Source organism: Leptodactylus fuscus, chromosome 9, assembly GCF_031893055.1.
Source record: "Leptodactylus fuscus isolate aLepFus1 chromosome 9, aLepFus1.hap2, whole genome shotgun sequence".
Classification (NCBI taxonomy): Eukaryota; Metazoa; Chordata; class Amphibia; order Anura; family Leptodactylidae; genus Leptodactylus; species Leptodactylus fuscus.
The window spans coordinates 62,966,142-63,069,915 of NC_134273.1; the positions used below are offsets into that span (position 1 = coordinate 62,966,142).

Below are 103,774 nucleotides of genomic sequence, written 5' to 3' on the forward strand. Positions count from 1 at the left end.
AGAGCAGGAATCAGACTGAGAGGTCAGAGCCAGAATTAGTATGAGAACTCCAAGCCAGGATCAGTCTGAGAGTTCAGAGCCAGAATTAGTATGAGAGGTCAGAGCCAATATCAGTCTGAGAGGTCAGAGCCAGAATCAGTATGAGAGGTCAGAGCCAGAATTAGTATGAGAGGTCAGAGCCAGAATCAGTATGAGATATCAGAACCAGAATTAGTATGAGAGGTCGGAGCCAGAATCAGTATGAGATATCAGAGCCAGAATTAGTATGAGAGGTCAGAGCCAGAATCAGTCTGAGAGGACAGAGCCAGAAGCAGTATGAGAGGTCAGAGCCAGAATCAGTCTGAGAGGTCAGAGCCAGAATCAGTCTGAGAGGACATAGCCAGAAGCAGTATGAGAGATCAGAGCCAGAATCAGTCTGAGAGGTCAGAGCAGGAATTAGTATGTGAGGTCAGAGCCAGAATCAGTCTGTGAGGTCAGAGCCAGAATCAGTATGAGAGGTCAGAGCCAGTATTAGTATGAGAGGTCAGAGCCAGAATCGGTCTGAGAGGTAAGAGCCAGAATCAGTCTGAGAGTTCAGAGCCAGAATCAGTCTGTAAGGTCAGAGCCAGAATTAGTATGAGAGGTCAGAGCCAGTATTAGTATGAGAGGTCAGAGCCAGAATCAGTCTGAGAGGTCAGAGCCAGAATTAGTATGATAGGTCAGAGCCAGAATCAGTCTGAGAGGTAAGAGCCAGAATAAGTCTGAGAGGTCAGAGCCAGAATCAGTCTGAGAGGTCAGAGCCAGAATCAGTATGAGATATCAGAGCCAGAATTAGTATGAGAGGTCAGAGCCAGAATCAGTCTGAGAGGTCAGAGCCAGAATTAGTCTGAGAGGACAGAGCCAGAAGCAGTATGAGAGGTCAGAGCCAGAATCAGTCTGAGAGGTCAGAGCAGGAATTAGTATGTGAGGTCAGAGCCAGAATCAGTCTGTGAGGTCAGAGCCAGAATCATTCTGTGAGGTCAGAGCCAGAATTAGTATGAGAGGTCAGAGCCAGTATTAGTATGAGAAGTCAGAGCCAGAATAAGTCTGAGAGGTCAGAGCCAGAATCAGTCTGAGAGGTAAGAGCGAGAATCAGTCTGAGAGGTAAGAGCCAGAATCAGTCTGAGAATTCAGAGCCAGAATCAGTCTGTGAGGTCAGAGCCAGAATTAGTATGAGAGGTCAGAGCCAGTATTAGTATGAGAGGTCAGAGCCAGAATCAGTCCGAGAGGTCAAAGCCAGAATCAGTCCGAGAGGTCAAAGCCAGAATCAATCTGAGAGGTCACAGCCAGAATCAATCTAAGAGGTAAGAGCTAGAATCAGTCTGAGAGGTCAGAGCCAGAATCAGTCTGAGAGGTCAGAGCCAGAATTAGTATGAGAGGTCAGAGCCAGTATTAGTATGAGAGGTCAGAGCCAGAATCAGTCTGAGAGGTCAGAGCCAGAATCAGTCTGAGAGGTCAGAGCCAGAATAAGTCTGAGAGGTTAGAGCCAGAACCGGTATGAGAGGTCAGAGCCAGAATTAGTATGAAAGGTCAGATCCGGAATCAGTCAGAGAAGACAGAGCCAGAATCAGTCTGAGAGATCAGAGCCAGAATCAGTATGAGAGGTCAGAGCCAGAATCAGTATGAGAGGTCAGAGCCAGAATCAGTAAGAGAGGTCAGAGCCAGAATCAGTATGAGAGGTCAGAGCAGGAATCAGACTGAGAGGTCAGAGCCAGAATTAGTATGAGAACTCCAAGCCAGGATCAGTCTGAGAGTTCAGAGCCAGAATTAGTATGAGAGGTCAGAGCCAATATCAGTCTGAGAGGTCAGAGCCAGAATCAGTATGAGAGGTCAGAGCCAGAATTAGTATGAGAGGTCAGAGCCAGAATCAGTATGAGATATCAGAACCAGAATTAGTATGAGAGGTCGGAGCCAGAATCAGTATGAGATATCAGAGCCAGAATTAGTATGAGAGGTCAGAGCCAGAATCAGTCTGAGAGGACAGAGCCAGAAGCAGTATGAGAGGTCAGAGCCAGAATCAGTCTGAGCGGTCAGAGCCAGAATCAGTCTGAGAGGACATAGCCAGAAGCAGTATGAGAGATCAGAGCCAGAATCAGTCTGAGAGGTCAGAGCAGGAATTAGTATGTGAGGTCAGAGCCAGAATCAGTCTGTGAGGTCAGAGCCAGAATCAGTCTGTGAGGTCAGAGCCAGAATTAGTATGAGAGGTCAGAGCCAGTATTAGTATGAGAGGTCAGAGCCAGAATCGGTCTGAGAGGTAAGAGCCAGAATCAGTCTGAGAGTTCAGAGCCAGAATCAGTCTGTAAGGTCAGAGCCAGAATTAGTATGAGAGGTCAGAGCCAGTATTTGTATGAGAGGTCAGAGCCAGAATCAGTCTGAGAGGTCAGAGCCAGAATCAGTCTGAGAGGTCATAGCCAGAATCAATCTGAGAGGTAAGAGCCAGAATCAATCTTAGAGGTCAGAGCCAGAATTAGTATGAGATGTCAGAGCCAAAATCAGTCTGAGAGGTCAGAGCCAGAATCAGTCTGAGAGGACAGAGCCAGAATCAGTCTGAGAGTTCAAAACAGGAATTAGTATGTGAGGTCAGAGCCAGAATCAGTCTGTGAGGTCAGAGCCAGAATTAGTATGAGAGGTCAGAGCCAGTATTAGAATGAGAGATCAGAGCCAGAATCAGTCTGAGAGGTCAGAGCCAGAATCAGTCTGAGAGGAAAGAGCCAGAATCAGTCTGAGAGGAAAGAGCCAGAATCAGTCTGAGAGGAAAGAGCCAGAATCAGTCTGTGAGGTCAGAGCCAGAATTAGTATGAGAGGTCAGAGCCAGTATTAGTATGAGAGGTCAGAGCCAGAATCAGTATGAGAGGTCAGAGCCAGAATCAGTCTGAGAGGTCATAGCCAGAATCAATCTGAGAGGTAAGAGCTAGAATCAGTCTGAGAGGTCAGAGCCAGAATCAGTCTTAGAGGTCATAGCCAGAATCAATCTGAGAGGTAAGAGACAGAATCAGTCAGAGAGGTCAGAGCCAGAATTAGTATGAGAGGTCAGAGACAGTATTAGTATGAGAGGTCAGAGCCAATATCAGTCTGAGAGGTCAGAGCCAGAATCAGTATGAGAGGTCAGAGCCAGAATTAGTATGAGAGGTCAGAGCCAATATCAGTCTGAGAGGTCAGAGCCAGAAACAGTTTGAGAGGTCAGAGCCAGAATTAGTATGAGAGGTCAGAGCCAGAATCAGTATGAGAGATCAGAGCCAGAAGCAGTATGAAAGGTCATAACCGGAATCAGTATGAGATGTCAGAGCCAGAAGCAGTCTGAGAGGACAGAGCCAGAATTAGTATGATAGGTCAGAGCCAGAATCCGTATGAGAGGTCAGAGCCAGAATCCGTATGAGAGGTCAGAGCCAGAATCCGTATGAGAGGTCAGAGCCAGAATCAGTCTGAGAGGTCAGAGCCAGAATCAGTCTGAGAGGTCAGAGCCAGAATCCGTATGGGAGGTCAGAGCCAGAATTAGCATGAGAGGTCCGAGCCAGAATCAGTACAAGAGGTCAGTGCCAGAATCAGTCTGAGAGGTCAGAGCCAGAATCAGTCTGAGAGGTCAGAGCCAGAATCAGTCTGAGAGGTCAGAGCCAGAATCCGTATGGGAGGTCAGAGCCAGAATTAGCATGAGAGGTCCGAGCCAGAATCAGTACAAGAGGTCAGTGCCAGAATCAGTCTGAGAGGTCAGAGCCAGAATCAGTCTGAGAGGTCATAGCCAGAATCAATCTGAGAGGTAAGAGCTAGAATCAGTCTGAGAGGTCAGATCCAGAATCAGTCTTAGAGGTCATAGCCAGAATCAATCTGAGAGGTAAGAGCCAGAATCAATCTAAGAGGACAGAGCCAGAATTAGTATGAGATGTCAGAGCCAAAATCAGTCTGAGAGGTCAGAGCCAGAATCAGTCTGAGAGGACAGAGCCAGAAGCAGTATGAGAGGTCAGAGCCAGAATCAGTCTGAGAGGTCAGAGCAGGAATTAGTATGTGAGTTCAGAGCCAGAATCAGTCTGTGAGGTCAGAGCCAGAATTAGTATGAGAGGTCAGAGCCAGTATTAGTATGAGAGGTCAGAGCCAGAATCAGTCTGAGAGGTCAGAGCCAGAATCAGTCTGAGAGGAAAGAGCCAGAATCAGTCTGAGAGGAAAGAGCCAGAATCAGTCTGTGAGGTCAGAGCCAGACTCAGTCTGAGAGGTCAGAGCCAGAATCAGTTAGAGAGGTCAGAGCCAGAAGCAGTATGAAAGGTCAGAACTGGAATTAGTATGATACGTCAGAGCCAGAAGCTGTCTGAGAGGTCAGAGCCAGAATTAGTATGATAGGTCAGAGCCAGAATCAGTCTGAGAGGTAAGAGCCAGAATCAGTCTGAGAGGTCAGAGCCGGAATCACACTGAGAGGTCAGAGCCAGAATTAGTATGAGAGGTCAGAATCAGAATTAGTATGAGAGGTCAGAGCCAGAATCAGTCTGAGAGGTCAGAGCCAGAATTAGTATGAGAGGTCAGAGCCAGAATCAGTCTGAGAGGTCAGAGCCAGAATCAGTATGAGAGGTCAGAGCCAGAATTAGTATGAGAGGTTAGAGCCAGAATCAGTATGAGAAGTCAGAGCCAGAATCAGTCTGAGAGGTCAGAGTCAGAATCAGTTTGAGAGGTCAGAGCCAGAAGCAGTATGAAAGGTCAGAACCGGAATCAGTATGAGATGTCAGAGCCAGAAGCAGTCTGAGAGGATAGAGCCAGAATTAGTATGTGTCAGGATACGGAGTCGCCGCGGTCTCCTTGTTGCGCGGCGTCTCCCTGGGAGACGTGTTAGGAGTTCTATTGGGTGTGCTTAGGTTATTAAGGGTTAATCTTTTCCTTGCCTTCAGTCTCCATGTCATTAGCCATCAAGTGTGTTCTCTGCTGCTATTTAAACTCCACCCAGGCATGGATCCTTGCCAGCCATTCACTTTGTGGTTCCTGGTCCCCCTGCTCAGTCTGATTCCCTGTCTGTTAATATTCGGTCTGTTCTCTTGGTTAATCTGCCCAGCTTGTATTTTTGACTATCCCTTGTCTTTTGATTTGGTACCTTTATTATATCTCCTGGCTCGACCTCTTGCTCGTCTGACCTCGCCTTCTCTTCTGTGTCTTGCTGGGACTTGTGGTCCTCCCTGGTTCCATGCTGTTTTAGTCTTTTGTTTTGCATTGCAGTTACACTGTGCTTTCTGTTTAGGTGTGACCCCCGTGACTCCAGTCCCTAGGACTTTCAGGGCCTCCTCTCCCCTGATCCTAGCCGCCGGATAGAAGTGTCAGGAGCCTTGGTAGGCGCACTTCAATTAGGAAGTGCATGGGTCTGCCTCATCTCAGATATTACAGCATAGTTATAGCTGCAGGGCCTGCGACCCCTTTTTTTCATTAGTTGCACAGTGTTGCTTTCCCATCTGTGTCACTTTGCACTGCCTGCCCCTGACTCCAATCCTTACAGTATGATAGGTCAGAGCCAGAATCAGTCTGAGAGGTCAGAGCCAGAATCAGTCTGAGAGGTCAGAGCCAGAATCAGTTTGAGAGTTCAGAGCCAGAATCAGTCTGAGAGGTCAGAGCCAGAATCAGTCTGAGAGGTCAGAGCCAGAATCAGTCTGAGAGGTCAGAGCCAGAATCAGTCTGAGAGGACAGAGCCAGAATCAGTCTGAGAGGTCAGAGCCAGAATCAGTCTGAGAGGTCAGAGCCAGAATCAGTCTGAGAGGTCAGAGCCAGAATCAGTCTGAGAGGTCAGAGCCAGAATCAGTCTGAGAGGTCAGAGCCAGAATCAGTCTGAGAGGTCAGAGCCAGAATTAGTATGAGAGGTCAGAGCCAGAATCAGTCTGAGAGGTCAGAGCCAGAATCAGTATGAGAGGTCAGAGCCAGAATTAGTATGAGAGGTTAGAGCCAGAATCAGTATGAGAGGTCAGAGTCAGAATCAGTCTGTGAGGTCAGAGCCAGACTCAGTCTGAGAGGTCAGAGCCAGAATCAGTTAGAGAGGTCAGAGCCAGAAGCAGTATGAAAGGTCAGAACTGGAATTAGTATGATACGTCAGAGCCAGAAGCTGTCTGAGAGGTCAGAGCCAGAATTAGTATGATAGGTCAGAGCCAGAATCAGTCTGAGAGGTAAGAGCCAGAATCAGTCTGAGAGGTCAGAGCCGGAATCACACTGAGAGGTCAGAGCCAGAATTAGTATGAGAGGTCAGAATCAGAATTAGTATGAGAGGTCAGAGCCAGAATCAGTCTGAGAGGTCAGAGCCAGAATTAGTATGAGAGGTCAGAGCCAGAATCAGTCTGAGAGGTCAGAGCCAGAATCAGTATGAGAGGTCAGAGCCAGAATTAGTATGAGAGGTTAGAGCCAGAATCAGTATGAGAAGTCAGAGCCAGAATCAGTCTGAGAGGTCAGAGTCAGAATCAGTTTGAGAGGTCAGAGCCAGAAGCAGTATGAAAGGTCAGAACCGGAATCAGTATGAGATGTCAGAGCCAGAAGCAGTCTGAGAGGATAGAGCCAGAATTAGTATGTGTCAGGATACGGAGTCGCCGCGGTCTCCTTGTTGCGCGGCGTCTCCCTGGGAGACGTGTTAGGAGTTCTATTGGGTGTGCTTAGGTTATTAAGGGTTAATCTTTTCCTTGCCTTCAGTCTCCATGTCATTAGCCATCAAGTGTGTTCTCTGCTGCTATTTAAACTCCACCCAGGCATGGATCCTTGCCAGCCATTCACTTTGTGGTTCCTGGTCCCCCTGCTCAGTCTGATTCCCTGTCTGTTAATATTCGGTCTGTTCTCTTGGTTAATCTGCCCAGCTTGTATTTTTGACTATCCCTTGTCTTTTGATTTGGTACCTTTATTATATCTCCTGGCTCGACCTCTTGCTCGTCTGACCTCGCCTTCTCTTCTGTGTCTTGCTGGGACTTGTGGTCCTCCCTGGTTCCATGCTGTTTTAGTCTTTTGTTTTGCATTGCAGTTACACTGTGCTTTCTGTTTAGGTGTGACCCCCGTGACTCCAGTCCCTAGGACTTTCAGGGCCTCCTCTCCCCTGATCCTAGCCGCCGGATAGAAGTGTCAGGAGCCTTGGTAGGCGCACTTCAATTAGGAAGTGCATGGGTCTGCCTCATCTCAGATATTACAGCATAGTTATAGCTGCAGGGCCTGCGACCCCTTTTTTTCATTAGTTGCACAGTGTTGCTTTCCCATCTGTGTCACTTTGCACTGCCTGCCCCTGACTCCAATCCTTACAGTATGATAGGTCAGAGCCAGAATCAGTCTGAGAGGTCAGAGCCAGAATCAGTCTGAGAGGTCAGAGCCAGAATCAGTTTGAGAGTTCAGAGCCAGAATCAGTCTGAGAGGTCAGAGCCAGAATCAGTCTGAGAGGTCAGAGCCAGAATCAGTCTGAGAGGTCAGAGCCAGAATCAGTCTGAGAGGACAGAGCCAGAATCAGTCTGAGAGGTCAGAGCCAGAATCAGTCTGAGAGGTCAGAGCCAGAATCAGTCTGAGAGGTCAGAGCCAGAATCAGTCTGAGAGGTCAGAGCCAGAATCAGTCTGAGAGGTCAGAGCCAGAATCAGTCTGAGAGGTCAGAGCCAGAATTAGTATGAGAGGTCAGAGCCAGAATCAGTCTGAGAGGTCAGAGCCAGAATCAGTATGAGAGGTCAGAGCCAGAATTAGTATGAGAGGTTAGAGCCAGAATCAGTATGAGAGGTCAGAGTCAGAATCAGTTTGAGAGGTCAGAGCCAGAAGCAGTATGAAAGGTCAGAACCGGAATCAGTATGAGACATCAGAGCCAGAAGCAGTCTGAGAGGACAGAGCCAGAATTAGTATAAGAGGTCAGAGCCAGAATTAGTTTGAGAGGTCAGAGCCAGAATCAGTCTGAGAGGTCAGAGCCAGAAGCAGTCTGAGAGGTCAGAGCCAGAATTAGTATGAGAGGTCAGAACCAGAATCAGTCTGAGAGGTCAGAGCCAGAATCAGTCTGAGAGGTCAGAGCCAGAATCAGTCTGAGAGGTCAGAGCCAGAATCAGTCTGAGAGGTCAGAGCCAGAATCAGTCTGAGAGGTCAGAGCCAGAATTAGTATGAGAGGTCAGAGCCAGAATCAGTCTGAGAGATCAGAGCCAGAATCAGTTTGAGAGGTCAGAGCGAGAATCAGTCTGAGAGGTCAGAGCCAGAATCAGTCTGAGAGGTCAGAGCCAGAATTAGTATGAGAGGTCAGAGCCAGAATCAGTCTGAGAGATCAGAGCCAGAATCAGTCTGAGAGTTCAGAGCGAGAATCAGTCTGAGTGGTCAGAGCCAGAATTAGTTTGAGAGGTCAGAGCCAGAAGCAGTTTGAAAGGTCAGAACCGGAATCAGTCTGAGAGGTCAGAGCCAGAATTAGTATGAGATGTCAGAGCCAGAAGCAGTCTGAGAGGTCAGCCAGAATCAGTATGTGAGATCAGAGCCAGAATCAGTATGAGAGGTCAGAGCCGGAATCAGTATGAGAGGTCAGAGCCAGAATCAGTCTGAGAGGTCAGAGCCAGAATCAGTCTGAGAGGTCAGAGCGAGAATTAGTATGAGAGGTCAGAGCCAGAATCAGATTGAGAGGTCAGAGCCAGAAGCAGTATGAAAGGTCAGAACTTGAATCAGTATGATACGTCAGAGCCAGAAGCAGTCTGAGAGGTCAGAGCCAGAATTAGTATGATAGGTCAGTGCCAGAATCAGTATGAGAGGTCAGAGCCAGAATTAGTATGAGAAGTCAGAGCCAGAATCAGTATGAGAGGTCAGAGCTGGAATTAGTATGAGAGGTCAGAGCTGGAATTAGTCTGAGAGGACAGAGCCAGAAGCAGTCTGAGAGGTCAGAGCCAGAAGCAGTCTGAGAGGTCAGAGCCGGAATTAGTATGAGAGGTTAGAGCCAGAATCAGTCTGAGAGGTCAGAGCGAGAATTAGTATGAGAGGTCAGAGCCAGTATTAATATGAGTGGTCAGAGCCAGTATCAGTCTGAGAGGTCAGAGCCAGAATCAGTATGAGAGGTCAGAGCCAGAATTAATATGAAAGGTCAGATCCGGAATCAGTCTGAGAGATCAGAGCCAGAAGCAGTATGAGAGGTCAGAGCCAGAAGCAGTATGAGAGATCAGACCCAGAATCAGTATGAGATGTCAGAGCCGGAATCAGTATGAGAGGTAAGAGCCGGAATCAGACTGAGAGGTCAGAGACAGAATTAGTATGAGAAGTCAAAGCCAGGATCAGTCTGAGAGGTCAGAGCCAGAATCAGTACGAGAGGTCAGAGCCAGAATCAGTCTGAGAGGTCAGAGCCAGAATCAGTATGAGAGGTCAGAGCCAGAATTAGAATGAGAGGTCAGAGCCAGAATCAGTATGAGAGGTCAGAGCCAGAATCCGTATGAGAGGTCAGAGCCAAAATCAGTCTGAGAGGTCAGAGCCAGAATCAGTATGAGAGGTCAAAGCCAGAAGCAGTATGAAAGGTCAGAACTGGAATCAGTATGAGACATCAGAGCCAGACGCAGTCTGAGAGGACAGAGCCAGAATTAGTATGATAGGTCAGAGCCAGAATCAGTCTGAGAGGTCAGAGCCAGAATCAGTATGAGAGGTCAGAGCCAGAATCAGTTTGAGAGGTCAGAGCCAGAAGCAGTATGAAAGGTCAGAACCGGAATCAGTATGAGATGTCAGAGCCAGAATTATTATGATAGGTCAGAGCCAGAATCAGTCTGAGAGGTTAGAGCCAGAATCAGTCTGAGAGGTCAGAGCCAGAAGCAGTATGAAAGGTCAGAACCGGAATTAGTATGATACGTCAGAGCTAGAAGCAGTCTGAGAGGTCAGAGCCAGAATTAGTATGAGAGGTCAGAGCCAGAATCAGTCTGAGAGGTAAGAGCCAGAATCAGTCTTAGAGGTCAGAGCCAGAATCAGTATGAGAGGTCAGAGCCAGAATCAGTCTGAGAGGTCAGAGCCAGAATCAGTATGAAAGGTCAGAACCGGAATTAGTATGATACGTCAGAGCTAGAAGCAGTCTGAGAGGTCAGAGCCAGAATTAGTATGAGAGGTCAGAGCCAGAATCAGTCTGAGAGGTCAGAGCCAGAATCAGTATGAGAGGTCAGAGCCGGAATTAGTATGAGAGGTCAGAGCCGGAATTAGTCTGAGAGGTCAGAGCCAGAAGCAGTCTGAGAGGTCAGAGCCAGAAGCAGTATGATAGATCAGATCCAGAATCAGTATGAGAGGTCAGAGACGGAATCAGTATGAGAGGTTAGAGCAGGAATCAGTATGAGAGGTCAGAGCCGGAATCAGACTGAGAGGTCAGAGCCAGAATTAGTATGAGAAGTCAAAGCCAGGATCAGTCTGAGAGGTCAGAGCCAGAATCAGTACGAGAGGTCAGAGCGAAAATCAGTCTGAGAGGTCAGAGCCAAAATTAGTATGATAGGTCAGAGCCAGAATCAGTCTGAGAGGTCAGAGCCAGAATCAGTATGAGAGGTCAGAGCCAGAATCAGTCTGAGAGGTCAGAGCCAGAATCAGTTTGAGAGGTCAGAGCCAGAAGCAGTATGAAAGGTCAGAGCCAGAAGCAGTATGAAAGGTCAGAACCGGAATCAGTATGAGATGTCAGAGCCAGAATCAGTCTGAGAGGACAGAGCCAGAATTAGTATGATAGGTCAGAGCCAGAATCAGTCTAAAAGGTCAGAGCCAGAATCAGTCTGAGAGGTCAGAGCCAGAATCAGTTAGAGAGGTCAGAGCCAGAAGCAGTATGAAAGGTCACAACTGGAATTAGTATGATACGTCAGAGCCAGAAGCAGTCTGAGAGGTCAGAGCCAGAATTAGTATGATAGGTCAGAGCCAGAATCAGTCTGAGAGGTAAGAGCCAGAATCAGTCTGAGAGGTCAGAGCCGGAATCACACTGAGAGGTCAGAGCCAGAATTAGTATGAGAGGTCAGAATCAGAATTAGTATGAGAGGTCAGAGCCAGAATCAGTCTGAGAGGTCAGAGCCAGAATCAGTCTGAGAGGTCAGAGCCAGAATTAGTATGAGAGGTCAGAGCCAGAATCAGTCTGAGAGGTCAGAGCCAGAATCAGTATGAGAGGTCAGAGCCAGAATTAGTATGAGAGGTTAGAGCCAGAATCAGTATGAGAAGTCAGAGCCAGAATCAGTCTGAGAGGTCAGAGTCAGAATCAGTTTGAGAGGTCAGAGCCAGAAGCAGTATGAAAGGTCAGAACCGGAATCAGTATGAGATGTCAGAGCCAGAAGCAGTCTGAGAGGATAGAGCCAGAATTAGTATGTGTCAGGATACGGAGTCGCCGCGGTCTCCTTGCTGCGCGGCGTCTCCCTGGGAGACGTGTTAGGAGTTCTATTGGGTGTGCTTAGGTTATTAAGGGTTAATCTTTTCCTTGCCTTCAGTCTCCATGTCATTAGCCATCAGGTGTGTTCTCTGCTGCTATTTAAACTCCACCCAGGCATGGATCCTTGCCAGCCATTCACTTTGTGGTTCCTGGTCCCCCTGCTCAGTCTGATTCCCTGTCTGTTAATATTCGGTCTGTTCTCTTGGTTAATCTGCCCAGCTTGTATTTTTGACTATCCCTTGTCTTTTGATTTGGTACCTTTATTATATCTCCTGGCTCGACCTCTTGCTCGTCTGACCTCGCCTTCTCTTCTGTGTCTTGCTGGGACTTGTGGTCCTCCCTGGTTCCATGCTGTTTTAGTCTTTTGTTTTGCATTGCAGTTACACTGTGCTTTCTGTTTAGGTGTGACCCCCGTGACTCCAGTCCCTAGGACTTTCAGGGCCTCCTCTCCCCTGATCCTAGCCGCCGGATAGAAGTGTCAGGAGCCTTGGTAGGCGCACTTCAATTAGGAAGTGCATGGGTCTGCCTCATCTCAGATATTACAGCATAGTTATAGCTGCAGGGCCTGCGACCCCTTTTGTCATTAGTTGCACAGTGTTGCTTTCCCATCTGTGTCACTTTGCACTGCCTGCCCCTGACTCCAATCCTTACAGTATGATAGGTTAGAGCCAGAATCAGTCTGAGAGGTCAGAGCCAGAATCAGTCTGAGAGGTCAGAGCCAGAATCAGTTTGAGAGTTCAGAGCCAGAATCAGTCTGAGAGGTCAGAGCCAGAATCAGTCTGAGAGGTCAGAGCCAGAATCAGTCTGAGAGGTCAGAGCCAGAATCAGTCTGAGAGGTCAGAGCCAGAATCAGTCTGAGAGGTCAGAGCCAGAATCAGTCTGAGAGGTCAGAGCCAGAATCAGTCTGAGAGGTCAGAGCCAGAATCAGTCTGAGAGGTCAGAGCCAGAATTAGTATGAGAGGTCAGAGCCAGAATCAGTCTGAGAGGTCAGAGCCAGAATCAGTATGAGAGGTCAGAGCCAGAATTAGTATGAGAGGTTAGAGCCAGAATCAGTATGAGAGGTCAGAGTCAGAATCAGTTTGAGAGGTCAGAGCCAGAAGCAGTATGAAAGGTCAGAACCGGAATCAGTATGAGACGTCAGAGCCAGAAGCAGTCTGAGAGGACAGAGCCAGAATTAGTATGAGAGGTCAGAGCCAGAATTAGTTTGAGAGGTCAGAGCCAGAATCAGTCTGAGAGGTCAGAGCCAGAAGCAGTCTGAGAGGTCAGAGCCAGAATTAGTATGAGAGGTCAGAACCAGAATCAGTCTGAGAGGTCAGAGCCAGAATCAGTCTGAGAGGTCAGAGCCAGAATCAGTCTGAGAGGTCAGAGCCAGAATCAGTCTGAGAGGTCAGAGCCAGAATCAGTCTGAGAGGTCAGAGCCAGAATTAGTATGAGAGGTCAGAGCCAGAATCAGTCTGAGAGATCAGAGCCAGAATCAGTCTGAGAGGTCAGAGCGAGAATCAGTCTGAGAGGTCAGAGCCAGAATCAGTCTGAGAGGTCAGAGCCAGAATTAGTATGAGAGGTCAGAGCCAGAATCAGTCTGAGAGATCAGAGCCAGAATCAGTCTGAGAGTTCAGAGCGAGAATCAGTCTGAGAGGTCAGAGCCAGAATTAGTTTGAGAGGTCAGAGCCAGAAGCAGTATGAAAGGTCAGAACCGGAATCAGTCTGAGAGGTCAGAGCCAGAATTAGTATGAGATGTCAGAGCCAGAAGCAGTCTGAGAGGTCAGCCAGAATCAGTATGTGAGATCAGAGCCAGAATCAGTATGAGAGGTCAGAGCCGGAATCAGTATGAGAGGTCAGAGCCAGAATCAGTCTGAGAGGTCAGAGCCAGAATCAGTCTGAGAGGTCAGAGCCAGAATCAGTATGAGAGGACAGAGCCAGAATCAGTCTGAGAGGTCAGAGCCAGAATCAGTATGAGAGGTCAGAGCCAGAAGCAGTATGAAAGGTCAGAACTGGGATCAGTATGAGAGGTCAGAGCCAGAAGCAGTATGAGACGTCAGAGGCAGAATCAGTCTAAGAGGTCAGAGCCAGAATCAGTCCGAGAAGTCAGAGCCAGAAGAAGTATGAGATGTCAGAGCCAGAATCAGTCTGAGAGGTCAGAGCCAGAATCAGTCTGAGAGGTCAGAGCCAGAAGCAGTCTGAGAGGTCAGAGCCAGAATCATTATGAGAGGTCAGAGCCAGAATCAGTATGAGAGATCAGAGCCAGAGCATATATAGATCAGTGCATATATTGTATCTTTGGATCAAACAGTAGCCAATTCCTGACAACAGAAGATTTTATAAACTGTTTACCTGTATTCTATTCCCTGGCATTGTGTCCAAGGTAGGGGCATACCTGTTGTCCTATCCTAAATATGTAGGCTATTGTTGGCACTGTGTACAAGACCCACTGTTACACAACGTTGTATGTGTAGCTGTGCATTTACTGTCCTTTCACCTACAATAAATTACACCCAATTGTTTTAAATGATTTTCACCTGTGTCCTGTGATCTTCTAATACTTCATTGATATTGTAGAATCCTGAGACTGTTATTTGCTTTAGTAATTTACATAGACTATGTATTATTCTATTGTATTTATCATTTCTGTTTTTTTTTAATGTGTCAGGGTCTGCGGTTGCTAGGTGGGGTGGCATAGACACACAAGTCCAGATTCTTAGTCCAAAAAAATGGTAGAGTTTTATTTTCACTCAAAAAAACAAAACAGTGCAGCAACAAAAGAAAACAATACAAAAATAAATACCTGCCCGGCTAGGCTCTAACTAAACATAGGTTACCTCACCTATAATAGCAGATTCAATAGTAGGTTGCATCAACCAAGACAGCTCCAACAGTCTGACTTTCCTGCTGGCTCTCCAGCCAAGCTCTGTCCAGAGTCTTGCTGCTAGAGCTGTCCTTTTAAACCTCACTGACGAGGACAATTCACAGCAGCTGACACGCTGCAGAAACATCCACAATGTGTGGACTGGAGGGGATTGGAATGACAGGTCCCACTACCAACCTACCTGCCATTCCTAAAAATCCAGCCCAATAGAGAGAACTTGAAATAACGCCCAGAAGACAAAACTTATCTGCTGAGAACCAGTCTTTCTGGAGTTTTTCACCTCACCCACCTGAGTAGTCTGGGTGAGATGCATACCCTCTCCATTATCTGACCAGCCATCGGCTTACACAGGGGGGACCTAAAGTGCAGTTCACAAACATAGTTGCATTGTCAGTAAAATTTAAAAAATATGTATGTATGTCTATCACCTGGAATTAAAGGATGGGATGGGTCATAACTGGGCCAGTTATATATTTATTTAGGTTTATCATATCCCCATAAATGCCTCTTCTCCAGACTAAACAGATTTAACTCCTTTATTCTCTCCTCATAAAAGAGATGCTCCATGCCCCTTATCTGTGGCTCTACGCTGAACCTTTTCCAACTCTAGAACATCCTTTCTATGCCCAGAACTTCAAAAATAAAAATGGTCAGAGTTTTTGGGTGCAGGAGTTTCTGGGTGCTGGGGAAGGGGAGGGGGTGTTTTGGTTGTCTGTCTGCCCCTTCCCTGAGCTTGAGGATTGAGGTTTTTTTTCCCCATTTGGACTTCAGCCTGGCTGAATATAGGGTATCTGCAGTGCTTCTATTAAACCCTTCCCGACAGAAGAGGAGCACTGCAGATCCCCTATATTCAGTAGACCGGGTACTTTCAGACACAGGATACCTAATGTGTTTCACAGTAATTTTCTACTTTTACATGTATTCTAGGGAAAGGAGGGATTTAGAACTTTTATTTACTTTATTTTTTTTATGATATATTTTTTTTAAAGCTTCTTTTTTTCCCACTATTTTATGAGAGATTCTATGCATTACCATTGTGGCTGGTCATAGACCCCCCCTCCCCCCAAAAATAAATAAATAATTTTTTTTTGCTTGACTCGAGTATAAGCCGAGGGGGGCTTTTTCAGCCCAAAAATTGTGCTGAAAAATTCGGCTTATACTCGAGTATATACAGTAATTAAACTATGCATCTTATTAATTATAAAATATTAATAATTGTATATTATAATTAAAAATAATGCATAATTACTGGAGTAGACAACTATTCCACAAGTCCATAATGTTTTGTTTGATTTTTTTTTTTGGCCGTAGTCACTAGCAAAATCCTTTCCACCCCTTGTCTCAACATGAAGAACATGAACAAAGAATTAGCGGGTGACACTGTACTTTGTATGCTTCACCCTAACCCCGGCATAACCTGGAGAAAGAGGATATGAGCACAGGAAAGGCTTATCCTCCAGCTAATTAGCAGTCTGCTTTGATTACAAAAAAAGTACAATCCTTCTTTGTGACCCACAAATGTATCAGGCAGTACTTCTACTAACTAGAGGACATAGTGATAAATATGTGTGACTCTATAATACTCCAGGTATGCTGGCTAAACCTATAAAGCCTCTGTATTATTCCTAACAAACATTAGTTTATTCACAATTATTCGTGCTCTTTTTAAAATGAATACAAATTAAATATATATAAAAAAAATTGAAATTATTGATGAGGTGATACAATGAGGAACAACACAATCTGCCATTGTAGGTGTTCATATACAAAATACTTATAGCATAAAAACAAGATATTAAAGAGGACCTTTCACCACTTTTGGGCATATGCAGTGATATATACTGCCAGAAAGCCGACAGTGCGCTGATTTCAGCGCACTGTTGGCTTTCCCGATCTGTGCCCGGTGTAAAGAGCTTACGGTGCCGGTACCGTAGTGCTCTATGGTCAGAAGGGCGTTTCTGACCATTAGCCAGAGACGTCCTTCTGCCTCGCGGCGCCAATCGTGCTGTGCTGTGGAGCGGGGAGGAACGCCCCCCTCCCGCTCCTGATAATACTCGTCTATGGACGAGCGCTGTGAGCAGAGGGAGGGGGCGTTCCTCCCCGCTCCACAGCACAGCGCGATAGGCGCCGCGAGGCAGAAGGACGTCTCTGGCTAATGGTCAGAAACGCCCTTCTGACCATAGAGCACTACGGTACTGGCACCGTAAGCTCTTTACACCGGGCACAGATCGGGAAAGCCGACAGTGCGCTGAAATCAGCGCACTGTCGGCTTTCTGGCAGTATATAACACTGCATATGCCCAAAAGTGGTGAAAGGTCCTCTTTAAGGCATAACAATGTTTGATTGTAGAAAGTAAATAAAACTGGATTGCAAAAACAGATAATGAAATAGCCCACTTCCATTATAGAAGTGGAAATAAAAAAAATATGTATTTTGTGTCAACAACAAAAAAAAAGGGTTTAAATGTTAGAATCCCTTTAAGGCTAAGGCCCCATGTTGCGGAAAATTAGCATTTTTTTGCTGCAGATTTTGCTGCAGTTTTATCATCCAAAGTCAGGAATATGTTTAACAGAAGGGAAACATCTAAGAATTTCCTTTATATTTTCCATTCCTTTTCAAGCTACTCCTGAATTTGTCTAAAAAAACACAGCAAAATCTGCAACAAAAATTACTGCTTTTCTGCATACTGCCTTAACCTAAAAAAAGTTTCCCAGGATTATCAATTATCTCCTTGGAATGGGTCATCATTGAAAGATCAACGGTGGTCCAACACCCGAGAAGCCCGCCAATTAGCTGTTTGAGAAGACCACGGTGAATATTGTGGACTTTTTTACAAAAAAACAAGTACAGTGCCATAATTGTATGTCAGCTGTGATTGGTATCACAGCTCAGCATCATTCACATGAATGGGAATGAGTTGCAAGCAGGCTATATGACCGATGAACCTGAAATGACATGGCCTATGAAGTAAGAGAAGAAGAAAAATACGGCACCGAGCCGACCCTAGTGTAGTAAATTCAGCACAAGTATGAGTAAAGGTAAGCAAATGGAAAGCCGCTCACCTTAGGGGGTTGTGTAGGACACAACAACCCCAACATTTAAAAAGATGTTAGAAACCGAGAGGGAAGCAGCTGGAAGAAACGTCACTGGGACGTAGAGGCATCAACAGACTGGGACCAAAATCTTCAGAAGGTTTGGCAAGGAGAAGCGCTCACCCAATTGGATAACGATATGTTTATTAAGGCACGACGCGTTTCAGGCACTTGGGCCCTTTATCAAGTGCAATAAATCACCTTCTCAGAGCAGCTGGGAGTCTTAGAGGTTCCGAGTTCAGGCTCTATAGTTCTAGATCCTGAACTCGGAACCACTAAGACTCCCAGCTGCTCTGGGAAGGTGATTTATTGCATTTGATAAAGGGCCCAAGTGCCTGAAATGCGTCGTGCCTTAATAAACATATCGTTATCCAATTGGGTGAGCGCTTCTCCTTGCCAAACCTTCTGAAGATTTTGGTCCCAGTCTGTTGATGGCCTATGAAGTGGAAGTGTCACTAATGGACAATGGCTACAGTTTTAATTGCTGATCCACAGAGGTGTACTGTAAAACACCAAACATGCAAATCACTACGTTTACGTCCTGTGGGGCCCTGGCCTAAATGGGAATTTACAGCAAACATTTCCTTTGATTCTGGCTCAGTTGGAATTATTCCTCTAGTATACACATTTCTCAGTTATGTCAGGCAGAGGCAAGTAAGGGGGTTTGATTCAGATCCCTGATCAGAGGTGCTTTGTCAGAACTCAGAATTATGCAATCTTGTCTGCTCTGGTCTGAGACCACCCACTTGACAGTAGAGATCCTTAAACCCCCTTTGTGCTGTAAGATCCTCATTTGAATAAAGAATAAAAGTGCTTTTTCTCCACATCCCTGTGACTTAAAAACGGTATGGTTTTTATTCTGCTAATAGCATCTACAGCACTATGGGAGTGGTTTAAAATAGCTGAAGACAATGATAGACTCCCTTTAATATCATATCAGGCACCAAAACCAACTGCACTGATTTACCTGGAACAGTTCTTCATTTGCCCCCTACTCCCAACACTGGTTCTGGCGGTATATAAAACTGCACATTCATGAGGACATGAAAGGGCCTCTTTAAATGTGTTTGATTAAAGGGGTTGTCCCATCACAAGGATCCTATCTATAATGCTTGTTAATGTGAATGTAAGACTTTTCCTAAATACATTGCTTCAGCAAAACTGCTTTGTTTGTACACTATCTTACTTTATTCATTTTTTTGTGGCCACAGCCCTGACCTAGCTGCTCATGAGTCAAGTGATGTATAAGCCTGCTCTCAGGGGGAGGGAGGAGGGGCTAAGTGCACGGGAGCGAGCCTGGGGGGGGGGGGTAGTTTACGCTTTTGGGGGAAGGGGCCGCCAATACAGGGTTAGACGCCGGCACAGGTGAAGTCAGCAACATCGCTATGCTTCTGCCCTGCATGAAGCCAGCAGCGGCAGAAGCGATGCTGTTATTCCGCTTCGCGGTCACATATGCAAAGCCAAGCGGCGAGATCCTGTCGGCCCTGCGTGCGCGCTCATAGACCAGTCTAGCTTTCACAATGCGAATACAGACCCGACACCCTGTCGGGTCTGTATTCGTATTGTGAAGGCTAGACTGGTCTATGAGCGCGCACGCAGAGCCGGCGGCATCTCGCCACTTGTCTTTGCATATGTGATCCCGCCCACCAATGACGCAACAAAGCCGGAAGACAGAATATTTCACAGAAACGAAGACTGGTGAGTATGCGACATGGGACAACCCCTTTAACATTGTTGCTTATTAGTGTTGGTAGTGAGATAATCCCTATAGGGGTTCTATTTGTGAATATCCATAAAAAAATCTTATTTCTCCTTCTAAATCTACAGTATATTATCTTCATGCTAATGTGTCTGGTTTATATAACACAAGGTGGAAATTGGGCTGTGCTGTCACAATTCCTGAGTAGCCAATTAGTTTTCAAATTTTTATTGTACATTGGAATCAATGGGAGCTTTTACGGCGCTCAAAATCTCACAGGTCGTATACGTGCCAGGTCACGCGGCACGTTACTCCGGGTGAATGGACCCTAATGCTGCAATTTTTTCACCGCGGGCAAATCGCTGCATTTCCGGCCCGTGGGCACCGGCCTAACTTGTGTCATAAAAACTGGAGAAAGTTATAGTTTAGGCTAAGGCCCCACATTTCAGAACACAGTAAAAAAACACAATCAGCGGCTTACGGAAAGGGACCTGGGATGTCACAGCTGCCAAGAAAATATCAGAGCAGCAGGATCGGACCACGCTGGGGACAGGTATGTTTTTTTGAAAAGATTTTTCACCTTCATTGGCCTTTATGTATATAGGTGTATAAAAAAATTCTCCTACACAACCTATTTAAGTGAATTTTGTGCTGTATATAGCGAAAAACGGATTATCCTTACTATCATGTCCAGCTTTACTGGTGCAATGTAAATCAAATGCGTTTCAGATGTAATTAATAAAAACAAGAAGAAGAACGATATTCCGCATATGCAGAAGGAATTTCTCGCGCACAAACATCATAGTATTCTCTACTCGAACGCTTGAAGCGTGCGAACCCTGCCGCGCATGCGTAAACGTAGGATGCTCGGCATGCTGGTTGCGCCTGCGTCCCTCCCGCCTCTTGAAGCCCACGCGCATGCGCCCTTCTGACGACAGTGTCTTCTATCTAGTGCGGCAGGAAAACCCGCAGCGGCGGCGGGCGGGGAGGAAAGGAAACGGGGGAGGGAGATAGGGAAGAGGGTGGAGGGGGCTAGAGAAAGGCGACAGATATCCACGGGCAGGAGGAGGATGTCAAAATATCATGGAGCATATTTAATATGAACGCTGCTCGGGCCTGGACATCAGTGATAGAGCAGACATCATTGGATCCCGGTCACTGGAGATAACGGAGCCGCTCGTACTACAGATGGAAAATATGGCAGCTGTCAGCCGGGGATGTGCGCTCAATGAATGGGCTGTGCGACCCCGTCACGTCTGATCCATCAAGCCGTGTGTACCTGGAGGATCCCCGGGATCTGCTGCCCACTAGATCCCAGCGCTGGTGCACAGGTCACATGACCCAGGAGAGGATCTGACAGATTGATTCCGCAATCTATTGGAGCCTGATCATTAGCAGATTGTGAAGCCTCCTGTCATCGCTCCACAAGCACTGGCATAGAGAAACAGTCACTGCAGATCTACTGGATTCCTACAAGATCTAATCTGATCCAGCCTGCAAGTGGCCATCAGCACCTTGAAGAATTGCTGGCAGTCCCATGTAAATACTAAATTATAGATTGCTGACACTACAGGACCGTGCATGTCGTGGTAGACGCTACATTGTGTATATAGCACCATAGGATCCTCGCGTGCTGCTATTATTGAAAGGGATCTGGCAGTCCATGTGCATTTTGTGACAGGTGACATGAAATAATACATATAACCTGGAAGATCGAAAAGGGTCTCATCGCCTCATCTGGTGGTCTGGGGGAGAAGCTGTAATGGTGCAGGATTTACCCGTATACTCAGGTTGTTGTGGTGCGTGATACGTTGCTTTGATTGGATTTATGCTTCACATCATGTAAGTTGTAAGGCCGGCCAATATCAACCATGGTGGATACAGCGGAAAGTGGACAGGAGGTGAAGAAGACCTTCATCGTTCCAGCCATCAAACCTTTCGATCACTATGACTTCAACAGAGCCAAGGTGGCCAGTAATTTGGCCTGGTTAGTTGCCAAAGCCTTCGGAGCAGGTAAGTTTTTGGTCTCCAGTGAAGTAAAGCATGCCTGTATGTTATTGAATGCAATAATGGGGCTTTTTAGGGGTCAAAGTTTCAATTTATGTTGCTAGGATCCTGTAAATGACTATCCCCATTGACTAGTATGATTCCGAATAGCTTCATGTTAAGTCCCATGTGTAGCACTGGTGTAGTGACCATTCCCAGAACTACAAGGGATCTTCTAAGTTAGTGCCACCATCTGTTTGTTATGGTCCTTGTCCAGTATGACCCACCATGCCAGGACGGTGAAAGAAATGGTGACCTATAGAATTCTTGCTCAGAACATGTCCTTCAGCCTAGATGAATTTTCCATTTTAATCCAAGCCACATAGTTTTTTTTTACCCATATATATCCCCTATGTTCTCCTGTTCTGCAGCACTGCTGCTTTCTGCAGTATTGTCTGATTTTGGTGATGCATGTAGTGCCCTTAGTAAACTACACAGGAATGTTTTTGTAATCCAATCCCTTTCAGCCTGGGGTAAGTGTTTATTGTGGAATCCAGCGGATGACAGGCTACACCCTAACTGTACAAGATGCCACCGACACGAAGATGTGGCTGCCTCAGAATGGAGTATACAATTGGATTCCTCAAGTGACAATTTGGGAGCTCTAAGCATCAAGGGTCTTCCTGTATAACCCGGATATAATCAGCGTGCTGTTCAAGAACTTATTGTTTTTCCTAGTGCCACAAGTTCACTTTACACGGATTAATAGGATTATAGATTTAAAGCTTATAAATCCAGTCTGGGAGTCTGTTTAGGACGTGGAATAAAGTCTAGAAATAAATCTCATTCTAAGAATCCTAATCCTGATGTAGGTTTTATTCTCAACTCTACTTTTAGATCAGTAGCAATAGATCCCCATCAAACATGAAAGACTTTTAGGCTGGGGCACCACGTTGCGTATTATGGTACCTGGAAAGTGGATGGGATTCTGACTAATCACTAATTCACACCTTGCAGAAAAAAATCTTCAGGGGAAATGATGCGATTTCAAAAACTGTTGTGTTTTTATGAATTGCAGCATGTCAATTATACGTACAGGAATGGTAGTGTTTCCGTATAGGTATAATAGCGACAGAAACTGTGAAAAAAACGCTGTGGGAAAAAAAATACGGCCCACAATGTTTTTCGGCTGCCTCTCACTACATAGGGCTTTAGGCTGAGGCCTCACATTTCAGAAACTCAGCTTTTTTTTTGTTGCAGATTTTGCTGTTTTTTTTTGTTTTTTTTGTTGTTGTTTTTTTTTTTAGACCAAACCTGGAATAGATTGAGCAGAAGGTCGCCATATAAGCCATTGTAGCCAATCTCGGCTTTGGCTCAAAAAATCGCAGCAATATCTGCAACAACAACAAAAAAAATCTGCGTTTTTTGCAATGTGGGACCTAAGACCCCTTGCAGATGACCGTATGAAAGGTCAGTGTGCTATCCAGAGTTTACCCAGATGGCACACTGACCCATTTACTTCTATGGGCCCGTACACATGACCATGAATTACACGGTTCCAACAGTCCCGGCTGTAAAATATGGAACAGGTCCAGTTCCTGTTTGATTTTACGGCCCTGCTTTCTTGGCTTCTATTTATTGAATTAAAGTGACCGCAGAAGCACGGTCTGCAAACGAATGAAACTGGTCGTGTGCAAACAGCATTAGGCTAAGGTCACACCGGACAGTTCTGTTGCGGGATGTCTGCAGCAGACCTACCTGTGGCCAAAACCAACTGATATCAACTGGTTTCAGCCAAGTCTGGCCCGGCTTTCATTAATGGAAAGGTTTACAATAGAGATGAGCGAACACTGTTCGGATCAGCCGATCCGAACAGCACGCTCCCATAGAAATGAATGGAAGCACTTGTGACGCTGACTTTGCCGGCGGCCGGCCGGCGTCACAGGTGCTTCCATTCATTTCTTTGGGAGCGTGCTGTTCGGATCGGCTGATCTGAAGAGTGTTTGCTCATCTCTAGTTTCCAATTGTGACTGAACACGCAGGAATAATCCACATGTTGAAAACCTGCAGCATAAGACGCTTTGCTCTGCAGGCTCTTATCTGCAGTGTGTGAATTGGATTTGTTGCATTGCTTCTATACATCACAGCAGGTTAACCGCCAGATATTCCACCGCGGCTAACCTACTGTGAACTCCCTCAGCTTTAGGTTGTGTTATGAGACCACCCTTATGTGGCATGTTACGTGCACAGTTTTTTTTTGTTGGCCGGAGCGATTGGTTGACAGAAAACAGAGCCCCAGATTATTGTGGTTGTAAATATGGCACATCTAGTTTGAGCTATAATTGTCTTGGCCAAATGGCGCCCATCTTAAATGTATCAAAAGAAATTAGACTAGACAGTCTAAAGATATGCCAGATTTATCATCCAGCATTATCTGCGATCAATCTGGCAAATTTTCAAAATAGCTGTGTAAGTTAACACTGTGTAACTATTAGTAAATCTGGCCAATGTGTGAATATACCCTTAGGGTGAATCCAGATGTGGCACGTATGTTGCAAAAATTTCTGCAACAGTTATATTTATGTGAAAGAACCTTCAGAATCCATGTACATCCTACAGACTCCTTCTGATGTATGGTTTGCCATGTCTGGACATCCATAGACCTAATTCAGACAGATGCACTACAGCATTAGAGGTCATTCACACAATGCTATTCTGTCCGTCAAACACACTCGTGTTCTGGCTGTTTCTTGGACTGACCATAGCCATGTGAATGGAACTTTCTACTGTGCTTAGGCTATGGTCACATCTGCGCCTGGTACCTGCCAGTTGCAAATCCAATCTAGGGAAATATATAGTAAATACTTATACTCTTAGGGCAAGAGGGGGCGTATATTGGCGTGGAATCCACCTCAAAATCCGCCCCGTCACAATAGAGGTCTATGCAGACCGCTAGCATTCTTTTTTCTGCTAGTGGTTTGATCCCGATCGCGGAAAAAAGAAGCGAGCTGCCCTTTCTTCAGTCGCGGACGTCCACCTCGCGACACTCCCTCCCGACTAGGCCTATTCATTTGGGCCTAATCCGGAGCGTGAATGTGCAGATGCGGAACCCACGTTTGAACTAGCCCTTAGTTTCTGCTCAATCCTCTCCTGGCTTTGGCTCGAAAAACCGCAGTACAATCTGCAACGAAAAAAGATGTGTTTCCACAACGTGGGGCCTTAGCCAAAGGAATCACAATTCTAATTCCATGCAGAGACACCAACACTGACGTGAACTCCGTCTTCTACAGAAGCCACAGTGTAGACGTGAACAGTATCTCAGCTGTATTATCAGTTTTCATTATCTAGACTTCAGGGAAAGGCTTTTACACACAGAATGTAGTAGCAGATTGGCTGTACTATACTTATTGTAAAATCTATAGCAGACAAGCTGTAGGGAGAGTACAGCTACCTGAGCCATTGATGTAGAAGGGGTCAGATTACCTTATGCTCCCTGTAGACACTGCAGCTAACGCTAGGTTCACACTAGCGCCCGGACTCCGTTTTCATGCAGAGACGGAAACCTGTCAGACCGGGTCCGGCCGTGAACGGCGGTGAGCGTTTTATGCTCTCTGCCGCAAAACCATTTTTTTTTAAATCGGACGCAGAGTACTGCATGTCCGACTCTGTGTCCGATTTAAAAAAAAAAAAAACGGTTTTGCGGCGGAGAGCATAAAACGATCACCGGCGCTCACGCCCGGACATCTTTCAAACCCATCCAAATGAATGGGTATGAAAGAGTCCTGCAGGTTTCCGTCTCGTGCCTCTGTTTTGTGCAGGAAACGGAAACCTGCAGAACGTAGACCGGGCGCAGATGTGAACGAGCCCTAAACTGTAGTCATAGGGAGCGATTTCTGAAGACTGGCATTTTCAACACCAGTCTTCATATGTCCTGCCTCTGCCAAGAGTGCATCAGATTTATAACAGTCATACCCCTCCTCACAAATCAGATGTAACCTTTGCCCGGTCGTGTACCTGCACTTCTGTGAGCTGCTGTAATTTACACCAGTAACTTTTCAGAAAAAAAATCTTGAAAAGAAAAAAAAAATGAAGACAATAGGGATGATTTATGAAGCTTGGTGTTCTCAGTGCCAGTCTTTGTAAAGCCATCACTGGCTGAGAGTTTATCGTATATATGACAAGATGCACCCTTCACTCATAGCCGTCATATATCTATAATACCACTTACACTAGATTTATCTCGTACATTATATAAATTTATATCTATTTCCGGTGCTACCATTCATTTTATTTGGGACGCTGGATATAGCTGCAGTGTATGAGTGCACTGTCTACCATCAGACATTCTGACATTCAGTCTGGTTTTGATAGGGCTGAATGTGTCTAGCGAATCCCATGCACACAATGCTGAAAAATTCATGCAGTGAACAGGCTACGATTTCCAAAACCATTGCGGGTTTGGAAATGGCAGCATGTCAATTACACCTATTTAAACTTTGGCAGTTTCCCTATAGGTATAATTGAAGCAGAAAGTCCGTAGAGGAAACCCCTGTGTGCTAGCTGTGTAAGCGCTGCGGCATAAACCATGATGCATTGCCGCCGTGTTTTTTTTTTTTCCCCCAAAGTTCTTTTTTGCTGCAGCCCGCTACATTGGGGCCTTAGCTTTTGGGCATTTTTTGCTGCTTCATTTTTGCTTTGAAAAACGCTATGCTGTGTCCGTTCTCCCTGTGCTCATTCAGCAGTATTTTTGCTGTGTATTAGCTTAGACTAAAGGTGCCATTGATCGTCCAAGAAATACGTTATATCTTTTAGGCAGGTCTATAGGTTCTTCTTTGTCTGTAGGACATCACCATATGTGAACAGGAAAATGTGCTACTGACAAAGGCAAACTGGGGATGAATGATTGCTTGAGCAAAGCTGATAGCTTCTGAGCAATGATCAGAAATAGGATCTGTATCTTTGAATACAAATCAGGCCCAGTTCACATCTACATTCGGTGTTCTCTTTAGGAAGTCTGCTTGGGGACCCCCCAAACGAAATACCGAACGCATTAAAAAGTGGTGAGCAATGAAAGCACATGGTCCCCATAGGCTATAATGGGGTCTGTGTGTTTTCTGTGTGGAGTCCACACAAGTCATGCGGAGAGAAAAGTACTTCAAGCACTATTTTTCTCTCCACATGACTTGTTTGCATACCGCACTGAAAGTACACTGACCCCTTAGTCTATGGGGTCTGTGTGCTTTCATTGCTCACTGCTTTTTTTTTTTTTATGTAGATTGTGAGCCCCACATAGAGCTGACAATGTACATTTTTCCCTATCAGTATGTCTTTGGAGTATGGGATGGAAATCCGTGCAAACACGGGGAGAACATGCAAACTCCATGCAGATGGTTTTTTTTGCCCTTGGCAGGATTCGAGCTCAGGACTCCAGCACTGCAAGGCTGCAGTACTAACCACTGAGCCACCGTGTGGCCCCGCTCACTTCTTTTTAATACGTTTGGTATTCTGTTCGGGGTGTCCCCAAGCAGACTTCCTGAACGGAATACCGAATGTAGATGTGAACTTATGTGGCCTTATTTTACTTTGCAACCACTATGTGTATTGTAGGTCCGCTGTACCATTGGAGCAGGAATAGTGTAGGATTTTAAAGGTTAGTAAATTGCAGGTTTTTCAAGTGGTAACACATAAAGGATCCATTTAGGCTGGGCCCCATGATACGAATATGCAGCGTTTTGGCTGAAGTGGAAATGCTGCTGCAAAAATCAGCTAATCCCATCCACACGTTGCAGAAAAAAAATCTACAGTGGGCATGCTGTGATTTCAAATACAGTTGTAGATCATCGCATTCAGTGATAACTACAGGAATTCTGGAATTTTCCCTATAGCTATAATACAGACAGAAAGTTTGAAGAGGAAAAAACTGCGATGTGTTTCCACCGCAGTTTTTTCTGCAGCGATTCAGTACATGGAGCCTTAGCCCTAAGGGCTCGTTCACACGGGCACAGAGGCATTGGATTATGGTGCGGAATAAATGTCATAATCCACCCCCTTACAATGGTGGTCTATGTAGACCGCTAGCGGAAAAGAAGAAGCGACATGACCTTTCTTGAGGCGGATTCCGCCTCAGGAAGTCAATACAAGTGAATGGGAGGCGGTAACCGCATCGCGGTTTTTTAAGGTCCATTCACTGTCCGGGACAGAAAAACAGCCTGGCGTTTTTCGAGGCGATTTTTACAAAAAAAACGCCTCAGTGTTCAAAAACGGCTTCCTATTTCCTGAAGCGTTTTTTCTCCCAACCAAATTACGCCACATGGTATTCACATGTGAACTAACTCTAAGAGGTATTCCCAATAACAGCCTGTGTGAATGGAGCAGAAGTACGCATGCATGACCACTGCTTAGTTCCCTTGTATAAGAATGATCACGATATAGCAGCACAGTGCTCCATCAGTTTCATAGATGTGAGTGTAGGACTGGTCATGTACCTGCATCACTATCTCATTCATACAAGGGATTCAGGGACGCCTGTTCTTGTGATCGATGAGGATTCTCATCTTGGCAATAAAACGTATCACCTATACACAGGGAACCCCTTATCATGAGAATGGGGGTTCCTTGCCCCCCTCTCCCATATGAATGGCACAGCAGTTAGGAAATTCTAGTTCTTATCCCCCGTTAATAGACGTCGCTCTACTGTTTGTCCTGGCTCTTAGATTTTACTGTGCACGTGTATCCCATAGATCATGGCTGCACACATTTGACAAGCTCGCCTTTGGGTGCTGTAAAGAATTTTGGATGTTTATGGGGAATTTGTCATACTGAGGACCTGTTAGGTGAATGGAGGAGACCACGTCTAAGCTTCCAGTCTGATTCTAAGTTTCAGTCAGCGAAAATGTATTTGACATTACCCGAGTGCTCACAAAATTCCTCTGTAGGTTTTGCTAATGGGGTATATAAGAAAACCACACAGAAGCTCAGTGGATTGGAATTGATGACTAGTCTGTTCTCTGCCTCATTCATTGCCTCTGAGAAATGTTCTCTTTGTGAAGTCATTCAGTTTAGGGATGGAAAGAACATATTGCGACTCCAGCGCTCCATGTCACGTGACTTGCGTGGTTAGCAGTGAGCGCTGGAAGCAATGCTGGATTATATATTGTATGCTTTATATATGTAGTGTATGGCTGCTGTGTATTATGGCTGCGTCTGTGCTGGGGATTGGGCTCTCGATTTTCATTAACTATTTAGGGTAAGGATGCAGAAGAAGCTAAAACCAGCTATGGATCATAAAGGGTGAGAACCTATACTGGACAGGTGGTGCTTATCTGTGCATAGACAGGGCTATTTTATCTAGCCAAATAGTCAGGACCCCCTTGGACTTCCTCCCATGTTGATCTTCCATCGTATTTTGCATTATACATGTTCGGTGGGTACCTGAGGCTTAGCAGGATATCTTGCTTTGCAGCCCTTTTCATCTCATAATGATCTGTTTTGTTTTTTTGGAGGGGGGGGGATGAATAGGGGAAAATGGCGTATTGTACACTTGTAGGTTAAATGCACGCAAACAGGAACGGGTCAGAAAACTGCATGGATGCTACATGGATGAGATCAGTTTTCACTGCAGATACTATAGTATCTGTTCTACCTGACTTGTATCCATGCACACATAATGTCTTATTGAGGTTGGTCATATGCAGTTCTGGTACCAATATTCTCAAGATTCTTCTTTGCTCTGCCTCTGTGCACCACTATATCTCAATATCTAAGTATGTGGTCTAAGGGTATGTTCACACAAAGTTTTTTGCAGGCGGATTTTGGTGTGGATTCTGCCTACAAAACCACCTCCCATTCATTTCAATGGGGGTCTCTATCAGCAACATGCCCTTTCTTCACAAGGATTCCGCGGCTGAGTAAACCGTGGCGTCTGTGGCTTGAGACACCCTCCTTCTTAGGCCCATTCATTCGGGCCTAATCAGGAATGGGATGGCGATGCACTGCATTGTTATCCTGTTGTGTCTAACCACGCAAAAAAGCCACATGACTGAAAAGTAATTGCTACCAAGTAATTGCTACCAAAACAACCCAATTCTAATGATTGGAACTGATTTTAAGTTGCAGAAATTTCAATATTCTATCTCCCATATATAAAAAATAACCTAAGAAGATTTTTCTTCTTTATAACCAGCTGTGGATTTTGCCATGAACCAGTGCCAGATGTGCAGCACAATCTACAAGTACAATGTGCAAATATTATGCAAATAAACTACTTGTGTAAGTGGCTGTGCGACATTTTGTGACCAGGTACGATGTCAGAATTTACAGATAGTGGGACAGAATTATGACGACAGGGTTCTTCATATTCCCTGCACTGCTGAACGGCGTGCCTTATAGCTACACCGAATTGTACACTGGTTTGTAGCTGGCATAGATTTCAGGTATCATTTATGCCATGAGCTGCCATAAATAATAATACATCTGGCGGGGTTGTTTAAGCCCTTGTCAAACTCTCTACAGGAAAGTGTCAAGAACAGCGCAAAAGTGAAAAGTCACAAAATTTTGCTCTAAAAATTGTGACTTTGTCATGGCTTGTATGCCAAAAAAACCCCTGATGTACAAGACATGATCAGTCTCCCTTAGTTTGTCTGTTGTCTCGTGTAAGATTCAATATAAAAAGCTGCTAATACGTCTATTGGCTTCCTAACCATAGTGTCTTGTCTGATAAAATGAGTGTTGCATTGATAGGATTTCTAAAATTTTATTTTCTAGGATAAATGATATTGGTGATCAGCACAAAGTCATTGGCCCTTATGCCTGGCTCACATCTGTGTTGGTAATCCGTTCGGGGAGTCTGCATAGGGACCCTCCGAACGGACTACTGAACGCACTGGCTAGTGGTGTGCAGTGAAAGGACACGGACCCTATAGACTATAATGGGGTCCATGTGCTTTCCGTGCGCGGATCATGCGGACATGAAAATAGATCACAAAGTACTTTTCTGTCCGCATTTTCTGGGGTCCGTGTGCTCTCACTGCACAGCGTTTGCCAATGCATTCAGTAGTCCTTTCAGGGGGTCCCCATGCGGACTTAGTCAAAAATATTCCCATTTCCAATATTGTAGTTCCTGCATTTGCTCAGTATTGCTCAATGATTCTCTGGAAATTTTTGGGTTAGAGGCAGAGATTAAGGGCTAGTTCACACGGGGCACAGATTGGCGGATTTTTGTGCTGATTGTGATGCGGGAAGCCGCGTCAGAATAGGGCTAAAATGCGCCTGCCATGACTGTCACAGCTTCCTACAGTTGCGGCTTCCCGCTCCAGAGTAGGCCCAAATGAATGGGCCTAGTCCGGAGGGTGCTGCCACAAAGCGGAGGCCGGGGCTGAACTAGCCGCAGAATCCACCTGAAGAAAGGGCAGCTCGCTTCTTTTTTCCCTGAGCGAGAACATACCGCTCACAGGAAAAAAGTAAGCTAGAGATCTACATAGACCACTATTGTGAGGGGGCGGATTCTAATGTGGATTTAGTGCCAAAATCCGCCCCCTCTTGCCCCGTGTGAACAAGCCCTAAAGGAACTTTGATGTTTTGCCTTCTATAAAATCTGATTACACTTAAAGGAACTTTGGGTCAGTGAGCATAAACACACTGGAGACATCCTGAAAAAAAATCATTATAAGTCCATGATCTTTTCAGTGCTGAACATGTCTAGTTGTTGGGATTGTAATGTTCTTATGGCCCACTAAATATTGAGTCCTATTGAGTCCTGAATCGCAGGTTCCTAGCTCGTGTTGTAACTTGTCCTCACTTAGGTTTAGCTCTCTCTTGACAGCTTAGACTTGAACATGGAAGATGAACCGGAGAGGGAAATATGTGCTGAAATTCTTCTGTACTGAATGAGTCAGATGAGTTCTTAGCAGCCAGGAGCCGTGTAATGCCGCCTAATCTGCAGTGACAGATATATATGTAATTACTGTGAAAGCCTCTGTGCAAATCACACTTATTCCTTCCTCCTATTAAGAACTGTCCGGGATTCTAAGACATTATCCGGAAAAGTCAATCAGCAATTATTTATTAACTTTATTAAATTCCTCCAAAAAAGCGCTGATCCCATTATGACTAGTCACGGCGATTAAGGTATGAAGGGTAATAGGACGCGGGATGTACGCCTGTCTTCTCATTCGATGATGTACGTCCATACCTGCTGAGGAAACATCCACTGCTTCAGTATGTTGATATAGATGACCTTAAATTTGTCTTCTACCTACTGGAGGTGCAGGATGCAGATTACTAGCACTGGCCTGTAGCTCTCATATGGGGGGTTTGGGCGAACCTTCAGCCGTCCCTCCATGCCACATACAAAGAACATCATGGTCACCAGTGATTTTCTTTTCTTTTTTTTTAGGCCAGCAGCATTTCTCTTCTATCATGGGGCCTAAAAAAATTTTTGACTCCTTTTCCCCATGGACTATTAATATTTTGCCAGTCACAACCCTTCATATCTATGATGGGGTAACTGAGGTTATACCTGAACATTTAGGTTTTTGTGGAATTTAAGTAAACCTCTCACCATCATTTCATGCCTCAAATTGCACTCAGTACATTGCAGGGATGTTTTGTGTTCTCCTCCATTGTGATCACAACAGCGGTCGTATGCCTCCTCCACTGGAGTATCCGCCTTATCCAATATGGATGACTTGTTTGGAGTCAATGGGATGGAAGCAAAGATCAAACACTCATGCCCCTTTGGTGTAATTTATGCCCTGATGCCTTTGCGTCACACTGTAAAGATAAGTATCAGATTTGTAGTGTAGGATTCGCTGGGACATTCATGGATCACAAGAATTGGGATCCTGGTTCTCCATTTAAATGGAGTAACACTTAAGCATGATAAAGTCTTAGGGCTGCCAAAGTCCGCTATTTCTCATAGTCACACAGAGAATGAATAGAATCACAGCAGGTATAATCCAACACTGCAAGGGACACTGTCCCATCCCCCTTCATGATCAGTGGGGGTCTCTATGGTTAACAGGGCTGTGGACCCAAAGCTTCTTTTGATTGGAGTTGGTAGAAATGTGTACAATTTAGTACAATTTACCATTTAAGGATCTTTTAATCCTTTACTGCGCTCCACCGATTCTGTCGCAGTTGGAATTTTTTCCCTAGTCCCCACCATTCCTGAGCAACTGATGTTAGTTTATCAGGCACCAAAAACTAACAACAACACCAATTGCTCAGGAATGGTGGGGACTGGGGAAAAAAATGACAACTGCGCCAGAATTGGTGGAGCGCATACAGTGTGGTGGTGTCAGGCAGGAGCAGACAAGGGATGTGATTCTGAGCTCTGACACTGGATGCCTCTGATTGGAGCTCTGAATCACGCCCCTCTTTGCCTGATGTGCCTCACTCCACCCACTTGACCTTAGAGAGGTTAGTTAGTAAAACTCCACTGAGTGGAATCAGCACCTGTTAAATGATGAAAAGCTTCAGTCTGTGTTAGTGGAGGTGGTATTAGGTCCTCATTACATGTTGTTATATGTAAGTAATTATACCCTAAAAAGCTTTGCCTGCTAACTTCCCAGCTCTGGTGGTCGCACCCCCACAAGAAGACACTTTTCACATATCCGTACCCAATTTAAACCTTTATTTCTTCTGTTTTTATCATTACTAGGTGGTGTCTGGCTGTGACTTATCCTCCTCTTATAATTCTATAAACTTGCCTCACTCTGCATGTGTACAAGGAAGCCGACAGCCATCTTATGTGTATGGCCAGTATTAGTTTATGGTTAACTTCATGCCGGAACTATTGGTATTTATTTGCTTTTATATCACATCATATGCTTCATAAGTATAGATTTATTAGGAATCGTCATAATCTAGAACATGAACCTTAAATTTGTGTTTTTCCTTGCACATAGAGAGTCATTCAGATGGGTTTATAGTCATACTTGGGCAAATATAACTTTTTCCAACGCTTGCCTGAAATGCTGTTATTTGATGACGCATTTCTGTCTGTAACGGAAAACCGAGGTGAAAATAGGATGGATAAAAACATCATTGTAGGCTCACCTTACCTAAACCTGCACAAATAGAATGGTAAAATTGTTTGAAAGAAAATATCCAAAATGAAGCAAATGCTTAATCTGAATATCTCTGTTACTAGTCAGCACATTTTGCTAATATACTTGGGAGATCCACGTGTCCTCCATCTTTAGTGGCCCCATACTGTCCTGTTCTCTGTGTCCTATTTTCTGTGACCAAATGGCAGCTGAAAATATTGTGGGGAAGGTAGTACGGTAGAGGCAATGGTGCAGACCCAAACAGTCACGACAGGGACACAAAACGCAGCAAACTGGTTTATTTAGAAAAACCAGGAAAATAAATAAACCTTCACTTCAGGCATAAAATGAGCAAAACAAAATACAGCCTTAACTTTAGGCAAAAACAAAATTAAAAGCCTGCTCGTCTGAGCAACTAACTAAACAGAACGGATAACCTAACTATACATGTGGCTTACTTTCAGCCACATGAACAAAACAAGCCCAATATTGTCTCACCGGACTCAGGGTTACAGGGCAGAACCATATACCTCCTTTCACCTGCAACGCAGAATCTGCAGCCTTTTTTCTGGCCCAGTAATGAGCCCAGGATCTACACCTAGGCTGAGGCCTACTCCAGATCCGCCCTGGACTACTCATATGTCAGAAACCTGGGGCTGATATATCTGGACTCCATCACTCTGCCTTCACCTTCTCCAATATATTTCTCAATGTGAGCACATCCATTTCTCAGTTCTGTCTAAGGGTGGGTTCACAATAGCATTACTTTATGTCCATTGCTCTTATCTGTCACAGCATGAGGGCAATGGATATTAAATGACAGATGCAGACGGAGCATTTGGTGTTCCTTCCTGGTTTTTGCTTTGTTCCGGATCAAGGTTATAGGTAGGACCTGTATCTTCATCCAACCTTATCTTCTCATACTACCCTTTTATAATCGTACTACCTAGTTGTCTAAAGCAAAGTCACAGATTAAATGCAGGACCGGGTAACACCATGATTGCAAAGACTGACGCAGTCTAATCCTGCAGTCTTATCTCTGGCCTAAAGAAAGAAGTTTATTTGCCATTACTTCTGATGGTAGGAGAACTTATTTAAGATAAGATAAGATCAATAAATATATATATATATATAGGATATTTGAGGGCCTAGCTTTGCCTCTTGCTTGCAATCCTACGAAAGGTATTTCCAGGTGTGGCTACTGTCTGAATGACATTTATTGATGTCCAGGCTTAGAAACTGAGCTGTATACAAATCACCTATTGTATCTTTTGTGTGCTTCAGAATGAAAATAAAGCAAGTGTCAAGTATGCCGGAGTGTCAAGGGTGGATTAGAGGATAAACACACGTTTTAAAATTTGGGGTTATTCAGTTTGCACCAACACATTCTGCAGTGCTGTACAATTCTTACAAGAATCAGATATAGGGATATATCAGAGTCCGGGGCAGCCTTAGCTGCGATTTCACATTTCCTCATGAAAAAAATCAGAATCACAATTCTTTGAAATGGTGAATTAATAGAATTAATTTGATTCATTGCTCAGCCGAGCACCTTGTATGCCCCGGTCAATAGTGACCACAGCACCTCAGCTAGTTCACACAGAGTTCTTTTTGCAGGCGGATTTTGACGTGGAATCCGCCTCAAAATCCGGCTGCAAAAACGGCTCCCATTGACTTCAAGCTAGTAGCGCAAAAAAAAGAAGCGAGATGCCCTATCTTGCAGCGGATTGTGCGGCTCGAGACACGCTTCTGTTTAGGCCCATTCATTTCGGCCTAATCAGGAGCAGTATGCTGGATTGCGGCTAGCCGCACAGAAGTTCACACGGCGGAAACCATTTTTCACCGTGTGAACATACCCTTACACAGAATGTTTTTTGGTTTTTTTACACATTTATGTTGTCAATTCTGGTTTTCTCTTCCATCATACTGCAAGGGTTAAAAAAAAACAGAACAAAACTGGAGTGGCGGATCCAATACATATTAGTGGCACCTGACAGATCCTGTTGACTTATAATGCTGTCTGTGCAGTCGTGGCATGCTGTGTATTGTTCTGTCGGATGTAATGGAATCCACAACAATACCGCCAATTCAGGTTTGTTTTTTTTGGGGGGAGGCAGGAGTTAAAAAAGCTTCAAACAGAACTCGTTTCTATAAATTATAGGATTTCTGAGGTCTAACCTGTGTTTGCTGTCTAAAGCTAAAAATATATATATTTTTTTTTTCAGAAAATATCCCAGAGGAACTTCAAGAGCCTTTCTATACGGATCAGTATGACCAGGAGCACATGAAGCCGCCTGTGGTGAACCTTCTCCTTTCTGCTGACTTGTACTGTCGTGCGGGAAGCCTTATTCTAAAGAGCGATACAGCCAAACCTCTTCTGGGGCACGACGCTGTCATCCAAGCCTTGGCACAGCGTGGGCTCTATGTGACGGACCATGAAAAGCTGGTGACCGAGAGAGACCTGAGGAAGAAGCCTATTCAGATGGTAAGGAGATGAGGTGTACTAGGCACTGCCAATGGCTGACAACAAAAAAATGAATTAAAGAAATAATCCCATAAACTACAGCACCCCACTTCTCAGGATAGATGGAGGGCCCAGAGTTGGACCATGCTTTTATTGGACATTCATGGATTATTCTATGGATTTGCCATAAATGTTCTAGATGGAAATACTCCTTATAATGGTCAGGTTTTGTGGAATTGTCAACATTTTGATAGGGCAAATGGGATAGAACTGAGACTCAGAAAGGAGCTTTAGTGACAGAGCCTTAGTGACAATACTTCGGGTCCAGCTAATAATAATAAATTTGGATCCATAAGGCTAAATTTACAATGGCGTTTGGCTCTCTGTTGCTCGAGTCCACATTGGAACCCGAAACACGGAGAGCCTGTCCGCTTAAAAAGCATTTACTTGAGGACACCCGCAGACCCCATAGGCTATAACTGTGTCCATTGGGTTTCTGCCGGTATTATACTGAATTGTATTTCTTGCAGGACTTGCCTCTCTGCTGATTTTAGGCGGAATCTGCGGCGGAGACTCCAACACAGAAGTGAAGCTAGACTTGTTTTTTTTCAGTTTGCATTTTGCTACCAACCCATTACATATGTGAAATCCACAAGCAGTCCACAATGTTTAGGGCACGGTGCAGATGTGAAATTTGTAGCATGTCCTAGAGTCCATGCAGATTTTTTTCTGCCATGTTTGAATGGGGTTTTACAGACCTCAGTCACATGTAATGTATTGTACGACAACTGTACTTTGTTGCAGGCATTGCTATGGAATCTGCACCAGAAATCTGCTGTGTCTGAATGTAACTGATAGATACATGATACCCATTTATTCAATGACTAAGAAACAAGCGGTACATAATGGACAGTGTATTATAGTGTATTATCTACCATCACATTGTCTCATGTGCCGTATCCACTTCTCTATTGCCAGGCCCTAACAATTGAGCTCATTATCTTGCATTGTCCACGTCTGCCAGTCTGGATGTTGCAAGAATCATCTCTTTATTTTTTTCTGGAGGAAACATTGTCGTCTCTATAATGTGTTACAAATAGACTTAATAAGGATTTTATAGCTTTGAATGAGTATCTGTAAGGCTCTGTTCACATCTGCGTTGGGGCTTAAACAGAACCTCACCAAACTCATTTTAAGTCATAAACAGAGGCCATAGCACAGATGTGGACAGAGCTGAAGCCTGGGGTTACTCATCTAGTTTTTTATGCTATTTATGAAACAAACACAAGTGGATCTAGGAGAGTATATACCTCGGCCTTTCCCTCTTTTTATATCTACTCATTTGTTAAAAAAATAAAATAAAAATACAACCAAATTGCATATGTGAATTTGACCTTTGGTAGGTGCCACAACAGACTTTATTGGCATATGGAAATGATATGCGGTCAGTGTCTGTTGATCCCATCTCTAGGAGCTGCTCATTTCTCCTATATAGAAGCTCTCTGAACTGATACATGGCACTCTCCATACACTTCTATGGGAATTAAAGGGATTCTATCATTAAAATCGATTTTGTTGTCGTTGACACATAGGAATGGCCTTAAGAAAGGCTATTCTTCTCCTACCTTTAGATGTCTTCTCCGCGCCGCCATTTGGTAGAAATCCCGGTTTTCATCAGTATGCAAATGAGTTCTCTCGTAGCACTGGGGGCGTCCCCAATGCTGCAAGAGAACTCTCCAGAGCTGCCTCCATCTTCTCCAGGAACGGCCTCTTCACGCGTCTTGTTCCGGCGCTGGGGGTGAAATTTCTAGGCCTCGGGCAGAGCCTACTGCGCATGCCCACAGGCCACAAGAAAATGGCCACTTACTTACTGTGTGAGCGGCGATTTTTCTTGTGGCCCGTGGGCATGCGCAGTCGGCTCTGCCCTAAGCCTGAAACCCAGAAGTTTAACCACCCACGCCGGAAGAAGATGCGTGAAGAGGCCGTTCTTGAAGAAGATGGAGGCGTTGCTGGAGAGTTCTCTCTCAGTATTGGGGACGCCCCCATTGCTGTTTGTTTGCCCAACTCATTTGCATACCGACAAAAACCAGGATTTCTACAGAATGGTGGCGCGGAGAGGACATCTAAAGGTAGGAGAAGAATAGCCTTTCTTACGGCTATTCCTATGTGTCAACGACCAAAAATTAGATTTTTGAGGGGGCGGATTATGGCGCGGAATCCATGTCATAATCCGCCTCCTCACAATGGTGGTCTATGGAGACCGCTAATGTTCTTTCTTCTGCTAGCTGCATGTTGCCGTTAGCGGAAAAGAGAAGCGAGCTGCCCTTTCTTCAGGCTGAATCAGCTGCGGCCTCCGCCTCCTGGCAGCAACCTCCAAAGTCGGCCCATTCATTTGAGCCTCCCCGCGTCACTCTCATTGCCAAAACCCGCCCTTCTGCTCCCCATATGAATAAGGCCTAAGACATTTCCTGTGTACTATAAGTGTCTACCATAAGACAATCCTTTTAGTGTAGATAGGGTTAAGGCTCTGTGTACATTGGGACAGATTTACGTTACCTTTCATGCCCTCTAACCTCGGTTGTACTGTTAATCCAGCAGTACATAACATGGCCGGTGTTAGAGGACATGACAAGTCCTCTTTAACCCTATAGAGACACAGCTCAAAAGTGACTTGAGGACCAGGCCTCTTTTTTCAAAACTGACATGTGTCACTTTAAATGGCAATAACTTTGAGACGCTTTAACTTACACAAGTGATTCTGAGACTGTTTTTTCGTAACACATTGTACTTCATGTCAGTAGTAAATTTTAGTCGATATGTTTTGTCTTTAATTATGAAAAAATAGGAAATTTGGTGAAAATTTTGAAAAAAATGCCGTTTTCAAACTTTGAAATTGCAAGCCTTTTAAATAGAAATCCATACTACCCAAATTTTTTCATAAATATAATTAACCATATCTCTGATTTATGTAGCAATCAAATTTTAATCACCCTTTCATTTTTTTCAGATATTATAAGGCTTACAACTCAAGCAGTAATTTTCCAAATTTTCAAGAAAATTTCCAAAGCACATTTTTCAAGGGACCAGTTCAGTTCTGAAGGGTACTTGAAAAGCCTCTCTAATAAAACCCCCCATAAGTCACCCCATTCTAAAAACTGCATTCCTGAAAGAATCCAAAACAGCAGTTAGAAAGTTTCTTAACCCTTTCAGCATTTCACAGCAATTACAACAAAATGGAGGTCAAATTTACATTTTTCAATTTCTGTCACTAATATATTTATTTAGCCCTAGAATTTACACATTTACTAAGGGTTAAAGGAGAAACTGCACTGCACATTTTGTTACACAATTTCTCCCGAACATGATAATACCCCATATGTGCTGGTACCCTAATGTACGGGCACACGGTTGCTCTCAGAGCGGATGGAGCGCTAATTGGATTTTGTAGGCCAGATTTTGCTACAATACTTTTCAGGCACCATGTCCCGTTTGCAGAGCCCCCAATGTGCCAAAACAGTGGAAACCCCCAAAATGTGACCCCATTTTGGAAACTAGACCCCTCAAGGAATTTATCAAGGGGTATAGTGAGCCCTTGGACCCTACAGGTGTTTCACAGATTTTTTTTACCGTTGAGATGTGAAAATGAAAAATTACTTTTTTTATAATAAAATGTCACTGTAGCCCCAAATTTTTCATCTTCACAAGGGGTTAAAGGAAAAACTGCACCCACATTTTGTTACACAATTTCTCCCGAACACGATAATACCCCATTTGTGCTGGTACCCTAATGTACGGGCACACGGTTGCTCTCAGAGCGGATGGAGCGCTAATTGGATTTTGTAGGCCAGATTTTGCTACAATACTTTTCAGGCACCATGTCCCGTTTGCAGAGCCCCCAATGTGCCAAAACAGTGGAAACCCCCAAAATGTGACCCCATTTTGGAAACTATACCCCTCAAGGAATTTACCAAGGGGTATAGTGAGCCCTTTGACCCTACAGGAGTGTAACAGAATTGGCCCGATAAAAGGAAAAGTGACATTTTTTGTTATAAAATGTTGCTTTAACCCCAAATTTTGCATTTCCACAAGGGGATAAAAGAGAAAATGTACTCCAAAAATTGTTACGCATTTTGTCCCAACTACAGAAATGCCCCATATGTGAATGTAAAGTGATGTATGGGCACGCTGTGAGGTCCAGAGCTGAAGGATCGCTATTGGGATTTTGGAGGGAAAATTTAGCTGAAATCTGTTTCAGGCACCATGTTGCATTTGGAGAGCCCCTGAAGTGCTAGAACAGTGGAAACCCCCTCAAAATGACCCCATTTTGAAAACTAGACCCCTCAAAGAATTTATCAAGGGGTTTAGTGAGCACTTGGACCCTACAGGTGTTTCACAGATTTTTTTACCATTGAGATGTGAAAATGAAAAATTACTTTTTTTCCAATAAATTGTCCATTTAGCGCCATATTTTAAATTTTTGAAGTAGTTAGAGAATTAAAATCCCCCCAGAGTTTGTTACACAATTTCTCCTGAACATGGTAATACCCCATATGTGGCCATAATCTGCTGTATGGGTACATGGCGGGACTCAGAATGGAAAGAGCGCTATTTGGCTTTTGAGGGCAGTTTTCTGGTGCCATGTCGCATTTGCTGAGCCCCTAAAGTACCAATACAATGGAAACCCCTCAAAAGTGACCCCATTTTAGAAACTACACCCGTCAAGGAATGAATCAAGGGGTATTATCATTTTGAGCCTAAAAATGCTTCCCAAAAATTAATGTACAAAATGAAAATTTAAATTTTTCAAGAAATATGCCATTTTGGTGTCCACTACATTGCACCCACTTTGTGTTGTCAGAGACCTGCACTCCTAAAACTATTAAGTGGGCCATCCTGAGGGGCAAAAAATTATATATGTGGGTGTAAACTGCTGCTTGGGCACACAGCAGGGCTCAGAAGGGAAGGAGCACTGCGCTTTTTGGGGTACAGATTTAGAGGGACTTTCTGGGCGCCATGTTTTTGCAGAGCCCTGGAGGTGCCAGTGAACTGGAATTCCCCAAGAAGTGACCCCATTTTGTAAGGGCAATTTTAGGCTCTCTGCAAAAGTGTCATGGCATCCAAAAAAACCAAACCGTCTAAGTCTGTGCTCCAAAAACCAAATAACCCTTCTTTCCTTCTGTATCCGGCTGTGCCCCAATATCAGTTTATACCCACATATCACATTACATATGTTATCCCGGGTACTCCAGTGTCATATATGTGCCCTTATATCAGTTTATACCACATATGACATTACGTACATTATCCCGGTTACACCAGTGTCATACATGTGGCATAAACTGCAGTTTGGGCACACAGCAGGGCGCAGAAGGGAAGGAGCGCGATGAGGCTTTTGGAGTACAGATTCAGATGTTTGGTATCTGGACGCCATGTCATGTTTGTAGAGCCTGTAAGGTACCGGAAAAGTGGATTCCCCAAAGGAGTGACCCCAGTTTGAAAACTGCACCCCTCAAAAAATTTCTCAGGGGGTGTAGTGAGTATTAGTATCCTGGACGTGACTGCACAGCGGATGGCGAAGAGGGAATATATAAGCGGTGCGGAGGACATTGGGAACACCACATTCCCTACTATGTCCCAGTAGCTCCTATAATTGGGGGAGTCACTCTGGGGGTCACTCTGGGGGTCACTTTGGGGGTCACTTCTGGTGTCTTTTCGCTCATAAGCTATAAACATGGGGTGTCCCCTGATATCCGCTCGCACCGCTTATATATTCCCTTCCTGCCGCAGCCAGTTGTGTTCTAATAATTTGGCGGTTTTTGCGGACTTTTGTTCTTGCATTATTAGATGCTATATTTTCTTTATTTTTCTGGTGACGTGGACATATAAGGGCTTGTTGTTTGCGGGATGCGATGTATTTTGTAATGACACCATTTTTGGGTGCCTACAACTTACTGAATACATTTTATTAACTCTTTTTTTGCTGGATTAAAAAAAAAAAATAAATCAATTCTGGTATTGCGTTTTACCTTTTAAATTTTTCGCCATGCAGCGTACAGTATAAGTAACATATTATCTTTATTCTGTGGGTTGGTACGGTTACGGCGATACCTCATTTATATTATTTTTTTATGCGTAACTAATTCTGCAGAACAAAAACACATTTGGGGACATAAATCAATGTTTTTTGCATCGCCATCTTCTGAGAGGCGTAACATTTTTATTTTTTGGTTGACAGTGTTGGTTGGGGGCTTATTTTTTGCGGGACAATGTGTGCTTTTTATTGGTACTGTTGTTAGGTGCATTTGACTTTTTGATCACTTTTTATAGCACATTCTGTAAGGTGAGATAGCAAAAAAATCACTACTTCCAGCAGGTTTTTTCCGTTTTTTTTTCCCGTCATTTACCGTGTACATTAAATATTGTTTCAGTTTTATTGTACAGATTGTTACGGACGCGGCGATACCAAATATGTATTGTTTTATTAATTTTTAGGGTTTTTTTTTATATAATTTGTTTTCTATAGAAAAAAAGGGTTTTGGGGGCTTTATAACTTTATTAAATGTTTGCAAACACTTTTTTTTTTTTTTCCACTTTTTTTTTTTTAACTTTTTCATGTGTCCCTATGGGACACTTAGAGCAGTGATGATTGCATCACTGATTCTCTAGTATAGAGTGAGACACAGGCTGCAGTGACAGCCTGCGTGTTATCACTCTATAAACAGGAAGTGAGCTGTGCGGACGGCACAGACTCACTACAGAAGATCCCGGCCAGGATAAAACCAGGATAAAAAGGTAAGTGGGACTCGGGGCTGGCTGGGGTCACTAAACAGACCCCTGGCCACATAGTGGGGGTACCAGCACCCCCCGATCTCGCAGCGGGGGGTGCCGGGGACCCCCACAAGATCGGGCAACCTGTTGTTTGCCGTGATCATGTTTGATCACGGCAATCAACGGGTTAAAACCCAAAATCGGCACTCATGTCCGATGGAGGGTGATGGAGCAGGGTGTTAGGTGTCAGATACAACTAACACCCGCTCCTAGAATGCCCGCACTGCGCTGCGGGGATTGTTTACATCCATGTGGTACTATTACCACATCGGTCGTGAAGCACTAGACATCCATGTGGTAATAGTACCACATGGGTCGGGAAGGGGTTAATAAAGGCCCAGACTGAGGTCATTTCTTGGTAAGAAGAAAGCAGCCATGTTTTTGAAGTCATGCACAACCCCTTTATGAATCTATTATAAATAATTCTTGCTGCACGGTATACATTTTTGGTGGTTATGCTTTATATAGATAAGCACAGTTTGCTGCTCTTTTCTATACAGTTTGATATACTGATGAATACTGGCCATAAAATGACCACAATAACACTTTTCTGGCCTCTGTCTGGTGTATGGGAGCTTATGGAAACCCTAATGTATGTGCCGGTAGACGTATTTATTTCTGTATGTCATAGGAAATGTATGTAAGACCCAAGTGTGAGTCAGTAGGTATGCGTCGCTCTATAGGGAGACTGCGGGCTTAGGAGTGCGAATATTATAAAATAATAAATGTTAAGTCAATTTAAATATTCTAGAGCATAGCGATCTGGAGAATTGCGCTGACAAGTATGTGGTTACCGTGGAAACCGCTGTATTGATTGGCGGCGCTGATCTCTCATGCGTCTGTGGGCATCGTGACATTTCCAGGCTATTATTTATTGGACGTATTTGTGGATACCCGAGGCAGAGTAATGTTTTATGCCGATCAGAAGTAATAGTTTTATATTAAATGATGAATTTGTTTTCATTGTGTAAAAGGTAATTTCCAGAATGGCTGGAGAAAACCTAAAAAGCACTGTTAAAATACTGATTCTACCTGCTGTATACCTTGTTCTTTAAAACATAAAGTTTTGGGGTTTTTTTTTTGTAGATTGAGCGCCCCATATAGGGCTCACAATCTACATTTTTCCCTATCAGTATGTCTTTGGAGTGTGGGAGGAAACACGGAGAGAACATACAAACTCCTTGCAGATGTTGTCCTTGGCAGGATCCGAACCCAGGACTCCAGCGTGTTACCCCAAAACATATTTGTACCTTTAAGGGTATATTCACATGATGCAGATTGGTGGCAGACATTTTTCCAACTGACCAAACGGTTTTGTCCTCAAAAGAATCATTCATATTCATTCATTCATTCATTCATATTCAAATGATTTCAGCTACAGATATGACTGCTGCAGAAAATCTGCCACATGTGAATATGCCCTGACCAACCTGGTGGGATATGCTTGATGGATCCCCACCACGTAGGAGAAAGAAAGGGTTGCAGCAGGGCTCTGCCAAGCACAATGCTTTTTTCTGCTTTAGGCCTTGTTCACATCTGCGTCAGTAATCTGTTCGGGGAAGTCCGCATAGGGACCTCCCTGAACAAACTACCAAACGCATTGGCAAGCAGTGTGCAGTGAAGGCACACGGACCCCATAGACTATAATGCGGTCCGTGTGCTTTCCCCACGAGTCATGCGTACAGGAAAGTAGATTGTGAACTACTTTTCTGTCCGCATGTTCCGTGTGGAGACCGTGAAGATTTATGGGGTCCGTATGCTTTCACTGCACACCACTTGCCAATGCGTTAGGTAGTCCGTTCAGGGAGGGTCCCCATGCGGACTCCCCCAAATGGATTACCGACGCAGATATGAACAAGACCTAACTCTTTGTTATCTCTCTATTTTGGGACTGCTTACTCACTGGAGTGTAACCTATACTTACTATATAGCCTGTGCATTGATCTTTATATCCGCACTGCATTGATGTATACTTCCATGTGCTTGTACCTGCTGATGTTACGATCCACATGGGTATTTTCTATGTATTTGCTTGTCTGCCCTCCCCCCTTTTTTTTGTCTTGCACTTGCACATTTATAGCATACTGCAGAAAAATAAAAACCTTGAATCTTATAGTAAAGAAATCCTAAATCCTCTGATCGCCCTTTAACTATGTACGTACTTTGCCAGCGCTTGTCCAGATGTCCTGTACCCACTGTGGATTAACAATTATCAGAACTTTTCCAGCATTATGATTAATAGACTTTATGGATCCTTGACGAGAAGCTGCTTAGTGCCCCCGTGACCCCGCACAGACTCATTTCATGCAATCCTCTTCCTTCCATGTGACAGATTAGAGATGTAATGCGTTGCCCCCTGTTATCCATGGTTACCGTAGCAATCCCAGAGATGTAGAGGTATGGTCCTCTCCGTGACAGCATTTACGCCATCTGGACTCATCCTCGTGTGAGCACAGCTTGTCCCTGCCACACACTGCAGCACAATGAAGCACCCGTGTGCGGCCCCGGCTACCGTCTTCACCATTTCTCTGCATTCTGCTCAAATAGATGGGTAGACTGTGGTGAAAGGGCGAGACACAAGCTAGCCAGAGGTAACGTGTAGACGATACCAGGGTGTTGGTATGAGTTCTGGACATAAACATGTAAACCAGGGAATCGTGCCCATGCTTACAATGTAAATCATTGCTATTTTCCCGGATAGAATTCATCATGGTGTACGCAGCCATAGTCACCCTGATGTGTTACAATAATGATTAGAGCCGCCTATTATTGTCATTTACCCACAACGTTGTAGGATGGATGACGTCATCATGTGCAAATGATCGACAGCTATCCCTGTCACTGACGTGCATTGTGCAGCTTCATCTCCCCATCTCCTCCATTGCATTACATCTTCAGAGTTCAATATTTTTGAGCTGATCTGGAACACTTCCCCATGTTGCAGAAACGCAACTTTATTTGTTCCAGATTTTGCTGCAGTTTCTTGAGCCAAAGCCAGGGGTGGATTGAGCAGAAGTTAGAAGTATAAGAACTTCCGATATATTTCCCATTCCTTTTGTAACCATTCTGGGCTTTGCCTCAAAAAAACCGCAGCAAAATCTGCAACAAAAAAAGCTTTTTTTCCCTAACGTGAGGTCTTAGCATTAAGGAGGACCTGTCAGCACCTCCACCAACTCCAGCTATTTGCATCCTTTAATAGGTGTTTCTTCTATTCCAGCACAGTTAGAAGTTTTTTTTATCCTCTGGAGCCCCCACCATTCAGCAGTCAGTGCAGTAAAGGCCCTATTACATGGGCCGATATTCAGGGAAATTATCTTCAGCAAGTTCTCATGGCCAATAATAGTGGTGCCAATCAGTTCGCCAGCGAACAAATGGCTGGTCGCATCTATTTTGGATAAAAGATGCAGATTATCGTCAGCATCCTGTGTGATCAGGGCAATGCTGCCAAAAATCTATACCGATGAACGGGGGAGGAATGATCGCAGTAGAAATCATTCTTCCCCCATTCAGTTTGTAATCAAGCTAATGCCAATGAGTGCTGAGCACATTGTTCCTCATTGATTGGCACTCCTGGGGGCTGAGATGTGGCTGTCTAATAGAGCCTTTAGTTTTAGTGACTGATATTCTACTTGGGTTCTGTACTGTCACGTGAGGAGTCTCGGGAAGGAGCAAGCGAGGAGTTCTGAGCTCTGACACTGTCAAATCAGATGAGGACAGGGTTCGACGACAGCGGCGCTGAGAATTCTGCCCCCTTCCTGTACTTGTCTGAGACCACGCACCTGACATTAGAGAACATAATTATTGCATAGGGCACCAAAACGAACAGCACGATTGCACTATAAAAAAAAATGCCAGCTGTGCCAGACTCTGGAGTAGCGCCTATTAAACACGGCAAAGAACTGGAGTTAGTGAAAGGTCTCTCTTAAAGGGATTTGTCTAGGAATATAGCATATATAATATTATATACATAAAATAAATTCTTGCATGTACATACTGCGATAAAGAAAGCTTATCTATGGTCATGAAGTCACTCCCCTCACCTATTCTGTGCTGGGCACTGCTGTGTTGTTTGTAATGTTTGCAGTGAGCATATTCTTTCTGGACATATCCATGTGTATCATCACTAATACAGGAGGCCTTTGATCAACTTTGCCACATGCAGATCTCCAAGTGTCTGCTGGGTGTTTGTTCAGCTGGCACATGTCCAGCTGTCTATTTGATGACCCTTCATCTCCTCTTCTAGGCTTGATTGATAGGCCTCCTGACTCCAGGACCATTTTACCACATTAGTATGCCCCCCCAGTGACTATTCAGTGAATAAAAATTCTGAAAAAAAGTTATACTCGCCTAACCCCATTCCCATGTAGTAGCCTGCAGGTATCGGCATTCTTAATGCCGCCAACTCAGCACTCATCGCATGACCTTATCACAGATTTCTAGCGTTGAGGCCTGAATGGTGGAGCACGGAGTATGATGGATCTATTTGCCATAATTTTATTCAATTTTATCTGTGTTGAACTTGCTACCAGCAACAGCTCTCGAAATGTGAGTCTGTCCTGCTTGGCCACGGTCAGCAGAGGGGGCGCACACTACCATAGGGCCTGGTGCGGATGTACCATTTACCCTATGGTTAAAGCAGCCTTGCCACAGTTATCCATTGTCCTACTGCTGCAAAGGAACATAATTCAAGTCTAGAAGGGAAGGATTCTCCAGGATTATAGGACGCTTGTAGAAAAATTGCTCAGCAGACTCTTGGAGACAAGACAGATGTATAAAGTGCTTTTGTAAGGTATGCTATATTACTGGTGGCACACATGGATATGCTAATACAGTTTGCTCCAGTACCCTCTATAGTGGAGATATAATTCGGGGAGCTCAAAACTTCCGACAGGTTTCTCATACGCCAGAAAATGGCTAGGACTATTGTAGTGTGATTGACAGATATGGTCTTAGTCTTATGGTGGGAGATCACTGAACACAGGACTATTTTATGTTATGTTAACCAGTTTCTCTTTTTTGGCTGTAGAACCACAGAAGGATATTTTGGCTTTTCCTTCCTTCCTTTGTTCCCCTTGTGAAGTTGTCATAAGATGTCTTATTCCTCTCCTTACTCTGCTGTCAGCGTATGTTACATTCCAAGTGTATACGGTTACTGACGACTCCTCTAGTTAAAGGATATCCTATGAAATTTCTGTAATGACGTCATAAGAAAAGCAGTATGTTAGAGCTGTGTGATCCCTGGCAGCCTATTGCCTTCAGGTATACATGTATATCTTTGTGCTGTATATGTAGTGACATCATCAGGAATCTTTTGGCAGAGGGCAGCACATTACAAATCTATTACTTTGCACTGTATATGTAGTGAGAGCAGTGCTGCATCTACTATCATCCTGAAATATGTAAAATGATCCCCCTTACTCTACATATATTCCTGATGTAAGACCTACGAGAACATTGTCTACACACCCCCTATCAGTATATCTGCCCTTATTTGTGTGATCCATTGGCAGACGATGGCCATCAGGATATATTGAAATAACTTCAACTGGAAATATTTGAGGCTGGTGGGCTTTGGAGAATGTCCAAAGAATTGCTCCGCCATTCTATAAATATCCACCCAAAGGCAGTGGGCATGAGGGCAGGACCACCAGATCACAGCCTCTAAAACAGAAGGGTGAGAAGCTATGGAGGTGATGGGGGACCAAATATGTCCTATGCAGAATTTTCCGAGAAGTATCCATGTGGGTGATCTACCAACTACCTTTACTAATAGTCGTGCAGTAGTCAGTCCACTGATCTGGGGCGAGGGGAGAGACAAGGTCCTGGACACAGGTTGCCACAAAGTCTAATTTAGAATCAGAGGGTGGAGCAATATGGGGCTACTAGTGTTGATCCTAGCGCAACCCATTGTGGGTAGTCCATGTTTCTATAAATAGAGCTTGACAGACTCCTTTTAACAACAATAAATGCAATAAAATAAAAACTAACCAGAATTCACCCTTTAAATCCTGCTCCAGTGCCTCAGCTTTGGTGATCCTTGTTGGTCTGTGTTTACTATGCTGCAGCAGTGACTTGCCTTTAAGGGGCCGCTGAAGCTGATCACTGGCCCTGGAGGTGATGTTTGTATGTATGACAGAGAGCTCAGGACAGGGGCTGCAGTGGTCACATCCATGTACACAAGTCATTATACAAATGAACACAGAGCGAAAATGCGGAAGACACAGGGGATTAAAAATCTGAGTTCTGGTTATATTTATTTTATGTTATCGCACTTGGTGCCGTGAGTAACTGTTTGGAGGGAAAGAAAAAGCTCACCTGTGCCTATTCCTACTGATGTATATGCGCCCCCTTTTTATTTTGTGAAGCAGGGTCCTGGAAATCCCGGTGCTCTGCCTCTGCTGTCAGTGCTCTGACTCTGCTCCACTCCTGCTGCTTGTACATAGAGTAGAGCGGGGTCGGTCACATGACTAAGATTCAGAGCATTAGCAGAGCAGGAAGCAGAGAAAGACTTCTGAACGTCCACTAGGAACGGGGACAAAGGGGGGAGCTGCACATATATATTAAGCAAGTTAATTAGTGCAGGGAATGAACTGGTAAGTTTTTGGTGAATTCTTTGTTCACATGGAGGAAGATGTGAACTTACCACGCAGCTAGCCACGACGGAATGCCGTTGCAGTGCATCGGCATCCCGTCGCGGCATTCTGCTCCGGATTAGGCCTAATCAGGAGGGAGGCTCACACTGCGGACACTGCAGCTGAGTCAGCCACGGAATCCACGGCCAGATAGGTCATCTCGCTTACTTTTTCCGCTAATAGCAAGCGGAAAAAGAAGCGAGCGGCTCACATTGAGGTCTATGGGAGTCGTTTTAACAGGTGGATTTTGAAGGCGGATTCTGCGTCAAAATCCTCTGCCAAAAAACTCTGTGTGAAATAGCCCTTAGGGCTAGTTCACCCCAGGGCAAGGAGGCGGATTTTAACAGCGGATTTCACCACAAAATCTGCCTCTATACAATTGTGGACTATGTAGACCTCCAGGCTTCTTCTTTTTTTTTTTTTTTTTTTTCTTTTTTTTTTTCCCGCTAGCGCCAACATGCGAAAGAAGCGAGCTGCCCTATCTTCAGGCGGATTCCGCGGCTTGCTGACCTGCGGCTTCGGCCTGCGGAAGCAACCTCCGGTGTCAGCCCATTCATTTGAGGGGGAATCCAAGCCGCAACGGTCGTGGCAGGCAGGTTTTGACCTGAGAGTGGTGCGGCTCCACGCATCATTCTCGGTGCCAAAATCCGCCCCACTGCCCCCCGTGTGAACGAGCCCTTAGGCAACCTCTTTAGGCTGAAGCCGCATGTTGTGGAAACAAGGCTTATTTGTTGCAGATTTGGTTATGGTTTTTCAAGCCAAAGTCAAGAGGGGGTTGAACAGGGGATAGAAGTATAAGGGCTCCCTAGATATTTCCCATTCCTTTTTAACCACTCCTAGGTTTGGCTCAAAAATTATGCAAAATCTGCAACAAAAGAAGCTGCGTTTCCGCAACATGGGACCTCTGCCTTAAAGGGGTTTAGTAGTACTATGCTTTTGATAACCTATTCTTAAGATAAATATTCAGTATCTGATTGGTGCCAGGTGTCAAACCCCCACCTATCAGCATAGTGCCATACATTGTATAGTGGTTCTGCTTAGTATTTGGAAAGTCGGATATTTACCGGTATGAAAATATTAGGTGAACCTGAAGTGAATGACAACACAATATTAGGGAATTGTTGTTTGATCAGTTTTGTAGCGCGGGTCCTTACGTATATTCATTAACCTAGATCTTTAGACAGGGCTGTGTTGTTATCATTATGGCTGAAGCAGGACTTGGTTGTGTCTGATCTTTGCCGTTTAACCCTTCTTTATTGGCTAACTGCACCCATATCGCTGTGAAACAAGGCTTTATGTAAATGTAAGGCCTTGCCCTTTAATTCTGACGAGAAGTCCATTCAGCGTGAGCTTGGAAAATGTGAGCTGGGCCGCAGTGACAAAGGCAGCTTTGAGCGCAGTGAGTAATGGCTGGCATCCCGCCTTGTAACTGTTTACTGGGAATCCTCAGAATTTAGCCGCCTGCTGGCACAGTGATGGCGGCCTCTGTAACGCAGGACGCTGGCCAAAATATTATATTTTCTTCTCTGTGTGTTATGTAGCAACACAATATGCAGTAAAATGAAGTGGGTGATGGCACAGGTACACGGTCTTGTTTACTCTTAACTTGTCTAAAAGATGTAAGATCCTGTAATATATGCATGGCTTTGAGACGTTGTGTTTAACCCCTTGGTGTACATGGATTTCTACCAGTAACCCTTCCATTACATGTGCGGAATAAGACCGTGACACGGCGCCCTCCGCTGCCCATCACACCAAACGTTCTCAGGATTCCCTTTTCTACCCTGTTTCCTTGGAAACTGGACTCTTCGTTCTGTTTTTCAATCCCCCGGTGTGGAGGGGGTGGATGTGGGGGTGGCGATGTGAGTCAGAGCAGAGGTTTAGTTAGGTTTGCATTTTTTAGTTAGGTTTGCATTTTTTAGTGTTCCCTGCCTTAATTTGTTTTCTGGAAACCCCAACATGAAATGTTCTCAAACAGCAATGACCTTCTAGAAGACCACCGCCGGTACAAGAACATGGACAGCTTATTGACCCTTCCCCAAAAAAATAAGACTGTGGGTCTTGCATACCAGGCCTACCTCCTAAATGACCTTACACTGGCCTCTGGACCTTAAAATCTAGGATTTATCTCTGTCCATAGTGAAACTGGATAACATTTGTAGGGTCTTTATATACAAACCAGCAGCCATATGCCATAACCTGCGTAATATAGTAAATCCATATTCACTGAACGTCCCATAGCAGCAGCTGAAGACAGAAATTTATTATTAAAGGGGTTTTTTTTTTGGAACATATATATTAATCCTTCTCAATATGTGATGTGGGGGTCAACCCCACGACTCCCACTGATCACCTGGCTGTAGAGGCCGCAGCGTCTGAGGAAATGCTGCAGCCAATTCTCTGAATACCAAGCGCAGCATCTTATATAACATTTACAGGGCTGTATTTGATATTTTAGCTCTGCCCCATTCACTTGAATGGGACTGAGCTGCTGCTGTACCATGCGACTGATGAACGTGAGGTCATCGGAACAAAGAAAAGCTTCTTCAACAGTGGGTATTGAACCCTCACAGATCACATATTGAAAACTTGAATAACTCAAAGATTTGTAAGTTCCAGAAAACCCATTAAAATTTTTAAAGTGATCATTAACTTTGAAGCAAACCATTGCAGAAGTCAATGAAAGTGAATAAGAAACTTAGTAATATATCTGATCAAGTAAACGTGGCTTTTTCTTCAGCTGTTTGGCTCTTTTTTTTCTGACTCCTCGGTGTAAACTGACTTTCACTCTGAAACGGCTGCTTAATATGTCCCGGTACAGTAAGACAGACTGCAACTCACAGAGATGTCGTATTATAACCTTATATCGTTTATGGAGAGGGGAAAAAGAGAGATTCAAGTGCAGATTGACGCTAGGTTCATGTTAGTGTTGGCCTATCCATTGTTGGGGTACATCAGAGGACCAGATCAACAGACTAATGTAATATTGCATACGCGGACCCCATTGACTATAATGGGATCCATCGTGTTTTGGTCGTTTTGAAACTGGCAGAGGAAAAGTCTTGCATTTTATCGACTTTCGGTCAGACATTGTGACAACGGAGACTCCACCGCAGATGTGAACTGGCCTGAAGCTGTGGGAGATAAATAATAAAAACAGTTTCTGTCTTACCCCAAATTCTTTAGGCTAGACCAAAGATCGCAAAACAAGTTAAAACAAGGTGTAGATTAAATTAAAATATAATTTATTCTTTATACTTTTACACCACGCCTGATGTTGGCTTCAGAACTTTATCAGAAAACCTGAACAAAAAAATTGCACGGATATAGACACCAAAATACAATTTTCTAGATTTGCTGCATTGTAGGAAAATATTTTTGCTGAGTTGTTATTTCAGCATTAAAGGAACACGCTTGGGTGTAATAGGAGCGCTAGCTATACGTATAACTGTAAGGAGTCGGGGCGAAATCTCCATTGCCTTGTTACACTGAATAATTGTCGATTCATGAATGTGCTGATGAGCTGGCCGGGCCGTGTATTTCCTGCCTGGCGTGTAGAGCTGAACATACGGTACATTAGGATTGCTGATCAAATGGAAATGCTGACCTGTCACAGAAGAGAATGTCAGATAACAGCTTTTATGTGCCCTGGGGGAGCAGAGGAACCGCAGCAAGCATCTACAGGATTGTAGGACATGAACACACAAGATCAGGGACCTGGGACGGCATAAGAATTCTATGAGAAGTTTTTAGTAAGCGGGTATGACGGTTATATGTAAAAAAAAAAAAAAACCTTTAGTGAGTACCCGGGGCACTGCTGTATAGTCTGTGGGATTTTTTTTATATCTTGTAGGGCAGAATTTCTTGCATCATTTCTGAGATATGCTGATTATTTCTTGAGTCAGCAGGAATGTGCACATCGTGAAATAAATTCAGCTCCTCTGGCAGAAGCCCAGTAAGACTGCAGTATCACAAAGCGTAAAAGAACGGGAGCCATAATAGGGTTAACGGTGCAGCCGGAGGGGCTTGTGTTGGGATCTTGGGCAGGCGCAGTGGTATGTTTGGAATGATTGGTGACACCCTTCTCTCTGGTGGTTTACATGGATGGGAACAAGCCGCTTCTGTTTGTGCTTCTGAATAAGGACACTTGTTAACCCTTTATCAGTCTTTTATTTATTATTTTACTACCTAATTGTCTATGAAAGTCATTTTAATAACATTGCTCTTAATATAGTTGGAAAGTAGTTGATTTTATTTTATTTTGTCATGTTTTAGCCACTATCACTGGATTTAACTTCTTTCCCAGAAGTTATCAGATGAAATACTTCTGGAGCTTTCACTCATCGGCCGTCAGTAAATGTCTGCTCTCTGGACATGTCTAGTTGAAATCTGTGTAAGGCTGAGTTCACACAGAATTTTTTGGTCAGGATTTTGAGGCTGAATTCGCCTCAAAATCCTGACCAAAAAGACGGCTCTCATTGATTTCAATGGGAGACGGTTGTTTCTTTTTTCCGGGAGCCGTTTGTTCCAGCTCCTGGAAAAAAGAATGGACATGCTCATTCTTCAGGCAGATTGCACCTCGTGAATCCGCCAGAAGACACTCCCGACTAGGCCCGTTCTTTTGGGCCTAATCCGGATCGCAGTGCATGCATCGGCAGTCGTGGCTACCCCGTATTTTGGACCGGGGCCTGAGGCGGCCTCCGCCTCAGATTCCAGTCCAAAATATTCCATCTGAACTTAGCCTAATATTACACTTGGGTTGTTCCTCTTATTCTTCCTAGAAATATATGAATATGTTGACAACTGGAAAAATTGCCCATTGTGGGGTTGAAAAGTTGCCTGTCTATGTACTATGGCCAAATAAAACCTTCATCTCGGGCTGCTTTGACGCAAACAGTCTGTTTTGAAGGATATAAAAAAAATAGACGTGGATGGTATACAGTATTTCTGTGTGCAATCTGTGTCATCTGTTTTTCTTTTGTTTTGTTTTTTAAACCACAAAAAAAAACAAAAAAATTGACGCAATTTTCTTTATTTTTAAACATTACCTTGCAATGAATCTGTATAAAACAGGTAAAACCTGGCCAGGCCTGGCCAAAAATGGTTAGTGACATGGAAACATTTTTTTCTTCTTTTATATTGACAAATGGGTGTTACCAGTTTGAGGTGTGCCTCTTCACATTGTCCAGCCTGTGCCAGATTATCATTAGGACAATAACCCATTTGACAAGGGCAATGGTAACTGCTATTCTGTGAGGAATAAGGCCACATTCACTCCAGTGCCAGAGTGTCGCAGTGTCTGACAAAAATCGGCAGAGTCAAAAGTCCTGTGCTGGTTTCAGTTTTAAAACAACACACGCCCAACGGACCCCATGATAGTCAATGGGTTCGGCGAGGCTCCGCGTGTAACCACTATTTTAGTAGTCTACCTCTCCATCGTTGTGGTCCTCCGACAGAATCCAGAATCGCCACCCCATAGATAGTAAAGCCTTTTCTTCAGTGGCATTACTTGTAATGTGAACATCTACTTGTTATTAACATGGAGTCTGTAACAGGATCATATGGAAAGTGACCATTCCCACTACAATCTATTTTGCAGACTGTCTGGACCATCAGCGTCTCCACATGCAGATGCTATTTTTGTATCGTATGACCTCATGGGGTCTGTATATGATTCACTGTATGCACCAGGGACTCCTGTTAGTCATACGATGGGGGGGTAGAGCAAGGGATCTTCTGCATAAAGAAATCCACCACAAAATATCATGTCGCATATGTAAAACCTGGATATGAGCTGGTAATGGCATGCACTTATCTGAATTCATGTAGTATCCATGTACGGTACTGGTGGTGCGGTCTCTCTTACACTCAGCTCTTGGGACTTCCTCAGGTTCACATGAATCCCTCAGTTTTGCTCTGTATAGCAGTGATTGTTAAGTAATCTTTTTGATATTGTATAAAAGGTATACGAGAGTTTGCTGTATAGCCATACTCCTCCAACGTCTCTGCAGAGTGTGTAATTCCTCATAGATGTTCACAACGTTATATGCGCTCATTGACCCAAAAAAAGCATAAATGTCAGATTGTGCAAAACTCACGTGCAGTTATGTCTGTGGCAGATACGTAAAGTAATACAAACCTGGTCTGCAGGATTGTGGAGGCAGGAAAAAGTTTCCAACTCCGGCTTCAAAATAAAATGATTTTAAATTCTATTATACAATTAGTGATTTTCTGTGTATAATTAGATGCAGAGACATTTGTTGCATATTTGCTTTTATAGGAATTCAGTCACTGGCTCCTTTAACAAATTTAAGGATTTTTACTGTTTAATCGTGGTTGTCAGCCATTTATGAAAGAGTCTGAATCAGAGCAGGAGTTGATAATACATACATAAAGCTACCATGGACTCCTTTTGGGTAGTGTACATCTTGGTGGGTGATTGTCAACTGCTATGGGAGGACATGCACACATGGCGAACAGGCTTCGGATGGTCCAGACCCTGTCCACCATCCAGACTTCATCTATCCTTCATTGCATACCCCTGTTTCGGGCCAGACCATTTCCTGGCACTTGGTACAAGTATATTTAAAGGGATTGTATCTTTAAAACACATTTTTGTTCTCACTAACATGTAGGAATAGCCTTAAGAAAGGCTATTCTTCTCCTACCTTTAGATGTCTTCTCCGCGCCGCCGTTCGGTATAAATCCTGGTTTTCTTCGGTATGCAAATGAGTTCTCTTGCAGCACTGGGGGCGGTCTGTAGCACTCAAACAGCACTGGGGGTGTTCCCAATGCTGCGAGAAAACTATCCAGCGCCACCTCCATCATCTTCAGGAACGTCCTCTTCACACATCTTATTCCTGCGCTAGCGGTCGAACTTCTAGGCCTTGAGCAGAGCTGACTGCGCATGCCCACAGGCCACAAGAAAATGGATGCTTACTTACTGTGTAAGCGGCCATTTTTTTTGTGGCCACGGATCCCTCGGATAATAGGATCCCTTTCATGTCACCACATCCATTATGCGTTCTGCCATTGACTGCGGAATTGTGAACGAGAAACCTGGACTGCTATGGACTGTAACTGTATCGCCTTTGGTGACAAATCGAGGATCCGTTTATGAGAGCAGATAGGACACCAGCTTCAGCAACCAGGATCTATAGGCCTGGTTGTAACATCTTTGGGTAAATGTGTTGCAAGATGCCATATATTATTGTATTATTTATTATGTTTACTTATATAGCGCCATCATATTCCGCAGCGCTTTACAGATATCCCATATAGTGCTCACAATCTACATTCCCTATCAGTATGTCTTTGGTGTGTGGGAGGAAACCGGAGTACCCGGAAGAAACCCAAGCAAACGCAGGGAGAACATACAAACTTCTTGCAGATGTTGCCCTTGGCAGGATTTGAACCCAGGACTCCAGCGCTGCAAGGCTTCAGTGCTAACCACTGAGCCACCGTGCTGCCCCTTAGAACCTGTATTCCTCCATTTTCAACCGTATCTCATCTTGTATCCAACAACTTCTTTTTGGTGTGTCTGAAATGCTTTGGACCCACTGAGACGTGTAGTAGTAGTTTTGACTAGTCATTTTGTGCCTTGGTATAATTGCACCTCTGCTTAATTAACCAGCTGTCTATCCTGTACAATTAGCAGTTCAGGCAGAGCGCAGCTTTAATTACTGTTATTACAGAGACTAAAAGGGACCCGCTGCCCAGAATTATAATAACCGCAGTCAATGAAACGGCAATATTATCATGTCTGTAAGTGTATTTATCAGGATTAAATTACAAATTACCTTGTCTAATCCTGAATGTAAGAAATTCCTATGAGATCGGAAATATGAATAGGACAGCAACTTGTTCATTAGCTTCTCATTTTATTCTAAACAGGGTGCTAAGAGTGGATCATCCCTTTTACCAATCTAAGGCCATCATATGTCTATATTACACCTAAGTGGGTTTTCCAGCTTGTGTATATGGTGTACATGCAGCATTAGTCAGTTAGGTGAGGTCACATGAGCATGCTCAAAGTGTGTATCTTCTTGTTTGGTGTCATGTACACTGAATGCATGGTTCCCCCATTTGTGTGGCCTGAATATGACTGGTCACATGATTCTTATATCCATTGCTTTCTACTTTTCCCATTCTCTTCCTCTGGAGGGACACTACTTCACATCAACAGAAATCCTGTAGTTAGTTGAATGGTTTTGTTGCATATAGAGAGGTATACAGGCAGCTGTAAATAGAGAAGACTTGTCAGAAGAGAGCAGAATCATTGCAAGTCTGACTCTTCACATGGCAATCCTTCCTACTGCAAGCCCTGGCGGAATCAAAACACGTGCTGCACAGAACTGGACAGGATAATGAAAATAAAAGACCAACTACTTCTCATCAGCACCTGGTGAGCTTTCCTATATAGATAGAGGTGGTTTTGGTGTTTGATATTTCTACAAGATCCATTCAGATAATTAGGTCAAGTGCAGATCTGTGATGTGTGATTATATCCTAATATTGTCCGTGAGTGTAATAAAGCAAGGAGGTGAGTCTCAGCAGTTGGATGTTATAAGAGAGGGAGCTGTAGCTTTGCATATGTGGAGGGCTATAGCATGTCAGGGTATCCATACAATGAAAGAAAATGTTATAAAAGTCATGTTACTAGAAGCCAAAGGTATAGTTAAAAAGTGTGCCCCAGAGAGTCAATGAGCACCTGAATGCCTACTAAACAATGAAGCGTGGGAGGTGTAATGGGGACCGCTGTGAGTACAAGTCAAATAATAGCGCCTAGTTCTCTTTACCCTATAGTTGTTTCCCAGTGTATCTATGAAACAGATGAAAACCAGTAAATGTGTCCTGTAGTTCTCCTCAAGAATTGACTTGTAAAATTTTCTGTTATGGGCGAGAAAAAGTAACCTCATAGGACCTATTTTGGTGGCCTTTTGGAGCTGATTCATAAATCTATTTTTCTTTTATTTCGGCTCTAATGCTCAGTAAAAGTACGAAGGGAGTGGCGAGAGAATTGACTCATTTCATATGTATTATGAAGAGTATGGAATGTGACGTAACGGCAGCTGCCAGGAAAGCCAGCTGGTGCCAGTATGAGTACAGGCCATGTGCAACTGGGAAATTGCAGCACATCTGTCTGTTCTGGAGCTTACCATTTTAGGGGCATCTTAGGCTGGGTTCCCAGGGTACATACATAGTGCTGGTTAGTCGTGGTGGACTCGCCAGTATATGCTACAATGTCCAGTAGCAGAAAAGTGGACGAGATCTAACCAAACCTCATGTACATTCTGCAGAATAAAACACCCAAAGACGTTCTTTGACAGTTTTTGGCCTGTAGCATGTCATTGTATACTGAGCAATTTTTAAAAGAATTCTTCCTCGAAAATTACCGCCTTTGGAGAAACTCAATGTTAATCTTTATTTTTTTTGGCAGACTGGTTATTTATGGAATTATATGATTATTAATATTGCTTAATTAGATGCATATTTAATTTAATAGGAATGTAATCACTACCGTATTTTACGGACTATAAGGCGCATTGCCCATGAGCGCCTTATAGTCCATCTCGGTTCATATATAAGGCACAACCGGACTATAAGGCGCAGTCCGGTGTATATGTTATTGAAAGCGGCGGCACGCAGACTTTGCCAGCCGCTTCTATTGGAAGCGCTCGGCAGTCGAGGAGTTAAAGGAGCTCTATCAGCAAAATCATGCTGATAGAGCCCAACCGTAAAAGTTATATTAAACATGCCGCATGCCGGCTTATATTAAACACGCTCGCATGCCGGCTCCCATAGAAATGAATGGGAAGTGTCCGGCAGCCCTGCTGTAACGCCGGCGTGTACGGCTGTGATACACGCCGGCGTTCCGTAGTGTGAATGCACCCTTACGGTGCCTTTTATGTATGTATGAAAGCGGCACGCAGACTTTGCCGCCGCTTCCATCTATATATAAGGCGCACCGGACTATAAGGTGCACTTACGATTTCTGAGGAAATCGTAGGTTTTTATGTGTGCCTTATAGTCCGGAAAATACGGTAATTTTTTAGTGAATATAGGAAGTATTTGTATATCTATTGTAGTGTTGGATTAAAGTTGCCGTATTACATTTTATTATGTTCTTATTTTAAATAAATATTGAGATATAATATTTATTTAAAATAAGAATATAATAGAAAGTATAAATGGCTACAAGATCGCATTAGCATTTTCAATGTACTTTAGTGACTCCCTTACATACCTTAAATAAAGAACACGTATCTGTACTGTAAGCAGTCTCTGTACATCAGTTTTTCGTTTTACAGTCTTCCTCTTTATAGCAAATGATGGGGTTCTATATTAGCGACTCAGTAGTTTGGCTGGCTACTTTTTGCTAACCGGCAACAACAATGGCTTTGACAAGTGTATGCCTGCCATGAAGAAAAACATATAACATGTTATATACTTTTACTATGGCAAGGATTAGCCTAATAAGAAAGCTGCAGTTTTTGGTAGAGCTACATATGTTCTCACTATACATCCCGTATAATAATGCAGCCGAGCGCTGACACTGGATATTAGATCAAGGTGAGAAGGAGATAGTTTCACTAGCAGCGTAAAGCCCTAACAACCGTATTATACAGATTAGGTTATAATCCCCTTGTCTGCTATGTGAGCGCACCCTACACTACTGTATAGCCCAGCGCTCACTGTAAACCCACATCACACTGCCTTAAATACATTTTCTAGGAGATTTTTATCTTTTACATTTTGCATTGTATCTATCTATCTATCTATCTATCTATATATGTATATACTTTGTTTTGCTTTCGATCTTGTTTTCTCTTATTTTTAGTTAAATGAAAACTTGGTTTGTATAATGTATAAGCAATGTCTTCAAGAGAAATACATACTCTGAGCATAGATCCGCTCTCCTTGTCTTATAGTATTATTGAATACATGAGATACACGCTCAGGTTGCTTAGTATATTAGTACTGATATTGCAGTAGGAGGGCTACCTTCATCACTACAGGAGTAGTCCCCATAACTGTATTTCTTGTATTCATTGATCACTCCTATGAAGTGCACCACAATATTTTGTGCCATTTTGGCAGAAGAGTCGACATGTCCATACAATGTTGACTTGACATAGGACAGTGTCGTGAGACTTCTTACTAACCTATGGCTATAAATTATTTCTCAAAGTTTTCTAAAACAGAAAGCCCTTGACGTTGTGCAAGTTTTGCTATGTATCGTCCATGTGTAATACACAGTCGCCCAAGTTATCTGTATGTTCTGTAACTTACGTATTTTTATTTTTGCATTGCAGAGTGCGCATCTTGCAATGATCGATACTCTGATGATGGCGTACACTGTGGAGATGGTCAGCATAGAAAAAGTCATTGCCTGCGTCCACAAGTACTCGCCCTTCTTCCAGACTGCGGACCTCCCCTATGATATTGAAGATGCTGTCATGTACTGGATAAATAAGGTAGGGTATATCCAGAGCACCTAGGCTACTTGCTGACATGGCTTTTCTGCATGAGCCAGACCTTCTCCAACAATGGATGGGATTGCTTTGGGAAAGTCTTTACTGATCACTGGATAGGATGTGATCGGTCTTTGCTTCAAATATACAGTTCCTTGCGCAGTTATAGTATGCCCATGTGCTTGGAACGTGCCAGATATACACACTGGAGAGGGTATAGGATTAGCAGCACCGCACAGGAAAGTCCAGAGGTAAAGGTGACAATGACATTAGGTAAAGCTCTGACTACAAGAAATGTCACATGCACAAATGTTAATGTGTATCTAAACTTTCAGAGAACTCTTGATTTTCAGGCTGTATTTGTAACACTAATAAATATTGTAATATACATTATTAAAGAGGACGTTTCACCATATCCGGGCAAAGGCAGTGTTATATACTGCCGGAAAGCTGACAGTGCGCTGAATTCAGATCTGTGCCCGGTGTGAAGAGCTTACGGTCCGGTACCGTAGCTCTTCTATGGTCAGAAGGGCGTTTCTGACCATTAGCCAGAGACGTCCTTCTGCCTCGCGGCGCCAATCGCGCTGTACTGTGGAGCGGGGAGGAACTCCCCCCTCCCTCTCCTGATAATGCTCGTCTATGGACGAGCTGTGTGAGCAGAGGGAGGGGGCGTTCCTCCCCGCTCCACAGCACAGCGCGATTGGCGCCACGAGGCAGAAGGACGTCTCTGGCTAATGGTCAGAAACGCCCTTCTGACCATAGAAGAGCTACGGTACCGGGCCGTAAGCTCTTCACACCGGGCACAGATCGGGAAAGCCGACAGTGCGCTGAATTCAGCGCACTGTCAGCTTTCCGGCAGTATATAACACTGCCTGTGCCCGGATATGGTGAAAGGTCCTCTTTAAGAGATTTTTCAGTGGAATCCTATGCTGAAATACACTTCTATCCCTTCTGTATCCTGAGAGTATAAGTGTAGGGGCTTCAAAAAACAACATAAAAACTGAAAGATTTTTCATATGACACAAAAACACTGTTTTATAATGGCTGAGATACATCTGTCTAAAGTTTTTCAGCTGTATATAAGTGCCTACACCTGTATTCCAGCGAGAAATCAGTGATTAACAAGGCCGAGAGTACAGAAGGGGCTGAAGTGAATATCAGCAGGATTTCACAGAAAGGAGCCAACATTGTCACAAATGCTGTCAGAAATTCAAAAGTTGTTCAAAAGTTTAGTTATACCTTAAAATGACATTCTGAGGCTTGGTTGACATTTGTGTCGGAGTTGCAGAAACTCTTGGAAATTGGTAGAGAGAAACGTCCTGCGCATAGGACTTATAAAACTGACAGAAACTTGATGGACGCCTGACAGACATTATAGTCTATGGGTTCAGCAGGTAATGGCTATTTCAGCGGCTTTTCTGGCTCTCCGTCCTTCAAGTCCTCTGGTGGGCCAGCACAGGTATGAACCTAGCCTAAGGGTGCCTTCACACGGTGTATACGCTCACTGATTCTGAACATGTAAACTCGTTCCGAATCAGCGGCGTTAAAACAGATCCCATTGCTTTCTATGGGAGCCGGCATACGTGCACTCCCCATAGAAATGAATGGGCTGCTTTTTTCCCTATTGCTTTCAATGTGGTACACGCGTATCAGATTGAAAGCAACCCATTCTTTTCTATGGGGAGCGCACGTATGCCGGCTCCAATAGAAAGCAATGGGATCTGTTTTAACGCTGCTGATTTGGAACAAGTTTACACGTTCAGAATCAGCAAGCGTATACTCAGTGTGAATGCACCCTAAGTCCAATATTCTCTCCACTCCTTACAAGAAGTGTCATCTGAAATTCTCCACTCACAGCTATGTTACGAGTAATATAGTCAAAGGTTTGTTCATTCGCGTTTTTTAGCGCCTCTCTCACCCTTCCTTTTTGCAATGGACATGAATTCTAATATATTGGTTATAACTAGTTATATTAGGATTGTACCCACATAAATATCGTATCTGTAGACAGATCACATCTGGTACATGCAACAACCATTTATTGACTGGCGTGCATTTCCTGTAATGTCCCGTAAACACCTCTGTGCGAGGTGCTTTAGGAATCGGGCAGATGAAGAATAGACATATGGTGAACCTCATAAACTGTGTTGGTTGCTTCCTTACTGTCACCTCAGACAGTCACCTCTACAGATAGCCTTGAATAGTGTAACGTCTGCTCTATATGATCAGGACTAGTCCCCCCCTATATATGATATGGCCGGTAAGCTGCTACACAGTAGTGGAAGGGAATGGGACTTGATATGAAGGTAAAAATATAATGACTCCGTATCAGAACTGTATACTGCCCACTGACCTCTTCAAAGGTGACAGTCTAACAAGATGTTATTGAACACTTGTCTATTTATATGAGACATTCGCCATCTTGTACCCATGTTGTATGCTTTCATCTAGATGCTTTATATTTTACATGGAAGCAGGAAAGACATCTTGCTATTCACTCTTAGGGTCTATTCACATGTGTTTGTTTTGACATGGATTTTGATGTGATCACAATCCTTATCCCATTAATGTGAATGGAGTTAGCACAACCCTGTTCACATGGTACGTTAAATACACACACACATTTTTGCCCTCTCCACAGAGAAAATCCGTCACAGAAATAAGTAGCTTGATACTTGTTTTGCAAAGAAAAGTCATGGATTAACTGAGATAAAAATCCAATTGCACCATGGCGTACATAGATAAGATAATCCTTTGAGGGTAAGTTTAGATGGGGTTTTTTGGTCCAGAACCTGATATCTGCAATATCACACAGGTATTCTGTAAAAACATTGCTCTCACGTGTGCATATAGGGCCTTACAGACACCCCATACAGCAGCACTTGGATTGAATGCTGTTTGTAAATGCTCCATAGATGTAGTTTTTCTATGCGCATGAAGCCTCGTTAGGAATATTACACACATTTCCTATGTAGGTAATAGCTGTGTTTTGGTCGTACACTTTTAAAGAAAATTCTATATTATGCAGTGCCCCTAATGTATATAATGTATGCCTATCGTAAGAGCCATATTACTCACAGCTCCTCTGTCATAAGACAAAGCCTGTCATCCATAGGAAGAATAGACTGTTTCAACAACAGCGGGTGAACGTCAAATTTCCCACAGCGATGTGAACTTCTTATTGAACAGATGACGGCCTATTATGTCAGCCGCAGTGAAGACTTCATTCACAGAATACAGGCTGTAATAAATGGCCCTTGTATTTTCTCAACAGCATGCGAAGGAAGGTGTTACAGCAGACTTGTAAAGGTTTAGTTAAGACCAGTCCCTATAAGATATATATACACTCACCGGCCACTTTATTAGGTACACCTGTCCAACTGCTCATTAACACTTAATTTCTAATCAGCCAATCACATGGCGGCAACTCAGTGCATTTAGGCATGTAGACATGGTCAAGACAATCTCCTGCAGTTCAAACCGAGCATCAGTATGGGGAAGAAAGGTGATTTGAGTGCCTTTGAACGTGGCATGGTTGTTGGTGCCAGAAGGGCTGGTCTGAGTATTTCAGAAACTGCTGATCTACTGGGATTTTCATGCACAACCATCTCTAGGGTTTACAGAGAATGGTCCGAAAAAGAAAAAACATCCAGTGAGCGGCAGTTCTGTGGGCGGAAATGCGTTGTTGATGCCAGAGGTCAGAGGAGACTGGCCAGACTGGTTCGAGCTGATAGAAAGGCAACAGTGACTCAAATAGCCACCCGTTACAACCAAGGTAGCCAGAAGAGCATCTCTGAACGCACAGTACGTCGAGCTTTGAGGCAGATGGGCTACAGCAGCAGAAGACCACACCGGGTGCCACTCCTTTCAGCTAAGAACAGGAAACTGAGGCTACAATTTGCACAAGCTCATCGAAATTGGACAATTGAAGATTGGAAAAACGTTGCCTGGTCTGATGAGTCTCGATTTCTGCTGCGACATTCGGATGGTAGGGTCAGAATTTGGCGTCAACAACATGAAAGCATGGATCCATCCTGCCTTGTATCAACGGTTCAGGCTGGTGGTGGTGGTGTCATGGTGTGGGGAATATTTTCTTGGCACTCTTTGGGTCCCTTGGTACCAATTGAGCATCGCTGCAACGCCAAAGCCTACCTATAGAGTATTGTTGCTGACCATGTCCATCCCTTTATGACCACAATGTACCCAACATCTGATGGCTACTTTCAGCAGGATAATGCGCCATGTCATAAAGCTGGAATCATCTCAGACTGGTTTCTTGAACATGACAATGAGTTCACTGTACTCCAATGGCCTCCACAGTCACCAGATCTCAATCCAATAGAGCATCTTTGGGATGTGGTGGAACGGGAGATTCGCATCATGGATGTGCAGCCGACAAATCTGCGGCAACTGTGTGATGCCATCATGTCAATATGGACCAAAATCTCTGAGGAATGCTTCCAGCACCTTGTTGAATCTATGCCACGAAGAATTGAGGCAGTTCTGAAGGCAAAAGGGGGTCCAACCCGTTACTAGCATGGTGTACCTAATAAAGTGGCCGGTGAGTGTACATATATATATTTATATATATATATATATATTTTTATATATATATATATATATATATATATATATATATATATATATATATATATAAATTATTATTATTATTCTATATAAAACATACCGGCAGGTTAATGTGAGTGATGGCAGTCTCCATAGAAATAAACCGTTCAGCAAATCTCCTATAACCGGAAACAGAATCATACTGTGCCTGTAGGTGTTTCATTCATTCTCCAAAATGGGAGATATTGGAAGTTTTACTGGACTTATTTTGCTTCTTGTTGTTCTGGCAATATAAACCATAATAATCTTGACTGAATATTTATATCTGGATATTTCAGGTAAATGGACACTTGAAAGGAATTCTTGAACAAGAACAGCGAATAAAGGAACAGCAGAACATGGACCCACATTCTACACAAAAGGTAGGTCAGCAAAGGGGGCATTGGATGGTAATAAATAGACATAGACAATACATAGTAGATGATGACATCTGATACTCATGAACAAGTAGATCTCTTAAGCCGGCCATACCACTAAGATAGCTTTGGCTGACGGCCATCTTGTCCAACTCTCCCATACACATGCAAGCTCAGCTGGACCAAACAGATCATGTGTTCTGAATGGCAGAACATATCTGGCAGTGAGTTATCTGCCCAAATAAATGATTCGGACAGTTAAAAATTCAATTGACCAAAAAATATCCTTATCTACCGCAATATCTGTCATCAAAAGAGTCAAAATACCACCATCCACATTAGAATACTAGCTCAAAATCGCCAACGTATGGGCAGTTTTAGAGGTGCAAGATTGAAAATATAACTATTTTACTGGTAATCTACTTAATATATATTTATATCAATTCTAGGAATTGTAATTGACAGTCACTTGTGATACATACTAGAGTTACCTTGTTAATGCTTAGGGCCTAAGGGAGGGTTCACACCTGCGCCCGGTCTCCGCTTTAGTCAATCCGGCGGGTTTCCATCTTCTGTCTCAAGAAACTGGACAGGGGATGGAAACCGGGCGGTCAGTTTTCAAACCCATTCACTTGCATTGGTTTGCAAAGTGACCCCCCCCCCCACCGTGTGTCTTCTGCCTCTCTGAGGCAAAACTTTATTTTTATCCGGACACAAAGTTGAACATTCAGGATTTTGTGTCCATTTAAAAAAAAAAAAAAAAAAAACTGTTTCGCTGCGGAGAGGCAGAAGACACACACACGGGTGGTCACTTTGCAAACCAATTCATGTGAATGGGATTGAAAACTGACCGCTGGGTTTCCGTCCCCTGTCCAGTTTCTCGGGGCAGAAGATGGAAACCCAGCAGGATTGGCTAAAGCGGATACCGGGCGTAGATGTGAACCCGCCCTAAGCCTTAAGTGGTATAGTCTCTTTGCTGAGACCCTAAGTAATGGGTCAAAATGTGGGAAACATGTTAAATCTGATGGCTGTTGTGTAGACGTTCATGTACGTTGGTCAGTGCAGATTAACTAGGCACAAGACTTCATTTAAATGAGTTGTCTGAAAAATAAACAGTTCTCACCTTGTCCATACCCCATCGATCCAAAGCAGAGGCTCCTGTGGCCACCTGCTGGTCTTTGTTTCAATGTAGCTAGTAATGACATGTTATACAAAATGGTGATGTCAGGGTATGATGGCTGAAGCCAGTGACAGTCTGCAGTGGTCACATGCCGTTAAAGTATGTCATTAAAGACAATAGCGCGGCCGCTGGAGCATCTGCCCCAGATCAACAGGGTAGCGAAGAGAGATACGTACGGTTTTATTTCACTTTTTAAGGACAATTGCTCTTTTTTTTTTTTTTTTTTTGTGGGGTTTTATTTTATAATTGAGCAACCTCTTTAACTCAAACCATGGTTAACAGAAATAGCCATTGCTGCAATGTCACGAATAAAAATTCCAGACTTGCCATCATCTTTAAACCAGTGGCAGATGACATCTGGTTGTTGGTAGATTACCTGGATATTTTATTTCAGGGCATTGTTGGGTTCCATCTCCAATACTAAAGGCTCGTTCACACGGGCACAGAAGGAGCGGATTATGGCGCGGAATCCAGGTCATAATCCGCCCCCTCACAATGGTGATCTATGGAGACCACTAGCGTTCTTTTTCCGCTAGCATTTTTTTGCCGCTAGCGGAAAAAAGAAGCAACATGACTTTTCTTGAGGCGGATTCCGCCTCAGGAAGTCAATACAAGTGAATGGGAGGCAGAAACCACATCGGCATCCCGTCGCAGCATCCAGCTCCTGATTAGGCCCAGATGAATGGGCCTAGTAAGGAGTGAGTTTCGAGCCGCGGATTCCACTGATGACTCAGCCGCAGAATCCACGGGAACATAGGGAACACCGCTTTTTTTCCTGCTAGCTGGAAAAAAACGCTAGCGGTGAAAGAAAGCGAAGGACTCCCATTGAAATGAATGATAGACGTTTTTGCTACCGGATTTCAAGGCGGATTCCGCGTCAAAATCCGCCTGCAAAATACTCCGTGTGAACATACCCTTAGTTTTCCTACACAGAATACTAAAAATAAAGATGTCAGATGGTGCTTTGGTTTGTCAATAACGTACTCAAAATGAAGACTGGAGTGCCTTTATTTCTGTGAGATGTTAGCCTGTAAATCTATACCTCTGGACGCCAGTCAAATCTTCCAGTGAGCGTCCATCTTTGGAGTGGCATGGAGGATTTGAGGCTTCCTGGGTTTGTTCTGCAGGCCTGTTTATAAGAATACAGTTATGTTCAGGCAGTATAATAGATTGTCTATGGCTGCTGATGAGTCTTCAGGGCTTTCTTACGTCCTTATTATATTATATGGTTTATAATAATAGGTTAATGGTATACATTGCTCTTTATATTATTTCATTTTGAGGGAATAAAGATTCATACAACTTTTTAGAACGATAACAAAATTTCCTTCCAGATGTCATTTAAAACCCTGGGCTCCAAATCCTATAATAATGGTCACTTGTTGTAGAGAGGCCATTGGGCCCCCACAGGCACCAGGGCCCAGTATAACAGTCTGTGTTGCCCCAGCCTGAGTTGGATTCCTAATCTTATATAGCCTGGGTAAATGACGATACCTTTAGCATTAGATGTTTTAATAACTGATTCTTTTAACACGTTACCATTTTATTTTGGCCTGGTTTTCACATGCTAAGCCACCAGTATTGTTAACTTTGTAAAGCTATGGCTGCTCCATGAAGCTGAATATGATTCATTCTTTCTCTGTTTGCTTTTTCCTTCCCTTGCTTTCTCTGTATTTCCCGTTGTTTCCTATGAAGTCTTCTTCCAAATGGTTTTGGAAACTGGTCCCTGTAAGTGCTGCTCAGCTTCTGATCTGTGGTGTGTTAGTTCATAGTGGCTTGTCATCCATATCATGCTCTCTATTCGCACCTTGTATAATCCTTTTATTCCAGATTCATCATGTGTACAGCAAAAGCATTCATTTCGCATTTCCACATATCATGCTTCACGACGGGCTTTCCACCCAAAATAGAAAATGAAGTTATATTACTAAATCGGAGGTTAGGGCCTGTTTACGCCATAGTTGTGCTATAGAAAAGCTCCTGGTGTATACACTGAACCTAACCATAGGCCCTTATACAGACTGTAAAGCAAATTTCTTTCATGATGTGGGCTAATATGTGAGAGCACCTTTTTATTTTTTTGGTATAGACTTGATTAGTACGGTATATTGCTTTTTCTCATTGAAGGTATATGCCTAGGGATCCTCCCAGTATATACTGATTAAAGGCCGATTTATAGGGCTGAATTATTGTATAAATCAATTTTCATAGCAATGATCATTCCCAAATATTGCCCCACGTAAAAGGCCCTGTGGTCAGCCAAACAAAGTGCACGTTTGTTGGCTGATCACATCTTTTAGGCACTATTAAAAATGATGGCATGTCTGGGCCATATCTCTTTGGAGCTGGTGCAGATTTAGGGCAACATTTACCTTTGTAAATTGTCATGAATGATAAATCTAGCACACTGCCCGTGCCATTCCCTCTTCCGGGAAAGTGGGGTTGCAATGTAGAAATAAATCACAATTTTTTGCAAATTGTCTTTTAGTTGTACACCATGTAACTGGTATACAAAGCGTAATTCACCTGCCTCTGTGGCTTTGTTGTTGATGCAACACTATGACAAGACTAGAACAGATCGTCCGCTGCCGAGAAGCTAACCAATATGGTGGCCCTTTCTGTTTGCAGACATGGCTGCTGCAACAGCACCAACATTTACCGATATCTGAGTGTAAAAACCATAATTCAGTTTATATAGGACACACTATGTGCAACAGGGTCTGTGGGAAAACTATATGAGCGGCACATGGATGATATCCATACAGCGCCTGTGACCCATCAATTTCCTGCGTTTGTGCCGGCTCAAAACCCCATACACAGACCCGTCATAATACACAAGTGTGTGTATGGAGCCATAGAAAATAATAAGTCAGTGTGAATCATTTTAGGTAGAGGTCCTCTTTAAAGACCAAAGGCAGAGACGGGGTCTTTTTTTAAATAAAATTTTTATTATATTTTGAGCAAAAAAAAGCTAAAATGCTGGTAGTGAAAATAAAATCCCATAGCAAAGGACTCCTAATAGGTCATGGAGATATTTGATACCAAAGACACATAATGATACAACAAGTGAGTGACTGCAGACAGTGGCTCTAACTATGGACTAGAAGAGGAAATATCTGGAACAGTTTTATTATTTTAAGGGGTTTTCTGGGACTTAAATATTTAAGGATAAGTTATTAATATCAGATGAGAAATGGTCTGACACTGGGACCACCATGGATCAGCCGTTCAGTCCAGCAGTGGCACTTGGATGAATGCCGCTTCCATGTCACAGGCTAGTGTTGTCTATATCGCCTGTGTGCAGCTCAGTCCCATTCAAGTGAACAGGGCTTAGCTGTAATACCAAGAACAACCACCCAACATTGTATAGCGCTGTGCTTGCTATGCAGTACAGTTGACTGAACGCTGTGGTCTCTTTAGACAGCTGAACGTCAGGGTACCTGGTGTCAGACCTCCACCGTTCTGATATTGATGACCTATCCTAATATCATAATCCTAGATACCCCCTTTAAATGCTGTTTTAATCGGAATTAGGTTCTGTATACCACATGATTTTGCCATACACAATGGGGAATCTCCCACAGCATCCACCAAATGTAACCAGCCGTATACCATGCAACATGTTATATGTATGTTACATATTGCGGGTAATGATACATAACAGATATTTACTAAATTGTCTTTTTTGGGGGGTGAGGGGAATCCTAAAAAATATATTTTCTCTAAATTTTGTAAAAACAATGCATCAGACCAAAGGTTTCCATTTACTTGTAGCCTGTTTTTGTCTCCTCTTTTGTTTGGTGCTGTATAAAGGTAGAGTTCTTGTTGTTCCACACGTGTTCGAGTCATGTATCACATGTAGCTAGGACATTGCACAAAGCTCAGGCTTCATCACATCCATTTTATCTTTGGGGACTTTAATACTTTAGCCTTTCTCACTGTCTCCACTTCTGTCCCCATCCAGGCCAGATATAGGAAGGAACAGAATCTGTACAAGCAGCTGCCATGTATACCCCTTATGGAGAACATCTTGAAAGATGGCACTGATGGGTGCGCCATATCTGCCCTCATCCACTTCTACTGTCCTGAAGTCATCAGATTGGAAGGTAGGTTTGTTCAATGTTGTATTCCATTACATGCAGTACTGTAGGGGTTTTTCTTATTAAAGTAAGTGATGGCACATAACTAGGATATACCATCATTGATCGTGGGATTAGGACTGTCAGATGGGCCCACAGTTGATGATCACAAGCAACACTTGGCAGTAGAAATACTCTCTAAATCGGCGTGGACTCCTTCGGTTCTATCCCCACCAGGTACTAGCATATTCTACTGATATATTATAACATTCCTTATGGGAATACATCTTTAATGTGGCTCTAGATGTGTAGCAGCACGTCAGTGTTATACAGTTTCTTTGTAGCATGTGTATGTCCTTATCATCTTTTGATTCTTTATACTAGCCCGGTCATGTAACTGATGTGTGCCTTAGGCCTCTCCGTCTGCTGCAAGCATATGATGATCCCTCAGTCGTGATCTAGATTAGAACACGCTCCAAATTGTAGCCTTCCTGTGACAAATGATGCCGATGTCAGGCTCGGGCCACTGTACTGAATGCATTGGTTTCTAGAAGAGATGAGCAAGTAGTATTCAATCAAATACCTCGCTCCCATAGGAATCCGTGTAAGCGGCCGGACACTAAGGGGTTACGCGCATCGAATATTCACTGCGCTTAACCCCTCTGTGTTCGGCCGCTTACACACATTCCTATGGGAGCGAGGTATTCGATCAAATACTACTTGCTCATCTCTAGTTTCTACCTCCTAGGACGAGGGCGGCCTGGTATAAAGGAGTTCTCTGAGTGGTGTCCGTTTAGTCTGTAGTTCTGTATAGTATAGGAGCCTAAGAAGAAAATATGTCATAAAAACGTTTATTGTCCTAGGCGGCAGGATTCTTTATATTCAGTGATGAAAGAAATGAATGAAAGAAAAAACGTATTTTCTGAACTTGCGTCATTCATTCATTCATAGTGTGAGATAATTGGCACTTTACAGACAATTGACAGTCCTCGCTGGTTGTTTTTTTTATTTTTACAGATTCTAGGTATAAGGAAGGATGGCTGTTCAGTTTACACAGCAAATAATCATATTCTGCAGCCCACGCTGACTATGTAACTGTTTTCCTAGGGGACACACAGTATATAATAGTATATATTGTGAGCAAACAAAGCATAGCAAATGTGAAGGTCAGGTCATGATCAACATATTCGTTGCTTGAATAGATGCATCCAATTTAGACAACAGATAGTAAGAAAAAAAAGATTCTGATTCAGACAAGAGGTTATTGGTGCATTAAACCCCACCAGCCCTAGTGGTCTGATACATTGGAAGGGTGAAGGCCACTAGTCCTGGTTGTTAATAGATATTGATGCCCCCTTATTTTATCATGACCAGTCATTTTATTTTGAAGTTAGATTTGGTAATTTTTATGTTTTTCACACAAAACCCAAAATTAGTCCTAACCCTGCGTCCACAGTCCTGGCTGCGAAGGCTCAGCCCAGCCACTACACAGTGTACAGAGCAGTCTGCTTCTTGCTGTATACTCTATGTAGATATCAGCTGAACAGTGTACCAAGTGTTTGATCCTACTGATCTTGGACGACAACTTTAATATCTGTGTATCTGGTGGTTTAGAATACCAAGAGAGTTAATGTACCTTTGGTAAGCTAGTTTAGAAGATGGCGGGTTAATTTAATTTTCTTGCTTCTGCCATCTTCAGTTATCTGTCTTGGCAGGGGCAGAGAGAACTGCCAACATGAACCACGTCATGAGCTCTCTACCCAATCCATAAGACAGGGGAAAATGTGTATTTGGCCTCACCAAATCCCTCGACACCAGACAATAACACGCACACATTTCTTAGCAAACTTGCATGTTATAGTAAGAAAAGCACAAATAATGAAGATGAGTGAGAAAACATTGTAATGCAGACATAACTTAAAGGGGGGTTTCCAGGATGTAGATGACATATCCACAGGATAGATCATCAATATCAGATCAGTGGAGGTCTGGTATCCGCGCCGTTATCCACCGTATATACTCGAGTATAAGCCAAATTTTTCAGCACAGTTTTTGTGCGGAAAAAGCCCCCCCATCCCCCCCCCCCTTTTTTTTTTTTTTATTTTTTTTTTATTTTTAATATGTACATACAAAAGTAGAAAATTCCTGTGAAACACATACACATTAGGTTTCCCTGTGTCTGAAAGTGCCCGGTCTACTGAATATAGGGGATCTGTAGTGCTCCTGTTCCGTTATGAAATGGTTAATAGGAGCACTGCAGATCCCCTATATTCAGCCAGACTGAATTCCAAGTTGGGGGGAAAGAAAAAAAACGTCCTCAAGCTCAGGGAAGGGGCAGACAGACAACCAAAACACCCCCTTCCCTTCCCCAGCATCTACTGCACCCAAAAACTCTGACCATTTTAATTTTTGAAATTTTCCAGTAGCTGCTGCATCTCCCCCCCCCACACACACACACCCCCTCGGCTTATTCGGGTCGGCTTATACTCGAGTATATACGGTAATAACAGACGTGTCCGCTGCTGTATCTAGTGTAACGCAAAGGGTTGTGCTGGTCCATACATTGCTTCTTACACTATGTGTTGGGATACTGCCGCTCTGCCCCCCATTTATTTGAATAGGATCTGATCTGCAGTAAGCAGCCATTTACATCCCTTTAAAGCAGTGTTTCATTCTGCATTCTCCTAGATCTTTCCCGTGTGTGGATCTGAGGTCTCGAAAAGAACCTAGTAAAGATACTGTATGTTCACCTGCAGGAGTCGCACAGTTTAGTGCAGCTCAAAACCTCTTAAGATATAGACTTCGGTGTCCTAGGGGGATCACTTTGTTTCTTTCTTGCTTCTTTTTTTTCTGAACAAATAAGACATGTGTGAACATCCCTAAAGCAAGATCAGTCACTGCTTCCCACAAGATCTCCAGACCGTAAGGCTACAGCTTGTGTGACAAAACTGACATTTTATAGGAGCTCATGATCAGTATCTGCCTCATATTACAGTCAATACTCTGAGTAATATATAAAGAATTCCTGTGTGTGCCCCAGGAGACCATCCGTTTACCCCCTCCACCTTTAAAGCCTGAGGTCAAACTTGCCCTTAGTTGTGAGTAAGATCGGCAGATTATTAACTAAATTAAAAGCACAATTAAACATTTTTACTTGATTACAATTAATGAAGGCTTAGTTCAGGACACCCCATTTTGACATGACACCCCCCTATTTATATGCTGTCAGAGGGATGGTTCCTTACTGCCCAGCCATGACTCGTCCATAGACTAGAAGGGGGGGGGGGGGGGCGCAATAAGGAACGTCCCTTCTGTCAGTATAGCGCTATGGACAGTGCTGTCAGGAGGGGCGATCCCAGCTAGAATGTCAGGTCCTTCTGATGATGAAGAGCTATCAGTAACTGCACCGATATCTCTTCCCCTGGGGCATATAACGGGAAAGCTGACAGTACGCTGAATTTAGCACACTATCGGCTTTCTAGCGGTATATAAAACCGCATGTGCCAGATGACATAAAAAGTCCTCTTTAACTGTTAGACAATATTAGTAAATCTGCTCCCTTGTTCTTGGTGTGCATCTACACTTAAGAGTACTGTATGTTCACCTGGCGGGATCTGGCACTGATTTTGAGGCAGATTCCAGCCCAAAATCAGTGGCAGTTTGCGCCCTGATTCTGCCCCCTATTATTTTCAATGGGAGGGAGAGATTGAGCAGGACACTTATTTTTTCAGCATCCTGCTTCAATCGTGCAGCACATACTGCAGCGGATTCAGTCACCGTCAGACACCCCGCTGATTAGGACCAAACCTCTGGGGCTAGTTAGCGGTAGAAAGCCGTATCGCTACTTTAGCTTTCATTAAGGTGCAAGAAAATGAAGAGGAATCTTAAGCAGATGCCACCTGAAATTCCTCTTCATTTGCGGCCGTGGGAATGGCCCCTAAAGTGGGTCCTTTTGATTTCTTAGTATATCTATTTTAGTGGATACTCGTATTCCTGATAAAATAATTCTGGAGAATCTTTTCTTCTAACTCTCCATTGTGCCGTTCCCTGTTATGCCTCCTAGAAACGGATGAAGTGTGTCAGAATCCAAAGAAACACAGTTTTTTTTTTTTCCAGAAGAATTAACACCAGAATATAAATCTATAAGATTTTTTTTTTTCTTCTTCATAAGATCAAATGAAACAAGACAAGTCAAGGGAGGTTACGTGTCCTCTTTAAGGGGTCAGTGACGCTTCCCATTATACCATGGATGTTCAGCTTTAGCACAGTGACTATTTCAAACCTTTAAGCTGTCTTTGTGACTTAGGGCTTAAAGCCTCAGTTTACCATTAGACTATTATAAATATAGCAATAACCTAATATACCACTATAATCCTATATACAAGTCAAGTTACTTTCTAAAATAGTAGTAGTAGATTCTAAAGTAATGTTCACACGGTGAGTTTTGTTGCAGTTTGTGACCTTTTTACAAACCTGCAGTACATACAAAACATTTAAGACATAAAAATGTTCACCATTGGCTGCTATGCAGTAGATGCTGCTGTTTGCCTGTAGTGCACCCTGCCTTAATACAGTTCACTATGTCTAAATTTAGTGGCGGTGAAACAAAATTTAAAGAGGACCTTTTCACCAGCTTTTTGCTTCATTTAGTAGGAGCTGCTCCATTTCCAGCACAGTTGGAATTTTTCTGTAGCCCCCACCATTCCCAAGCTGTAAGTGCTGTTAGTTTTGGTGCCTGATGTGTCATTTAGGCTCTGTACTGTCAGGAGGGCGGTGTCAGGCAGCAGCAGGGAAAGGGTGGTTATGCTAAGCTCTGGCACTGTCCACCTTTCTCCAGAGCGCTATATCTTACCCCCTTGCCTGCTGTCCAACTACACCCACCTGACATTAAAGAGCCTAAGTAGCGCATAAGGCACCAAAACTAACTTCACTGATTGCTCCGAATGACAGGAGCTACAGAAAATATTCCAACTGCGCTGGAATCCATAAAGTAACACCTATTAAGTCATGCAAAGAACTGGATATGGTCAAAGGTCTTTAATAAAAGTATCTTGCGTATGGCTATTTTCAGAAGAGGATTGATAACAGACAGGGTTGAGTATGTTTTAATAACATATGTAGCATATTGGGTATTGCTCTATGCCCTCATCAATATCCAGTCATCGTAAGAGTATGTAATAGTAATAACTTTTTTTTTTTTGTAGATATCTGCTTCAAAGAGTCGATGTCCCTGGCTGACAGCCTATATAACCTTCAGCTAATTCAGGAGTTCTGCCAAGAGTATCTGAATGGATGTTGTCATTTTAGCTTGGAAGATATGCTGTATGCATCGTCCTCTATCAAGGTTTGTATCCAGTTTATTTAGGAGTTATTTAACAAATGACATATCTATAAATTGTACAGGAGATTTGTCAGTTGCGGCTATATAGCCTGTACAGGTGCACAGGGGCCCAGAATAACATGAAGTGGGGGAGAGGTGGGCTACCACAATATAGTACTGCTTCAGTTTGTAGCTGGACCCTAGCCAGTGCACAAGGTAGGTTCTACTAGAACCCAAAAACTGTACAAATCCATTCGGAAAGGGTTGAGGCTTATGCTATGTGCCTGTTGTGTCTGTACATTGTCTTTGCTGAGCTTCTTTGTTGTATGTTCTGCTCTTATAGGATTTGTGTCATTTTTGTATTCAGTGTGCTGCTGCGCTTGTGGGATGTGTGTTGCTGCACTTGATGATTGAGCACTTGTGCTGTGGCCTCTCCAAAACAGCCGGTTGGGGGTGCCTTAAGGATCGGTTAATAATTTTAACCCTTTTCCCAATTTTAATTTATTACTTCCATCCTTCCAAAAGTCACAACAGTTTTGGGGGCTTAATTTTGGTAAGACAAATTGTATTTTGCAATGACACCATTTAATATTCAATATAATGTTCTAGAAAGCTGGCGATGGCGTAACCCTGCAGGGTATCCCTCCCCAGCATGATTGAATCTGACAATTGACTACCTCCCGCTGAGCTGTTGGTGACTGATAGAGCAGACACACATAGGCTATGAATTTTGGCCCGAATCTCATTACCCCCAGAACGACCGATTAAAAGGTCCTGTCGATACTGCCAAGACTTTTTGACAGTCTTGACAAGAGCTGTCCTTGCAACAGAGTCTCCGGGACCAAATTGTAGATTAGAATAGAGGCGTTGTAAATTAACAACTGTGGACAAGGTATGGGCTAAAGCCTGCTTGGTCCTCGTGAATTACGTATCGATCCTGGCAGCCAGAACCTTTACAAGCAATTTAATATCAGGTGGAAGGAGCAATATTGGCCTATATAAATCTAGTTTGATCAGGCTCTTCCCTAGTTTCAACAATAGGACAACTATCAGATCTATAAGAGCAAATGAGTTGGCACCACCTTATGTAAATATATGGGGGACATATTGTGCATGCCAAAGACCAAATGAATAATACAGAAAAAGAAAAGCATGCATACATAGGATAGAGACATTCAACCCAGAATAAATATTAGGTTAAAATATTCATTGGCAAAAAAAAGTTAAAATCAATTAAGAATATATTGGATCAGACAATGTGGGGTCTTAGGTTGGTGTATACAAATTAATAGCAACTCCATTAGAACTTATAAGTTATACAATAAGATGGCTGCATTCTAAAAGGAGAAATCAACACAAAAGCAGAATGACTGTGCAAGTATTAATGAGAGTCAGGCTCTATCAATAGAACTCTAAAGACAAAAACTAGTAGTTGCCAAAAAAGAAAGAAACTTGAAGAAGAAAATTTAGCCAAATTGTTCCCATATGTGTAAGGCCCCATAAAGAAGAGATCACAATGAAAGTCCTGACTCTTCTTCAGGAAGTCTATCTTTAGGAGATACGCATGGAAACTTCCATTGTGATCTCTTCTTTCTTGGGTATCACACATTTAGTAACTATCCAGCGTCTGCATTCACCCTCATGATTTTTAGTTTTCTGGTGGCAGGTAACGTCCTCCATGCTGGGTTCTGTGACAGATGCTGGGTGCTTTAATGCTCATAAAGTTATTTTCAGATTTTGTTGCATTTAGCAAATATATTTATTTTCAGTTTGTTTGTTTGTTTTTTTTCTTTTTCAGGCCAATTATTTGGTATTTATGGCAGAACTTTTCTGGTGGTTTGAAGTCGTAAAACCCTCATTTGTACAACCCCGGGTGGTTGATACCCAAGGTAAGGTCTCAGTGTGAATGATAAATGGATTTTCATGGAACAATATAGCATGTCCAGAGCATTTTCTTAGGAAATAGGTTATGAAAATTGTTGCTGTAAAACGCCATTATCTGCTGCCAGAAAAGACAAAGAATATGTGCACAAATACAGTCGAGTGTCTGGTTAATCACAGTGACATTTCGTAAGTTCCATGTTCCCATCCTGTGCCATGTTTTGCTCCATTCACATGAATATGCAGACTGCAGTTCAGTGGCGTAACTAGGAATGGCGGGGCCCCGTGGTGAACTTTTGACATGGCCCCCAACCGTCGCCGAAGACCTCGACCGACCCCCCCCCCCCTCCTCCACATTCCTGCGCGCTCTATTATGTCCCTTAGTGGCCCCTGCACACACTATTATGCCCCTTAGTGGCCCCTGCACACAGTACTATGCCCCTTAGTGGCCCCTGCACACACTATTATGCCCCTTAGTGGCCCCTGCACACACTATTATGTCCCTTAGTGGACCCTGCACACAGTACTATGCCCCTTAGTGGCCCCTGCACACACTATTATGCCCCTTAGTGGCCCCTGCACACAGTACTATGCCCCTTAGTGGCCCCTGCACACACTATTATGCCCCTTAGTGGCCCCTGCACACACTATTATGCCCCTTAGTGGACCCTGCACACGGTACTATGCCCCTTAGTGGCCCCTGCACACACTATTATGCCCCTTAGTGGCCCCTGCACACAGTACTATGCCCCTTAGTGGCCCCTGCACACACTATTATGCCCCTTAGTGGCCCCTGCACACACTATTATGCCCCTTAGTGGCCCCTGCACACAGTACTATGTCCCATAGTGGCCCCTGCACACAGTATTATGTCCCTTAGTGGACCCTGCACACAGTATTATGTACCACTGTGGACACCCATAAACAATTATTATACTCTGGGGTCTTTTCAGACCCCAGAGTATAATAATCGGAGAATAAATTATCGGGGAATAAAAACTACTGTTTCTTACCTGTCCCCCGACTCCTCCGCTGTCGGCCTCCGCTGCCGTCCTTCTTCATTGACGTCGGACGTCACATGACCCGGGACGCAGGCCGGGTTCATGTGACGTCAAAACTAGGAAGGAGGCCTGGCAGGATCGTGGAGAGGTAAGTAACAGTGTTTTTTATGTTTATTACCTCTCCCGGGCCTCCGATCATTATAATTGGGGGTCTGCAAAGATCCCCGAGTATAATGATAGTGTTTGTGGGACCCGTGGCGTCACTTTCCGATCCCGGCCCAGCCACGATCGGTAAGTAAATAGGGCCCGTAACGGCCTAAAAAAAAAAAAAAAATGCAGCGATAGTGGCTGTCACCGGGCCCCCTAATGTCCCGCGCCCTCTGGCAGCTCATACCACGGTAGTTACGCCAGTACTGCAGTTCCATGCAGAGCTGGTGGTCAGGAGGGCCAATGTGTAGGAAAAACTGGGGCGGTTCTGGAGGACTAAAGCAGTGCTACAATCCTTCATCCTCAGGATCACTAGGGAAGATGTGAAAAAACATGTAAAACCTAGCTATTTTCCAAATATTCTGTATCCATTCTGCACTTATGCTATATTGAATGCCCTATATAAAGTGATTTACATAGGTTCATAATAACAACTTATTTGTTTTTACAGATATAGTTTGACATTAACATTAATAATGAATTCATTGGGGAGAATTATGAAAAAGCTAGTCGCCGTATCCCCTGTACCAGCAGATGAGAGGGGGAGGGTGACACATTTATCACTAGGCCTCCTCATAAATAATGTGCACTCACTGCTGAGCCATAGACTTGCACGGAAATCTACATCATGTTGTAGCTGGCGTTATTTTCAGGGATCATTTACACCAGCAAACTGCCGTATATGATCATAAAATATAAATAAATATCCAATATCTTGGCATTTTTAGCAGCAGGACTATATTTTAGGCTCCATGCACTAGAACATGTGTTTGATCAGTGTGCTAGCTGTGTTTTTTCACGACTAGCACAACAACATATTTTTTATGGCCCCATATACACACCTGCGGTATCCTATACCTGTTCATTTTACCACCCCAAATAAAGCAATGTGACCATATAGACATCTGTGGCACACGAATATCATCCATGTGCCATTATACCCGGCATGTGTGCATGTAGTCTAATGTATAGAGAACAATATGTACAGTATACTCTCATCCTTTTATCTACTGCACAATGGATTTCTTCATGTTATTACTATTGTAAGGTTTATCGTTTGCATTTTGCTTGCAGGACCCACTAAGGCATCCTCAAAATCCTCACGTTTCAACAGGAGACATACATTATCAAGTTCCTCTAATGCAAGGTATGCTTATATTACCTATTCTATAACATAATATATAATATAGAACATACATCAAATGCTTCTTGCAACATGTTACTTCTTCGATTGGATATATTGCATATTATCTTGTCTATACTTGGCAAGATGCTTATTTTAAGTGCCAGAATGGTATAATATGGTTAATATCTTCTGGTTAGCTGTCAGTGATATAGAAATACCTCTACTACCATGTTTCATACACCAATATCATTAGACGATAGACACCATTGATACAGACTACCATTTATAGTATTTAATACCCCATGCTTAGTGTATTCAGTGATGTACCATAATGACAGGTGTCACTGACCATATGTAGTGCTAGATGAAAATAATTTCATATCCTAAACCTATATTACAAATCTTCATCAGAAATTGTTCAGAAAATTGGGTAAAAGGCGTAGCCTAGTCATTGCATAAGTGTACAAAACTACAGACCAGTCTTTTACTTGTTAACAGAAAAGTAGGACAAGGAGCAAATGGCCAACATGTTCTTTAGACATGTCAAATGTTTTAAACAGGACGTCCCTTTTCTCTTTTATGGAGTTGCAGTAACTTCCAGTAACTTTACTAAGTTGAGACCAAAAAATATGTAAAAATTTCCTTTTTCCACATTCAATAAATAAGTTATCCAGGCCCCTGAGCTTGTGCCAACTGAATGCTTTCAAAATCCCTTCTTTACTTTCCAAAGTGGCAAATGAAACTGAATTGTAATATATCTTGCAGATCCCCACAAGATCCGCCGTCACCACCGGGTCCAGGTAAGAGTTCTCTATCTCTCTGTTGGAAGGATAGTAACCTACATCTACAGACTTATTTGTAGCTTCAGAAGCCCCTCTGTTGTGTCCAGTCCTCAAGACCTCCAATATTCTTGGGGAATAGGTAGCACTAGCTAAAGCATAAAAATAAAATGCTTTGGGCCTTTCCTCCCTGTTTTTCTGCTGTTTGGTTACGTTTAGAGACGAAAATGTACTCAGCTGTGTCTGTCGGCTCTATTTTGTGTCCTACTGTCTGGTTGCAGATCTCTGTACTAGAGATGAGCGAGTAGTCATAACTAAGAGGAAAAATACCACAGCCCTAAAAGATATATAGTTAGTGGCTACAATGTGAACAGTTACCAAGCTCTGGTGCACGAAAAAGTCAATGAACCTCCCAGTCCAGGTCGGAAATATGCTGGCACCACGAACATGTAATTCAGCAACCAGAGCTTAGAAGCATGTTATTAAAACATAACTTTTAATGAAAATTTATTTTATTTTATTTTTTTTACATGATGACAAATAAACCATGAAAAACAAAGTAACAAAAAAAATGACGCACTTACTACATGTAAACAAGACAAGTGAAACACAACTGTCACCTATGCGTTTCAAGGCCATGAACCATCGCCATGAGTAAGGGGCTTCGTCCTTGAAACGCGTAGGCGGCAGTTGTGTTTCACTTGTCTTGTTTACATGTAGTAAGTGCGTCATTTTTTTGTTACTTTGTTTTTCATGGTTTATTTGTGTCATCATGTAAAAAAAAAAAAAAAAAAATTATTTAATTTTCATTAAGTTATGTTTTAATAACATGCTTCTAAGCTCTGGTTGCTGAATTACTGTATTTTTCGGACTATAAAACGCACTTTTTTTCCCCCAAATTTGGGGGGAAAAGAAGGGTGCGTCTTATAGGCCGAATGTGGCGCCTGGCACCCGCTCTAATAGAGAGGCGGAAGCCGGCAAGTGTTAGACGCCATTACAGGTGCCGGGGCCTGAGACATCGCTGCCCTGCCCTGCATGAAGCCAGCAGCGGGAGGAGTGATGCTATTCCGCTCCTCCGTCCCCCCCGCCGCTGGCTTCATGCAGGGCAGGGCAGCGATGTCTCAGGCCCCGGCGTCTATCCCTCCCCGGCATCCGCCTCTCTAATACAGTGGATGCCGGGTCAGTATCCGTGGCCCCTTCTCCCCCGGGGCCGGTCCCCACCGGCCCCGTACCTGTAGAGTTGCAGGCCGGCTCCAGCGCGGCGATATCGCAGGAGCCGACCTGTTCGGGTGACAGCCGGGAGCCTAATGAGGCTCCCAGGCCTGTCACTGCTGTATTAGTATTGCGGCTGGTCTCTATGACCAGCCGTAATACTAATAGACAGAATGTCCCATAGACGGCAATACAGTTGTATTGCCGTCTATGGGACTTGCGATCAAGTGACCGCAGGTTCAAGCCCCCGGGGGGGAACAAAATAGTAAAAAAAAAAAAAAAAAAAGCTTTAAAAATATATAATAAAAATATGAACTAAATAAAAGTTCTAAATCACCTCCTGTCCCTAGAATATATATATATAAAAGTAGAAAATCATATATCATAAACCACCGGGTTTTTTTTCAATAAAAGGTGATCTAAGCAATAGATATTCCCCAAAATGGTATAACTAAAAAGTACTTCTGGCCCCGCAAAAAAAAACACTCTATGCATCCCCGTACAGCTGCAGGGTCACCTGTCAATGTGGCCTTGCAGCTGTTGCAAAACTACAACTCCCATATATTAAATATTTTACCAGTTTTTGCTTCAAAATTTTTTTTCACTATTTTCCTCCTCTAAAACCTGCGTCTTATAGTCCAGTGCGTCTTATAGTCCGAAAAATACGGTACGTGTTTGTGGTGCCAGCATGAGCGAGTAATATTCGATGGAATACCTCGCTCCCATAGGAATGCGTGTAAGCGGCCGAACACCAAGGGGTTAAGCACATCAAATATTCACTGTGCCTAACTAGAGATGAGCGAGTACTGTTCGGATCAGCCGATCCGAACAGCACGCTCGCATAGAAATGAATGGACGTAGCCGGCACGCGGGGGGTTAAGCGGCCGGCCGACGTCAAAGCAGAAGTACCAGGTGCATCCATTCATTTCTATGGAGTGTGCTGTTCGGATCGGCTGATCCGAATAGTACTCGCACATCTCTACGCTTAACCCCTTGGTGTTCAGCCGCTTACACGCATTCCTATGGGAGCGAAGTATTCGATCGAATACTACTCAGTCATCTCTAGTCTGTACAGGAACCTGCTCAAAAAACACTTCTGCCATATTGTCACAGTGGAGAAGTGGTATTATAATGTCACCATGGGTATGAGAAATATTTTATTGAGGAATGGATGTCAGCATTGTGTTTGAGCCCGGATATCATGCATAGTAAATAACTTTAAAGGGGTTGCCCACTTTGTTACCTTTTATATGAATAGATCCTTCCACTTACTATGACACCACTCCTTCCATGTGTTTATACCTATTCATGCCTCAGTTATCGATGTCATCTTGTTGGAGCCATGTCTTGGTGATACTATCACCTCTTTAGGCCTCATATATAAAAAAAACAAAAACAAACAAATCATTAGATTTTTCATTGAAGCTGATGTTACAGATGGATACACACATATCCGTGTTACTAATATTATCTATGCTAACATTTTAGCTGTCATCCGAAGATCATCTTCAATGTCCTATGTGGATGGACAGGTTGGGACTTGGCCTAAGGAAAAACGGTAAGTAAATATGTGTCGATTTAGTAGGTTCCAAAAAATACCCTCTGTGCAAAAAATCCAAGGCATGAGCAATCACATATCTAATAAATGTGTATTTCTGTCTGGAAGCACCTAAAAATCCCAAAAATGTAAATGTCAAGATAGACGTCCTAGAAATAAGACATAAATTATGTACATTTTCAGTCTTTAGATGACAAGTTTCCTTCTAATTGGCAACTCTGAAGCCTAGTGTCTCTTTAAATTTGCAGAATGTGAATATGTACTGGGTAAATGGAATCCCTGACCGCTACAACACCCATTTCAATATGTCTCACGTTTTATCATAACAGAAAAATAAAAGAGATAGAGATTTATGTCAATTGAAGTGTCAGGATACAGGATGTGCTAAGTCAGCATTTGCTCAAATTCTGGAAGGTATTTTGTTTATCATCTCTGGAGAGAAGCCAACTGAAGATATTTTTGTCAATTTTACTCAAAATTTCTGAATTGTTTGTACAAAATGTTTGTCGGCCACTTTTCTAGAACTTCTGATAGCTCAGTATCTAAATGATCATTGTAGCTCAGCAAAGCGTGAGTCGCATGATCAACCAGTCAGCTGCTAGATCCTGTATGTGAGTATATATTACGAGTACCGTATATACTCGAGTATAAGCCGAATTTTCCAGCACAGTTTTTGTGCTGAAAAAGCTCCCCTTGGCTTATACTCGAGTCAAGCAAAAAAAAAAAAAATTATTTTCTTCTTTTGAAGGAGGAGTGGGGGGTCTATGACCAGCCGCAATAGTAATGTATAGACTCTCCCATAAAATAGTGAAAAAAAAGAAGCTTAAAATAAATAAAAGTTCTAAATCCCTCCTTTCCCTAGAATACATATAAAAGTAGAAAATTACTGAGAAACACAAACACATTAGTTATCCCTGTGTCTGAAAGTGCCCGGTCTGCTGAATATAGGGGATCTGCAGTGCTCCTGTTCCGTCAGAAAGGGGTTAATAGGAGCACTGCAGATATCCTATATTCAGACAGACTGAATTCCAAGTGGGGGGAAAAAACCCAGTCCTCAAGCTCAGGGAAGGGGCAGACAGACAACCAAAACACCCCCTCCCCTTCCCCAGCACCCAGCATCTACTGCACCCAAAAATTCCGACCATTTTCATTTTTGAAATTTTCCAGTAGCTGCTGCATTCCCCCCCCCCCCCCCTCGGCTTATACTCGAGTCAATAAGTTTTCCCGTTTTTTTGTGGTAAAATTAGGGGCCTCGGCTTATATTCGGGTCAGCTTATACTTGAGTATATACGGTATATATTATTACTTCCATGTATACATTGACATTGTTTTGCCACTTATTGTCTGTTTCCTCTACAGAAATGTTTTTTTGCTGCCAGTTCACTTAATATGTTCCTCTGTTTTTCATGTTAGGTCTTCAATGCATGGCGTATCATTTGACATTTCATTTGATAAAGAAGATGGAATCAGAGTGACAACCCCAAGCAGACCGATCAGAAGATCTGTTAGTAATGAAGGCTTCTCTCTAAACCTGGCCCGTGTTCCAAAACACATCCGAAAAAATCTTTCCTTTCAACCCATCAACGGTCAAGGACAATCCGATAGCATCAATGAAGAATGGGGACAGGTGCCTCACAATTATGATGACTTGTCACCCACCAGCAACAAATGGGACTCAGATGATGGTGACCAAAATAGACAACCCAATGGCCCGCATGAGAATAGAATATCAACAGATGAACTGGATAGTCAGATAGAAGCTCCAAGTATTGAGGAAGCCCTTGAGATCATTCACAACCCAGAGAAGACTACTCCTGTCATTACTGATCAAGTTAACAATGGCTTCTTCCTTCATAACATTGATGTGTTATCTCCTCTAGCTCTTGTGGACACTAATTTAGACATCATTGACAAAAAAGGATCCCTGAGCCCCATTACGGACAATACAGAGGTGGACACTGGAATCCATATACAATCGGAAGACATTCCAGAAACTATGGATGAGGATTCTTCTTTGAAAGACTACACCGTTAGTTTAGATTCTGACTTAGAAGACCATGTGAAGTTGCAACAGGATTATGGGATTCACGTAAATAATACTCGGGAACCAGTCAGTCCTTGTCCTAGCTCTGTTAGTGGCAAATCTCAAGCAGGTAGTACAGCTTCTTCCAGTTCTGGGGTCAAAATGACCAGCTTTGCAGAACAAAAATTCCGAAAACTCAATCATGGAGATGGCAGGAGTAGTGGAAGCAGTTCACAAAAAACAACTCCAGAGGGTTCAGAGCTAAATATTCCACAAGTGGTTGCACTTGGCCAAATCCAAGAGGTAAACTCTCTTCCACAAAGCAAAGACACAACGCAGCTCCTCGCCTCTGAGGTGGTGCAGCTGAGAATGAAATTAGAAGAAAAAAGGAGAGCCATCGAGGCACAGAAAAAAAAGGTAGAGGCGGCGTTTACACGCCAGCGGCAGAAAATGGGAAGAACCGCGTTTCTAACGGTTGTAAAAAAGAAGGGAGATGGGATCTCTCCCCTGCAAGAAGAAGCTGCATCTTTGGAAAACGAGAAAACCCATCAAGAAAAGGAAATGCGACCTTCAGATATTGGCATCCCATCCTTAAAAGTAAATAGTGAGCAAATACCATCCAGGTGGCTGAAATCTCCTACAACACCTGTAGATACAGAAAAATCTTGGAGTCTAACAAGCCCAAGTGAAGAGAACATGACTGAAATTGATGTAGGAGAGTACACGAAGTCCATTGAGAAACTAAATTCGTCTCTGAATTTTCTCCAGCAGGAAATGCAAAGGCTGGCTTTACAGCAGGACATGTTAATGCAGATGAGAGAGAAGCAAGCCTGGGTGATATCTCCACCTCAACCCTCACCACAAAAAGTGCCCCAGAAGGAGTCTAAACCAGCAACAAAACCCTCAGTAACATGGTCCCCAATTCCTTGCTTTACCTTGGAGTCTCCTAGGCAAGCGCATAGATCTCCTCAATCTTCGCTCAAGAAGACTGTCTCTTTTCCTGTGAAACCCCAGAGAACACCTCGACCCAATGAGCTCAAGATAACTCCTTTAAATCGCACTTTGACTCCGCCGCAATCTGTAGATAGCCTTCCACGCCTACGAAGGTTCTCACCAAGCCAGACACAAACAAGATCCTTTGTTTACTTCGGAGATGATCGAAAACCTGTCACTGAAAATCAGCAGGCTAAGGAAATCTCTAATACCGACGAATGTTCTAACAACGAGAACCCTGGAAACGAAGACCTTGGCAAAGGCGTGGAATCTTATGAGACCTCTGGGCAGACTGAGAAAATGGTAGAAGTAGAGAAAAAACCTATTGAATCAACAGTATCTGAAGTGTTATCTCAGCCTATTATAGAAACCGTGTGTGTGACACCGAATGATGAAGTGTTCAGTCAGAGGAGTTTCGCATCCGCTAAAAATGGTAGTCTTATCGAAGTCCCTCTCTCCAAGCTGCAGCCTCCACTGGAGATAGCTGAAAAAATTGAAGCAGAACCTGAGAAAGAACCAGTCCCTGAAGACCAGAAAGTTTGCTGTGGCTTCTTTTTCAAGGTGGGCATTTGTGGTTACATTAGTATCCTTATTATTCATTTATGTTATTCACTAACCTACAATATATAAATGCAGAACGGACGATGATGGAACACATGGTATGGGAAATATACCGTAAAATATACAGTATACTGCAGACTGTGTCAATCACTCCCTACAAAAAATGTCCTGTATATTCACAATATTAAAAAAAAAAAAATTGATTTACTAATCACAAGACTAAGGCCCCGTACACACGGGGGCACGGGCCATGTATTTTGGTACTGATTTTGACGCGGGAAGCTGCGGCAGAATAGGACCAAAATGCGACTGCCATGGCTTCCGACTGTTGCATCTTCCCGCTCCAGAGTAGGCCCAAATGAATGGGCCTAGTCCTGAGGGTGCTGCTGCGAGGCGGACGCCGCGGCTGAATGAGCCACGAAATTTGCCTGAAGAAAGGGCAGCTCGCGTCTTTTTTCCGTGAGTGGGAACATACCACTCAACGGAAAAAAAGAACGCTAGCGATCTATGTAGACCTCTATTGGGAGGGGGCGGATTCTGAGGTGGATTCAGCGTCAAAATCCGCCCCCTCTTGCCCCGTGTGAACGAGCCCTGAAAACACGCAAAAAGGTTAAAAAGGTTAAATCATGAAATGTATTTACCAGGGGACAATTACATATATCCAATGGGTGAATTAGAGCGAATGTCCCATAAATAATTTTAAGTAATTCATATAATTATTAATGGAACAACAATTCATATAATATAAATATTAGAATATAATAATAAATGGACAACAGAACTGACCCATCAAAATAATCCCAAGTGGTAGAGAAGAACACAAACATATCCATGTTGTAAAAAGAGGCCGAGTATTCTCTTGGTATGATCCTTTTTAATAAGTAACTACTCTTTTTCTCTCCGACTGTTTTGTGCGGAAACCACACAGACCCCATTATATTCTATAGGGTCCGCGGATTTCCTTAGGTAACCACTTTTTTTTATGCAGATAGGTTTTACGTGGGCCCCCTGTGGACATGATTTTTTAGGAGCATTTGATCTGTGTGCTGCTGTGTCAATACTTGTGACCCACCAGTCAGATTCATGACAAGTGCACAGTTGATGAACCGTGTGTAGTTATTCAGGAAGGCACGAAAATCCATCCAGTGTTTAGCAAGAGTCTTCCTGGCAAGAAAACACACTTGACCCACAATTACAAAATCCTTTCAATGCTGCATGGGTATTTTTGAGGGAGAGTTAATAGATGGGAATCCCCCATTGAAGGGACATCTGTTAATAAATAGATGGCTACAAGGAGGAGGATTTGGGAACATGCATTATTCAGATTCTGTTAATTTCAGTGAGAACTGAGTAATGTGTTATATGCCGTGGTGCTGCAGGGGGATTGAACACTTGCTACGCGCTTGCTACGGAGTACCACCATACTTTACAGGCCGCTAGGCATACCCTGCAGTCTGCTTATTGTTAGCAGGTCTTTGGGCCACGTTCAGATAACAAAATATAAGCAGCTCTAAGGGGTATTCCTTCAACAAAATTCGGTCAGGCATCATTGAAATGCTCGTATCATGTGGAGGTTCTGAGTGTTACGCTTGGAGGGTGCAGCATGTGTCGTGTAAGTCACATACCAGGAGAAATGGTATATCTGCGATGGTCTGCAGGACATGACCTGTGATATTTGGCTGTTTAGCTGGGGAGCTGCAGGACGGATCCTGGGCCGCATGTCATGAGCATCACATATTTTCCATCTCTCCTAGTATGTTACTTGCTCTGCACATGCTGCATCCTCCAGGCTCAACACTTAGAACTCACACATGATATGCTCCTTTGACAATGTTCACTGGGAAAACTTCAATATATTGCACTTGTCTGATGAAGGATTGGTGAATACAGAAAATTGCAATTAATATAAATTAAATCACAGGGAGGTATTGCCATTTTGGCGTGTGGTTCTATTATGTCTATAAATAAAGGGGTATTCCCATCTCAAGAATCATGTTCAAACTTGTAGCTTAAGTTAACTGAAGTGTTCTACCCAGTACATTGCTTTATCAGTCTTCCTCCCTTTGCCAGATATAGGCAAAAATTCCTCAACAGTGTTTACAGCTGATTCCATGATTTGCAAATTTTTAGTACCACTTATGGCTAAAACAATTGCAAGTGCCATTTGCCCAAAAATTGCCAGTCACCGCCCCTGTCATATTAACATAATTTATGTGACAAAAGTGATGTAAATGTTGTTACAATCTATGGCAGCCTCAGGGCGTATGTAAATTTGTCCATGGGCATGAGGAGGAAGCAAAGCATCAATGTGATTTAAAGGGGTCGGCCACTTTCAGTCCAATATTGAGAGATAAATGTTATTGTTTATATAATAGAAAGTTGTACAATTTTCCAAGATACTTTCTGTATCAATTCCTAACATTTTTCTAGATCTCTGCTTGTGTTTATTCACTGTGCTTCGCTGTCCATGGTCATGTGATATATATACAGTCCATGGTCATGTGATATATACAGTCCGTGGTCATGTGATGTACACACAGGTGCACAGCTCGTTACCAGGGAGATGTCTGAGTACTGTGCTGTGATTATAACGAGCTGTGCACCTGTGTGTACATCACATGACCATGGACTGTATATCACATGACCATATACTATAATCACATGACCATGGACTGATTTGTATCCACTGGGAGTAACCATAATGAATGAGAGCAAGCAGAGATCTAGCAAACCATGAGAAATTGATACAGAAAGTATACTGGAAAATTGTCCGACTTTTTATTATTCCAACAATAACATTTTCCTCTCAATATTGATCTGAAATTGACCAACGCCTTTAAGCTCCCCTTGCTCTGGAGTAGGGGGACACCAAGTCATAGAATACAGTGGTCTTGATGAATCCCCCTCCAATAAGTATACAGTCAGGGAGGCTGCACTCCTCTTCCTCGTGATAACCGTATGACAGGAGCCTGTGCGATCATCAGCACTAACTGTGATAGGAGTTTCTGTCCTCTTACCCTGTGGACAGTCTGTACAGTATAATTCACGCAGTTTCAGCTTGTCACCGAAGCCAGATTTCTACCTCTGCTATGCAAAATGGCTCCAGTGTGATCTACAGAGATAGAAGTAGCAAGAACAAGCAAGAGACTGATTCGTTCAATTCCATCGTAGAGCGTATGGGTCAAATATTACTATGGCTACTATGTGGCATCATGGCCTTATCTACTTTTGTCTTGGTTTTATAGTGAGTATTGAAATGATTTAATTTTTTTTCTGCACTCTTGTCTGTCTGATGAGGTCACTTGTAACTTGTGATGACCAGCGACCCAGGAAAATTACTGACCTGCACACCATGTTTTTCAATGTATTAATACACCTGCTGTAATACTTTTTACTCTTTCCTGCAGGATGATCGCAAAGAGGAAAATGATATGGCTGCAAAGCGGGCTGCTCTTTTGGAGAAGAGGCTGCGGAGAGAACGGGAAAATCAGCAGAAGAAGATGGAGCAAGAGATGGAGCTGGAAGTCAAGAAAGAAGAAGCCAGGTTAGAGAAACCTATCATACAGAGCGGGGCAAGTGTTATCCAGCTGGAACATCGGGTCACCTGCAGTTTATGTTGCTTGTCAGGGTGGCATATGGCAGGATATGTGATCGTGCTGGGTATTATCTTCACATATTCATGAAAACAGACCTGAATAATCCAACCATCCACTGTGTCCTTTATTTACTGTACTTGGTGTCTGCGCTAGTCTGAGGCATAGAAGAAATGACATTTAGGCTGAGGCTCCATGTTGCAGAAAAGCAGCTTTTTTTGTTGCAGATTTTACTGTTTTTGAGCCAAAGGCAGGAGTGGATTGAGCTGAAGGGAGAAGTATAAGAACTTACTATATATTTCCCATTCCTATTGTAGCCATTCTTGGCTTTGGCTCAAAAACCGCAGTAAAATCTGCAACTAAACATGCTGCGTTTCCGTAATGTGGGGCCTTAGCCTAAAACTTTTTTTGGCATATAAATGCTACTAGACTGACCCTATATAAAGCATATGCCAATATGAAAGATGCAGCACTTATGCTCTTCTTTTCTCCACTGATGGCTTTTGCTTGTTCGGAAAGATACTGCGCCATGGACGTTCTGAGTTAGTCTGCACACTTGGCTAACCTGTAGAAATCTGAACACAGTGTGTCTTTACTCCAAGGCTTTTGTAAATTCTATGGCTGCTTTGGTATTAGGCTCCTATTATAATTACATGGTTACCTAACATCGTAACATTGATGATTTATCCTTAGTATAAGTTGTCCGTATCATATTAGTGGGGGTCCAATGCCTCGGACCACAACTGATCAACTGCCTGAAGACACTGCAGCATTAAACTGAGTGATATGGCCTTTTCTTCAAGGGGGTAGGGGTTGTGGTTGGTATTTCAACTCAAACCTATTCATTTGAATGGGACTGAGCTGCAAACCGGCTATGTGAAGAATTAATATAGATTTCTTGCCTCTGAAGCAGAAGGAGAGCTTACCAGAACACACCTGCCATATTGTACTGCTGATCTGTGGGGGTCTTGGGAATCGGACCCCCACCAGATACTATTCTAATACTATCCTAATCATGGGCCATAAATATTTATCTCCCATAAAACCCATTTAATTAGAATATTACATCAAGACGTCTGTATAGATTTCTGAAGTTGAGAATGAAGCACGATCCTGGAAATGCCTTTAATTCTAATAAGTGTTAGTTATGTAGAATAATGAAGCATTAATCCTCTGGTAATCTTCATTAGGATTTGGGGCTGTTATTACGCTAATATATAATATTCTTTTCGCAGACGAAAGTCAGAAGAAGAACGTAGTAAGAAAGAGGATGAGAAAGCAAGACGGGAGTTTATCAAACAAGAATACCTACGTAGGAAACAGCTGAAGTTAATGGAAGATATGGACTCTGTTATTAAACCTCGGGTCAACATCAGCAGAACAAAAAAGGCCAGGCCTAAGTCCATCCACAGAGACCATCAAGTGGAACTACCCAGAACACCTACTGGGGCTCCTCCAGGTAATGTAACTCCACCAGGGCCACTTCTGGGATACAAGTTGAGTATGAAGAGTGAGGACGTGCTCGAGTTTTTCACTTATGTCACTTATTGCAGAGCGATCCATGGTGTATTAGCACACACTGGATTAGCCCCATTGAATTTGGGTCCAAAGCCTTTCAAATTGAAAATCCATGGCAAAAAGTGTGTGCACATAGCCATAGCTGTTTAATGGAAATGCGTTACAGTAATGATAGACTTGGATAATTGTATATATTATATCATTGTATATATTATTGCTACTATTATAGTATTTCATCATATACTGCGGAGAAAGATTAAGAACCAAGATCTACGCCAGTCACATCTAATGGAACATATTCCCATTAGTGGAACTGATAATTGTGCTTATGTAGGAGACGTTTTAGTGATTTCTTTTTTCTTTTATTAATTTATTTTATTACTTTTATTACTTTTCTTTAGCTTCAAGCTTTTCCTTGGCCTCACTGAACACAGGCGACAATGAAAGTGTGAATTCTGGGAAAAGAACACCAAGGTAAAGAACCTTTTGCCACATAAGTAATTTTTCTCATTGTCCCAAAATCCAGATTATGTTCCTTTAAAGGGTTTTTCCAGGCTTTACAATTGGATTGGAAGGTTCTCACACCTGGGCCCCTAGCCGATCAGCAGTTTGAAGAGGCTGTAGCATTTAGGTCATCAATTTAAAAGTCCCCGAAAGACCTCATCTCAAATAAAAAATGCTTTTTTTTTTCTGCCTCCAGACAGTACTTCTGTTGCTTTTTAATAATATGTTAATGAACAGTTTACAACGAGAATGTCACCGCCTTGATTATCTTATCATACTAAATGGCTACCTCCCTGCTACGACCGATAGAGCCAGGCAGTGTACATGTCACTCATAGCAGGGAGGGATGGAGCGACTGAAAAGCATAGCTCTTTAGTGCAATGAGAACAATGGTGACAACCTTGCTGCACCAAATAATATATCGGGTGTGGGGAAGATACTTCGGTAGCAGCAATGGTGCGGACCCAACCAGTCAGACACAAAATCTGTAGCAAACAGGTTTATTTAAAAAAAAAAAAAAAAAACCATCAAAATAAATAATCCTTTACTTTAGTCACAAAATAAGCAGATTAAAATACAGTTTTAAATTCTGGCAAAAGAATGTCAATCAAAACCCTGCTCGTCTGAGCACTGACTAAACAATAAAATACTAACTCTACTTGTGGCTTACTATCTCGTATGAACCACACGAGTAAACAAAAACAGTGCAATACAGTCTCACCATGCTGTGTCTCAGGACAGACCCAGACGCCTCCTCCCTGGATCTGGATTTAAAAAAAAAAAAAAAACCTTAAAATTTTTTTAAAGAGGCACACCAATTAAAAAAAAAAAAATCCTCTCCATTTAAAAATAACCATATGCGTAACGTTATTGAATAACTGTCTGGCACATTTATTCTGGTTTTCTCATCTCAGAGTTTCTCATGTTCTCCTGTCTCCTCTCCCCTCCTGGTATTTAGCTCAGGCCAGCAGTATACTCAGATGAACAGTGTGCTTTGTTAATTGCACAGTTATCTCTGGGTTTGTATGCAGAGATAAGAGACTCTGGTCAATGCACTGTTCTAACTCTAATCAGGGCTCAGCAACTAAAGCACTTTGCAGAGAAAGTGAGAAGAGAAAATAGGTAGTTGGGAACATGGACTGAATTATCAGTCAACCACCGCGTACCAACCATTCTGAAAAGGGGACAAACATTCCCTGTTCTACTGATGTCTGATCCCCTATTAACCCTTATTCTCCGGATAGGGAATAGCTTCCCGCACAGGAGAACCCCTTTAATATTCTGTGTTATATTCTATATATGAGGTATAGGGTAAAGAGGTGGTGTTTTTTTTTTATATACTGTATGTACATAATGATCTTAATTTATTAATGACCAAACACTGCACACGTTTGTTGCTTAGTCCAAGGCTTTAATCCTTTTCTTGAATACTTGTATATTGAGGAATTAAGGTTCCTACAGTCTAGAAAGAGCAGGTCGAATGTTTATTGTTAAATTATATGCTCCATTATCTCTAATGCACATAGTGCTTCCTGCGTAAACAGGAGCTCAAACACACAATACAGTTCCATGGGAGCCAGAGAGAGGCAATAATATACTTGCATTGTGAGTTTGATAGGCTGTTCATACAGGAAGCACTCTCTATCAGAGGAACAGAGAAGGTCCGTGCTTAGGATGGGAGCACATAACTGCCCAATCTTGGGTGTCTGCTGTGATCTTTGATTGCAATGATTTTATATTATTCTTCAAATACTACTCAGTCTTCCTTATTTTAATTGTTACATTTGTTACATGTGTGAACATATCTTTGCATGAATTTTGTTTTACACATTTTGCCTTTTTGTTTGTTTGGCAGTCCTTTTAGGTCAGAATCTGTAGAAGGTTTTCTGTCACCCGGTCGTGCTGGTAGTCGTAATGGGGAAAAAGACTGGGAAAATGCTTCCACTACTTCTTCAGTGGCATCAGCTACAGAGTACACAGGTAGGTGCTATTATAAACTATGTGAGAAAAGTGCTGCAGTATAAGGAGGACGTCTTTCTCCGCTTTATTGTGGCGGTTCTGAGCATAGGACAACTATACGTATGACTTACTTGTGCGGCTACAGAATATACAGACAGGGATTGTACTTATCATACATAAACATGAATACCAACTATTTCTGTCACAGTCATACAACTTTTTTACATTATGTCTTCATTAATATTATCATCACATGAACAAGCATGTTCTTTGTAGTTCAGTGTAATCCTATGGAATGAATGTCATTTGCTGTCACAACTGCAACATGATATAAAGTATGTGTGTGGCATAAGACTAATTGTATTGGTTCCTTCATAGTAAAAGTAAAGTTTAGCAAACAAAACTTACTTATAGGTGTATTTGCCATTTAGGTTGTAGCTCCAGTAGAGACAGGACCATAATACAGGACTATGTTGGCACTTTCAGTGATGTCATCAGGGCTCAGAACAGATACATATCATTACTACATCATTACTACATCATTACTGCATCATTATCACTGCTACATATCATTAGAAATCTTTTGTTTTGCTCTTTAGTACATATATTTTCATTCTTCTGTTGCTTACAGGACCAAAGTTGTACAAGGAACCCAGTGCTAAATCTAACAAATACATTATTCAGAATGCTATATCCCATTGTTGCCTGGCTGGTAAAGTGAATGAAGGGCAGAAGAACAAGATTCTGGAGGTCAGTACTGATAACTCTATAACTATGGCCCATCCTCCGTATAAGCCATCACTATTATGTCCCAGAAAACCCCTTCAGGCTGGAGACACACACTGGGGGTAATTCATTTACCCATATATGACAGTTTTCTGGCGTTGATGGGTGTAATTGTGACACATCTTTAGCTTATGGAACTTTGTTACACTAAAGATGAGCCATGTCTGTCTTTATGCACCATGTTTGTAATGTTTTGTGGGGTTAGAACAAAGCGTATACATGTAAAGAGGCTATACCTCGCTCAGGGGCTTTATTAAGGATGGCACTCAAACCGCCAGTCTTCATAAATTACCCCCGATTGAATTTTTCTTGCAAATTTTGCTACAGATTTTTCAGCCAAAGCCAAGAGTGATTTTAAAAGTAGTGGACCATACAAAGGAAGCTCTTATACGTCTCCCTCCTGCTAAATCCTGGCTTTGGTTCAAAAACACTGGCAAAATCTACAAGAACAAAAAATCAGTGTGTCTCCAGACGTAAAGAGGACCTTTCATGTCCTCATAGATGTGTGGTATTCTATACTGCTAGAAAGCTAACAGTGCGCTAAATTCAGCACACTGTCTGCTTTCTGGGTATGTTCCCCAGTAGAGATGAGCGAACAGTGTTCTATCGAACACATGTTCGATCGGATATCAGGGTGTTCGCCATGTTCGAATCGAATCGAACACCGCGTGGTAAAGTGCGCCAAAATTCGATTCCCCTCCCACCTTCCCTGGTGCCTTTTTTGCACCAATAACAGCGCAGGGGAGGTGGGACAGGAACTACGACACTGGGGGCATTAAAAAAAAATTGGAAAAAGTCATTGGCTGCCGAAATCAGGTGACCTCCATTTTAGACGAATAGTGGATTTCAAATCCGGGTCATATGAGAATGTGAACTTTGTGACTATGAGACAGGGATAGCTGTACAGGCAGGGATAGCTAGGGATAACCTTTATTTAGGGGGGAATGTTATTAAAAATAACTTTTTGGGGCTCTATCGGGTGTGTAATTGTGATTTTTGTGAGATAAACTTTTTCCCATAGGGATGCATTGGCCAGCGCTGATTGGCCGAATTCCGTACTCTGGCCAATCAGTGCTGGCCAATGCATTCTATTAGCTTGATGAAGCAGAGTGTGCACAAGGGTTCAAGCGCACCCTCGGCTCTGATGTAGCAGAGCTGAGGCTGCACAAGGGTTCAAGCGCACCCTCGGCTCTGATGTAGGAGAGCCGAGGGTGCACTTGAACCCTTGTGCACCCTCGGCTCTGCTACATCAGAGCCGAGGGTGCGCTTGAACCCTTGTGCACACTCTGCTTCATCAAGCTAATAGAATGCATTGGCCAGCGCTGATTGGCCAATGCATTCTATTAGCCCGATGAAGTAGAGCTGAATGTGTGTGCTAAGCACACACATTCAGCTCTACTTCATCGGGCTAATAGAATGCATTGGCCAGCGCTGATTGGCCAGAGTACGGAATTCGGCCAATCAGCGCTGGCTCTGCTGGAGGAGGCGGAGTCTAAGATCGCTCCACACCAGTCTCCATTCAGGTCCGACCTTAGACTCCGCCTCCTCCAGCAGAGCCAGCGCTGATTGGCCGAATTCCGTACTCTGGCCAATCAGCACTGGCTAATGCATTGTATTGGCGTGATGAAGCAGTGCTGAATGTGTGTGCTTAACACACACATTCAGCTCTACTTCATCGGGCTAATAGAATGCATTGGCCAATCAGCGCTGGCCAATGCATTCTATTAGCGTGAACTGAGTTTGCACAGGGGTTCTAGTGCACCCTCGGCTCTGCTACATCAGATTGCTACATCTGATGTAGCAGTGCCGAGTGTGCATCAGATGTGTAGTTGAGCAAAACTGACTCAGCACTGCTAAGTCTCTGCATTCGCATAGGAATGCATTGGCCAGCCTTCGGCCAAATCAGCGCTGGCTCTGCCGGAGGAGGCGGAGTCTAAGGTCGGACCTGAATGGAGACTGGTGTGGAGCGATCTTAGACTCCGCCTCCTCCAGCAGAGCCAGCGCTGATTGGTCGAGTTCCGTACTCTGGCCAATCAGCACTGGCCAATGCATTTCTATGGGGAAAAGTTAGCTTGCGAAAATCGCAAACTGACAGGGATTTCCATGAAATAAAGTGACTTTTATGCCCCCAGACATGCTTCCCCTGCTGTCCCAGTGTCATTCCAGGGTGTTGGTATCATTTCCTGGGGTGTCATAGTGGACTTGGTGACCCTCCAGACACGAATTTGGGTTTCCCCCTTAACGAGTTTATGTTCCCCATAGACTATAATGGGGTTCGAAACCCATTCGAACACTCGAACAGTGAGCGGCTGTTCGAATCGAATTTCGAACCTCGAACATTTTAGTGTTCGCTCATCTCTATTCCCCAGTGCTGGAGATAACTGTACCATTAATTTCGGTACTGATATCTTCCACTGTCAGTAGGGTGAGCCTTAAAGTTCAGAGTCATCACTGCGCTGTTAGGAACACTTCCCCCGTCAATACTCTTCCATAGACTTGTACTGCCATGGGGGGGTGTTCCTTACAGACTAGCAATGATACTGAGCTGAAATTCCTATGGAAATTAACTAAAAGTGCATTAGGGCGTGTTCTGGGACAACTGAGCAAGACCTTTTTCTTGATCAATATCTCTCTAGCAATACTGATCTTGCTGCAATGCTCAGCTGAACGCTCCACCGATGCTCGCTTAGCTCATTTGCCTAGGATTAAAAGGTAAAGGGTTTTTTGTCAAAATCGCCTCCATTCATTCTACAAACATATTATTGCACTGAGCTCACGGCCCTGAGCACTATAACATACTGGGGCTGGTTTAATAATGTTTTTTGATGCTGACAGACTCCCTTTAACACAGTTATTCTATATCTAAAAAAAAGGGTAACCAGTAGAGATGAGCGAGTAGGTATTCGATCGAGTAGGTATTCGAAATACTCGTACTCGATCGTGTACCACTCGCTATTCGAGTGGAAAAAATTTGATGCAGAACCAGCGTTGATTGGCTGAATGCTATAAAGTCGGCCAATCAACGCTGGTTCTTCTCCTACCTTTAGAAGTCTTCTCCGCACAGCATCCCTGCGGCGTCTTCTGGCTCTGAATTCACTCTGCCAGGCCTCAGGCCTGGGCAGAGCCGACTGCGCATGCCCGCGCTACAAGAAAATGGCCGCTTTGACTGTAAGTGGCCATTTTCTTGTAGTGTGGGCATGCGCAGTCGGCTCTGCCCAGGCCCGATGCCTGACAGAGTGAATTCAGAGCCAGAAGACACCGCAGGGACGCTGCACGGAGAAGACTTCTCGGAGAATCCAGCCCGACCCTCACTCGTGGACTTGGTAAGTTCAATTTGATCAAATGTTGCCTACCCCTGAAACGAGCATTTTCCCCCCATAGAGTATAATAGGGTTCGATATTCGATTCGAGTAGTCGAATATTGAGGGGCTACTCGAAACGAATATCGAGTATTTAACTACTCGCTCATCTCTAGTAACCAGTAGTTTTCCTATATTTGAGGAGCTCAAGTAAGATCTTATGAGCGGTAGAATATTACATTATAATATTAACCATTTCTGATTTTCTTCCCTACTTTCACAGGAAATGGAGAAATCGAACGCCAACAACTTCCTGATCTTGTTCCGTGACTCAGGATGTCAGTTCCGTTCTATATATACTTACTACCCAGAGATCGAGGAGATAAGCAAGCTGGCAGGCATCGGACCCCGCTCTATATCTCGTAAAATGATCGAGGGTCTTTACAAATATAATTCGGATCGCAAACAGTTCAGCCACATCCCAGCCAAAACCATGTCTGCCAGCGTCGACGCTGTGACCATTCACAGTCACCTATGGCAAGCTAAGAGACCTATGACCCCTAAAAAACTACTTTCTTCCAAAGCATAGCGGTGGCTGGTAAAAAAGAAAAATTGGGCCTCCTGAAGTTTAACGGAGGTCGCCATCACTTGTTGCCAACGAGACTTGTGAACACAGACACTTCTTCCTGCTGTCTTTACACACAACTGGAATGTAGGACAGTATTGATCAAGGGTGGGTTAGGGTGGGCAACGCAAAGGGATGTGTGAGGGAGGGGGGTTATTTATCACAAAAAAGTTTTTGACTCACTTAACCGGGAGGGTAAGCTGTATGCTATCTGAATTCAAGGGGCATGTGCGGTATGACACTGAAGCACTGACATTTGTCTATGTTAGGTGAGTGATATTACTCGACATCTCTTGCCTTATATATTATTATTCATTTTTTTATTCTGCATTCGCGTGTGTGCAAGAAGATGTTGAGTTACAAAGGGTAAATTGAGTTTTTTTTTGTCTACTCTGTATTTTTCTCTGTTTTGGAGAAGGGTGTAAAATGTGTTGTCGAAAAAAAAAAAAAAAAATGCATCGGTGTCACTGCCAAGACGGGCGGCCGCATGTACTTTACTAAGTATTTCCAAGCTCTCTGGCAGTGAGAAGACTGTGGGATAGGCCCGCTTACCTCAAAAATGCAAGCCAGTAAGCATGTATTTGGATGACGCCATCACTTCTTTTATATTTATGTCTCCAAGTTTTACACGAAAATGGCGTATTGACGTCCTCTCTCCAGTCTGACATTCCTAGAGTGCGACGCGCTTGCATCCGACGCCTAGTATAGTCGGCGTTTATGCTCTGCTCATTTTTAATGACCGTTTTATCACCCCATGGAGAGTGACTGTATCTGTCCTTATTTTTTTATTATTATTTTTTTGTATTTTCTTTAGCATTATCTGAATCTTAAGAGATTGTTACTGGGGTTTGTGCTAGATCCTTTATAAATGGGCAAACACTAGTCTTAACAGTTTGCTGCTGTCAACAGGATTTTAACCCTTTAGTGCACTGTCGGGAAGATATTTATTGAGACCATCTGTTGAGTGATGCCACCTGAGCGGGCATGGCTGGATGTAAAGGTCTGGCTACGTATGGGACGTCCTATCGGCTGACATCACCAGGAATGGTTCGCTAAGCCCTGATTTTATATTACAGCAAGCAGCAAGAGGAATAGAGTGCCAATGTAAAGTGCTAGGAGCGGGGTTACACAATAGACAATAGGGGATAACACTAATGCTGCAGGACGGAGCAATGCATCTTGTCTGGTTAGTTGCATGCACTTTCCAGGATGAAAGGTTAGCGTGTCTGTGGGTGTTTTTTATTCTCCATTTCAAGGAACGAGTATGGTTGTTTTTATGAGACGTGTTGTAAAGTATTTCATATCATGTGAGAATTAACATTTTTTTTTAAGCTAAATGCAAAGATAAACCATATGGTCATGACATTTTGAATAGTGTTTTTCACTTTAATATCTATTTTGTTATATATATATGAGTAAGAATGTCCGGAGGATGGATTGTACATTAACTTAATTTTTTTTTTTTTAACTAAATCGAGATGGTCAAGGAACCGCAGAATGTATTTTAGTTTATTTACACTGATGTTACCAAAAAGAGAGAAGACGACATGTATAAATAGGCCGACGTATAGGAGAGGTGAAGCATTACAATGTACCGTGGTGTAATATTTTCCAGGGTGGCTGCAGGGGAGGGTGAATTCATTACCTGTATTATCTGAGCTGTAGAAATTTCCATCATTTATTGTATTGCAGAGAGGACGTGTATTGTTAGAGGAATGGTGGATCTTGCTTTATGAATAATTAAGCTTTGCCCATTCAGTCTCCGTAGATGAGTAAAGTCTAATAAATCACCCTCCCCCCATAATGACGCTTGGTGTTATAGACCTCGGGCACAACTTTACAATTTCATTGGGACATTACAGAGGTTTAGTGTTAAGTCGCTACCATGGTCCTAGTGTACATTGCCTGGTAATATGATATGCAGCTGTTTTGAGGTCTTTTATGGCATAAATTCATAATTCTCCTTGTAAATGATAATACATAGTATCACTAGCTTTATGCTAGCAATTTCAGGTAAGACATTCCACCACTTTTCTAGCCCATCTTTGGACCCATTCCTCTGTCTTTTTGTAGAACTAGATACAGTATTGCAGATTTGCTCTATACAACGGGATCTCTTCCAGCTATGCAGCCAAGTATTACTACTTGCTTTCCCTACAGACTCATTTGTCAGAAAAACCCATAGGGAGAATATAATATAACAAGGCAGATATTACCCCCTGCTATCCCAGTGCTGGCTCACTGTCACCCCTTTAACCCCACAACGTTCTTGTGTTTCTGACATTGCAGTTCCCTGGGAAAATATCTGCTGTACATTGCAAGTGAAAGGTCTAAGCAGACATTGTGACCAGCATAATTTTGTAGCAAGAGAACGCCCTTCTATGTCCGGTTTTGAAACATTTTTCCAATATTCTTATTATTATGGCAATATACATATTTATCCTACAGCTGATTCACTCCACCACCAAATATACAGGCTCAGCTTGGTCACATGGCCATATGTCATAGAGAGAGGATGAAGCTGCTACTGGGCTCCTCTAGCAGTGGTTTATCTTCCTGAGAACAAAAGGATTTGGCAGCCCCATTTTTCCTCTAAGGGGGTATTCACATATAGGAAATTGATGCTGATTTGAAGGCAGATTCTGCTTCAGATTCCACCCAGATTCTACCTCCTATGGTTTTCAATGGGAGGCAGAGATTGCATCCTACTCCATCTTGCCGGGGTTTCTGCATCGGCATTCTTCTGCCAGCAGACAGAAAATTTTCCGCCTTGTGAATGGCACCTTACATCTTGCCACTGAAGTAGAGTCGGGAGACCTCCATACACCTTAGACGATCAGTCAGTCCTAATGAAAGCTGACGGTCCTCTAATGGAACGTCAGAAACATATTGCACATGGCAATGTTACACAATATATCCCAAATAATATATATTTGTTCGTTCATTTGTTTTGCATTTAGTACCGGTATCTGTTACAATATGAAACATTCACATCTGTTTAATAATGGGTTAAATACATGTGCAATGTATCAGGTGTCATGTCCGTCATCCTGTGTCACAATATACAGTCAGTATGTGATCGGCCCCTCTGTAGAGTGTAAAGAGCACTAGGATACATCAGGAGAGTTACTTGTCTTTTTGATGCACTGCCCCTATAATTGCCATTTACACTAGATGTACATGAAATACGTTATTCACACATATACAGGCTCCTATAGGAGCGTCCATTCCTTGTCACTGCACATTGCTTATTGACAGGTATAAAGCAGGATTACTGGTATGTACATATTGGAGATTACTTGGGGTTACCTGAGGCTACTGCTTTCCAAGTAAAAAGGCCATATTGTGCCCTGCTATAATATAAGAAGCCTGAACACTATACTATAAGTAACCTGAACACTATACTATACGCAGTCTGAATGCTATACTATACGCAGGCCATTCATCAGAGTCTCCTGAACATATATAGGACAACAAACACTTTAAAACATCAGACTGTATTACTGAAACCAATAGGCGAGACAGAAGGGCAAGTAGCCAGAAGTATATAAAGCTAGCTGGGGCTTCCATAGATCTCTTTGGTTAGTTGGTTGGATCACTGCAGGCTGTATTATAGGGTAGAACTATATATCACAGATTGTCCTATGTCAAATTAATTTTTCTAAGGAGTGGGGTCGTCCTAGTGAGAGCAGATGTCGGCAATGCAGCCTACAGAAAATAGTAATACTGTATAAAATATATAATATACAAAGTCTTTCTCTGGATTTCTTTATGGATTCAGCCTAAAAGGGTTGTGTATTAATGTGGTCATAGAAGTGATGACAAAAAGTTGATATTTTTAATTTACAGTATATTCTACTCAATTGCCCTGCCGGAAATGTTGGAGGCCATGACTATATAGAGCTGTTTTAGTCTTAGTCCTTATTGACCAGTGACCTACATAAATGGCGCACGCGCTCAATCGATTGTCACTAATTATCACTAATAAATTATGAACATAATTGGTATTCCCCAAATGCGTGAACACATTGCGACTCTTTCCGCAGCGCTTTTAAGAGAAAGTTCACAGAGTTTTCCTCTGCGGACTTTCTTTTAACATTATATCTACGGGAATGCCGCCCGCCGCTTCCGTAGATATAATTGACATGCTGCGATTTACAAATCCGCAACGGCTTTGCAAATCGCAGCGTG

At 43.2% G+C, this 103,774-nt stretch overlaps 1 protein-coding gene across 2 annotated transcripts; it reads left to right on the forward strand.

Annotated features, from left to right (window-relative positions):
* Positions 1-19,958: 19,958 nt before the first annotated feature.
* Positions 19,959-99,690, forward strand: CAMSAP2 (calmodulin regulated spectrin associated protein family member 2). Of its 2 annotated transcripts, XM_075286418.1 has the most exons (18): positions 19,959-20,979; positions 35,225-35,484; positions 60,239-60,400; positions 65,302-65,385; positions 68,255-68,287; positions 70,524-70,665; positions 75,843-75,982; positions 77,757-77,847; positions 80,122-80,194; positions 80,939-80,973; positions 83,653-83,722; positions 85,136-87,299; positions 90,707-90,843; positions 92,128-92,351; positions 92,812-92,884; positions 94,770-94,894; positions 95,505-95,623; positions 99,242-99,690. In XM_075286418.1, the coding sequence occupies exons 1-18, from the start codon at positions 20,838-20,840 to the stop codon at positions 99,545-99,547; spliced, it is 4,380 nt and encodes a 1,459-aa protein (XP_075142519.1). In that variant the 5' UTR covers positions 19,959-20,837; the 3' UTR covers positions 99,548-99,690. The 2 variants fall into 2 exon arrangements, with proteins under 2 accessions (XP_075142519.1, XP_075142520.1); XM_075286419.1 differs by lacking the exon at positions 68,255-68,287.
* Positions 99,691-103,774: the final 4,084 nt, after the last annotated feature.

Coding starts and splice junctions, on each gene's coding strand:
- CAMSAP2 (XM_075286418.1), top strand. CDS start 20,838: ATGGTGGATACAGCGGAAAGTGGACAGGAGGTGAAGAAGACCTTCATC. Junction 65,386..68,254: donor ACCCACATTCTACACAAAAG/GTAGGTCAGCAA, acceptor TTTCCTATGAAG/TCTTCTTCCAAATGGTTTTG. Junction 80,195..80,938: donor TCAAGTTCCTCTAATGCAAG/GTATGCTTATAT, acceptor TATATCTTGCAG/ATCCCCACAAGATCCGCCGT.